Below are 132765 nucleotides of genomic sequence, written 5' to 3'. Positions count from 1 at the left end.
TAAAAAATTTCAAAAACAAATGCATACATGAGTGAGGTCAAAAAATTCCATATTTTTGGAGAGGTATAATAAAGCAAACCATAAGAATATCATTCACTTGACCTGACAAGTCAGTGAAAATTTCACAGAATAAAAAGTTGATGCAAACCCGCCCCAAATTTATAGATGCATTATTCATGTACGAAGGCCATTTTTCAGAACACGTGATGTTAACAGTGCTAACACAGGCCCTTTCCCTGGGTAATAATTTTGAAATACATGATGTACTTAATAGTTTAGATGCTGTTCAAAATAGCTTTCATCCAATCAGTTTTTGATGTATTCTACTTGCCTTAGGTGACAGGGTACGCTTTTTTTGTTTACTATTTAAAGATATGGATATATTTGTGAACTGGGTGTTTTGGGCTTGTGTTGTTCTTGAAACTGATGTCAGGCATGTACACCTTCCATAGTTACTCTGCAGTATGTTGATAGTGAAACACCAATAGTCAGCTAGGAAGAATAGATAACCTCCCATAGCAGTAAACAAATGGGTTTGGGGCAAGTAGAATATCTCAAAAATGGCTTGGATGACAACTATTTTCAATTGCATCAGCCTATTTAGTATACACTGTTTTGCAGAATTGTCATCTAGGAAAAAATGCTTGTTTTTGCATTGTAAGCATCACATGGCATCAAAAATGACCTTCGTACATGAAAATTGCAGGTAGAAATTTGGGGTTGAGGTGCAAAATTTTCTTCTGCTCCGAACTGCCATTGACTTCTTTGGTCAAGTGGATAATATTATTATGCTTTGTTTTAAGCATCACATGGCATCAAAAATGACCTTCGTACATGAAAATTGCAGGTAGAAATTTGGGGTTGAGGTGCAAAATTTTCTTCTGCTCCGAACTGCCATTGACTTCTTTGGTCAAGTGGATAATATTATTATGCTTTGTTTTAATACAGGTATCCAAAAATATGGACCTTTTTGACATCACTTGTGTATTGGATTTTTACAAATGATTTCTTATACTAGGTCGCTGATTGCGGCATTAAATTTATACATAAAAACTGGCCACTGCCCCCTTAAATCAACGTGTCTACTGCTGTATGTACCTAGCTCTACTTCCTAGCCGACAATTGGCATTACACTGACTACATACTGTGTAGTGACTACATGAGATTTACATGCCGGGCATCAATTTCAAGAACAACACAAACTCGAAAGACCAAATTCACAAACATATCCATATTATTACACAATACACATATTATTACACAATAATAACTCAAAAAGTCACATCATACCGATAAGGTTAGAAATTTGCCAGGGGCCAATATACGAAACTGTCCCCTGCCACCTTAAGTTAGGTACTATCCCCACCCCTTAACAATGTTTACGCTTTTATGCAAACGTTTCTGAAATTACTATTATATACATCACAGCGACATATATACCAATAGATCACATATTGTAAATATCACGCACCAGGTGCACTGACAGAGATAAAGACAGAAGGACAGACATAAAACAGGTACCGAGCTATAGAGATAAGTGAATAAAGCATACCAGTCTGCATATACTGCTGCCATAGAATAAACAGGATGATGACAAAGACAAATGGTATTACACATTTCCAACATCGAATCGTACGGTACACACGTATCATCTTATACAAATCTGTTGAAGAAAAAAGTAGTCGGTGTAATTATCTTTCTCGATATCAGCCTCTTTATCACTACCCAGCATTAATCTGATGTACAGGAAGACATGTCCATAATCTGTCCGTCTGCCTGTCGGTCTGCATGCATGCATGCATGTGTAATGTATGTATGTATGTATGTATGTATGTATGTATATATGTACGTCTCTCTGCGTGTGCGTGCGTGCGCGCGCGCGTGTGTTTGTGTGTATATATAATGACTAAATGATCCAAGGGAGAAGAATAATGCCAATTCCATGTGTATTCAGTTTTTATTTGTGGCCCCCCCCCCCCGAACCTCATGTATATAAGGTTCCAAGCCCTCAGCGTGCCCCAACCACCGTTAGCGGAAAATTGAAAAGCGTTATATATGTTAATGGTTCTCCCTCTCCCATTTGTTTTCATTGATTTATCGTAAAAATATGAAAAATTAACACTCACACACACACACACACATATATATTTATATATTTATATATTCATAATATATTATTTTTGTATTTTAGTGGATGCAAAATGATCCAAACATTTAAGTTGTAAAGTCTTTTGAATGAGAAATAATTACATGGTTATTTAAGCCTTAAAGGGTTTGGCTATTTATTACTGATTGATCAAACCTTTCTAACTTAATGCACGTGTTGAGTTTAAGGAAAATTCGTTTGCTGCTTTGTTATAAATAATATATGTACGTTTTGGGTTAACACAGAATGGCAATGTAGTTTTTAGCATTACATATTTATGAACTTGTATGGTCTTGGAAACAGTATAAGGGGAATAACTTTTTTGAATACGATTACTTTTCGATCAGAGCGTCAATAACGGTAAACACAATAAATAAATGAATTAAGAAATAAATTGTGATGATGACTATGACGATGATAACGATAATGAACGATGACGTTAATAATAATAATAATAATAATCGCATACCCAATGAACCTGTATTAGGTAGAATTGCACACAATCATAGACACTAATTTGATCAGAATTGCTAATTAAGGTTTCTGAAATGCCCGTTATCTTCAGAAAAAGTTGGATGGTAAAGGATCTCTCCATGAAACATTATCTGCACACAAATGATGCGTTCAATACATGCAACTTGGTCGTCCATATCTAAACTGAGGTGTGACCTACAATTTGATAAAGCTTAATGTAATTTGATTATCTAGGCCCCCTACCCCCGCATTTTCAGTAAGGATTATTTTAGCACACCTATATAAACCTTGAGCAATCATATTCTTTCTTTCCACCCACCTCCCCACCCACCTCCCCACCCAAACCTACACACACATGTATGTATGTATGTAGTTGTAGTTGTAGTTGTTGTAGGGTTTAACGCCATTTTTCAGCACACGATAGGCTATACATGGCGGCCAGTATTATTGGTGGAGTAAGAACCCGGGAAAACCCCAGAAAGAACCACCGACCCACTAGAAGCTACTGGCAAGCTTTCTTACATACCCACATGTAAGAAACGTAATGGAGAACGCTTTAGACGGCCCCATGTATGTATGTATGTTTGTATGTATGTACGCACGTACGTACGTACGTACGTATGTATGTATGTATGTGTATATATATATATATATATATATATATATATATATATATATATATATATATATATATATATATATATATATATATATATATATATATAACAATACCAAAATATTGAATTAAAGTAAAATAGTTACCTAGTTAGAATTTTGCTCTGCTCTCTAACTTGATCTGATCTCCTTTGAATGCACCAAGGCCATTTGAAGCACATTTAGATGTCAAATGCGACAGCTTGCGCAAAATGAAATCCCTCGCTTTCATGTGCCGATTGTTAAGAAATATGATTCTTCTAAACCGATTAGCATTTGTTAACATTGTAAGGGTCTCTTCTTTTGAAATCTGTGCAAAACTGTTCACATTAAATATATATTTATCCTATATTCGCACTGATATCGAAGTTCAGTTGCGTGCACAAATTTAAGCATATGAAAATACACCGACTCATTCAAATACAGCTATAAAGTGGCATATGTTGTCTCTAAAAAGAAAGTGACCTAGAAAGTAAGAAAGGAGATGTAACGTACAACACATTCTGTTATATATATTTTCAAAAGGACAAGTCTCCTAAAAATACGACTTGATGAGGGAAAAATACTTATGTTAAAAGACTAAGGACTTGATGGAAAATAACATAGATTTCTTTCCTTTATGATGTGCTAGAAATACGTATTTCACTCAATATTACTCCATCAACATGTCTCAGTTTCTTTTCATAGAATAAGACATTACGTGCTACACAATGCTGAGTTAGTAAAATTTAAAATAATACATGCAAAGGGCTATCCAATTTACCTGAGAAAATACTTAGAACCAGGCAATTCATATTAATCAATCATTTTATTTGTGAACTGGAAGATTACATAGAGGGAATCATTTTCTTTTACGATGGGTTGCCTCCGTACGATAAAGTAGATGACAAGTCAACTGTTGAACAAAATTTGAGTACCATTGTAATGAACGATAAAACGTATGTACTTGGGGATGGAAAGGATGATATGTATTGTTTAATTCTGCAAATTAGCAGACATTATCCCCATTAAAATAAAGAAATGAAGGAAAATGCGAGAATTACAGTAACTCTTGAGATTTTAAATATATATAAACAACAGGAGATTATACACGAACAGCGGGATAAGGCAACTATAGCAGAGACAATTACCTAGCATGAAATTACAGTACAACAGAGGAGAGATCAAAAGAGATAACATTAAAAGCTATGAAGATTACAATCAAGTCTATGATATTTTGAAAACGACTAAAGGCAACGAATAATACATAGATGTTGATGTAATCGTGAGGTCACTTAACATTCTTTTAAGTTTCATGCAAAGAAGGCACAGGTGCAGTGGACACATGTACTTCATCACCTATGTTATTTCAAATAATATATATTTCACTAAATATTATTTGGTTTGCTTATGGTTTTTTGAAACTCTTAAATCTGATTTTCGTACGCTTCAACATCAACTTACATAAATTATGTTTTTGGTTTGACAACGTCTACTGCATGTATATATTTCTTACTTCTCTCTCATGTTCTGTTCTGAATAATACTTTCACAGTTGGTGAAAAGGTTATATTCCTGAAGTCTTCTGTAACCATCATTACCTCGTCGTCAAACGTCTCACCGTGTCTAATGTTTGCATCTGTTTGTCCTCTTCGTAATCTTTGTTGCCTTTGTATAACGTCAGCCTGTAATTATAATCTTTTTAAGAATATGTCATTGTGATTGTGAATATTACACTATGAAGCATTGATGTGTGAACAGGAATTACCCATCTAACATATTGTAGCGCTCAACGTAGTACGATGATCCAGAATACAATCTAACTTTCACTTCGTTTTCACAAGATTGAAAAAGTCTTTCTTAATGATGCGAAAGCAATACATCACGCTGTCATCGTCAGCAGCAAATGCTTCCTCTTACAGAGAGTCTGCTTTGGTTTGCACAGGTCTTCCCATAGATAATCTAATGAAAATATGTCAACATTTCTTAGTCTGGATATGATCAAGGACCAGGAGGCAGATAAAGCTCAGAGTAAAGTAATACTTTTTTGCCTGCAACCTTTTCGCGAATTGTATAAAGAGCGGAAGAAGGAAGCCCATAGGTTAGACTATAAATATAAGAAACTCACATTTATAAATAGAGTATTGTACAGAACTTCTCACAGACATAGCAAAGTTACACTACAATTAGTTTAGCCCTCTGTATATCTAGAATTCAAGGGTACCAGCAGTACGTCATGGTCATTGGGCAATATAATATTATATTAGCCAGGATATGAAGCAGGCGTGGAACACAACAATAAAACCTATCCCAGTTGTATATGACGAACGTCAACGGTTGTTCGAAGTGCAGAGTTTTTGACCATTAAAAAAACTACCCCATGTAACTGCTCTAATCAGAGTGAGGTTGCTACAAACACATCCTTGATATCACTGATCATTTTACCAAATATTCTCAAACTGTACCGACTCTAAATTAAGCAGCCAAAACCAAAGAAACTTTCTGAAAACTTTGCTTTGCTTTTTGGATGCCCGCAAAGACTTTACAGCTGCGAAGGGGCAAATTTCTGGCGATCTATGACGAACACATTAGTTGAGACCAGAGAACAATTGATTAGATTTATGGGGACAGGCGCGTATCAAATCGCCATACCGCCATGATCAGTAATGTCTTTTCGAGGGGAGAATTTCACTCTTACTCAAGTATTCGTTTATTTAGCCAACAGCAGACTGGTGGCAACAAAAGCTAACTTCGATTCCATAGTGTAAATGTCAAGATTGAAAGATCGCAGAACACTGTTACTCAAACTACAAGGTCAAGTTGACCCCGACTTTGGCTCCTGCGACGTATTATCTCTGAGACGTATTCGAAGACGTATCCTGCAACGTATTAATTCTGAGATGTATCCTGTGACTTATCTGTGAATCTACGTGCTACGCACGGAGTTGAGGATCGAAAGAGGCAAAACAGAGGGAGGTCGAAGGAACAGCTACAGTGGAAGTGGAGTGAACGGAGAAGCAGGTTATGCAATTGTACAAGGCATTGACTTCGATTAATCGCTCGATCCTATGATGAACTAAATCTATCAGTAAAACGGATCGGCTACGTTATATAAATATACTTGTGTTCTTTGTAATTCGGTGAAAGTGTTATTTCTAGAAGCAGAGTATATGCCTGATGTAATGAATTCTCACAATTGTTTTTTGTAATTGATTACAATGTTGTTTACATGTACGGGGGCTGGTGTTTGTCGCTTCTATATCTTTGTTCAGATCTCTATCTATTCCACCTATGAGTTTCACCACTTATATTTGTATTTACTCGAACCGGGCAATAACATCGAGGGTGGTCAACCTCTAGATAATGAGAACGAAATTAAGCGGATACCTTGAAAGAATGTACAATCTGCCAACCCATACACATATTGCAACAAGAAAGGACTTTGTGTAAAGTTTCTACAAAGTGGACCCGTGGGTACGCTTACAACTGCAATCAGGGAAGAAATATTAAACGTGGAGCCAAGAAGGAATTACAGGATCTTGCTCTAGTAGAAAACAAAATTCAAATCATCTCATATCATCCGAGCCGTTTGATCAAAACTTGCAGGACAAGTTAGAAACCACTGATGATAGCTGAAGAGCTGACTGATGTCCTATATTACACCATCTTGTTCATGCTTATAACGCAGTAAATGATGATAGTACGGGATATTTACCATATTATCAGATGTTTGACAGACACGCGCAGTTGGAAATCGACGCATGTATAGGTCTTTCATCCAAAACAGGTGATACACAATGGTCAAAAGCATATGCCGAAAAACGTAAGAACAGACTGCGATTGTATGCAAAACAGCTTAAAGGGCGCAAAATAAAATGACTAACGTGAATAAAGTCCGTTATGGTCTCAGTAACCAAGCGTCAAAACCTCATAAAGGTGACCGGTATATGTGGGGACTGTCGCTTAGTAAAGGAAATCTAAATTCGTTTACAAATGGAAAAAGAAACAGATTGTGATTAGTCAACCAAGCCCTCATGTATCTATCTTCAACGTAATAAAGGAAAGCGGAAAAGCGGCCAGTCCGAATTTTCACGAAATAACTTTGCTGATTTAATTGCGGGTTACATGTCTTTATCCTGTTAAGAGAAAGTAACATTTAAAAATACTTTCATTTATGGGACCTAATCTTTTAACACTTCCTTTCTCCCTAATTGGCACGAACCGTCTCCACATAGAGAGAATATCAGAGATATTAATAAATAATTTTATATTTGTACAATTAGTACACCAAAATACACTCAATATACAGGTATGCTTTATCGAGCTCTTTTAGGTCACATTGAACTATGTTCAATAACGAGTCACTTCACTGCTACTCGGAGCAATGAGTGTGATAGCGACTAGAATTGAAATTTAATGCCAGAATGGAAATCATTTAGCAAGATATCAGATATATAATGGGCTGTGCTTCCATCCTTGACACGTGGTGCCTGAGGCACGAATTTATATTGTTCAGGCGTGCTTAGAGCTTTCGGCAGATAATTAGTTTTACAGACGACACTTGGAAAGCCACGATTCAACGGATGGATCTATCGATACCAAGAAACAAACATCAGATGAGAACTTCTTTTCGTAAGATACAAACTACAGCGATTTTTTTTTTCAGCATCAGTGAAAATGATTCACCTTTAGAACGTGTAGGACAACATGTGTCTATATATTTTTCTTTCAATGCGCCAGCTGACAAGACTTTAAGAAAGATTGCTCTGTTGATAAAGAAGAGTCAATGATAATTTTAGTTGATCAATAATAATTACAAAGTGTACTGACCTCGAATACTGACCTTTAATAGTATGCATAATACATCAATACCGTGTCATTCGCCACGTTTCTTTTTATCTGACATCATTGGCTGCACGTATATAAACATAAATCAGTCCATTTTTGTTTTGTTATGCTTTTTGAATGCATCTCTCTCTCTCTCTCTCTCTCTCTCTCTCGGTTCCCAGGAGGAAGTCTGTTATTTCATATTTATTTTCGTGTGTGATGGGTGTGTGGGATGGTAGGAAAAATAACGACAAAGCAATACTTTTGATTGATTTACGTTTTCATATAAATAACTTATGTTTTTATATTTAAATACGAAATAGGATTTTTTTTTAAATTACCAGGAACAAATTATTACGTAAAGGAAATCGATAATCAAGTACTGATTTGTAAGCTGTATGGTAGAAATATACACCAATAATTCAAACTGTTTTCATGATATTGACAACGTCATATGATCTAGAGCCACTCGAGGGAATTTAACTACATGCTGAATATTTACTTTTTCAAATAATACATCTCGAAGTTATATTTCAGGATTTTTTGTATACTAGAGTTACTAAACCAAGCCACGTTACTTTAACTTGAATTAAGAGATTTCATATATGAATACGAGATCTTTTTGTTTTCAGAAGATTTTATGCTGTTAAAATCGATAACCCTGACGTCAAGGAAAGTGAGGAACGTTTTCTGGTGACAGGTACAATATACTATCCTTTGTTTTCATTGATACATTACACAATTTGGCATATGTAGGGACAACATTAGAGTAAATTATTGAATCATAAGTTTTGTCATTTCATTTAAATGATAGATTTGTATTACTCTGCGGTTTACACATACTTACTGAAGATAAACTAATGACGTAATATATATATTTATGTCGTTGTCTTTGCAGGTTTCTATGTTAAATTCCCCAAACGGTACATGGACGATCATTACAATAAAAGTGTGAATAGTTGTGATTATTTTAATTTTCGTATAATTTACACACTTTGTATTAAAAAAAAATAATAGATCTTTCTCTAACAGTTGGTCCTTTTAAAAGCCCCCCCCCACACATAGACATACAAACACACACACTGTCACACACAAAGACACGCACTTTGAAGCAACACAAATAGTGACATCTAGACAGTTTTTAACGACGGTATAAACATACACTGTGAAATGTAAAGAATTCAGGTCTCATGTTCCACCAAAGAAAGTGGCGGTCTTCACTACATATTTACAGCAACCGATATTAGAGACATTGAAAAGATAATTTCATCCTAAGGATGATGATCGTTTGATGCTATCCATCAGTCTCAAAAGTTGCAGCTCTCCTATCTGGATCGAGTTAGTACACCTACAGAATTAACACCTTCAACAATTAACTACAACATTCAACACGGTCAACAATTTAAGGACCAGTTATAGGTAGATGAACTCAACAATACGTAACATAGTATCGTCCAGATTAAAAACTACCAAGATCATATGTGTGTACCCCCTGCCATAGTCGCGACTAAAAGAAGAATGATACAGCAGAATGGAAGTAATTATGAAAAAGCACTAGTCGATCGGACAGAGCAAGACAAAATGAACAGACAATTCTTTGATTTAAGCAAGCATTTTCGAAGCGACAATGTGTAGAGTTCCTGAAATGCATTTCTAGAGCTATATCGAGCATGTCCCAACTTGAAACACGCAATAAGCAGATTTCTTGGCAAAAGTATTCGCAATTTAAAAGGGAATTGAAAAGAATGTCTACGCTCCTTTTTTTCGGGCACCTTAGCAAGTGTCAAATCATTCGTAAATTATCACCAGGTTTTGGACAAAAGCATGTCAAATTGCATTGATGAAACGTATAGACCATTAGTTACTAGAGATCGAGTAGGAACAACGTTCGTAATTGATGATAAATAAAAACATTCTCTTTCTTGACCGTTCGGTTTATATTTCCACTTACGCTGGCATTCTACTTAACTCATTATAGAATAATTCCAGTTATTAGGAATGAAATGACAATTTAATCCCACATAAAAGCATCTTGATTGTTTAATGCAATATTAATGATAAATAAATAACACGGTGTATCTACAGCTTCAGTATCGTTGGCCATGTAAAAACCACAAACATCGAAACCATAATTTAAAAATGATTCTAGTTTTTCTCCGATATTTGGAATATAGTTTGTTAAGACAGTTTGCCAGAAAGATTACGTTTAGTCAACGAAATATTCAGTACCTTTGCTGATTGCGCTGCGAGCGATTTTGGACACATATACCAAATGCTTTTAGATGAGAAAACCTACTCAAGATATTTAATACAATTTGCCTTCTCTATCTGACAAAACGAAAATACAAAGATTTATGTCCTCTAAAACATCATTCTTTAAAAAACCATACAACTATATTTGTTCTCGCAGTTTTATAATTAATTTTGAGATGTTGCAGTATTCTTTTAGAATTCTTTGAAGCTGAATAGCAGCTTCGGCAATGGCAACAAAGTCAACTGCATGCAGCAGTGCAAATGACTCAGCAAATTCAAATGTCACATAAAAATAATGAAATTAACATAGGCGACAAAACGCAACCTTGTTTTAAGCCATATGAGCATTTATATGTTTCTAACGAGCCGTTTGACGTTTTCTTTCAAGTTTGTACATTTGCATACATGTTTTTCAACGTCTTAAGTGTTTAATAGTTACATTACTAATTTCGGATAAAGTAAACTATCAATACAATAAAACGCTTGTTTATAATCAACGAAAAGAGCTTAAAATCTACATCTTTGTTTTATCCTCAGAAGCTCAAATATTAATGAGTCTAGGGAAAATATATTATGCACAGTGGAATATTTACTTCTTAAATCAGATTATTATTTACCTGAAATATCTTTTTAGTTGACACAGCCAGCTGATCTTTCGCTTATATCTGAAGTAAATATGTTGCTCCTGACTGGAAAAAGATTAATCCTTCTATAATTTTCAACCATAATTATGTTCCGGTATAGTAAATTGATACGATTAAAGCTGCTGCTCAACGCTTCAGTAAGTATACCAGATCAAATATTTTCTTGAAAATAGATCTTAGAATGGTTGCCATGATATTTAAAGTTGCCTTAAAAAACATCACTCCAGAGGTCATTAATACCACTTGTTTTCCCCGACTTCAACGTTTAATATCATGTTGCACGTCTTAGTAAATTATTTTACCGTCAAAATGTTTATGGAATTATTAGTTGTTTTGTTTAATCTGAACGTTTGATCCCTCTGATAATGTATATTCAATCATTCTAAACAGTACAAGTATCATCCGTTCGGATTATTTTCCATTCAGTATGGCATTTCAACATTTAAAAAGTCTCAATACGCACTTCGAAACTTTCAATAAAAGTGCCTTTTTAAGACTTGTCTTTCCTTCTGTTATGTATATTTTTTATTTGTACATCTTTATGAAGCCATGTTATATTATTATTTATCGAGCTTCCAAGTGCTTTATAGTCTGCATCATGCCAAGCTTTGTTTCTTTACCAGAAACCGAACACTTCTTTTATTGCTATCATTTTAATCTATGTTCATCCTCTGTGCTGATTTATAAATACACGCCATGAAAGAATGTAAAGTAGCATCGAGCTGATTATAACCTGTCATTGAGTGTGTTGTTAAGATTTTTCTGAAAGTGAAGAACTGACGTTTTGGAAAAAATATATTTCTTTCTATTTCATCTTATATGTATCAACAAATGTTGTGTGTGTTTTTAGATTTTTAAAGTGAAAAGATTTAATAGTTGGTGACATGTCGCTACGACGGCTGCAGTGTGGCAAAGTTATGTTGATGTATAGAACTTGAGTGGAAATTCATATTAAATTCTACGCTGAGGGTGGCCCGTATTGTAGTGTTGTACCAATAATATTTTGTAGAATCACAGTGATATTATTCCAGGTTTGAATTCACTGTAAATCCCAGCGAATGTCTCTGTCCAAGAAATACTATTTTTATGAGCACTCGGTATTTCCAATGAAAAATCACTTGAATTAGTTCATTTGAAGAAATAAATCCCAAATCAAGTATTTGCTGAACACAACAATGAGACAACTGATTCTTTATCAAGATCTTGTAGCATGAATGAATAATTTTCTCAGCAAGAGGGCTGTATGGTCTTCCACCTCACCTAAGGTCACAATTAGTCTTTTCTTTAAAAATATGGAAAATAACCTTCTAGAAGGTTCACAATGTTTACAGAATAAAAATCATCGTTATAATTAGAAGTCTGTTGCTAGAATTATAATATAAAATGTGTAGTAAACAACAGGTAAGGAATTTCCAAAGTTCAAGAGATAAACGTGTTTACTACAAAACAAAATCAAAAATTCAGGCAAGGTAGAAAATGAACTTAATTTTGTACAAGGTCAAGTCCAAACTACATTGTCACAATATCAATGGTGTATAATGAAATAAAAATAAGTAAATAAATAAAATCTAACAAACGATGTAATGAAATACACATATCAATAGTATGTACGCTGTAACGTTGATATACTATGAGATATACAACGTTTTTATTTAAAGGAAACGAGAGGTTTGCCGAGTTTAATTTTAATGATAAAATGATACAGCAAGTGGTATATCAAAGATACTGCGTACATACTATACATATATTTTATTTAGATCACGAATAAGTACACATATTTACCCTTTAAACACTCCAATTTTCCATAGAGCGGACTTCAGACATTTTAATTTAAATAATATGTTTCTAGAACCATAACAGAATGTCTTTATGTTACCTAACTTCACACCCCCCCCAATCTCTTTCTTGGTCTGTCTGTCCGTCTCTCTTTGTCTCTCTGCCTTCCTAGAAAGAATCTTGCGAAAATCCGTTAAAGAAAGAGCGTGGTAGATTTTCATTTGTGTCATGCGACGATGTCTCGGGAGTTATGACTGATGGAAGAATGTAGCCACACGTAGCAACGGAATGGGAAAATTAGAAATGGATGATAACAATAATTGTACGATTAGTAGCATGGTTAATTAAATTATGATAATGACTTGGATGAACCGTAAATACATTCAAATGTATGAACTAACTCCTGGTGGTTTTTCATCTCGCTTAATTTATATTTCCAACTCGTTTAAACATGCTAGCCAGTGTATGAAAGCCAGCGCATTTTCTTTTCAAGTAATTAACCATATATATATATATATATATATATATATATATATATATATATATATATATATATATATATATATATATATATATATATATATAATCTGTGTCTCTCTTGGCCTCTCTGTCTCTTTGGCATAATTGTTCTGACTGCCGGTTTTAATGACAATCAAACGAAACCTGCAGGATATTATCATATTTGATATAGTACTCATTTATTGTCTCTGAAGGAACAATCCAAAAATCCACCTGGATTCGATACAAATGTGGAACTGTTGTCACTTTTATTTAATTTAAAAAAAAATCAGTAATATATACATTGTTAATTCATTCTAGTGCTCTGGCATAATCGTTCTGACGGTTTCAATGTTGATGAAGAGAAAGATTCAATTTGTATCAAGTATAGGTACATTACTCATTTCTTCAGTGACCTACTAAGGGAAATGGTGTCCGAGGTGACGATGATAGTCCAGATGTAGTTTCGGAGCTATGAAAAACACAAAGTTACCGCATCGTACCCTCCCCCCGTCCCGTTAGCAAGCCACGGGATTTCATGTTGAATGAAAACACACACACACACACACACACACACACACACACACACACATATATATATATATATATATATATATATATATATATATATATATATATATATATATATATATATATATATATATAGAACACAAATCATATGGCGAATAACAATCTTTTCAAGTGTACTGGATCCAGCAAGGGATCACGTGTGTCATTGACTGATTAAGATAAATACAATAAACTGACAACGAACAGTGCGAAAGTAGTATATAACTAAGTATACCTTTATAAATCATGATACAATGTGTTTAGTTTCTAAACCTTTTTCATTTACAAGTGCCATCTTTTTCCTCTCCAGTCCTTTCATGTGTGATTACAAATGTAAAACTCCAGGATATGCCAGTGAATATCACAAAAATATAACGTCTTCATTATGCGAACGTGGTAGATGCTTTTCTTTCTTGTATTTGCATTAACTCGAGTACATAAGCTCGCACGTACGGACAGTATAACACATTCCACTTAGTCTTATTGGGGCGCAGTAGTGTTTCAAATAAATATACAACCAAAGTGTCAGTATCCCTGCAAGAAGTGTGTTGCGCAATCTTACCTTTCTGCTCATATCTCTAAGGTTAAATATTTGGGTCAGTGGGATTCCCGGAAGGCTGAGTCATATACGAAATACGGTCATTACAAATGGCGAAGCACTGTCATCGTTGTTTTGACATTATTATTATTGCTTAATTCTCAGATATGTGCTAAATTTTACATCTGACTAATTATCTTGAAATCGATGTTTCGTCTAAAATGGAAACTGTCCCTGTACTTATGTACCACTTACCTGTAGTATATGTATGATGCAATGTACAAGGTAAGCTACTTTTCTTATGTGTATTGATATTATAAACGATAAACGGACACTGGTACGTTACACTGGAAACAGGGCTAATTTTTGTAAATTCTTATTGCTAATCTGTGTTCTATAATTTGATATTACAAATTTGATCGATTTATAACTCTTTCATGAACTATCGATTTGTTTTGCTAGCGTTAGACTATGACCTAATCTGTATGTAAACACACGACCAAAGGATCTAAACTGGTGAACGAAGTGATTAAATATATCGCCTGAAAGTCAACGCTGGAGCACTCAGTGTAAGTCATGCGGTAAGGGCATGGGCTCCCGCACATAGGGGCAAGGGGGGGGGGGGCATTCTTCCCCCATTCCCGGATTTCACCTCTAAATATGTTTTGGCCTACATCCGTAAAATTTAATAGCTAACCAATGCATGTTTACACCACCCCTCCCCGAAAATAATTCTGCGGACGCCCCTTGGAAAGGTCGGGGGTGTCGGGCTAGTAAATTACATCAAGCCAATATCGCAACCTCGTGTTACAAATTTAAATATCATATTATGAAATGTACAATAATTATTTTATCTACTATTTGTTTTTCACATATGTGTGTCCATCTACATCTCGCAATCCACAATTCACCGTCTCCACAGCACATACGTACCACACCCTGATAAACACTACACGAAATGGTTGTGCGGGTTTAATGCTTTCTTTAACACATGATAGGCTATGCATGATGGCCAGTATATTTTGGTGGAGGAAGCACCAGAGAAGACCCCGGGGAGAACCACTGACCCCTGCGAAGCTACTGGCAAACTTTCTCACATACCCACTTTGTTCGAGCTGAGAATCGAACCTACGCGGAGAGAGGTGAGACAGTGTTCTCTAAAGTTGAGACCATTCTGTCACCCGGGGCCAATATCTATATAGAGTAGTGTAAGTTTGAATACCATTTGGTTGGGCCTTGTGAGGCCAATACATATAAAGGAAGAAGCATAATCTTGAAACGATTGGTATATAACTTCCTAAGAATAAATGTATTTGAAAGGTAGTAGTTTTCTCCTTGCTTAGGTAAGGTTTATTTACACGCACTCACACACCCACTCACACACGCACTCGCGCGCACGCACGCAGGCACACACACACATACACAAAAAAAAAACATACACAGCTGACGGGGTTGGTGAGTTGGAATTGGTACTTGATAGGGTCATAATCTACTAATATCTATATCTTTAATTTCAAGGTGGAGATGACACGGAAAATATAAATGCTTGAGTATATATAATTACCAATAATTAAACAATGTTGTCATGTTCTATTAACCATTTGTGTCTGAGGAATTAACCATTTAATTTTCGGGCGGGGATCGGTCATGTGGATGGACGGAACTAATACTTTTTCGAAAAATATTTCCAGTTTTTAAATATATATAGCTTGAAAAATAGAGTTTCTCTGATTAAAAGCACCAGAAACTGAACCAATTACACATCGGTCTCTTATGTTCTGTCAACAATAAAAAGTACAAACACCTTTTGATAATGTAATCAAACAGTAATATTATATTTATAACACTACGGGACTATACTATAGAAACATACCTGGTTCCCATCTGAAACAAACCGACGGACCAACTTCGCAAGCTTCCGCAACCAGATTCTGCACGTCGGAAAAATTGAATAAGGCTCTTGCACAGGCTTCCTCAAAATCAGCTGCTAAATTCATGTTGCAAACAAAACATCTTGGGGAAGAAAAGGAATCGTTTCACTTCGAAAAATTTTGAAACTATTCCAGGAGCTGATAATGATGACGACATAACCATTCTATTGGGAAAACAGGTGCAGGTATTGAAAAAGTTAAAGGATTCTGCGAAATGGAAACGAAATGTAAGGTCTACAAATTCAGCAGCAGCGAGGGTGAACGGTCCATTTTTGAAAAATAAAGTTTTCTACGAAATATGAAAATTAAAGGTCAATAACGTCAAACTGAAGTCTATAACTGACCGAGAGTTTTTCTAATTGGGTTAGTTTGTTTTGTTACTCTATCTTTTGTCCTTTGTGCTTTTCAAAATTTGTGTTTTTATTTACCCACGGTGATGCTCATTTGTATTCGCACCCTCTCTGCTGCTATCAATGTGTGAGTATTTAAATCATTATTTAATCAATCTCTCAACAAAATATTTTATCAAAACCTATTACGATATCTCGATCGAGGATCATGCAAATGTATTGTGATAAATCCATGTGGAGTAGATTGTGCTTCTGAAAAGAAGTTTTTGAACTTAATCATGTCCATATCCCTACTACATCAAGGCTGATGAATATTTCGAAGAGTATGTGTATCGACTCCATTAAACACAACTAAAATATTACAGTTATCTCTGATCACCATAGGTATTTGTGTATATCGATGAGCAACATAAATCACACCCGTGTTCTTGTGTCTGCTTCGAGAAAATATCCTAGCTGGATTTGATTCTTAGTCCAGCATTACAGCATCGTATCCTACGGGATTACTAATAAATCCATCGAGATCATCTACAGATTGGGCTTCATCAACATCGGTGATAAAATCATAAATATCATTACCATCCTCCTCCAACAATTTTGGATTTTCATTAAAAATTTTAATGACCTCGTAGCACCTCTGATCGTCAAGTGATGGAGCAACTAAAACAACTTATCCCATTTGAGCCATCTTATTATCAAATTAAGTAATAAGTGCGTTTTACCAGACCCAGATGGACCTATGATAATTGCTTTGATATAATTTGGCAACGCTGGATGATGTTTGACTGGCTCTTGCTTTCTTGTCGCTGCGAAATCAACGACATCCACATTGTTCAAATATAATAAATAATAAAGATCTATATTGTGCTCGATGCAGATCATCGACTCCCACAAGTGGATTAACAACATTAATACCAAAAAAAAAAAGCGTGCACTGACAGGTAAATGTGTGAAATGTGGTACGAATAAATATTAATTTTTTTCGTCTCCTATGAAGACAGGTGGTGATATCGCTGCTTCACTGGGAAAATTACCAGGAGCTCCATGGTCTAAATAAATACCCAGGAGACAAACATCTTCCTGGATATAATTATTGTGGTCCTGGAACTCGACTTCATATCCGACTTGGCGAGCGAGATCAACCAAGACCTGGATATTATCCAATAAATTCAATTGATCAAGCATGTCACGTTCATGACGTAGCGTATAAAAATAAGGATTTACAACAACGGCATATTGCAGATGTGAAGTTGATTCACTCGTTAAATTCCATAACAAATAAATCTTTCAGAGAATCATTAGCTATTTGGTTGATAAGATCCGCGATGGAAAGTAAACTAGTATTTGAAGCTGGTAATTAATCAACCGATTATTGTAAAATAATGAAATCGATTTATTATAGCCCAAGAGGATATTGGAGGGGTGAGGCAGCCACTAGTAAACTTGCTGATGCAGCAAATGTTACACGTTATATTGCTGCAAAGTGTTAGCACGACAGGCATTATGGCTAATATAACTACCACCACCTAAAACAAATCAGCACATTTTGATGTCAGCACTCCTGATGAAGTTCATCAAGCAGATATTTTATTTTTACCACAAGAGACTATTACAAATTAGTATACGTCAATCACGTACATACAAATATGTGTTGATTGCCATTGACGTTGCAAGTAGATATAAGGAAGCAGAACCACTATCAACTAAAACAACAGCTGAAGCTGTATCCGCCTTTACACGAATTTATCAACGAGGACCATCGTGATGGCCAGACTTACTATAGCTTGATTCTGGCAAGGAATTTCTTGGCTCAGTATCATCTCTGATAAAAAAGATAACGTCAAAATCAGACGAGGACGTTCTGCAATTCGTCGTGATCAGGCATGTGTTCAGCGATTTAATCGAACACTTAGTGAGTGGTTATTTGGATCTCAATATGCGAAGCAAATAATTCAGAAGGATATGAGATCTCGCGAATGGGTTGCAAGATTACCAAGTGTGATAGCTGCGTTAAATTATGAAATTACTCGTGCAACTTCTATGAAACCCATTAATGCAATTACAAAAAAAACATATACCATTACAATGACATGACTTTTCAAAGCAACCAGTACTAGGTAATGTGATTGTAAGATATTTATATGAACCCGGTAAACTTGAAGGTGGTACAAAATTTGCGACTGATCATATTTGGAGTATTACGAGCCATACAAGTTTTAGAGTGGTAAGATCTACATGTATACCTGCAATATACATTTTAGATTCAACTGCTCCTCAACGTAGATTTGTACGTGAACAATTATAAGTAATTGCTGAAGACACACAATTTCCACCAAATTCACTTAAGTAAACTAACACCTCGACGTCGATTACATTTAAGACAGGTAAAATCATATTTTCGCAGTGTGTGACCAAGACGACTATTAATTATATCTACTGTAAACTGTCTTGGATTATTATTTCAATATTGCCACAAAACTACTGTTACAGCTTGCACAATGATTATTCTGTCGTTGTTTCAATGTCATGATAAATTCAGCGTCGATATCAAATTCGCGCTTACTTTTTTTGTCGCACTGTCTATAACTACTTTTTTCTTACTATATCATCGTTAGTGTCCTGAATTAGATTATTATTTTCTGTGAAGTCTATGATAACCTTCTGCAGCTGTGATATTTTTCTGACTCGAGACACTGCGAGATTAACTAAATTTGACCATTCGATACGATCATCTTGCGTATCGTAGCATCCATGGAGTTTTGTCTGTAGTTAACGCGCTCTGAACAATACTGACAGGAAATAAAACAATATCATTTAACACAAGATTTGTTTCTTTGACGATCCTGGTATATCAACGTCGATATTTTGTCGTCGCGTATCTGCTGGGCGATAACGTAATGTTACCAGCAGTATCTTTTGTCAACAAACAGTCAAGAAATATTTTTAACGTTTCTAATGAAACGGTGCATATTTCATTCCAAACAATACTCCTTGGAATATATTTCTCGCCCATTCGTTTATGAGTCCATTTATCTCACTTCGATGGCAATAATTTGTACCAAGTGCATGATTTAATATTTCTTTCTTTCATTTCTCTTGTGCGTCTGTGTGTAGGTGTCAATAAAACTATATAAAAATTCCGAAATAATTCAATCACACGAATTGTTTTACCACAACCTACAGGATCGAATACTGATGGGGTAGATAACAATTTTAATATTTGATTATTTTGATAATAAATATTCTAAATTTCAACATCGTCTGATTCAGAATAATTAAAGATATTTTCTTATTTTTATTCTGCATTCACCCCATGATGCGTAAGTGCCGATGTGTAGTTTTTCTAGCATTCCTGTATCTTTTATTGATATAAAATAAATCCGTAGCGACTCTGACAGCAAACTCAGAAACATTATTTATCATAGATAATATATTTATCGAGATGTACGCGAGCACTGAAGATCTTAAATGCGGTGACTCACCATCAATATAACTCACAATTGTACCTAATTTAGTTCCGTCTCATAAATTAACATTACTTCGACTTATATATGTGTTTCTATTCGTTGTATCAACAATTATAAAATCGAGTTCAGGATCATCTATAATTAGTCTTGTACAATGTCGTTTATGAACATAAGATCCTATTTGGCTGATTTTACCGATTATTTTTCTGCCAAGATCTTTTTCGATTTTATCCTCAAAATTAGTCATATCGAGATTTTCATCATCATATTATATCTTTTGTTATAGTAACCAAACTTCCTTTTGCGGACGATGTGATATAATTGCTTCACTTACAAACAACGATATCAATATTTTGTACATCAAGCATATACCGTAATAATACTGTTGGTGCCGACATTTTCTTCTGAAAAATGTTTGCCAAACTAGACATAGCAAATCGGATGAAGATCTTCGTCAAACTTAAACGACTCGATACAAGCGAATCCAGTCAGGTCAGAATCTGGTAATGGCCCATTTATCGATACTATAGTCATCTCGTGTGTCGGAAGTCCAAATCGCTCCAAATACTTGGAACACTCTCCCATTCCTAGAACACGTCCTTGATAACATGCAACCATATCAACCAAGATAACATCGTTATCATCTATCATGTATTCCATAATCCACCGTGTCCGTATTTGAAATAATTCGGTATTATATCATTGAGAAAATCAAACGTGGTAGGCTTCCATGAAGTTTCTCTCTAGCAAAAGGAGCCACGACTGATGGAATCGTAAAATAATTACTGAGCAATCTTTCATGCATGACATCATCATGGGTGTATTTTGACGCAATATCATTTCTTTGTGGAGAGATTCTGTGCGATTAATATCTGCATTAGGTGGTACAAATTGATCATAGTTTCCATCATCGGAACCCTGAAATAAACTTACTGATACAGGATCGTTCTTCCTTATTTCGTTAATAAAATCAGATATAACTCCTGGTAAAATTTAACAATTCGATTTCGTGGAATACTGTTACTGCATAGTCCAAGCATGCGCATTATGATCAATAATTTTAATCGAAGCTCCTGTCCATTTATACTTCGATTCTTTCAATATCTCTCTGGTTATCGTTTTAACATTATTGGAAATTTTAATTTCGTTCCTAGTTCAGCGACGTCTTTGATAGACACTCCGGTATCTTAACTATTTCTGCCCAAACATGTATGATATTACTTCTTTTATCTGTTAAACCATTTCCACGATTCGCAATTGTAAAATGTTCCGTTACTCGTTAGGCTACACAATTTAGTCTTGACAATTTCATCGGTTTTTGGTCGTTAAAGCTGGGTTTATCATTTGTCGGATATATTGCATAAATAACCGCGGTTACAAGATATACTCGTTCATAATACAGTCTGTCAATACCAGTCAACATTCCTGGCTTATAATTTTTACTTAATATTTTCATTATGAAGGACAGGGTCACGTTTGTCACTGATAATCCAAGTATCAGCTACTTCCGTAATACACTTTAAAATATCTTCGATTGTAGATATAATTAATAATCGTCGCCGCTCGTTGGTCGTTCATTGTAGCATCGATAAAATCGTCGACACCATCAGTGTTGCGTACGATTTTGAATGTTGACCACATATGATATGCAACCATCGTCGAAAAATTATTTTTTGGCGTCACGATGACATTCAATCAGAGTTTCCGTCGGATTAACAAGAGCTCATCTTCGTGGGTCAGTGGTTATTCTGTCAAGATCGAATCTATATTTAGAAGGTTTAATCTTAATAGATGATAATATATTATACTCATCCATATTATAATTAAGACATATATATATATATATATATATATATATATATATATATTAATTCAAACAAAGAATACATGTTGCTGGCTTATTATAGGATCTAGAACTCACAGTAAAAGAGCCTGCGTAAACGAATGATGTGGGCTTCACTTACAAAGTGTACAGAAAGGGAGTTATGAACCAAAACTGTGTTTAAAATGTGGTGTTGGGTTTAGAGGAACATGGCAGTTATGTATGCAATGGTGTGGTAAAAATACAGAGAGCTGAAAAGATATTATGATAAAATACAACACTGACAATAATGACAAGGTCATAAAAGCGCTGAAGATTATCTCACTAGATTTTCAAAATGATCATTTAGGCAAATAATATTATTATATAAAATGGAGCAAAAATAATTTACAAAACAATCTATCATCAGGAATTGTGAGGCATCTCGTTATGGTGTAATTTGGAACTGTCGACTAAAAAACTAATCAGTGCTGTAAATATTTCTGGTTATTTCTTACTCAATACCGGGGGAAATACAATTTATCTTTGCCATAAATTTATTTACGAATGTTTCAAAGGATTAATCGAGAAGATTCTTGCGATCGATCATATTAATGCCAAAAACTCAATGATTCTTTTGGGTAATTTACGAATCAATACTCAATGTCTGAAGAGCAAATTCTGTAAATACAGAAATATTATTTGAATCATTGGACGCACCTGGTAATTATTTCGATATTTCGATGCATTCTTCACAATATGTCGTATTTAATGTTACCAGATCGGCTTTTTCAAAGAAATATAAACAAACAAATAATATTGTATTATATTTTAAGAGAGATAACCGTGTCAAGCTAAGCTCTCTCTCCGGTAGAGTAATTATGTAGTTTTATCTCACTTGTTACTGCGTAATGGACCGCATTTTTGTAATCGTAACTAATTATATACAAATATAAAAAAATTTAACCATCTGTGTTATGATTAGTATCAGTGAAGTAATATAATTTTATGATAGTTCAAGTTAGTGAAAGGATATTTAATTTCGTCTCTCTTGACAAAGTCAAGGCAGAAAATCGCCCGTGCTGATTATTGTTATGTCTGACAATTACTGCTGACGGAGCTATTTTTATCCATTATTCAATAATTTTAAGAAAATGTTCATTGATAAGATCGTTGACTGATTCATCAGTAGAAAGTACTGGTATTACAAACTTTAGCAAATTTGCTTCGGTTATTTTATAATGATCGAGATATATTTTTCTTAAGTGTATTATTAAAGTTGATTCTTTTGGAGGGATTCTGGACTTTATTTTTCATCAAACATCACATCTTCAATAATAAGCCAGTTGACATATTCAAGATCTGATATAACTTGATTTAAATGTATTGTTTCAATGATCTGTAGTTTTACATCGTTATTATAGTATTGCATGATGCTGGGGATGTTTTTGTATAGATTACCAAGTGCACATATAAATTCAGGTTTAGCATCGTCATAAAAATGTTTGAAGAATCCGTCTCCATATATAACTGGAAAACCGGTTGTGGCTTCAAATTCTTATATTGTTCTTGCTAATTTAGGAAGTTATTTGCCATCAGATGTAATAAAATAAATGTCAGGATCATCAGGATTTCCTCTTAATCGTCCTATCCTAGCCCATGGGTATTCTTCTTTTCGACTCCCTGGAAGTTTAACAAATATTTTTTTATCAGTGAGAATTCATTTAACTTTGGTTCTGGTGGTCTTTTATACTCTGATGCTATTTCTGGTCATCCTAATACAAATTTGACTGATGATTGATAAATATCTACAACATAATCTTGCGAATATATCTCTATCGCAGCTGATAATATTGGTTCGTGAACAGTGATAGCTATTTTAGATTTATCTCTGCGCTGGAATTCATCGTTGATTTGTTCGATTTGATAATTACCTTAGGAGTTCCATCTGGTTTATTTTTATTTGCAAGTACCAGTGAATTATTAGTTGACATTCCACCAAATGATTTTGATCTGATATTTGGCCATCTGTAATTTACTCGTAATTTTGCTAGCGCTATTTCTTTCGCTGGAATTGCAGTTGGAAACTGAACGCTGAATTCAGTATTAGTTGAGGTCATTGATATTATCGTACTTTTCGATGGAGTTATATTAACGACAATTTGCTAAAGTAGCTCATTTGGAGATAACGTTATTATTATTTTCTAAATCCTGATTTTCTTATGACATCTCTATCACAGTCATTACCTACTGGTAAACTCCGTGAACTCAGAATCTGATATTTTTCCATCACTATTGCATGATGATATTAACGATGATAATTTGTAGGATGCTAGCGTCGCTGAGTGTAATTTTATTATATACTCATACAATTTTGCACTTGTTCATATACATATATTTTATTTTGGTAATAATATTAAAAAGACCAGCAATTGTTGCTGCAGCTGAAACACAAATTGTTACAACTGCTGGTGATATCATTATTATTGTTGATAATATTACGTCAGTTCCAGCAATAACAGCAGACGCCGAATACACAGTTATGTCAACAACAACTACACGTCTGCGATATGTTTTTTGTTTTACTGTATATTCGTGAAAGATTTTTTAAAAATAGTTTTATTTGCCATTCAAGTGCTTGATTGTATCTTAAACGCTGAACGTTGATCGGAATACTCATTATATTTTAAGCAGGTATGAATTTGGTTACTAATTCAAGACACAAATATTAAATCAAACCGAGGTTTTGTTTCTTCTTCAGGTTCCACAGTAAATGTTTCATTGTCATTTTGTTCCAACATCACTAACATAGATCCAGAGGATCCAGTTAGTTGTTACCATGGTCAAATTGTGCTAAATATTGTAAATGTCTTAACGCCAAGTAATGAGAGCCTCAGCGCGATGTTTACTGGATTTATTGAGTGGTGACCATAATTCTTGTCCAGACGCTACGGTATATACTACTCTGTCGGTAATTTTTTTAATGTCCGAGAGTTTGATATCGATGGCTTATGAACTTCTTAAAAATTCACTAATGGATCTATTTATGTTTCTACGAAAACTCATAAACAATTATACATGATTAGAATAATCTGTTCTAAATTATTACATTTCATTAGTAACTGAAACTAACGAGTTCATCATTAGAAGAATGTATCTTTTCATTATAGCGTCATTGTATGATTCTGATTCTCCAAGATCAGTAATGTTATTATTAGACATATTGAGAGAACCGGTCATTGTATCACCGGACTTTTGTATTCGACCACCAATATTATGTAATACCGTTGACAAAATAACACCGGGTTTAATTTTTCCATAACTATCAAACACATCTATGCTATTTTCAGTTACTCCATTAATTTTTAACGATAATATCCTTCAATGAAAGATTGCTTGTTTTCAATTTTCCTTGCTTATCCTGACATAGAACCACTTCGTTTTAATCTGCATTGGTTCCATCAGAACCAAGTGCAACTGCTTTTGCAACAACTGGGGCTGCAGTGGATACTAACTCTGGTATATCTGCACGAACTGGAAATATACCACCCGTTTTAAGTGAGTCTTTAACTGCACCAGCAGAAAGATCGAGTCTAACACCGGTTTTTGATTGTTTGGCGTCATTGAAGTGTCTGAGTCTACGTTCTGACAATGATAGTTTGTTTTGATCACCTGTGATCTCATCTTTTTTCATTGATATTTTTATTCCACATTTTGTTCCTGATTTTGATTGAAGTTTTATAATCTGACCAGGAGTCAGACAGACACGAACACGATGATATGACATTATAAATATCGTGAGCGATTTGATTACATGTTTTCTACTGGAGCGTCATTAACTCTCATTCGTCCACCAGTACCTTCAATTAACATTGCTTTATCGCTGAGTATAACTGCAACTGCTATCTAAATTAACAATAATTCTATTATTTACACGAGCTCAAAAAATGTATATCAACGACACATTCTTTACATAAATCTATATGTTCCAGTGAGAAGTAATAAATCGGATACAGATTTGTAAAGTTTAGTTGTGATATTTGCAAACCAGTGTCTATACTTGATCACGTCTCATAAACGTCATTAAACGATGATATGCACGCGATACACGATTTTGTCAAACATTTAACAATATATCTTCAGATGGTATTTGATGTCCGTTGATCTGTAGAGAAACTTCACTAACTCCAAGGTTGCCATCATCATATGACTACGTTCTTGATTGTTTACCCGTACATCATTTTGTACAGCAATAAATATATGTCTTGGTGCAGAAATTCCTTGTTGTGATGCTATACTCCATGTAGATAAACTATTAAGATCACTCTGAATACTATCTGTTGTCATCGTTAACCACGATAGCTATGATTTACCGTCCGAATTCATAAAAGCAAGCAGTTTTTCTTCTTCAGTGTGACAGTATTGTTAGTATTACTTTACCTGCAGCAACAGCGTTTGGTCGCCAGACTGCATCACCATCAGTAGCTTTTCTTAAAAGTACATTGTATGTTTTGCCCCAAAAATAACTTTTCAACATTTCTACAAAACTGAAAGATATGAGAAAGTAGAATTGCATATGACAAATTTTCATCTCCATTTAACATTGTTCTGCGTGCGGCAAATCCCAAGTTGAAATTTTCGTTCATTGATACAACTGTGTCCGTAGCTGCATTTAGTCTTACGTTAATAATCTCCGACTGATCAGCTGTATCTTTTACAAACATCATTGACGGGCCAGCTGATCTTGTATAATCATCTAAATATTGTTGTGGCAACATTGTCTTTTTGAATCGTTTCAATATTTCATCATGTACGTAGCGCTGTCAAACAATTCTATAATACCATTATTAACCAAACCAGGTCGATCAACAAGTCCGTATGCTGTATTTTCTGCTTTTGTAAGTCTACCTTTTACTTCAACAAACGCTTCAGCAGGAAAGAAATATCTGCTTGTATCTTGAACATGCAGTTCTATTCGACCACGCTGATTTGGTTGTCGTGCGTCATTTTTGTTGTTGTTGAGTTTAATTATAGTGGCGTGCGCACAATTGTGCTTGTTGCACTTTTTTCTGACTGCACTGCAGCCTGCTTCTTGTTCCTGGGGAAGGGAATGGTGCCACATCCCCCAGGCTGTTTTGGGTTCAAGGAACCCTGATAGTTTGGGCCCAATCTGTGGGTCGTGAATCATAAGAATAATACTGGTAGTCGGTATCAGACGCTTGATCGGATATACGCTTGACCATTTTAATATAATTATTATCGTATAACACGAAGAACACTCCCTGATATTAAACTTGCTGTTATATTTTTTTGGACTGAGGTATATCTACCAATTTCACTAATTTTTGATTTGCATTTTGATTTATTATTTTACTGATAGTTGCAGGCATATCTTCAGTGCTAGGTAATTTTACTGGCTGTGGTTTTCTTCCTTCTAATCGAGCTAATCTTTCTTTGATTGCCTAAAATGCTTTACCGGCAAAACTACAAACAGCACTGATACCTTTATTAATAATTGCGTCAGTAGCTTTCATTCCGAATTGTTTTGCAATCGGTATTGCTTTCGGAGCTATTCTCTTAAATAAACCTTGAACAACATCACCAAGTCCATCTCCGTAAATTGCTTTGTACGTTAGTAATCGCGAATTTATTATTCTGACAATTACAGGTCCACGTTGAGCATTATGTACGATCATTTTATTAAATTACAAGGTAATTACTTACAAGTTTCAATCGCTGTAATAATCATCAGCAATTTCATTAACGAAAGATCGATAAACATTAATATCCATAACGCCGCCTGTAAATAATCTTCGGCAAAAATCAGAAATTTCAATAACAATTTCCTGCACGTTTTTCTCCGGACAGAATGTCTTATCGTTAAACATAGGAACTTGCACTGTCAGGACAAGTTCCTTGAGGCGAAGACCACTTCCAGTAGCACCAGTTGTTTGTTGTTCTTATTGTATTATATCATCTTTACCGCTTCAAAATATGCTTGAACATCTTCCCTATCATCATCATCATGTTTAAAATCGGTTCTGATGAAAACTAAATTGTTAATCCAATCATCTATTGTCAAAGATTCAGCACATTCAGGTTTTAAATATTTAATTGTTTCATCATATTTAACAGCAAGATCTACGTGTTCATCATAACTTGAATGTTTAATAGTTTTATAACCCTCAGGTGTAAATTTACTTCTCACTTCAGCTTCTGTTATTTGTTGTTGAGATTGTTGAGGAATATATGGTTGAACAGGTTGTTGAGGTCGTTGTTGTTGTTCTTGTTATCTTACATGATCTTTAAATGTTGACAAATGCGCATCATCAGTGATGTAACTATGGCCAGAATTGATGTGATATACATTTTCTAATCATCTTTTGTAAAAGAATTAGCATGTTTAGGTCTTACATATTTTCCCATTTTATCATAGTTTGCAGCAATATCCAGTAGTTGTTCATCCCTCGCAGTCACGATAGCCTTTAAACCCTTAGTTGTAAATTTACTTCTAAGTTCAGTTAATTCTGGTGGTTGAGGTTCAGGTTGTTTTTGTGGAGGAGGTTATGGTAATTGTCATTTATGTTTTTTTTTATTTTTGTTTTAGGTTCAACTTCAGGTTTAAGTAATCTTTTAGATTTAACGTATTGATGTATCTCAAAAAAATAATTATGTATTTCATCTCAATATACAATATAATCATAATTATCATCTCTGGCTTGCTTGTCTCCTTTATTTCTTCGAAATATCCATTTCTGGCAGGTTTCTTTCTATACCGGTTTATTAACATATTCAGGTTTTACATATCTATACCTATCACTATTACATATCTATACCTATCACTATAACTCGCAGAGGAAAATGCAGCTAAACCTGCCAATTTTTCATATCCTTTTATTCTATCAATAGTTTCTGATGTAAAGTTATCAAACAATTCAACTCTTTCTCTCCTTTCCTTTTTTGCTTCTGGTTCAGCACGAGGTGGTTGAGCTTCACCAACAGCACCTTCAAGTTCTAGCCCAGCAGGTGGAGGCTGAGCAGCAACTATTTCAACATGAATACCTCTCAAAATCTTCTTGGTCTGTTTAGTTCTTCTTGCTATCTTTTCAGTTTGCTCAGCAGTTTGTTTTAACGCAGGAAGAGGACCCTCAGTAGCTTCAGCAGCAGGGGGGGCGAATCGGACATTTTGTCCAATCGTTATTTTGCTTAATTATTACTTTCTGCACTCAACGATCTAGTGTCGTCAGCGCCTGGTAAAAAAAAAACGACGTCGGTCCATCCTACACGATGGTGACGTCATTTGGTTTAATTAACACCTTCTGCGCGCCGATCCCCAGCGTCGTCAGCGTCCGGTAAGCACATCGACGACCGCGTCGATGTCATCGCCCCCCCTGCTGCTAAGAAGTTATTTACAATGAAAATTATTTACAACTAACCGAATATTTGGTCAAGTCCGATACGATATCGTGTGCGAGGATCATGTAAATTTATCGTTACGAATCCATGTGGGGTCGACTGAGCATGACTAAAAAAGTTTCGAAAAACATTAAAGTCCATGTCACCGCCGCACCATGTCTGCCAAATATTTCGTAGCGTGTGTGTATCAACGCCGTTGAACACAGCAAGAATATTACAGTTGTCTCTAATTACTTTTGGAATCTGAGTGTATCGTTGAGTGACATATATCACGTCAGTGTTTTTATGCCTGCCTCTGGAAAATATCCTAGCTGGGTTTTTTTGATTATCTAACATAACATCATCGTACACGACTAGATTGTTAACGTCGCCATCAATATCATCAATACCCGGTGCATCATTGATATCCGTAATAAACTCAATAACATTTTTTTTAGCGATCGCTGATGCATTCTCGTTGAAATCTTTCAACACCTCGTAGCATCGTTGATCATCCACGCTAGGAGCAACCAAATACAACTTATCCCACTTCATCCATCTCATTATTAAATTGAGTAACAATTGCGTCTTGCCGGATCCAGATGGTCCGATGATAATCATCCGGATCGAGTTTGGTAACGCTGCAACATGCTTAACTGGTTCTCTTGTTTTAGTCGCCGAAAAATCAATTATATTCATATCTCTATACATAAATTATGGATCTATATTGTGTGAAGTGTAGAGTACGTACTGGCACAAATGATATGACAACCGCTACAACAAGAAATAACAGATCGGCGCTTACTGGCAAGTGTGTACAATGCGGTACAAAGAAATTTAGATTTATTTCTATTAGACCCGGAGATGTTTTAAAAAAAAGCGAGGAGGTGACATCGCAGCCAAATTGGCAAAACTCCCCGGAACACCGTGGGCAAAGTATCCAGGAGAAAAACACCTCCCAGGATATAGCTACTGTGGCCCCGGAACACGATTAGATATCAGACTCGATGATCAAAATCAGCCCAAACCCGGTGAGTATCCAATAAACGCTATCGATAAGGCGTGTCATGCTCATGATGTTGCTTACAAAAGTAGCGATCTGCAACAGCGTCATATCGCGGATGTAAAATTAATTCACGCATTAAATGCTATTCCTGATAAATCCGTCAAAGAAAAATTGGCCTCATGGTTGGTAAAATCGGCTATGAAAGGTAAATTAATGATGGGTGCTGGTAATTAATAACAACATGGAATCCATCTATTATTCTCCGAGAGGATACTGGAAGGGGAAGGCCGCAATTGGTAAGCTTGCAAGCGCTGCAAAGGTAACAAAGACCACTGCGGCTAATTGGTTATCCAAACAGGCTATATGGCAAATCTATCTACCACCGCCTAAACAAATCAACTTCTCGCGCTTTGATGTCAGCGTACCTAATGAAGTTCATCAGGCTGATATATTATTTCTGCCGCATGACAACGGTTACAAATACGCGCTAACCGTAGTTGATGTTGCGAGTCGATACAAACAAGCGGAGCCGTTAAAAACAAAGTCGGCAACTGAAGTAGCCGCTGCGTTTGAAAGAATTTATCGAAGAGGCCCTCTGCGCTGGCCAAATCTATTACAAGTTGATCCTGGCAATGAATTTCGCGGCGCTGTTTTATCAACGCTGAAACATCATAGCGTCGCGATACGACGAGGTCATACTGCGCTACATCGTGATCAGGCAATTGTTGAACGATTCAATCGGACTCTCGCTGAACGGTTATTTGGATATCAATACGCGAAGGAATTCATCCAAGAAAAACGATCTCGTGAATGGGTTAAAAGGTTGCCAGGCGTAATTGCAGCGTTAAATAACGAGATTACCCGAGCAATCAACATGAAGCCCAGCGACGCGATTAAATACGAGTATATACCCGGAAAATCAAAAATAAATAGCGTTTCCAAGCCGATTCTTGGCGATGTCACTGTTAGATATCTATATGAACCAGGAGAGCTTGAAGGCGGTAAAAAAAGAGCTACTGATCCTATTTGGAGTGTTACCACACATAACATATCAACGATAACACGATCAACTGGTAGACCACCGATCTACAGACTGGATTCAACTGCTCCTCAGCGCGGATTTACACGCGAGCAACTACAAGTGATACCTGACGATACTCAATTACCCCCGCGTGGTCTTAACTAGCGCCGTTGCGTCTATTGCACTCAAGACATGTCAACCTCACATTGTTTTTAACATGACCGAGACTGTTATCGATTCTGTCCACGGTAAATTGGCGAGCGTCTTTATCCGAATAACGCCAGCGCATTACACAATTACAACTCGCTCAGTGATTATTCTGTTGTTGTCGTAACGCAATTATTAATTCGGCATCAATATCAAAACGCCGCTGTTTTTTTTTATCCTGTTGGCGGTAACCCGAGAGTTTTCTATCAATGACGCTTGCATCGATAATGTCGTTGTCGTTGGTGACTCCGTCACTGGCTTCGTCAATAACAATTCTTCGAAGCTGATTTATTCTCCGTACTCGGGACACTGCAAGATAGACTAGATTCGACCATTCGATGCGATTATCAACCATCCAAACAATTGTGTCCGTGATGGTTAGTCCCTGCGAGGAATGTATTGTTGTTGCGTATCCTAGCGTCCACGGGGATTTATCAGCACGTAGCGCGTCCTCGACGACACCGATATCAACGAGCACGATATCATTCAGCACGAGAATTTGTTTTTTTGTCCCCGACGCTGTCGGGGCTGGAATTTCAACTTCAATGTTCTGCCGCCGTGTGTCCGCGGGTCTATAACATAACGGCACTGGACGCGTTGGAAACTTTTCCTTATGCAACGTAAACAACTTCCGCTGAAGTGTGTCTCTGACTATCTTTCTGCTCGCTACAATCAAATCGTTTGGTCTCCATGTTTCCCAGAATTCATTTAACGGCGTTTCCGGAATCACCTCGCGGATTATTTCACATTGAATTCTATCCGGCTGTAATCTGATTAATTTCTTAACCTCGCGCAGTTGTTCATCAAGTGCTCGGTAATCAGTATCGGTTTCTTCATAATAGTCCACAAAACCCCTTAACCAATCATGTGGACCCTCGCCGACAAATGGTGGTGGTTGGCCATGGTCGCCACACATGATCACCGCTGTATTCGCGCGCAGCAACCACTCAAGAAACATTTGTAAAGTATCTAACGAAACAGTACATATTTCGTCCCAGATGATAACCTCAGGAATAAATTTTTCACCCATTCGATCAGGAGTCCACTCACCGCCGCTGTATCGAAAAAAGCTGTGATAAGTAACGGCGTCAACATTTCGTTGTTTTATCTCTCGCGCTAGTCTATGGGTCGGTGTAAGCACGATTATACTTGCCCGCGTACGAAATAATTCAATTGCCCGAGTCGTCTTTCCTGACCCGCCACAGCCGCTTAAATAAACTGTTTTGTGTCTACAAATTGGATCAGAACACGATGGTGCATTAGACCATTCTGACAATTTATCACCGCGTAAGTAGTTGTTTTCAACGGTGACATCTGCTGACGGGGAATAATCGCGTCGTATTTCATTTTTAATTCTCCATGTACCCCAACTCTCGTCCGGACTAGTAAACTCGGCTACGTTTCCCTTATACGCTACGTCAACATAAAACGAATCAACGGCTACTCTAACCGCGGTATCGGGGAATCTATTTATCATCGAGAATAAATTAATAGCGGCGTAACCCAGCATAGACGCCCTCAAATGTGGATACGCCGGGCTGTCTCCATCGCTGTAGGTAACAACTGTACCCAACCTCGTTCCATTGGACAAGAAAGCTGTTTTGCAGTTCACGTATCTATTTTTTGCCACTGCGTCCTTGATTACGAAATCATATTCTGCGTCATCTATAATCAGCCGTGAGCAATATCGTTTGTAGTCGTGGTTTTTTCCACCTTGTGTGAACTTACCAATTATTCTTCTACCGAGATCTTTTGCCTCGCGGTTTCGTTGGTTAAATATCCTCCTGGACCATTCGATGATATATTCCTCGTCGGCATCAATGTTTTTTCTGGACTCGTCAATTATGCTATCTAGACGCTCCGGTTCTGGTAACCAGACTTCAGTCTGTGCCCGGTATGATATAATCGCGTCACTGACAATCAACGAAACTAGCATGCTACAATCAATCATATACCGTAGCAGCGCTATTGGCAGCCACTTCTTTTCAGCCATGTGTCTACCGATCCAAATATAGCAACAGCGATGGAGTCCTGCCGCGAATTCAAATGATACTATGCGAGCGAATCCGGTTAAATCAAAATCAGGCAGTGGTCCATTAATAGCAACACGAGTCATTTCATGACTGGGGTGTCCAAATCGTCTAAAGTACTCGGCGGCGGATCCATACCCGAGAAAACTCGCTGGATAACAGGCAACCATATCAACCGAGATCATAGCGTCGCGGTTGTATTCAGTGTTCCATAATCCACCGTGATAATACTCCAAACAACTGGATTGTACATCCGGCAGAAATTCCTTGCGCGTTGGTCTCCACGCATTTTTCCTTGCTGCAACATGAGCTACAACCGATGGAATCGTAAAACAATTTGTTAGCAGTTGTTCATCATGCTCCTCAAATTCTATGGCGGTTTTTTTCATCCTGTTGTGAAATGCTTCAGTGCGATATAATTCGCCGTTTGGTCTTACAAACTGATCAAAGGTATCCACATCGTTTTCAGCGCTGCGAAGTAACCACACTGATACAGGGTCGTTTTTACACAAGTAGGCAATAGCATCAAATAGTTTCCTCTCCGCGAGAAAACCATCCCTGGAGAATTGTTCTCCTAAAAATTCTTCGGGTATATACTTTACTGTTCTATCCCGTGGAAATATTGTGATCGCGGGCGTCCATGCGTGTTCGTTATGATCAATAATTTTGATTGGGGCTCCCTTCGATTTATACTTCGATTCGTATAATACTTCACCGGTTATCGTTGTAACGGTTATTGGAAATCTCAACGACGTTTCTAATCTCGCTATGTCGCTGATGGTTGCTCCACGCTCTTTTACGGTTAGTTCCCACTGGTTGATTTTGCTACGTCGTAAATCAGTCAATTTGTTTCCTCGACATGCGTTTGTAAAATGCTCTATTATTCGTTCTGCTACACAATTTATCCCCGTTGACTGTTTCATCGGTTTCAGTTTTCCGATATCAGGTTTCTTATTTAACGGGTATATTCCATAAACAACTGCTGTTTCAGGATACGCTCGTTCATAGTATGGTCTGTCAATTCCGGTTAACAACCCCGGCTTGGAGTCGCGGCTGACAGTGACTGTTTTCTTGTCGCTGAAAACTGGTTCAAATTTATCACGTATGATCCAATCGCCTGATTCCACCCGGACAATGAATTTTACTCTGAAGAAATACCTTTTACCGTCAAGTTGTGATATTATCATTGCTGCGCGGTTGTCGTTCATGGTAGCATCAACAACACCATCAATTCGAAATGTTGACCAACTATGAGATGCACCATCACGTTTGAATTCATTGATACAATCGCGTATTTTATTCAACAGGGTTTTATCGTTTATTAACGCTTTTGGTGTGTCCTTGAGGACTCTATCGAGATTGAACTTAATATTTTTCCAGGGCTTAATTACTGCTAATCTCTCAAACTCATCCATATAATTAAAACAAGTATTTAAATAAAAGAATATAGTATAATGAATAAATGCAAATGGTTGATGATTGGGTCGACAACCCCGTGCAATAAATCATGTAGAGGTGAATTCTGCGGGTATCATTTACAAAGCGTTCGTAATGGTTCTCTTGGCCCCCTACCGTGCTTGGTTTGCCACGTCGGTGTAAGAGGAAAATCGCAGTTGTGTATCAATTGTGGCGGAAAGCGATACAGGGAACTAAAACGCTATTATGACAAGCGAATTAAAAACGCCGTCATTGACCCCACCGCCGACTTCGTCATCAAAACCCCCCAAGACTACGTTGAAAGATTCATAATTAAACCAAATAATAAATTAGACAAGTAGTATTATTATACAAATGGACCAAGAATTTCAGCCGCACCCCCTGCTCGTCAATTACGAGGCATCTCGCGACGGTATTGTTAGAAACCGCAGACTGAAGAAGCCGGTTGGATGGAAAAACAATCACGGGTATTTAATGTTTACTGCTGGAGGGAAAAAATATCTCTGTCACAGAATCATCTATGAATGTTTCCACGGATTGATCAAAGATAGTCTCGTTATTGATCACATTGATTCTAATTATCAAAATAACAGACTGTGTAATCTGCAAGCCATCTCTCAGAGTGAAAATAGTAAAAAAGGCCAAACTGGTAAATACTCAAAGAAAGCAAAACCCGTAAAGTCATTTGATACAACAACTCACGAGGAAAAAATATTTCAGTCGATGAATGAGGCAGGAAAATATTTTGACATTTGTATCGCCTCAATACAATTTGTTGCAGAACGAATATATCAAACAGCGATCTCAAAAAAGACGGGTCATAGAATTCGATTTTCATATATAACATCAAAGGGAGATAACTCGTTTTGTGATAGCGTCGCATGACAAGAGTTATGTCCCTTGAAGTCCAATTAATGTTGCGATTAATTAATCATTTTACGATGAAAACTAATGAAATACACGCTATTATCTAACAGCTGTATTCTTTTTTTTAATGTTTTATTCAAATATTTGGTTTCATTTAAATGCCGTGAAACACCATTAATAAGTATTTAAGGGTTTAACGATTCAAAGGAATTCAAATTAACACACACCTTGTGACTGACGCCGCTGTATTAGTCACTTTATATACAAGATGACTCGTTATAAGCCTGGGGCTTTCGAAAGCCAATTCAACTAATCAAAACTAACCCACGCTCTTGACCCGGGCGTGTGGTTGTCTTTTGTTCACAATCATGCAACCGGGTTAATTTAATTGGGTTGCTTTTGATTGGTTGAATTGGCCGTAGAGTTCCGCCCCGCCGTTTTATGTTTGTGCTGTCTTGTGCCGTCCCATCATCCATCAATCATTTCATTGTAAATATATCTATCCTTAATTAAGTACATGTAGTGATGTTCCCCAAGCATATCTTCTGGGCGGTCTACGATGACGTTTGTCACCCTAGGCCTCCCTCCCGGAGATGTATGCTTTGGGGTTCCAAGATGTGAATGTCCTTAATTAAGTATATGTATATGCCTGTAATCTGCCACAACACTCGAGTGGAGATTTACGGCATTGTACTGTCCATGTATGCCTGTAATCTGCCACAACACTCGAGTGGAGATTTACGGCATTGTACTGTCCATACAAAAAACGGGGTCAAAAATGACCCCAATAATTTTATTAAATTTTAACTTAAATTTTATTAAAATTTTTGATATTAGAAATAAGATGTTTTATAAGAATAATGAATATCGAAGACATCAATAATATATTAACTGAGATTTCAAAATTAAAAAATCAAGGAATTGAATTATCTGATGGTCTCGACAGTGAAAAAATATTATCCGATTATGAGATTATTAACGAACAGTCGAAACGGGGGCGTTTTACCCTGGCCCGCGAGTACTTTTTTATAAAACGATTACAACATACGATCAATGAAAACTTGTACCACAATGACGCAAATGCATTCATTGGACTATTTACTGCCGTTGAAATAATACGAAAAAAACTCGGACGTGTTTATGAACGACGCCGGGAGATTTCTAGTAAGATCAAAAACATTAGAAGGATTATAGACGAAAACTCCGTGGAGCCCCCGATGGTACACTCGGCGGAAAATTAGAAAATTGCGGATCAATTTACAATAATGGTAGGCGAATCATTTACTACTCGGCTAGCCAGAGAGCGGCTAGCAGCGCTTAAAAAGTTTATACCGTTACGAGACAGGGTGAGAGAGAAACTTCAAACGCGACAACAAATGCAAACCGATTTTACTGTTGGAAGCGAACAACTCTTTGCCCCGGTAACTAAAGCGACTAAGGATGTTACAGCGGCAACTGTACCCGTTCTTGGTGCGCTTGAAAAGATAGCGGCAGAGACAAAACAAACAAAAAGGTCTTTAGAAACACTCCCTGCAAAAATAGCGGCTGCTACAACACGGAGGCCACCACCACTCGCTATAACCGAACCACAAGAACCTTATGTTACAATGGCCGACGAGGAAGAATTAGGTGCTACTGCGAAAGAACCAGAAGAAGAAATACCCGAAGAAACACCCGAAGAAACATCGAAAGAAAAAAAGAAAGAGGGAAATATACCCCGTAATGTTCTTAAAAAGTCCGCAATAGATCAAATTAGAGACATCGACGACGATGAAGAATTAGTTAATTTTGTTGCTAAAACATCAACTAAGAGCATTCGAGATGAGTATATCAATGAAGGTTACAAGAAAAAAATAACCTCGACGGAGAACTGGGCAAGAATAGTGTATTTAGCGAGTAAACATAGAGAAGCATTACCACATCGTGGTGATCCCGATTACGATAAATTCCTCGAGAAAGTTAAGAGTAGAACACCAAAAAAAGGAAAAGGATACCCTGTTGGTAAAGAATCCTACGGCGTTACCTGCCCTAATAGTGTTCTCAGTGATATATCACGGCTGGAAGTACTAATTGGAGGAAAACGAGCCGGAAATAACTCTACGGAAATAATCAATGAGGCCGCTGATATTTGCAAGCGGTTATTTGCAGGCGGTATTATGGACATTAATGCATATCGAACGCTCATAGACGAACTCGTGGATGATTAATTGGAAAACTGGTGTTTTTAATAAGGATGATCATACACTACAACCATGATAAACCAGTACTCGTCTACGTGGTAAACTCGCGATTGCCTGTTTACCGCGCGTACTATGGAGATGGTCTCGGTAGCACCATTGCGGGGTTATTTACAAGAATGGCTCCAAAAGTAGCGCCGTTAGCCAAACAATTAGGAATGAAGGCTATTGATGTTATTCGTGATAAGGGTATTAGTGCCATTGGAGATGTTGCCGGAAGGGCGTTTTCAGCCGCGCGGGACAAACTAATGTCATTGGTGAAATTCAGGAGAAAAAAACAGAAACCACCGGTAATGCCATCAACGACAGTGATGCCTGCAAATGTCAGTAAAGTAATAAATAACGCCGTGGAAGAAAAATTAGAGTCGTTGGCGACGACTTCGCCATCCGCCGATGCGGCAACCAACGCGCTCATGAACGCGATAGCGGGGAGTGGTTTAAATTCAAAGAATTTACGACGAAAAAATCGCAATTGAAAACATCAACATGATAAATAATAGAATGTTTGCGCGTACCGCTGATCCCGCGTTTGATATGGACGCCCCAGTACGCAGGGATGATTCTGTCCGTGATTATCAATATTATTCTTATTATGCAGCGCAACCTGACCTACGATCGCGAATTGAACTTCAAGTCCAAGATACCAGTAAATATTTTTTGCCGTGTGAAGCGTTTATCGAAATCGAGGGAGAACTCGTGACAAATGCCGCCGATAATGCACCATACGCAGATGACCATCGTGTTCGAGTTGGCTTCGTCAACAACGGTATCATGGCGTTATTTGAGAGCGCCAGATATCTTATTGACGGGCGAGAAATTGAATCAATAGAACGCGAGGTTGATGTTGCAACGACGATAATTGGGTTGGCGAGATACTCGGATGATTATACAAGATCGGCGGGCCCATCTATAATGTTCGCAAAGGACTCCACCGATAACGCTGATCATATTCAGTACATTAACGTGCTGGTGGAAAGAGATACTTCAGTTCCTAATCAAGCTGAAGCAGCCAACCCAGACCGCAGAACAAGACCGGGTGCTGAGTTCAATATCATAAAAAGTACTAACGATAATTTTAATCTAGGGTTTGCAACACGAATAGGAATGTTGCAAGGACCACGCCGAAAGTTTTCATGCGCGATTCCACTCCATCACATATTTGGATTCTGCAGAAATGTTAGAAAAGTCATCTATGGGGCTAAGCACACAATTGCCCTGACGCGAAGGGGCGATGATAACAATGCAATATGGCATGCTGCTGGCGTCGCTGCCGGTAAAGTCATTTTAACTAAAATGGCATTGTGGATGCCGGTGCTGACTCCATCAGTTACCACGGAAGCACGATTGTTAGCATTTATGGAACAGGGAGGGAAATCGTTGTTGAGTTGGCTAGCGGTAACAACTGATGCTAAAGAGGATAACGTCGCCGATACGTTTACATGGCACTTGGCGTCAAAACAGGGTGTTTCAGCCCCGCGTCATATATTCATAGCGCTACAGAATAGGGAACGATTGGGCAGTCAAGAACGCAGCCATATGATATTTGATCGATTAGGAGTCATGGAGGTTTCGCTGAGAATAAACGGACAACAGGAACCATCCGAGGATATACAGCTTAATTACGGCGACAACCATATCGCACGTGTGTATCATCGATTGCTGTCGTATATGGGTCGTGATCAAAACGTCGACACTGGTTTGCAAATATCACAACTTGATTTTAAAAACCTGTATCCGATTTATTATTTTTCGCTGGAACATCTTGATTTAACGAGACAATCCGTCGTTGATATACACTTCCGAGCTCGTATAGCCCCGGCTGGTGTTAATTATAGAGCGGTTGCTGTCATTCTCAGCGATAAATCAATGCTGTTGGAAGGCGTTGGTGGACGAATGAGAATCGTTGATGCGCCAGTGGAAAACATGTAATTGAAAGCATAAACGCGTTTACAATAAAATGTCGTATAGTGTCGTCAGTGTAGAGTTGACTGATGGTCAAGTCAAGAAATTACGATCAAAGTCGGCTAAACAATGCGGAACCACAATAACGCTGAAGCCGTCGCAGATGGCGGGCGGTAATCATAAGATATCGTTGACGGCGCGTCAAATAAAACATTTCAATGATGCGATGAAGAATAAAAAGGGAGTTCAAATAGATTTTTCAGCCGCAGCAATTAAAAACATGGAAAAGACCGGTGGGATATTTCCGCTCTTAGCTGCGATTCCGGCATTGATTGCCGCGGCCGCACCAGCAGTGGCTAAGGCGGCGGCGTTAGGAGCCGTTGGTACCGCGGCGGGGATGGCATTGAAGAAGGCAACCGGGAAAGGCTACAAAAAAAAACGACCCGTGGCCGGAAAGGGTCTAAGACTACCGGGAACCCCGTATTCATGGTACTCGGGAAAGGGTCTAAGACTACCGGGAACCGTTTATTGACTCGGGAGTCAATGACTCCTGAGTCTATGACTCCAATGTCTAATTTTGATTTAATAGACGCCGCAAACGCGTTAGCGATAAAAAACTTCAGAGGTGTTTTTATGAGAGATCAATTACCGGCGGCCCCAAGGAATATTGAAACCGGTATAATTAACCTCGATGGGTCCTCCGGAGCGGGAACTCATTGGGTTGCATACGCGATTGATCCGCGTGCGATCGTCTATTTTGATTCATACGGGTTAGCTCCGCCGAAAGAGTTTATGCGGTATATCCGGGCGTGTTCAGCCCGGGCGTGTTCAGCCCGGGTTTTTTATTCCACGCTGCCAACACAGCAATTGAGTGACCCGCCGATATGTGGCCGTGAGGTATTGAACGTACTCGCGGCGATTTCATCATCGCGAAAACCACCTCATATGGTTGTAAACGAATATACTAGTGGGGTCGTAGAGGCCCGGCGGGTTAATTAGAAACGCTGGGTTTTTTTACAATAACGATGATTGATATCTGGGGACGACCGGTTTCGGTGCTGAAAAAGCCCACGGAAACGCCCGCCACCGATGACATAAAAAAACTAATTGAGGATGAAATCGCTGATACGTTGAACTTAACCAGTGTTGACCCAGATGAAATAGTTGTATTTCAAGACCGCCAGGGTAAATTGAAATCCAGTAATGTGTCGCTGAATGACGTTTTAATACGACAGCGTGATGCCGCCGAGGGCACTATCGCGTTGTATACCGGCGACGGACGACTCAAACCGGGTGAATCCATCTTGACAATAAATGGAAAAATAAGTACACTTGGCGACAATTATATAACCATGTCAAATTCGTTAAAGGGTTTACGTGGTGAATTTAACTTTCATGGAGAACAGTTCAGGTCAATGATAACGCACGTCAGCGAAATGCGAGACATTGTCAATAGTTTTTTTCGGGGACCCCCGACGGCAGACGAACCAAATCTTGTAATAATAAAAAATGCTATTTCGGATCTTATGGAGATGTCGGCCAATTTACCCCCGTTGCGAAAAAATGTTAACAGGATCGATGACAACTTTGATAAATTCTTTGGTAAAAAAAATACCAAGCCGGATGAGATTACAATAACTATAAATGATATCACTGCGTATGGACAGGAAATAAAAACAATCAAAACTGATGTTGCAACAAACAAAAGGAGTGTAGACGCGCATGAACGGGAAATAGAAATAATCGGCGCTAATGTTGCAACGATCATAAATAATGTAGACTCGCATGGACGGAAAATAGAAACAATCAAAACTGATGTTACAACGATCATAAATAATATGGACGCGCATACACAGGAAATAGGAACAATCAAAACTGATATTGAAGCGAACAAAAAGGGTGTGGACGCGCATACACAGGAAATAGGAACAATCAAAACTGATGTCGAAGCGAACAAAAAAAATGTAGACGCGTATTGGCGGGGAATAGGATTAATCAAAACTGATGTTGCAGCGAACAAAAAAGGTATAGACGTGCATACATATGAAATAGGAACAATCAAACTTGATGTTGCAGCAAACAAAAAAAGTATGACCGAGAATACACGGGAAATAGAAACAATCAAAACTAATGTTGCAGCGAACAAGAATAATATAGACGCGCATTGGCAGGAAGTAGGAATAATCAGAACTGATGTTGAAGCGATTAAAGACGGGCTACCGAGAGTAGCAGAGCAATTTGAAAAAATAAAAATCCCTCATGAGAACATCATCAACACAGTATACACAATTCGGCATGGATCATTCGATTGGACTCCTACACAGAATACAGTAAATATCACCGCAACTGTTAAGGGCATTTATCGATTGACACTGATTTCAATGATGCAGTTTAATATATTATCGTCGAGTTCATCCGGGTTTAACAATACAATATCAACAATTATAGACAAGAACGCAACTGAAAAGTTTACAATTTATGCCGTTGATAGAAATCTAGCCGGGGCAAACATTACATGGTATGTGGAATTTGTAGCGAATCTAAGTAATTAAAAACACTAGTTCTTTTAAAATAAAAATGACCACCAAGGAAATTGAATCAGAGGTATCACCGACGTCACATCAATATCGATTCGATACCGCAAAAGAATTCTCCGCGAACTTGAAAACGCTTTCCGAACAATACCGTGCAAAAATAAAAAAATACCGCCGAAAAATAACCGCCATCGACGCGGTCGTGTACTCGGTGTCGGGTATAGTGGCCGGTACCGGTGTTATTTTATCCACGGTGACCACGATAACCCCGATCGCTGTTCCAATCGCTGTCTCCGCGATGACAACAGTTGCTGGAGTCGCCAACGCAATCACTAGGAAGATATCATCGTGTTTTCAGAAAAAACTCAACGAGTATACAGTAAAACATCAAATAGTATCCGACGCGTACTCGAAATTATCCGGGTTGATCTCGTTGTCAATTGATAATTTGTTCGTATCCGATGTTGAATTCTCCACGATGGTCCAGTTGTATAGCTCCGCGATGTCAAAAATCGAGGATTTTCAACTGGAAGCCGGAACCACCTGGTTGTTGAAATTAGACACTAAAGACAACAAATAATAATAATGTCGCTGAACCCCGAAGGGTTTCAATTACTTCAGCGGATCGCGGAGAACACCACTCCGGTACAAACAAATATGATATCAATAACGTCAACGAAACCCGAATTCAGTGTGAACTTCCCGTCGCCGGTTCCAGTGAAGGAAATAGCGCTGGCAAAATTGCGAGTATATCACAGTTGGCCTAATATTCGAGCGGACGCATTTAACGGACAACAACCTAATAACTCGCTGGTTTTTGCACGGAAAAATAAACCCGATGGGACCCCAGACTGGGAGGAGGTTACAATACCAACTGGGTCATACCAAATAGAGCAAATCAATAAAGAATTTCAACGCAGAATAAAATCGATCACAGGAAAGGAATCAAAAATCGCTATTACGGTTCATGAACCGACGTTATCATCGACGATTGAAATAAGCACACCGGGGTATATGGTTGATATTTATAACAGTTCAATAAGAACCATACTAGGATGGCCTAAGAATCCACCCGCGGATTTGCACACAAATGTGCAATCGTATCATGAGATTAATCCCAGTTATCTGAATGATTTGTCTATTATAAGAAACACGTTATTACCCAGCGAGTTTATATTTCAAGACAGGAATACCATGCAATGGTTTTTTCCGTATAAGAAAACTCCTGAATTGTCAGCCAAGGTCACAGTTCGTTTAGATGATATCACTGGTGCGTTTGCCGAGATTAATCGTAATTACCAATCACAACTAGAACAGCTACGGAAAACAAAAGCACGAAAACACGTTGAGGTGTTAAATCAACTTATATCAGACATGGAATATATTAATGAGCGAATCGTTAAGACAATATCCGATAGCAGCGATGATAATAAACAAAAATTCCTAACCGGGTATAATATCACAGAAGCCGATTTACCCGATTTCAAGTTTCCAGGATACAACGCGCCAGAACTAAGAAAGTCTCTTAATGATTTTCTCAGTCCATCAACTTATATCCTCAGACACGATAACGGGGATGATGGTATGCATATTGCTCCATACAACGTAAATATCGCATCGGTGATAGCAATCAATCTAGTGTGTGATGTTATCGAAGGGAGTTACCAGGTAGATACCAATCAATCAAATCAAGCTCAACAGGGATATATCCTTTATTCATTTTCACCAACAGCCCCTCCGGGATTTTTAATCGTTGAGAATCCGATTAATCCGGTCTATATGCGATGCCATGATCGGTTTTTAACGAGAATTAATTTTAAACTCACTGATCAGTCAAATAACCTAATTGATCTACAGGAGGAGGAGTTAGTGATCACTCTGTTTGTAAGATCATTGTAAATAACTTCTTAGCAGCAGGGGGGGCGATGACATCGACGCGGTCGTCGATGTGCTTACCGGACGCTGACGACGCTGGGGATCGGCGCGCAGAAGGTGTTAATTAAACCAAATGACGTCACCATCGTGTAGGATGGACCGACGTCGTTTTTTTTTTACCAGGCGCTGACGACACTAGATCGTTGAGTGCAGAAAGTAATAATTAAGCAAAATAACGATTGGACAAAATGTCCGATTCGCCCCCCCCTGCTGCTGCTTCTGCAACTCTTTCAGTAACCTTTGTAACATGGCTAAATAATTGTTGTTTACCTTCTGCATATTCAACTTGAGATTCTTGACGTTCTCGCAGTTTTCGTTTGACAGCATCACGAACAGGAAGATATCTTCTAATTGCTACTAATCTACTAGTGTAAGATTCCGTTATTGATATAATAATGATTTAAATACTCACACAGTTATCGCAGCAGAGACGGTGCGACCACAAAAGAGCGTCACAGTGGGTAAACAAAAACACACACAAATTTTGAAAAACGTAAACTACAGAGATATTGTAACAAAATAAACTGAACAAATTAGAGAAACTCTCGGTCACTTAGAGACTTCAGTTTGACGTTATTGACCTTTTATTTTCATATTTCGTAGGAAACTTTATTTTTCGAAACTGGACCTTCCAGGAAGTGGTCTGTTTACTCTCTCTGCTGCTGATTTTCAATGGGGATTTATTGCCATTTGTGGATAATGGCAAGTCCTCTGTAATGAACCCGACTTTTGAGCATACGATACAGATACAATTGAAAGTTGAAGGATTCTTTATAGTATGCATTAAATATACTTCTTTGTATGTGTGAAAATGTGAAAATTGCATTACCACTGCCTTTGTTAGTGCAAGGGAAATAACTTATACTTGTATGGTAAATAATAGATCTAAGGAAACGATATTTTAGAATATTTAAAACAAAATCCAATTAATCCATACTAAGTAGTTTACGGATATTTGTGTGAAAATTCAATTATTTGTGACTTTACTGATAAAGATTTAAAAAGATTAGAGAAGTGTACTCTAATATACACTTTACTAGAGATGACGTAAGAGTTAGGTCTCTTTGCCGTCATTTAGGAAATTAAAATTACACAAATATGCAAAACATGTATGATTTGGTCCCAGTTTGCAGATTTACAGAAACAAAAGAAAACAAATATAGCATTTGCTTGTTTTTACTTGTATCTAACAAGTCACTTCTAAAATTTGTTTTCTTTCCCCGGTTGCCCATAATGTTTTGCATAGGGACGTAATTTTATGTTGATCTTTAGAAATGTGTTGGTAGGTGTGTTATGCACTCGTACTGTGCATTGCATGTCAGTCAAGAATACAATTATGTAATTCTGGATTTAGTGTCAGCTTAAAGGGTTTTTCCATTGTCATAATAACGTAACATTGTTATGTCACCAAAGGCTTGTCGCAAGTAATTCCTTTTATGTGAAACCCCTAAACTGTAGATTTAAAAATTCTTTAAAGCACCTGTATGTCAATTGTATTCACTGCATCTGTTTCAGGGAAAGACTGGATGCAATTTCATACACAATTTAATGCAAAGCAAACGTCTCACACTTGCCTAGCAGTTTCTAATATTGCGGCTGAAAAGGCGAGGTAAAAATTCTAAAATACAATCCTGCTCAGCTCCAATCCTGATTAATTCTATATTTAAAAGACACCTGACAGTGCGTACCTACTCAAGGTCCACATGCTTGACCACTACACCATTTGATAGATTTCTTAACATTTGGGTTTATTCATATCTGGGAAGAATCATTATGAAGCAAAGACCATTTATTTTATGACATGCTGGCAGGCATTTTTTTTTTTTTTTATAGCTCGAATTCAGCACTACAGACATAAGAAATCTGCATATTGCTTTAAACATGTACATCTCCTAATCCCTTGGATGGATTTGCTTGTTTTTGGATGAATGAATGTGAGGATAAACAGCATTGCCCATTCTGCCTTTTTGATTAATGGATCATGATCTCCTGTTTGATAACCGCTATGGTGGCCTAGTGGTTAGAGCGTCCGCCTCGGATGCGGGAGGTCGTGGGTTCGATCCCCGGCCGAGTCATACCAAAGACTTACAAAAATGGTACTAACAGCTGCCTCGCTTGGCGCTCAGCATTAAGGGTTAGTGTTAGGACTGGTCGGCTCGGTGTCAGGATAATGTGACTGGGTGGGACATCATGCTACATGTCTGCGGCATGATGCCCCAGTGCTAGACATCACTATAAACTGCCACATTGCAGACATCGTAGCGATATGACTGAAAAATTGTTAAAGCTACGTTAAAATTCAAAATCACATGACATCACATCCTGTTTGATATCATTGACTTAACTGTTGTAATAGGTATAAGAGATTGCCAAGAAGTTACCATGTAATAAATACGAGTAAAATAGTAAAACAAAATAGAGACAAACAGTCGTACATATAATTAAACTGTTATAATGGATATATAATTTTTTAATTTAAAAAATAAAATAAAAAGTATTTTGCATAATTTTATATAGTGCATTTTATATAGGTCATTAGGGTATAAAGTATCTAACTTTTTAATCCAATAAGTTTCTTTTATGAGTCTATTCGTGTCTCCATGCACAATATCTATTGGCATGAAAGAAAAATCGAGTAGAGAGCGATTATCGGTATTAAAATGTGTCACAATATTAGAGGAAAACCGAGCATCTCTATAATTGTTTTTATATGAAAGCGATGATTATTCATGTAATACATATGATAATCATCATGGCAATACTCTGTATTGTTTGGAAAATAGTTAATTTGTCTTGGATACTGAACTATACGACTGAAGTAGACGAAACGTATGTGCAGTTAACATTCTCCAGCAATGACGAGGAATGACTCATTTGACTTTTAATCTTTCCACATTAGATCTCAATTCTATAGCAATTTCTGCAAACGCACGACGTTCGTATAAATATTGGACAGACATTGCTCTCCAAAGAAGAAAAGGCAAATTATATCAACTTTGTGTTACCTTATCAAATGACGCTAAGTACTGTTTTGAAAAATGCATCAGTTTTGAATATTTTGTATCAACCTGGAAACCATATAACAATCCCTGAATACACCCCGACCGAATTCTTTTAGTGTGGTGATGCAGGATGCGTTGAGATTCATTGCGTTAATATATGAACCACAAATTCATAATGAACTCAATTACTTCTTTTGGGATATAATATGAAGTTTCAGAGGGAAACGTTAATCCTTTTACGGATGTTATCTTTTTATCACTGGGCCCTGTTTGCTTGTGTGGTTTAATGTAATCCCTGCCGTCTCACCTTTGTTTGCGCGCGGTTCGCGCCTCGGGTTCAACCGATTTGGGTCTGCGCCAGTAACTCCCCGTGGGTAGGTGGATCTTAATGGAGTTTTCCTGGTTTCCTTCTCCTGCATTTATACTCGCCACGACCAATATCCTGTCTGTGCTGAAAAATGGCATTAAGAATAAAAACAAGGACGACAACGATTTATCATTTCAGCAGGTTAGCAAATTGAAAGTAAATTTTCGAGATATTCAAAAGGGTAAATGTGGAACAACTATGCTTTTGCAGGGTTTTTTAAATAAAATGTAGACTTTAGATCATGTCTTTCCACCTATCAATAACCGTACTGGCTGAAGGTGGAGCATTAATTATTCAATATTTCTTAAATTTCCACAGGATCAATGTTCACTGACAGCCCAAAAAACTTCCCTACACTAACAATACCTAATGTATATCGGGGCAGTCTATACCTGTGCTAGCGTGTTTGATGGTTACACCATAAATGCATTTACCTGAAAGAACTGTGTGTTTTAATTTTTTTTATTTTTATTTACGTAGCTTTAACATTCGGAGTCATATCGCCACGATGTCTGCAGTATGGCAGTTTGTTGATATCACCGGCATCATGCCGCATACATGTAGCATCACGTCCCACCCAGTCACATTATCCTGACACCAGGCAGACCAGTCCTAACGCTAACCTCTTAATGCTGAGCGCCAAGCGAGGCTGCTGCAAGTATTATTTTAAAAAAGATTAATATAAATCTTTGTTTCGACTCGACCGGGGTTCGAACCCGCAACATACAGCATCCGAGGTGGACGTTCTATCCATTAGACCAGTGGATCAGTGCTAGAGAACAGTAGTTTACCTTACAGTGGTCAAATGAATCGACTGAATAAAACAAACTATTGTTTAGTACTAAACTCCGATTGACTTTGGCTACATGTCTTGTTGGAAAATGAACGCGTCAGATCTATATAACGTTTCTATACTATCACATTCGAATCCAATTATTGTAACCAACTAATCCATTTATTATTAGCAGTGTTTGATTTTAATATACGTATGGGCAGTCTTTAAAATGTGCCTGATAATGTTTTATTTCATATATATATATATATATATATATATATATATATATATATATATATATATATATATATATATATATGCACACACATATTCATATATACATGCATAAACCCATACAAACTTACTCATACGGATATCATTATATATATATATATATATATATATATATATATATATATATATATATATATATATATATATATATATAATTTTGTTTCAGAGAATAAGATCACTGGATTCTAAACTTAACGTTCGATACTTGAAATACGGTCCTTTAATGATATTAAAAGGGTAGGATATACCTTTTTTGTAATTATGACCAACATAAATCAGTAAAGGTAATAAATTAGCAAATGGTTTACTGGCCTGGTCATTTCATAAATGTTGAATTTGCAGTGCTAGAAGCCTGTATTTTCTTTGTTCTTACTTTATATAGAACTTAAGGAATAACTGGCCTTTCATTAGTTGTTGTCGGTGTTTTCAATGCGCGTGGCTTCATGGCATTTATTATAATCAAAATAGTTGCAAATTGAATAATTGTAGAGATGACATAATAGCACTGGAATGAAGCTATGTCGCGAGCTCGTCCACTCGAGAAAATGAAGAAAGAAAGGGAAAAAAAGAATAAATATAATTATCGTATCTCTTCTAATATTCTAAAAGGAAGCGAATAACTACTTTCTAAGAAGAAGAATAATCAACAAAGAAGACAAAATTGACTCACTGTATTTTTATAAATTTTATACAGGGAAACGAGTCACTACTTCACAATGCTATTTGAATAAACTGTATAACGGAATGTATATAGCTTATATTGTTTCGTCACTTACACTGTTTCCTTTGTTTTAGTATGCGTGTTACACGCGGGATGAAATGTATTTTATCGTAGCTTATCTAATTTCAGACGGATATAATGTGTCAGACCTACTAGTTGTGTATCGTCATCATGTCAGAGATGCATCGTTTTCGCCATGAGTGGTCAGTGATGGAAGCAACATGACCTAATACTGTGAAAACAATTAGAATGTCTGCAAAACAATGATACCTAGGGCAGAACATAATAAATATTCGTTCCCGGTGGGATCGGCTGCATCGGCTCCAGTGTGCATATTGGATGACGTCTATTCAACAAAGGATGAAAATATGGACATTGCATGTGGTTCAATAGAGACGGAAATCTCAAATATTCACGTAGAATCTAAGATAGAAAGCGAAACAAAAACGAGATGTGATGTCCAGCCGGGTTCCATGCCTGAATGTCGAAGGGAGGATTTCAGTTTAGCGTCTGGGTCCGAAAACGTGCAGGTATGTTGACTTGAAACTTGTAACGCATTTTCTTCCCCTGAATACGGATTCGCACATTTGTTTAAATAAATACATTTGTTATAAAACAGATACGTAATAGATCCATAACTACTAACTTCCTGTTAATTTGACTAAAATGCTTTTCTGGTAGTGCGAAGTAATATTTTCACAACCTGATTGCGTAGCTGTTGATTCATACACTGACTGTTACACAAACAAAACCCCACTCTCAAATGTAGGTTTATTCAAGCACCATAGTGTTTAACTTCTAGAATACTTGCTTCATGGTAATTTGTGACGTTATTTTTAACTGCTAAGTTTTCATTGTACCTAGAAATAGTTGTACATCAAAGATTAGATACAACGAAGTCGACATTTTGCTTGTGTAGACTGATATTTATATCACCAGTGCATTAACAAAACTCTGTAGAGGAATTCTAAAATGACGATTATGACAGAGCGAATATAACAGCTTATTATTGTCTTGAAGATCCCCATTATAACTTATTGTTTATTGCTGCAAATATTATAATGAGATGTACGTATTTATGACGAAACAAGTATTGTAGCTATTTTAGCAGTCAGGTACGATTATCACTGAAAAGGTCTTATCAGAAAAGAATATTCTCGATAACTAACTGATCCCCCAAATGTCCATACAGTTGGTACCGTTTCGCTGGATGTTTATGTTGTTAAGGATCTGGATTGCATATTACCTGTCTCCTTTATTTATTTGAATTGCTGAATGAAGGAGATGGACGATGACTTCACGAGTGGGATGATGGGTATGCAAATACATGACAGATGTGCCATTAGAAAGGTCAAAGTCAGTCGAACTCTTTCAGCATCCTCCATTCTCGATGGATATCGGGAAAGAAGATATCGTACGAAAGAAAAAACTATTGAAGACCATGACGGTGTGTCTCAGTTCTCTCTCTCTCTCTCTCTATCTCTCTCTCTCCGTTTCAATGTATGAAATCTCTTTTGAATTGAGATTAAGGATTGGTTCTTATCCTTATCCTTTTTCATGCAAGAAACATTAGCTTGGTTTAAAACGACTTTATATGAGCGACGATAAAGTGTGTCTGGAGGTTTGTTTAATACTGAAAGTACACCGATGTGTTCTTCCCAAGTTTGAAAATGTATGTTCGTAAATTCTAAGGAAAAGATCGCAGAAATACAACTTTATTATGACGTACATCTACCATATGAATACAGATAAGATTGATTAAGTACGGTTTTATTATAGCATACATCTGCTCTTATGGATAAAGATACGATTGACGAACGTTCTTTTGCAGTATACTTTCATTCGATGCGCAAAATATATATATATATGTTGATACTTATTGTGTGTGCTTAAGTCCAGTGTATAATTCTTGAAAATTTTCTTCCCTAATATTTCAAATAATGTATCTGTTCGTAGCCGCTTAAACGATTACAATGTTTCATCTACTCTTGCGTACGAATCTGTAATGGTCTGTATACGGTTGTTTCGTCATATAGCTATTACACCTTAAAGTTGAAAAACCCGAACTGGAGCAATGTCTGTTCCAACTAGACTGTTATTTTACTGATTTCGTCATAGGGTGGGTGGCAAAAAGCACCGCTTCGTTGTTTGTAATTATTTCAACAGTCAGAAGAAAATATCATATCCTGTCAAGCTGATTAAAACAAATTGGTGGAAATGTTCGAGAAGTTGCGATTGACATATCCAATTTCATTGTGATTTTCTGGGAAAAAAATTATAAATGATGGAAGTGCTTTAAAGTCACAACTATCTTAGTTATAACATTACAAACAAAAAACATAATATTGAGATGTATAGCTTAAATTAAGAGCACGAGCGCAGCAAGTTATCGTGACATCAATCCATGATAGGAACATCGCGCGACACTAGCGAGATTTGTCGATGCGCAACGGGTGCGTTTTTAGCTTGAACAAAGGCAACGACACTGCGTTACAATAATACAAGTTTATTATTCAAAAAGCAATCGTTCATTTTGTATAAAATTGTCTCTTTTAAGCTGCTGGACTATTTTAAAAAACGTTTACCTTATTACATTATTGGACAGTAAAAATCTGGATCAGTTTGATTTGAGATTTCAGAACCTGACGCTGCTCACTTGTTTTCTGAGTTTAGATCATACAAAGTTAAGCTTGACGAAACCTTTTCAAAGCAAACATTTTGAACCTGTGTTAATTTATTGCAAGATCATGAGCGCTCACTTAATTAGTCTCTCTAGAATCCATGGTAACATAAAGTTTATGTTGTACCAAAACTTTCCACCCGCGTCTTCAGCCTTTGCCTACTTACTATCGTTTAAGAAAAGATTAAACCCATTCAACGTGGACCAAAATAATAGAATTGATTATATATATATATATATATATATATATATATATATATATATATATATATATATATATATATATATATATATATATATATGTTGCTTTCTTTTGATCTGTGTAATTATTTTCAACAGCGGTTTCACTCTCAGACGAGCCAGGGGTACCAGCCACTTTTAGAGACACTGAGCACTCGGGCTCCATTAGTTCCAGTATACAGAGTTCGACTTTTTCCAACTGTAGAAACATGTTTTTTGGATGCAGTCTTAGTCTTGGCACGTACCACTGCGACTGTTGTAGTCTGAAAAGCGGTTCCATATCATCCTCCATATATTCATCTGCATGCAACAACAGTGATCAGACAGCGCGTTCCTACGATACCGAAGAAAATGGTATAATAATAATAATAATAATAATAATAATAATAATAATAATGATGATGATGATGATGATGATGATGCTGATGATAATAATAATAATAATAATAATGATGATGATAATAATACAACTACTACTACTTATAAAATATAATAATGATGATGATGATGATGATGATAATGATAATAATAATGACGATAATAATAATAATAATAATACTGATGATGATGATGATGATGACTACGGCGACGATGATGATAATCTTTTTGTATAAAGCGATTTTCTCATTAGAAACAAACTATTCCAACTGAAATAGTTTATCTCAATTCTTTTCACTATCATCAGAATCTGTACATTTATAAACACTAACATCTTTTGAGAATTTCTGCCTGTTTTGTTTCCGTATATACAAAGAAAAAGAATACAAGAATGTGATCACTTTTGTTTCTATCCTTACTTTAAATATAGGAAGTATTAATTAGTTTTGTAGTATAAAATAATTGGATGTTAATATTGACATATTTTCTTACCTGATATTTCAAGTAACGACAGACAAGTAGGCCTATCACGTTTGGAGTTGCTTGAACAACAGGTGCTTAAAAATGAAATATGTGTATTGAACTTGTGTATTAAAGCTTTTGCAGATGATATACAGTGGTAGTACATCACAGGTCGACATTGGGTTCCACTGATCCCCTTGAATGTTATGTGTAAATAATGTTCCTTTCTATTCCTTTCATGTGAAGATGTCTAAAACTAGTATCAACATGACGGCTGGTACAAAGTGATTTATTTGCAGGCAAACTAACTGTTCAGTAAGTTAGAAGTTTAGAGTTGTAGCTTCTTGATTACGATATCCACATAACAAATATCATTTATGAATAGTACTGTATATTTTTAAAATTCAGTGCCTCAGTGCCAACCATTTCACTCTCTTTTCAAGAGTTTCCTTCAAGAGAAAGATACTCAGACGACCCGTATCTGCAGAACGTTATTGGTACGTATGAGAGAGAGAGAGAGAGAGAGAGAGAGAGAGAGAGAGAGAGAGAGATTTGGTTATATCAAAATAAGAAGAATGGCAATAATCGTTTTGTTGCATACAAGTGAAATTATCTTGTGGAATACTAATTTTAAACTACCATGAATTATAGTCGCCATTATTTGGTTGGTGTATACTCAGTAAGAGTTGGGGATCGTAATATATGTTCTATCGTAATATATGGTCTATTTTTGACCAAGGTAACAGTGATTGCTCTGATTAAATTTTTGATAGGGTATTTATAGTCTCCTAGTGTTTTCTATAGGGTTGTTCATCCGAGATAGGTTTCCTTCACCTTGCTCAAAATCCCTTCCCTAAAAATTATTTGTGATCTTTGCTAGAGGTCTCCTAAGTCCCATGTTTGCTATGTGTGTTTTGCTATATTGTGTGAGTGCTATATATAGTTTTCGTGTCGGAATAGCAGTACTCTTCAAATCTCCCCAGTTGTCCTACCAACATATTTTGTATTATATATTATATAAAATATAGATATAATTTCGAATTTCGGGGAGAGAGTGGTGCGTTAATTATGATTAAAAAAGAAAACCTATTGTTTTATGTGTGTGATCATGTGTGTTACTCCTCCTATAATCTGTTTTTAAAAATTAGGTGGCTGTACTCAAGCGAGGGTCCATACTTTTTTAAAAAATTTAGTTGTATCTCTCCAGACTCGAGTTTGGCCCGCTCTTAATTTATGTTAGTGGCCAGAGTTCTCCAAATGTTTTTTATTTAACTATACAGTACGGGAGCTGTATAGTTGCTCAAAGGAAATAAAGTTAGAAGGGTTTGAAAGAATTCCTAATCCCTCTATTTATGTTATGTTTGCATGTGTATGTTAGTGTTCTATGTGGGATGTATTTCTTAGGCTCTTTCATGGGCCTGTCCTGTTCGCGTGGCCACATGTGTTATAGCCCCATGGCGTCATTACCTCGTACTTACCCCACATAGGTGCCTTGTCCAAGCCCTCTTAAGGGGAAATGGTGGAGTAAGGAAATTATTACTTAACTGAGTATTCATTAAATTATATATTATAGTTGTAACTTAAAAGATAGGCTTTTGTATATATAGTAACATTTAATTTTAGTTTGTGTCACCGGAGGTCCAAAATAATTTTCTTTTCTTTGTTTCCTTCCAGTGTAGTGAGGTGGGATCGGGGCCCCGGTCCACATTTGCGCAGCGCCCCTACACCAGTGTCCCTTTTCCACGCCCCTATCCTGGCATGTAGTCATCGCAGGCTATCGACCTTTTGTGATAACCTGCCCACAGGCCATCATAGCAGCCATTATATAATTTGTTATTTTATAAAAAAATTTTGTTTTTTGTTTTTGTTATCGAAGTTTCCATCCAGATATATTATATTGTTCCTCCGGTACCTTTCTCTTTTTTTATTTATAAAATGACTTCTGTACTATCCTTTTGCGTCTTCTCACATTGCACCATTGTATGTATATTACTAAAAGTTTAGTTTTTACACAGTGGACATTTTGGCGATACTCTGATCATATGCCGTGGCACTGCCACCTCTCCTGTCAACCACACATTATGCCTGTATTTGAAGCAGAGGCTATGAATTTTTAGCGAGCCTTCTTTGGTCCAGTTCCCACATGCTCTACCCCAAATTATATGTATATTTTCTTGCACCACCTTAGATCTTACCATTTTTGTATTTTGTTATCTGTTATCTTAACCATTTATACGTCCGTTTTTCATCTAGTTCCCATAGTTCTCTTTCATCCCTGTATTTAAGTAACATGTCTTTAATATATTTAAATTTGTTTGGTATTTGCAACTTTTTAATTAGATTATTATTCTTATAGATATCCCCCCTATTTTGCATTGAAAACCCAAACCAGTATATGTATAACCCTTCCCAGGTCAATTTTACTTTTTTTAAACCTATTTATAGAATTAGCGCATTTAATTAATATTGGGTTCGGAAAACCTAAACCTCCCCTTTCCTTTGCTCTATAAAGTGTGTTTTTATTGACATAGTGTGTCTTAAAAATTCCATATAAAGTTTATAATATTGTAATCTATTTTATATAGTTTTTTGTTATTGATGTCTATGGATTTTAAAATAAATATAATGTTCGCATACATATACGTTTTGGCCACAAGGGCCCGCTTGATTAGACAAAGTCGCGTAAGCGTCCAGATATTCACATTGTTTTCTATTTTATTCTCCATATTTCTGCAGTTTTCTTGTTCTGCTCCTTTTCCAAAAATAGACCCTAATGTTTTCACTCGATCTTTTGTTAAATGCCGGTACGTCCGGGGTGATTCCATCGCCAGTTACCTGTTTTTATTATGTCAATTTTGTGATGGTTGATTTTTGACCCTGATGCTTTACCGAATTTTTCATATTCCTTTTCAATGTGCTTAAATGAATTTGGGTCTCTTATAAAGTTTATACAATCATCAGCATGTTGGAGCATTTTTATATTTTCCCTTATATTCGGGATTTGGAGACCGTCCGTACCTTTGTTTAGTCTTATTTTTATGCTCTGAATTTCAATTGCTATTACGTATACTAACATCGTTAGTGGGTATCCTTGCCTCACCAATCTTTTAGTGTAAAATTTATCTGTGGTAGCGCAATTTACCTGTACTTTTGCAGATATTTTTTTGTACAGGATTTTAGTCCAAGTTTGGATTTTTTTCTCCAAAACTTAATTTCTTTATTACCTTTTGTACATTGTTTTGTTCCAATTTGTCAAAGGCATTTTCTTGATCAAAACGTACCATAGCGCCTTTTTGACCCGTTTCTTGTAAATATTCAATAATGTTTCTTATGCTTAGAATATTGTTTTGTATGTCTCTTACTTCTGCACCGCATGTCTGATTATAATTAATTATTTCATCCATTCCCTTTTTAACTCTGTTAGCTAGAAGTTTACTTAAAATTTTATAATCTATATTTAGGAGGGAAATAGGCCTCAATTTTTAAAATCTTGCCCCTCTCCCTTCCCTTTGTATATTAATGTAATTATTCCTTCCCTCACTGACTTAGTCATTGTTTCATTTCTTAGAAGTATATTATTATACAAGGCGGTATAACTGGGTGGGTAGACTGGGCTCGTTAGCCTTGGCAGGCAACCAGTCTAAGAGAAGGGAAACTCTGACTCCAAACTCGGGTAGATGAAGCTCGTTAGCCTTGTCAGGCAGTTCATCTAGGAGAAGGAAACTCTGATTCGAAACCAACCAAGTCCCATCCATTGGATTATGGCTCCACTGCCTAGTGGATATCTTCGGGAGAAGGAGAGGCTACGGGAGTAAACCCAGACAGAAAATCCGGAGTGGAGCCCCTAAGGCGGCTGCGGATCGACTACGACCTCCTTCCTGCAGCTCCTGCATCCAAACTGGTGCCAAATGTCATGCTCAGAATTCCTTTGGACCCCACCAGCAAGAGGAGAGGGAGATCCTGACGTCTGGGCAGCCCAGGATCTCCATACTCCACGCCCAGGCTTGCGCCCTGGAGAGGACACTCCAGTCTCGCTACTGAGTGAGGAAACAACACGGAAGCTGACAGTTTACGGGTTATAAGTCCCATCCGATTGGCGTAGGGAAGGGGCGCCACGGGGCAGCTTTGACGGTGGGAGGGATCATCGTGTCCTACTGGCCAACTATCGCCCGCCTCAAGCCGGGCAGCCCCCGGTCAATAATGTGTTGACACGCCATCGTCTGCCTGCTCCAGTGGGTGTCTGGAGCTCAGTGTGTTGTTCAGCATGACAAGCAGACGGATATTCCACACCAGACAAAAGAAACAAGAAACCAATAAAGAAGACTTCAGCTCTTCGATTTGCAAGCTATAATGTGCGCACCATGCGTACATGCATCTCCGACGACCTTAGAGAAGTAGACGACACCAAAAAGACGGCCATCATCGATAGAGAACTCACCAGGCTAAATATCAGCATAGCTGCCCTCCAGGAAACCAGGCTCATCTCTAGTGGCTCCCTCAGAGAGGAAAACTACACCTTCTTCTGGAAGGGACGAGAACCGGAGGAGCCCCGCCAGCACGGAGTGGGCTATGCCATCAAAAACAATCTCCTGGCCTCTGTTGAACGTCCCACAGGGGGCACTGAGCGTCTCTTGTCCATCCGCCTCACCACTGCTTCAGGTCCTGTCAACATCATCAGTGTCTACGCCCCAACCCTCACGTCGTCAGAAGACGCGAAGGATCAGTTATATGGGCAGCTGGACGAACAGATCAAAGGATGCCCCAAAAATGAACCACTATTCCTCCTCGGCGACTTTAATGCCAGAGTAGGTGCGGACCACGAGTCATGGCCTACCTGCCTCGGATATCATGGCACTGGAAAGACCAACGAAAACGGTCAGAGACTGCTGTAGCTATGCACCTACCATGGCATGTGCGTCACCAACACCTTCTTCAAGTGTAAGCCACAACACAAAGTGTCATGGAAACACCCCAGATCTCATCACTGGCACCAACTCGACTTGGTCATCACCAGGCGCTCTGCCCTTAACGGCGTCCTCTCCACCAGAACCTACCACAGTGCAGACTGTGACTCAGACCATGCCCTCGTGAGCAGCAGAGTGCGACTACAGCCACACACGCTACACCGCTCAAAACCAAAAGGACGTCCTCGCATAAACACTGCGCAGATGTCAGTCCCTGCCACGGTGGAGGAGTATGTGTCCGCCCTGAGCAAGGCTTTCCAGGACCTGCCTGAGTACCACGTTACTGCTAAGTGGAACGCTATGACGGGTGCCATCTACAGTACAGCTATGTCAACGTTTGGCTAGAAGGAACGACCCAGCCTGGACTGGTTCAATGCACACCTATCAAGGATTGAACCACAAATCGAGGAGAAACGAAAAGCCTTCATAGCTTACAAAAAATGCCCTAATGAACGGACGCTTGCTTCTCCCAGAAGTGCCCGAAGTAACACCCAACGCGTCGCTAGACAGTGTGCGAACGAGTACTGGCAACAACTGTGTGAAGGGATCCAGCGCAGTGCCGAGTCCGGACACATCCAAGGTATGTACAGTGGCATCAAGAAGGCTCTAGGCCCTACAGTGAAAGGGGTCGCTCCCCTGAAATCTCTGACGGGAGAGAAGATCACAGACCGTGGGCAACAGATGGCCAGATGGGTGGAGCACTACTCAGAGCTATACTACCGAGAAACGTTAGTCACCGATGCAGCCCTCAGCTGCATAAAGAATCTGCCCACCATGGAAGAGCTCGACAAAGTGCCAGCCTTAGAGGAGCTCAGCAAAGCAATCGACTCCCTTCCAAATGGACAAAGCACCAGGTAGTGACAGCATCCCGCCCGAAGTTATCAAACGTGGAAAACCAACATTGATTAACCACTGCACGAGCTACTTTGCCTCTGCTGAGAGGAAGGAGTAGTCCCCCAAGACATGCGTGATGCCACAATTGTGACCCTTTACAAAAACAAGTGCGACCGCAGTGACTGTAATAATTACAGAGTGATCTCGCTCTTGAGTATCGTTGGTAAAGTGTACGCCGCATCATACTCAATAGGCTGCAGTTGCTGGCGGAACGTGTGTACCCGGAATCACAGTGCGGCTTCAGAGCAGGCAGGTCGACGACAGACATGATCTTCTCCCTACGACAACTCCAAGAGAAGAGCAGAGAACAAGGTCAACCACTCTACATGATGTTCATCGACCTCACCAAGGCCTTCGACTTGGTGAGCGGGAAGGGCCTTTTTGAACTTCTGAGTAAGATTGGTTGCCCCCCAAAACTCCTCAGCATGATAATCTATTTCCATGCAGATATGAAGGGAACAGTTCTGTATGATAGATCCTCCTCAACCTCCTTCCCAATTAACAACGGCGTGAAGCAGGGCTGCGTGCCGGCACCAACACTTTTTGGGATCTTCTTCTCCCTGCTCCTGTCCTACGCCTTCGACACGTCCACGGATGGCATATATCTACACACCAGGTCCGACAGGAGGCTGTTCAACCTGGCACGACTGCGCTCAAAGACCAAAGTGAGAGCTGTGCTCATCAGGGAGATGCTCTTTGCAGATGACGCAGCTCTTGTGGCCCACACCAAGGAAGCCCTCCAGAGACTGAGAAACGGTTTTGCTGTTGCCTGCTTGCAGTTTGGTCTCACCATCAACTTGGAAAAAACAAATGTCAGCGTGCAAGATACCACCATTGCCCCTTCCATCAAAATCAAAGGTGTCACCCTGGAAGCAATCAACAACTTTACCTACCTAGGGTCAACCATCAGCAACACTCTCTCGATTGATATGGAGCTGGACAGATGGCTTGGAAAGGCAAATAACATCATGGCTCGATTAACGAAGAGGGTGTGGGAAAACAACGCGCTGACAGAGCACACCAAGGTCCGAGTCTACCAGGCCTGCGTTCTCAGCACCCATCTATATGGAAGTGAGACTTGGAGTACCTACATGGGGCAAGAACGCCGGCTCAACTCCTTCCATATACGGTGCCTAAAACACATCCTGAAAATCAGCTGGCAAGACCGTGTTCGACAGAGCGAGATTGTGCAGCGGCAAGTACCCCCAGCATGTACTCCCTGCTGATTAAACGCCGCCTTCGATGGCTGGGATACGTCTGACGCATGGAGGATGGAAGGCTGCCAAAGGACGTCCTATATGGACAGCTGGCCACTGGCATGAGAAGAGTCGGACGCCCCTCACTCCGTTTCAGAGATGTGCGCAAGAGGGACATGAAGGCATGCAACATTTCACCCGATGGCTGGGAAGAGCTGGCCGAGGACCGAGGAACCTGGAGACTGACGGTAAACAATGGCATATCAGTCGCTGATGCGAGGAGAGGCCAGCTGGCGGCAGAAAAACGTAAGAGAAAGAAGAACGTGTCAGCAACCACAGTAACGCAGACTTCCCAGTATGTCTGCACCAACTGCAATAGGGACTGTCACTCACGTATAGGCCTGCACAGCCACAGCAGACGATGTCAACAGAGACAGACAACACCCCAAGGGCGCTATTCGCATGGTCTTTCGAGGCTGAGTCGCCAATGATGACGATATTATTATATAACCATTCTAGAATGGGCGAGAACTCACTTTGGAATTTTTGATAGAATTCCGCAGTGAGTCCATCTCCACCTGGGATTTCTTTTTAGATAGTTGATTTACAGTATCTTTAATTTCTTGTGTGGAGATGAAATCATCACATAGGAGTTTATGCTCTGGTGATATCTTGCACGGTATTCCGTCTAAATATTTGTCTACAATATCTTCTTTGATGTCATGTGATTTGTACAGGTTACTATAAAATTTTCGAATGTAATCTAAATTTCTGTTTTTCCCGATGTTATTCTCTCCACATCCCTAAAGTTTTCTTCATATTTTTCCCCTTCTTTCCTTAATTATTCTCTTTTATATAGCCTACGTGCCTATAATTTTGTAAATTTTCCCGTTATAATTTTTATGTCATTCTTTTCCTCATTTAAGATTATGTTTAGTCTATCGGTTAGTTTCTGTACTTCATCTTCATGTAAATTTTTCTCTAGTCTTCTTTTTATTGATTAATTTTTTGCTTACTGAATAATGTTTACGGTGTATAAGTGCGTATACGTACGGTCTCACACTACTATATTAGCAACTAAATGTGCAAAACACAATGGGGGCACCCAGTGGCCGAGTGGTCTAAAGCGCTCTCCATTACGGATCACTGCCATCACACCTGTGTCTGCGCCGGTTCGAGTCTAGGATTCAGCTAGTGTGGGTATGTGAGAAAGCTTGCCGGTAGCTTCTCGTGGGTCGGTGGTTCTTTCCAGTGTTAAACCCCACAACAACAACAAACAAAGCACAATGAGAAAGCTTCCCAAATGTACGATAAATATAAAGGTACTATATACCAACATGAAACAGGTGCAACTAATTCTAATTTGTAAACTGACAAATCCTACAGGTACATTTCAAAAAGACAAAATTGAGAAAAAATGAGGTAAGAAAGAAAATTGCACGAAGCATGGTAATTACTGGTATTCCAGCAATAATTACCTCTTCGTCTCTTGAGCTGTATCCTTATTCCATTTGCTTTGTACGTGCCATTGCCGAGAATTTACTTCTCAAGAAGGAGTATCAGAATGGTCTTAATCTGAATGTTTTTTGTGGGCTGCATTTTCAGCAATTTTGCAGTGACTGTTAATACATTGACCCATGACTTTACGCATAAATAAATAAATACAAATTTGTATTGAGATTATTACCGTTGACCGCTTTCCATATCTCATTTTTAAAGTTATGGATGTTAGCGATTCCAATTCAAAGAACTATTTAGTGGCCTAATACATCAAGATGTTATACCAGTGGAAGATACACATGAGCAGACAGCCACATATTCTTTTCGCAATATCCCGGCTTTAGTTGTTACAAATAATAAGTAAGTTCACTCTGTTTATTTACATCTTCTTTATTTTCACAGTTAACACCAAATCGGAATTGGACAACGTTAATATGAAACTGTTCGTGGAAACACCCGCCTATCGATCAGCTCACCAGACACTGTGCCAGTTCGGGGCAGTAGTTATCACTGGGAACATCGGTGATGGCAAAACAATGACCTCCTACAGACTCATGAATGATATGCGGACACAAAACACTATCATTGTACACCTGCGCAATCCTCGTAAATTTGAGGAACTTGTCAACAGCAAAAGAGACACTGTGGTATTCACTGACGACTTTCTTGGAGAAACACACTTAGACGAATCTCTCTTGAAGATCTGGATGAAAATATTTCCCTTAATGGAGGTGATGATTCGCGACAATTTGGTTAGGTTCATTTTTACGTCAAGGAAATGCATTCTTGAAGAAGCTTGGAACTCTTTGAAAATGCGAAAGTTGTTTCACAAAGAGAGGATCGTGGACTTGTCTACTTTTGATATTTCAGATGTAAAACGGAATATACTTGTGTGCCATTTGAAATCATCTTCTCTTTTTGTTCTGGAAGAAGATTTAGGCCGAGATTCTTCTGCAGAGGGCCAGAAACGAAGACGCATTTCTGGATCCGATATAGCACACATTTTGAGAACAGAAACTCCGATCGGATTTCCTCTGTGTTGTTATCTCTTCACCAGAGAGGAACGATGGGCAGACGAGGGGGAGAACTTCTTTCAAAATCCAGTTCTTTACGTAAAAAGTGAAATTGAACGTATCGAAATAGCGGATAAAAAGAAGTTTTGTGTTCTGGCTGTTGTTCTTCTTTGCGGCGGAAAACTATCGTACTATGATATCACTAGGGACAATGCTTCAAAACGTTTCAAGTCCGCAGTGTCTAGAGTATCTAATGGCTATGGAATTCCGCTAACAAGATCAATCATCGCGACGATTTCAAGATATTTGGCTTCCTCAGGCACATTTCTTAGATCCACTGATGATGGTGGGTATATGTTCTCTCACCGAACCATAGAAGAAGCTGTAGCTCTTACCTATTGTACAGAAGGACTTAAGGATATCATAGAGATGTGTCCATTGAGATTTCTGCTGCAAATGGTCGTCACAAATTCAAAGGAGCCGCATATCATAATAAAAAGATCCGAGAGACTGGAGAACTGTGATAAGATAGAACTGAGTATTCTAGATTTTGATTTACTAGTGACTCGCTTTGTTGAGGAAATTGACGCTGGAAATGTCTGGGAAGTCGTTCATCACAATGCCTTCGTTGATTCAAAATTTCTTGATAATTTCTTTGAAAAAATTCAGGAATCTGGAAAGATAAAGGATATACTAACATCTAGGCACAACGCAGGCTTTGGTGGTGACCTTCTGTTTTATGCAGCGGATAACAAGGTACCGAGGCTGGAGCTGTTGGAGAGAATTCTGAAATTTTATTCGATAAATCAGCAGCGAGGAAGAAATGCAGCAAAAAAGCTGAATTGCTTTTCATCACCACGTGGTCAAAATGAATATCTTGAGCACGCCATGTCCAGCGCGCTACACACAGCATGCAGGTTAGGACGTACAGAAGTTGTCAAAATTCTCCATGACTATGATGCCAGAGAAACACCTAGTCTACTTTGTACGGCAATTCAAAGTCAAAACATCGATACAGTTGTATTCATACTAGAGAAATACAGATGGCCAGAACAACAAAAGGTTCTTGCTTTGCAAGAAGCTTGCAAACAAGGAAGCATACAACTTTTTGAATTAATGGTTAAAAAGGTCAAATTAAAGAAAGTGGATAGTATATTTTCAAAGTGTTTATTGGAATCTGCAAAGAGCGGCAATGTAAACCTCATGAATGAGATTCTTGTAAAGGACTGTGACGTCAACTACAGAGGAGACTTTGAAAGAACTGCATTACACGAAGCATGCATAATGGGTCACGAATCGCTGGTTCAAAGGCTCTTATTAGTTCCAAATCTAGACGTTCGTTCTAAAGACAAGGAAGGTTACACGGCTCTAGATTATGCGCGTAACTACAATTTCCTCAAAATTGTTCTTGCGCTTGAAAATGCAGGAGAATAATAACATGTCTTTGTAAGGGTCGATGACCAAAGAGCTACAATGCATATATTTTCTATATATAAAAAACAAAACAAAATTGGGATACGCTAATTAAAAAGAAAGTTTAAACACACATTTGTCTGTGTGTCATGCCTGCCAAATAAGGGTTCGCTGGTTGGAAACTCGCGGCGGCATACTAATTTCTTTAATACTTGTTTATATTTTTATGTTCAAACTTTCTTTTTAACTCGCTTGGTCCCAATGTTGTAATTGTTTTAATTTTCATATTGAAACTTTCATTTATCACTCCTGTCCTAGGACGCGCAATAGCTAGTCGTTCTAAATTTCATTTGGCGATTTTATTTCCAGCCTCATTTAGGACGACGGCGACTGTACAGAACAGCCAAACGTATCATTCATATCTATGTAACACATGATTTTCTTCACAATCAATGACTGCTCAGTTCGTGCAGAATATACTGAGTTGCTGGTGAAATAGAGGTCATTATGAAACTACAATGACAACTGCAGGTTGTTCGAAACAATATACCGTGGTTGTTGATTTATAAGTACTTCTTGTGTGTGTGTGTGTGTGTGTGTGTGCAATTTTCAATGGGGTTTGGGTTGCGTTGAATACCGTACATCAGTTTAACTGATATTCTTCGTAATTTATGTTGTTTTGATTTTTCTAACAGTTCTTGGATTACTCATGTACTAGTTTAATAATTTGGACATACCATAATGGATATATACGGATATTTAAGCCACGATGAGATAGGAATTTCCTTTTTGTGGAAAAAAGGTGTGTGTGGATTTGTTAAAATAGATTCTTTTACAATAAATACGGTATTGTTATATGTGAAAAGCGTATCAGGGAACATAGCTAGCATATCATACTAATACCAATATTTGCCAATAATCCTTTATTATTCGTTACATGAGTCCCTGAGCAGCTGAGCGCATGTGTCTCTGTCATTTAATTATGTAAAATAGTTGTCATCATATATATTATGACTTACTACTTGAATTAGAGAGCACGTTTAACTCTCTCCTTCTCTCTCTGTTTCTCTTAAATTATAAGTACAGAATTACATACTCACAGCTTGAATTTTGATCATTTTAGAAAAACAGTTTCCTCATAATACGGGCATACCCTATTGCAAACCATTGTTGTAGTACTTATCGTCGTCGTCGTCGTCATCATCATCATCATCATCATCAAAGTTGATAACATTTAATCAATGTCACCATTGTGAATGTTATCATTATGTTCATATAATCTATCAACGTTATGCTTAACACTGGCATGTTTACACCTCGTCTGATTATTCTTTTCCGCAGTTAAACAATTTTATATGCTTTCTCTCTTCGTTGTTACCGCTCCGGTGGCCTAGTGGTTAGAGCGTCCGCCTCGGATGCGGGAGGTCGTGGGTTCGGTCCAGAGACATCGTCGCAAGCCACAACTGAAAATCTACGAGGCGCCTTTTAAAGGAATTGTATGCACGCGAGAGAGAATTGGATCGACTGGATAGACTAGAGTTTAGGATGGGTAAATCTTATATGCTGGCTGATCAGCCAGCATAGGTAAGGTCGCTGACTGGGATAAATGGCCATATAATTTGATTTTATAGTCCATCTATATATTGAGAGAGAGAGAGAGAGAGAGAGAGAGAGAGAGAAAGAGAGAAAGAGAAAGAGAGAGAGAAGCTGAAGAAATGAAGAACCTGGTTATGTGTTATATGAACACAGAAACATAAACATCCACTAGATTTCAGTTTACGTATACTGCCATGTCAAGTGTTTACTTCCTTACCGTCTCGAGAGGCTATTGAAAACTGACTCGTTATCGCTGAATGACAATCCAACAGAAAGCGTACAATGACATAATAGCGACTCGCGTTCCTCTACTAGTCTCTGTTATTTGGTTGTTGTTGTGGGGTTTAACGCCATTTTGCAGCACATGATAGGCTATACATGGCGGCCAGTATTAATGGTGGAGGTCATTATGAAACTACAATGAACCACCGACTCACGAGAAGCTACTGGCAAGCTTTCTCACATACCCACATTGGCTGAATCTTAGACTCGAACCGCCGCAGACAGAGGTGAGATGGCAGTGATCCGTAACGAAGAGCGCTTTAGACCACTCGGCCACTCGGGGCCCCTCTGTTATTTGGTGTAAATTCAAGATCAAGAGGTAAAAAAAAAAAAAAAAAAGAATAGAACCAAGAAAAAGTCTATGTCGTGTCGACCATTATATATACGTTCTTAATTTAATAAGAAATCATTAATATATCCATACTTTATTTCTTTCACCGTCTGCTTATAAATATTATAAAAAGCTTTCCTTGACAATAAAGAGAAAGTTCAGTGAGGTGTGACAAGTGTGGATTTATTACTAATTTCTGGCAGAATAATTTTCTAAGAACAGGTGTGTACTCTTTATTTTTGATGTAATTACAGCCTTTTCACAAAATATCTAGTCGAATATACAACAAGAAAGACCAACACTACTACTAATCCTAAAAAGACATATTAATAATAAGGTTAATATAATACAAACCTTTCAAATAGATATTCTCTTTAAATTCGTTAATGCCTAATATATTCCATCGTTTGGTACCAACTATAGATTTTAACCTGTGACGAAGCCACGAGTTACAATATAGAGTTTTTGGTAGTAAAGATGAAGTGATGAAATATATCCGGTATTAGAACATTTTCTGTCTTTTCAACATTTGCTCCAAAACGTCACAACACCCCCACCCCCTTTGTAAATTCACCACACTTTCATAGACTGATCATATAAACTATACGTGACTATATGTGTGTGTGTGTGTGTGTGTGTGTGTGTGTGTGTGTGGTATCCTTTAGCACACTATTTTTTTTATCAAACAGGAAGAATCCCAAAGTTTGAAGTGTTCATGTTTTGAAGGGAGAAGAACCGTTACATTCTCGTACTTACACTAAGTAGTGTACTAATGTTCGCACACGCAAACAGTATCACAAAGTCCCTGAACTCTTATGGACGTGGAAATATTTTACTGGATTAACCCACATGCCTAATGTCAATATACCAGTAAGCTGTATTGCGCAACCCAACTTTAAAGAGCTTATTTTAAAGCTGTAGGGTTGATAAGTTACTCCTTCCCTGATCATTATAAAACACACAAAAAAAATGGAGCATTTGGCAGTGACTTTCCCGGCTCTCGGCACTGTCAGAGTTGTGGCCCACCCCCCACTTTCCTAAAACAAAGCCTTGCAACCAGAGATTTTAAAGACATTTAAATAATGGCACACATATTTAGCTACATGTCTTTTGTTTTGTAAACGAATATATAGTTTTGCTAAGAAAGCAAGAGTTTCATTCTTTGAAATACCACCCCCCCCCCCCGATATATGCCGTCGAAGCAGCAAGGAGGGTGAACAGACCAAATGAGGGAAGTGTCCAATTTTCTTTTTACTCAAGATTTTCTCTAATTGGGGTGGATCGTTTTTATAAAACCTTTACGAGTTGGACACTTACTAGCGATCGCTCCCTCCCTGTTCTTTATAAACGAAAATTTTATCAAAGACTTACACGATATCGCGACCGAGGATCATGTAAATTTATTGTGATAAATCCGTGTGTGCGTGATTAAATCATCAATTAAATCATTAATAATAGAATCTTGCACAGCTATATTTGTTCGAATGCGATTAGACACAATTAATAAATATCTTTTTGTCTGTGATTCTGTCAGACAAAATTTACATGCCCGTCTAGAGTCTCAGGTGGAATTAGCAGAAGGTGCAGAACAGTTATTTAAAAGAGTTACAAAGGCTAAAGCAACTGCAGAAAGAGCTAGATAACAAAAAGATTCGAGGAGAACTTCGACTTGAAATGGCTGCTGTTCAACCACAAACATAAATATTTGAACCGGATCTTATATCAGAACCAGAACCAAATACAAAAAAGTGGAAGTGATTAATAAATTTACTGTAGGTGGTATTATATTCATAAAAATGTAAAAAACGTAAGTGAATTGTCTGCGCTTGCCGTGGTAGGTTTTGATTATAAAAACAACTTTTTAAAACCTAAGTATGTTAATCTGGCTGTATGTCGTGAAAACTGGTACAAAAGGATATTTCGCATATATTACGAAATTGATCAGGCCTGAAATACTGATACAAGTTATATTTCCTTTTTCATGAAATATAAAACTATCTTGCACAGTTACAGCAACAACAAAAACAATTTCCTCAACAACAACAAATTTCACAACAACCACCACAGCCACAACCTTCTCAACAACAATCACAACAGTCAAAAGCTAGAATTAGTTTTATAAATAAATTAAAACTTCAAGGTATTTTAGCTATCAGGGATCCAGACTAAATAAAATATATTGCCACATATGGATTCTGTGAAATAGAAAAATACGTAAGACCCAAATATACTGAATCTTGGAAGCGTCACAACTGAATTAAAGATGTATTTATGGTCGCTAACAATCTTTAGGTTCTCACAAAGGGTGACACAATTTTTACCGAATTTAAACAGAAAATAGAACATAAAGTAAAATCAGACTCGGCAGCAGGTAATAAAAGAGAATTTTATGATACAGATCCTGAGCTCAGTTTCACTGGAAATGGTCTTGTTACTAGCAAAATCTATGAATTAGAAAGAAGAATTATAATAAACTACAACAACATATAAAAGAAATATCAAAGAATGTAGCAAAAAAAGAGAAAGTATTTAGAAGAAAAAACACTGAAAATCTTCAAAAACCAGTAACGAGCTAAACAAATTGGAAGTGATTTGTCTAACGATGGCTTTAATTTTTCATATCCCAGCAACGTCCTTGCCGATGTTGAACGATTTGAAATTTTGATTGGGGGAAGACGAGCTGGTAATAATTCCCAGAAATCATTAATGAAGCATCTGCTATTTGTCAGAGATTATTTACAGGCGATATCATGGACATTAATGTTTATCGGTCTCTCATCGATGCAATCGTTGATGATTATCGCAGTGATTATTGGAAGTAATTTGACACAATGACGACAATAAGATGATCATATATAATGCTCAACGTAAACCGATCATGGTCAGGGTGAAATATTCACGATTACCAATATATAAAGCGATTTATGGTGATGAACGTAGTGATGTTGTTAAGGGTGTATTCACAAGGATAGTCCCAAAAGCAATATCGATTGCAAAGCAATTATCAATGAAAGCTATTGACGTTGTTCGTAATAAAGGTATTGATGCTTTTCGTGATGCTGCCAGCAAAGCACTTTTAGCAATCAAATATAGACAAACACGATCAATACGCAATACGGTCCGACCGCAGCCAGTAAAATTACCCAGTCCTAAAGTTTTGCCTGCAAATGTCAGTAAAATAATAAATCAAGCTACAAATCAGAAACTAGCAGGGTTGGCTGGTGTATTCATGTCAGACAAAAATATAACTGATAGTAGGAAATGGAATGCCCCTAAGTGGTATTCGATTTAGACGATAGCAAGTATAATAAATATCTTTAATCGCGTATCTGATCCCGCATTCAACATGGACGCACCAATTCTCATTGATGAATCTGTGCGCGATTATCAACATTTTTCTTATGACGTACGACAGCCAATTTAGCGTGGGCGAATTTAATTACAAGTTCAGGATACAATTAGATATTTCTTATAAGCTGAAACGTCTATTGAAGTAGAACGTGAAATTTCAAAAAACAGATAATACGAAACATGATGCTGATGTTAGAAATGGTTTTGTTAATATGGTGGTGTTCGACAGTGCTACATACACGATTACCGGATGAAAAATTGAAATATGCCAGAACGACGTCGCGTTGCCATGGCGTTATTTGGTCCAACAAGATATTCCGAGGATTATTCAAGATCACATGGTCCGTCAATGATCTTTGCCAAGGTAATTTTGATAACCCTGACAAAAGACAGTACAATATAAGATGACCAAGTAACCTCGCTGACGCAGCTGAAGCCAATGTATGGCCGGTGGTTCACGGTGCTAAACCAGAATTCAACTTAGGATTCGCAGCGCATCGATCAGTGCTTAAATATGGTCGCAGAAGATTTTCATGCGCAATTCCACTGTCACATATAATTTGATTTTGCAAAAATGTTAGAAAAGTTACTTTTGGAGCCAAGCATACATTTGCGCTTGTAAAAAATGCTACTGACAATGACGCAGTCTGGTGCACTAACGGTGATGCTGGTAAAGGCATGCTGATAAACTTTCATTGTGGATGCCAGTAATGATACGATCACTCGCTGATGAACAAAGAATACTTTCGTTTATGGACTCCGGTGGTAAATCAACATTATCATGGTCGACGATGACCACATATAGTGTTAAAAGTAGCACTAATGGTCTATTCACATGGAAGATAGCATCACAGCAAGGTCTTTATGAACCGCGACATATATTTATTGCTTTCCAAGATGCTGCACGAGTAAATTCACGAACACACACTAAAATGATAATTGACAAACTTATTAATGGTATTAATGATATTTCAATTAAAATGAAATGGACATCAATAACCTTCTGTAAAAAATTTGCTTAATTTTGATCAAAATCATGTAGCACGTGTATATCATCGTTTGCCGACATTGATGGGACGTGATGAAAATGTTGATTCCGGTGTGAAAATATCACAGATGGATTTTACAACGCTGTATCTGATTTATTACTTGTCGCTGAAACACCTGAATTTATTTGGACAATTTGTCGTTGATATACATCTTCAAGCTCGCGTGAAAAGAGGAACTATTGATAATTATAGAGGAATCGATGTTATACTCAGCGACAAAACAATGTTGAAGGTGTTGGTAGACGAACGAGAGTCATTAACGCCCCAGTAAAAAAATGTAATTAAATCGCTTATGATATTATAATGTAATATATTCACGTTAGTGTCAGTCTGACTCCTGGTCAGATTGAAAAGCTACAATTGAAATCAGCAAATAAATGCGAAACAAAAATGTCACTAAAAAAGGAATCAATTGAAGGTGGTCCGAATAAACTATCACTGACAGGCACTTCAGTGAAGCCAAACAATCAATTACCGTCGTTAAAATTAATTTTTATGAGTGTGCCAGAAAAGACGCATTCAAGACGGATAGTATATTGCCACGTCTTGCAGCGTCATTATCGCAAAAGAATAAATGAAATTGTTGACGATTTCTTTGAAAAGCCAACATTTTTATTGGCATTCAACTATCCGACATCAAAAAGATCACTGACAGTGTAGTATACACAGCATTTTGGAAACCACGTGATATATCCATAAAATACAGCGCTGAGGTTACCGGTATATATGGGTTCTCAGTATTCGGTTCTAGACATTTACGTATTTTTTCTGCAACAACAATTGCTGATATTTTTAATATCAGCGCCAATAAATATCTACATGTAAAAGTACAAAATTGCACGAGCACACAGTAAAACTGTGCAGCGAGGCTAGAAAAATCCAAATTATCCTCGTTGATATCATCATGTCTTAGCGATGGAGTAATATCAGATGCCGAGTTAACAAAAATGATTAAAACTTACCGCGAAGGTACAAAAGTGAAAATGACTGCATCAGAATCTACGTCCGATTTAAAAAATAGGGATTTAAGAAGAAGAACAAAAATTTAATAATAATAATAATAATAATAATAATAATAATAAAGTCAACGTTAAATGAATTACTGCAACAGATCGGTGTTAATACAACTCCGCTGAAAAACACGATGATATCAGCAAGCAATCTCCTGAATTGAGAGTTTGCGCGAATGAAATAGCACTAGCACAATTACGAGTATATCACAGCTGACCAAATATTAGATTAAAATTATTTGGTAGCTTGCAAGCAAATAATTCACTTTTATTGTAACAAATCAAAATTCAAACGTGTATTCGATCAACTGCATAATTTATTTTCAAGCGTCATAAAATAGTACAGCGATAATACAAAACATCAGATTATTAAAATGATAAAACATCTAAACCAGGTTATATGAGATCTTGAGGTTGTCAAATTTATCTTTGAATCAATTAGCAAAATAATAGGTAATCAGCAATTATTTCTTGATCATTACAAAATAACCAGAGCAAAATCAGCAACATTTGTAACGCCGGATGTAAAATCCGACGATCTAAAATAGTATCAACAATATCATCGATATATACTTCCCACAAATCTTTGCCGCATGGAGAAAAATAGCACCACCTCCATAGCTACGATAATGATCCATACGGTGAAGGCAGAGTATTTCGCCAGGTATTGTTAATATAACAGCAACCATAGCAGTTAATCTTGTATTTGATGCAATTGATGGTAGCTATCAAGTTGATCTTGAAAAATCCACTAAGGCCCAGCAAGGAGATATTTTATATACATTCACGCATCAAGTGCCTCCTGGATTTTTGATTGTACAAGAACCTATCAATTAAGTCTATTTTCGATGTCATAATCAGCTATTATCAAGGATACGTTTCAAATGTACTGACCAGACCAGACACTTGCTTGATTTGCTACGTGCAGTTTTGAATATTAATTTGTATGTATTTGTCCATTTTTACAGTTCCACGTTTACTTTTCCACTTTAACTGTTCCATGTTTACATTTCCACTTTTACCGTTCCATGTTTACCATTCATATAGGTCTCAGGCAATACTGTATTCTTTCATTTTCCCTTATTTTTACCGTTCCATAATTACTTTATTCCACTTTTACCGCTTCATACTTTCCATTGTGAATACTGTGTTTTATACTTTTACCTTTCCATATTTACCATTGTAGATACTGCATTTTTCTTCTTTTCCCATACATTTACCGTTCCATGTTTACGTTTCCGCTTTTACCGTTCCATGTTTACCGTTCCATTCTTACTTCTCCACTTTTGTTTTTACTAAAATATATTCCACGAGCTCTAACATACTTATCTCCGAGGGCTAAACAAAAAAATCACCACTAAAATTTGCTAAAGAATTTCATTTTGGCTTAAATCGTCTATATAAAACCTGGAGAAAATCATATACAAAATTAACATTTTCAGCATATAGCGCTGGAGTAAATAAAGGTAGGGATCTTGCTGCGCAAATTCAAAAGATTGACGAAGCCATTAATTTGCATCAAAAATGAAATGAAGAATAAAACATATTTATATAAAAATTATTCGCTAAAAGTTAAAAGCTATTAATTTGCAAAAAGTTAAGAATAAAACAAATTTATGCGCTAAAAATAACAAACATCAAAATAAAATTATCCCGAAGCGATTCTGTTAAAAAACATATTTCTTGCCCTAAAATGAAAAACGACGCAGAACAAAGCGAAGACTTTAATTCAGACGTCAGCGTGGCTCAGTTATTTCAAGGACATCTTTGAAATTTTCTGTTTGCCATTTTTACAATTTTGACTCTGTGTGATAACTCTCATAAACGATATAGCATTATCTCGCGGATTAATTCAATATAATCATTTACAAGACCCTTTACAATTAATCCATGAAAACATTCATAAATAAATATATGAGAAACGTGCACCTTATTTTTAATCCTGAACAGAAAATAACCTAAATTAATGATACAACCAATGTATCGTTATAATCTAAATTTTCTCATAACTCCATCGCGAGATGCTTCACATTCCTTAATTAATGGGTGTTTAAAAATTCCCTTTATTCCATTGCTACGATACTGGGATATTCAAATATATATTTGGAAATTTGTCCATGTAATCCTTGATACGCTTAGTAACATCATTATTATGTTTCTTTTTATAACACTGCATTAATTTTCGATATTTTGTTACTCCACATTTTGCATATAATTATGTTTTTCCTCGTACCCCACACTAACATATTACACATGGAATCAATCCTTTACCTCTGATTTTTATGTACTGTGCATGAGGTGCACGATATTCATTTACACAGTTACGATTACAAAAATACATATAAATAATTAGCAGCCATCTTCATTTTTTTTTTGTGCTCGGTCATTATAATAATATAGAAAAGTATTAATGAGCTATATACTTGCTTAAGTATTATATGGATTCTGGATGAATTTTCATTCGAAATTGAAAGGGATCTTTCTTACAGATTTGATCTTGATAAAATAACCTCTGATTACAAAGACGATTTCTAGCTGATCTAGTAAATAATAATCTAATTAAAATTATTCGTGACGCCAAGAAAGAATTTCTCAACGATGGTGGAATTCAACAGTGGACACTTTTCAGAATTATACTCGACAAGGAAGGTGTGACCAGTGTTAATGATGCTACAATGAATGACCAACGCGCGTCGACAAGTATTAATTATCTCGATGATCGAACATATTTGTTCAGAGTAAAATATATTAAGGTGCTAGACAGTACTTGAATTTTCCGTGACAAGCATAACCCCGCCCAACACACTGGGAACAAAATTATACGTTAAATAAAAATTCCAAACCAGGAATATTGACAGGAAATATTAAACTGTATTATGAACGAGCCTATCCTATAACCGTAGTTATTTGTGCGATATATCCGCTGAATGATAAACCCAACGTTGGTGCAATTCTTGTCACTGACAAAAGAAAAAGATAAATTGTGTTGCAGAACGAGTGAAGGAACATTTTACAAATCCGATACGTGGAAACGGTTTAAGGGATTTGAGTTGTAAAAAAATAAATGAGTGGTTAGTTAAAAATAACGGCGTGTCTATCAAAGGCTTTGCTGAGCTGAGAAGGAAACTAACATTCCCAATAATAGTAAAAACTATTGCAGGAGAGATTTCGTAGAAATCGAAATATAAATCGAAATGAGCTCTGCTAAATATTATTGATCATAATGCGCATGCGCGGACATCGGCGGTGACAATATTTTCACGAGATCGAAATGTCAAGTTCTATAACGACGATATGTTCGATTTTACCAGAAATATCAGTAAAAGCGATTCGGTATATTTGTGGCTGTTTCAAAGTTCTGAAGAAATTCATTTAAGTGTGACGAAATTCTTCATCCGATTTGTTATGTCTGGCTTGGCAAACACTTTTCAGAAAAAATGTGGGCACCATTAGTATTAATACGATTTATGCTTGATAGAAAAATATTAAATTCGGCAACCATAGGCGAAGTAATTATGTCATATGGTTCGAAAAAACAAGTTTGAGTACCACAACAAAAGAAATATTCTGATGATGAAAATTATGATAAAACTGATTTTGAGAACAAAATAGCAAAAGATTTTAAAAGAAAAAATTTATAAATTTACTTAAGGAGGATCGTGTGTGTGTGTGTGTGTGTGTGTGATTTAGATTTGTAACGTAGCTTTAACAATATCCAGTGATACCGCTAAAATGTCTGTAGTGTGGCAGTTTAAAATAGATGTCTAGCAATGGAACATCATGCCGCTGACATGTAGCATGATGTCTCCCGCAGTCACATTATTCTGACACTAGGGCGACCAGTCCTAACACTAACCTCCTACTGCTGAGCGCCAAGCGAGGCAGATGTTCGTACCATTTTTGTAAGTCTTTGGTATAACTCGGCCGGGGTGCGAATCCACGCCCTCCTGCATCCGGGGCGGACGATCTAATCACTAGGACACGGAGCGGTCTAAGGAGGATCGTATGATCATGAACGACATTGTACAAGATTAATTATAGATGATGCTGACTCATATTTCTTAATTGCTGATGCAAGAAAGAGAAATACGTTTCTTAATCAAATTAATGCCATCTTACAGGATGGAACTAAATTAAGTGCAATTGTGAGTCACACTGATGGTCTTTTAAGATCTAAAATGCTCGCGTATTATCGATTTATTATCGATGATAACTATCTTTCCTGACTTTGCAGCTAGATATTCATTTTATATCAGTAAAAATAAACAGGATTGCTAGAACAAAATATCGGCGCTGATGCATGCTGGTGCAAATGGAGAATAAAACAAGTGAAGATACTTAGTTATTCTGACTCTACCGACGTTGAAATCAAGGATATTTATTACAAAACTAATCAAACATCAGAACGGTCATCTGCCCCATCGGTATATGATTTTCTGAGCAGACATAAAACAGTTTATCTCAATGGACCGGGAGGTTCTAGCAAAAAGAACAAGTGTGATCGAATTATTCCGTCGTTCTTCAAATTTTGGATGAAATATGTACAGTGTCGCTATAGACATTGAAAATATTTCTTGATTGGTTGTTCTTAAAAGATACAGCTGTAATGATGTTTGGCGATCATGGTCAACCGGCATCTTTTGTTGCGCTGTCTCCACATGAATGGCTAAAAATGTGTTGATCATTATGAAGAAATAAATGATGATCATAGAGCACTTGATCCAGAATTAAGAGAGCTTAAACGATTAATCAGCCTACAACCAGATAAGATTCAATGTGAGGTAATTAATATGATAATTCCAGAAACTCCTATAAATGATTTTCTGCAAGTGTGGAGACCAGATAATTTGATAGTTGCAAGTAGAAAGATAGTTTGTGATAAACTTCAACAATAATTATTTCTGTTAGATAAAAAAACAAATATTCTGTTCTACCTATTCCATTGTGTTGTCGCCCAGCAGATACTCTACGGACAAATATCCATGTTGAAGTTCCTGGGTTCTTGACAGAGTCAAGGAAACAAACTCTTGTATTAAATTATATTGCTTTAGTTCTTGCCAGTGTTGTTGAGAGCGCGTTAACAATGGAGAAAACTACTTGGCGCAAGGAAATGCAATTATGATTCATTCGTCACAAGGATTAATTTTTTCCGATTCTAACATTTTGATTGTTGATGATCGTTTTGAATGACCAAATTTAGTTTATCTCGCATTATCTTGACTCAGAAGAATATCTCGGCTGCGAAGGATTATCGTTTTCACAGAAAATAATAATCAAACTCAGGAAATCATTGGTGGCAACAAGAACGGATGTAGTAAATACAAATTAATTGATTATAAACAGTATGACAAAAAAATTAAATAATAAACACGAATTTGATCTCGATTCTGAATTTATCATGACGCTAAAACAAGAACATAATGATCATTGTGTGTGCTGTAAAACAGGAAAATTGTTGCAATACTCAAATAGTAATCCAAGACAGTTTACCGTAGATAAAATTAAGATTAATCTTGGTCACTCACGCAAAAATGTGATGCTGACCTGTCTTGAATTTAATAGACGTCGAGGTGCTTCTTCATAAAAGTGAAGACAGTGATAATTGTGTGTCTTCAGGAATTGCTTGTAATTGTTCACGAACAAATCCACGTCGAAGAGCAGCTGAATCTAGTTGGTTGATTGCAGGGCTACCCATAGATGTAACTATACAGGAAATGTTATGTGTCGTCACACTCCAAATAGGATCATTTGCTCTTTTTTACATTTTCCAAGTTCACCAGGTTCATATAAATATCGTACAGTAACATTGCCTTGTTCTGGTTGTTTAGAATAGTCATGTATTTGTATCAGTATATGTTTTCTTGTGATAGTATTGATGGGTTTCATATAAATTGCACGAGTAATTTCATTATTTAAAGCAGCTATTACACTTGGTAGTCTTGCAACCCATTCACAAGATCTCTTGTCTTTCTGAATTATTTGCATATTGATATCCAAACAATCGCTCACCAAGTGTTCGATAAAATCCTTCAACGATTGCCTGATCGTGATTAATTGCGGTATGTCCTAGTCTGATTTTGACGTTATGTTTTTTCATCAGAGATGATACTGAACCAAGAAATTCCTTGCCAGGATCAACCTGTAGCAACTTTGGCCATCGTAGATAAATACGTTCAAACATAAATGCAACTTCAGCTGCTGTGTTAATTTGATAGTGGTTCTGCTTCTTTATATCTACTTGCAACGTCAACGATAGTCAACGCATATTTGTATGTGCGTGACTGACGTTTACCAATTTTAATAGTATCGTGTGGCAAAAACAAATTATCTGCTTGATGATAATGATGGGGAGCGCTGACATTAAAATATGCGTACTGATTTTTTGTAGGTGGTGGTAGGTACATTCGCCATATTGCCTGCCATTATAGCCAGTTTTCAGCAACAGAACGTGTGAAATTTGCTGCATCAGCAAGTTTACTAATGCTGGTCTACCCATCCCGTATCATCTTGGGCTATAATAAATCGACTAAACTAGTTTAATAATCGGTTGATTAATTACCGGCCCCTACTTTGTATCGTAGATCATGCTAGGAAGCTAAAAAAATTCTCTGAGTGATTTATTTGTATAGGAATTAACGAGTGAATCAACTTCACATCTGCAATATGTCGTTGTTGTAAGTCCATTTTTTTAATACTCTACATCATGAACGTGACATGCTTGATAAGTTGCATGTATTGGATACTATCTAGGTCTTGGCTGATCTCGCTCGTCATGTCGGATATCAAGCCGGGTTCCAGGACCACACTAATTATATCCAGGAAGATGTTTTTCTACTGGGTATTTAGTCCACGGAGCTCCTGGTAATTTTCCCAGTAAAGCAGCGATATCAACACCAGACATTTTGTGTATTTATTGTACCACATTTCACACATTTACCTGTAAGCGCACGTGTTTTTGTTTGTTACTGTTGTTAATCCACTTGTGGAGGTGAGTACTCTCCATCGAACACAACATAAATCAATATTAGTTATTATATTTGTACAACCTGGATATCATTGCTTTTTCAGCGACACAAAAGCAAGAGCCAGTAAAACATCATCCAGCGCTACCAAAATATATCGGAGCAATTATGATAGGTCCATCTTGGTCTGATAAAACGCAATTATTACTTAATCTGCTAATGATATGGCTCAAATGGGATAAATTATATTTAGTGGCACCATACGTAAATGATCCACGAAGCTACTACGTGCTTGAAGATTTTAATGAAAACGCAACATTGTTGGATGAAGACGGTATTATTGATTTTATCACCGATATTGATGAAGCCCATCTGTAGATGACCTCGATGGATTTATTAATAATTTGGTAGTATACGATGATGTAATGCTGGAAAATTAAGAAAATCCAGCTCGGATAATTTCTTGAAGCAGACACAAAACACGGTGTGATTTTATGTTACTCAGCGATATGCACAGATACCTAAAGTGATCAGAGATAGCTGTAATATTATAGTTGTATTTAATTGAGTTGATACACTTACTCTTCGAAATATTCATTAGACTTGGTATTCAGGGGACATGGATATGAATAAATGTCAGTTTTAAAGATAAAAACACAAGCTTTCCCACACGGATTCATCACAATAAATTTACCTGATCCTCGGACGCGATATCGTGTATGCCTTGATAAAATCTTCGGTAAAAAATATAGCAGCAAGGAGGGTGCGACAGCAAGTAAGTGTCCAACTCGTAAAGGTTTTCTCTACACGATCGACCCCATTTAGAGAAAATCATGAGTCAAATAAAGGTTATTTTAAAAATTGGACACTTCCCCCCATTGGTCTGTTGCCTTTCTTGCGGAAGATTTTTTCTTCAATATTAGACACTTCCCCCATTTGGTCTGTTCACCCTTCCTGCTGATGTCGTTGTCTGTGTAGGGGTAGGCCTATGTGTCATAAATCGTGCATGAATACATTGTTTTGTGATACATTTTACATCTATATGATTCTCCTGATGATGATGTTTGGATGAAATATTGACAGTAAAGAACACATCATGTCTTATATATGCAGAATGTCTACATGTCTCTATGCCATACACATGTAATACATGCATGATGCAAGGAAGCATATATGTTATTGGTTTGCTAGTTTAGATACCAACATATTCTAATAGACTATCAGATATGTTATATCAACATCTAACAATGCGGGCTTGAAATCGGAGTAGAGGGCAAAATCTTGTTGACAAAACTGTTTCTTTTATTATGGTATCATATTTTAATCGACTTTTTCCTAGATTTGGTATGAACTAGACTGCATAAGAACAAGCGACTAAATGCTCTTTTATTTGACAATGCGTATTTGTTTCTAAAATTATTGAAATAAATGACTATCTGTCTGTCTGTCTGTCTGTCTCTCTCTCTCTCTCTCTCTCTCTCTCTCTCTCTCTCTCTCTCTCTATATATATATATATATATATATATATATATATATACTACTCTTTTGATCACTGAGGGAGCACTGAGTGTTAACCTTGGAAACGGGATGGATTGTGGCTATTACAATACATGTCCAGATAATAAGCCCTTCATGCAAACAGATGATGCAAAAAAGTATTATATTATTTGTTGTATTGACCCATATTGTGTTTTGGACTTAAATTGTGTTCAAAATCAGTTGGCGTAAAACTCGTACTCGTCCAGAAATTCACCGCTTTCCCGGTATGTGCTAACCACATTATGAGAAAATTATAAAATTATTTAATTAATTTTTCTTCCCTCTAAGCGTCAATGTGGAATTTGACAACACAATTCTCCATACAAATTATGACGTCCACTACAAAGGATACTCTGAGACATGTGCATTATACGGATCGTTCACAGGGGTCATGGGTCGCTGGTTAAAATGCTTTTCCTGACTCCAAGTGTAGACGTGAATATTATGGACAGGTAAAATTGCACTACTTTACACTATTCGATTTAGCACAATCTACTCAATGTAGCAAGTGTTTTTGATAAATGCTGGAGAACGATATACGTGTGTAAGAACATCAGCCAAGAAATATATTAACTTCCCTTGGCCAAGCAAAGAAGTCACACTGAAGTGCGTAGACTGGTTGAGGAATGTGCGTCACTTCGAACAATGCATGTTTTCTTCAGAAGACCAATTCCGATCTCAGCATACAAAAATACGTTATAGAATTTACAACAAAACATGGTTTGTAGAACACAGACACATCAACATTTAAGCTATTACGAAGTAATTTCACACTCCCCAAAAAACGTGAAATATGTATGCATTGTAATGTGGACAATACTAATATTTGGACTTGCAGGTTTCATCATAAACTTGTTTACTGTAAAGATGGCTCGGGCAACAATAGCCTGAAGATTGAGAACATCATGCTATGAATTAGCGATGGTAATGAATAGTGGTGACAAAGTAATGCTGCTTCCACAAGGGATAGCAAAAGTTATTTCTTTATGGCCTGAAGACTTTCTTTCTTTGCAGACATATTTCCAATCGTACAGAATGCCATATAAATTGGCTTGCTTGAATTACATGCAACTCGTATACTATATTAACTCATAAACTTTCGCTCGTCACATGGTTTCATTTCCAAACTAGAAATTCTGTTAGGTTTCGGGTTTACAATAAAGAAATATAAAGTGTCTTTGTTTCTTATTTTAATCAAATTTTTTGGTTTCGCTCTAATGCTTTGTTAAAAGACGAAGTTGGAACAAAAATCATAATATACGTACACAAGAAGCATATTATACATACGATAGTATGCGTACATGCATATCAGAATATACGTACATAAGTACCAAAAAGTATACGAACATAAGTAGCATAGTATAAGTACATAAGTAGCATATTGATGATATTATTTGCTGGTTTCCTTAAACATTACTCTACTTCCCTTTTTTATTTGATACGGAGATTTTACTCCTGTCATCAATACGGAGAAAGGCAACTTTACATAACAGTCAGTTTTGAACCCACGTACATGTGCAACATGTCAGATCGTTTACAGTCGGTGACCGTGCAGTTAATTGTAAACATCTTTTAAGTTGTGGCCAGCGTGTCAGGAAGGATAGATGTTTGTAACCGCATATTCTGTGTTGTCATAAGCGTGTCACGGAAGATATATATATATATATATATATATATATATATATATATATATATATATATATATATATATATATATATATATATATATATATATATTGTAACCACATATTATACGTTGTGACAAGTGTATCAGGGAAGACAGTTAATTGTAAACATATGCTCTAAGTTGCGTCTATTTTTCTGAGATTAGCATATCTAAATAATTTTGACATTATATATAGTATTACTGGCTATCTCCTTATCTGATCTGTATGTCTGTCTGTCTCTTTCTCTTATATATATATATATATATATATATATATATATATATATATATATATATATATATATATATCGACACCCCCCATGTTGTCGTTTTGTCATTTAATGAAAACAATACTATAATGACTCTTGTGTAACCTAATGTGTTCTATCATCATTGTGGTAATCCTTCTCATTGTCGTCATCATCATTAGCATTGTCGTCGTGATTATGTAAAGAGTACATTATTGAATTTATGACATTACTATGATTGTTATCATTGTACCTATCCTTATCATTGCATTTGGTCACTATTGCTGATTATTCTCTTTCGTTGTTAAACAATTGTGTCAGTAATCGCTCTTCTTTCGTATTTCCCTGAGACAAGTATGTCTCTAATTAAGAACGAAAGGCGTCTACACTGCCTTTCATTTGTTCCAGACACTGTCTTCCTTCTGAATCCACCGACAGGAATAGTTTCCAAAGTTTGAATATATGGAAATCAATACTTTGATGTTGTTGAGATAACATTTATTTTATACAAAGTTGTTTTCACACTTTCACTTATCAAATCTAGAACTGTTCTCTTGATCACACAAATGCCAACTTGCTGAATTAATAATTAGGTGTTCTGTCTAGCTGTGACACAATTCATTTAGAATGTTAATATTTCCTGTTGAGAATTTAATGGAGGTGACGGTGGCGAGAGTAATAAATCACGAGATAATGTCATGGTCACTTTACATCACAATCACAACTACAGACTGATCTTTGACGTTTCTTTCCAATAGGAAATACTCGCAAGCGATGATTATAATGTATCATCTTTTATGTGATCATTTAGGAAGCATGTTTATTGAAAAATATAGATTTTGTATATGGATATGTCATGTAGGTCCATGGAGATATTCATCAATAAAGGAAACGCGTTTAAAATTTACTCTTTCGATCCTTTGTCCAACGAGGTCTAAATACCAAAACTAAAGGCGAATACCCGCAAGTGTCGTGCAGATGTGTTTGATGTTCTAGTTTTCATTGACAGGCCATGAAATTGCATGCTATACGTACGTGGTTGCAGAGTTTAAGGAATAAAATGTGCACATGTGTTTGACGATTATCTGTGTTATGTATGCATGGTTGTTAACTTCAAACATAGACGGTTGAGACGAATGACCATCACCAAGTTGAATGAGCAGCTAGGTCATTACAGATATCCACGATCTGTTTAAGAAGCAAACTTCTTAAGTTCGATCTACAGTCTCAATCTTCTGACATGATGATGTACATTATAGTTAATAACTTTAGTATATGAGTAATTACACACACACACACACACACACACACACACACCAACTGCTTTTCACTCTTTTCTTTCTCTTTTTTTAAGAGCATACTATCCTATAAATCAAACTAAATTATGAAGCCTCACTGTAAAATTACTTGTTTCATGTCCCCAGCTCATAGAATGCCACTGGGTAGCCTTTTTAATTCATAAATACGAAATCTGTTGCATTTAAACAACGGGAATCCAGTGTATGTATCTTTCTTAGATACTAAGAAGACATTTTCCTGAATAAATCGTTGGACCACATTCTGAAAGATAATTGATAGGAAAATTCAGCGATATGCTGTTAATTTCAGTTTTAATTAGCATGACAAGCAACAATTTCGGGTAGAGCGGGGTCCGACATCTTGTATGTCTCTCTGTGTGACTAATGGTGCTCATTAAAGAGTGGCTTTATCCACATTTATTTTTAATGTGTTTATGAAAGTCGAACTTAATCGTGATTTTAAAGGCTTTTATTTTAGATGCAGCATCAGCGGGTCCCATTCTGGAGGATTAGATGAATTATTGGTAAAATGCGACTGTCTGTCTGTCTGTCTGTCTCTCAAAAAGAAATACTGTATGTATGTATTTAAAAAAACAAGATATGGAAAAAGTGTTCACACCTGAGATTAGACGTTGCGGAGTAGCGCTGATTTGTGTCAACGTGTATACTTGATGCATACCACCCGTTTTAATTAATGATAGTTATATAAGAAGACACTATCTCTTACTTTACTCACGAACATACGTGCTTTAAAGGTCTTTGAGAATATTTTCGACAGAAATAGAGATACTGCATTTTCAGTTCTAGTGTATTATCGTGCTCCTCTATGGCTGCATTTTCACTTTCTAAAATTATGTGGTCAGACATCTGTTGAAAACAAATGGATTTCGATTTTTTGAATGGGCCATGATAGAATCCATAAGGCATCGGAAATATTTGTAACACTGTTACACTGTCTTCATTCAGAAGTAACAGCATAATCTCAAAGGAAGTAATTAACTTTGCATGTTCCTTTATTCACTGATAATGCACCTCTGCAGCAAATGTGTTGAATTGATAAATTATATTTAGGCATATATCTTGTGAAATTGCTGATCTGTGACTATGGACTTTCATCTAAAATAAGGTTTTGATTACTGTCATTATCTCATGTGCTGTCTAGAGCTAAGTTTGTCTTGTTTCAGTAATTACCCAAAATGCCTCCCCAAAATTAGATTTAATATTTGTTTCTTTGATACTTTTCAAAATGGTAACAAATGTCCAGGAGAAAGGACTGTATAATAATGTTTCCAAACCTGCAAAATAGTTTTATTCTTAGTCAAGATTTGAGGAATTCCTAACAGTTTAGGAAACATCAACTAATTACGGTCAAAAATTGAAACATTTAAGTGCAGTCGTTACATCAGAAGTTGAAAAATATACATATCTTAGTGTAGGCAGTAAATGTCAAAAATAGAACAAATGCTAAAGTGAAATAATTAGCCTTAGCCGCTCCCCCGCCAAAAAAAATCACCATACAATTAACAAAATGATAAGTATAATATATGTATTCGTTACTGTTCTCATCGATGTTTGCGTTAAAAGAACAATTAAGGGACACAGTCGTTAGACGCAGCGATAGTCTTTTAGAAAGATTATGGTTTTGCAATTGTTTTTGTATGAAATGGAATGTTAATCCCTTCCAATAATGGCAAATAATATATGTGTTTAGCCCACTTTAATTAGTCTCTTCGCACTGTGCAAGCACACAGCAGTGACGCATTATTATTTTGAAAGCGTATGAAACAACTATAAAAGGATGCAGGAACATAATGTTAACGATTGTCACAGATGTGTAACAACGTTTAAAATAACGTAATCGACCTTAGTATTAATTTGATTCGTAAATTAATTGAAATAAAAATTCTTTTAAAACACAGACAACAAGAATAGCCTCAACAACAAACAATTACATATAAGATTTATAAATGGTCCGGTTCATTAATGTATATTCCAAATGTGGAAAGTCATCAATTCAAGTCAATCTTATAACAAATAAATATCGTTCCCTTTAAAATTCTTTAAAGGTCTGTTTTGATGAACATTTAATACAGTTAGTGAGCACAAAAAAGATCAGGTTTCATTACATACAAAATATAAATTATCAAAATAATGATAGCAAAAAAAAATATTCCCAACAACAACAAAAATGAAAAAAATAAATAGAAAAATTAAACAAACTAAGGAGTTCTTGTTTTCGTTAATTGTATTATTACTGTTGATGTTGTTGTTACTAATGTTGTTAAAACAACTTTGATTAGAGACACAATTTAGATATTACGTCAGTGTTGATAAATGCTATCTGTATTATTATTAATTTTACTATTGATATATTTTTCGACTTGAAAACCGTTAACTAACTTGATACGGTTTACTGAACACGATATTAAAGTGTATCGTTCCTAACACGGTGTTATCAAGTAAGGTATATTAGATAACGAAACTATAAATATTTGCAATTTCACTGTGCAGTAATGACTTCATTTCTGTTTTTAGCAATGAATTTAGGGGAATAACCCTTCGTCGCATTGCTGTTGGCTTAGCCAGTAATAATGAAGGACGTAATTTCTTGCACAACAGAGTGTGTTCAGTAGACATACATGGAGAACGTAATGACTTGCACAACATATCATGGTACGTCGAATGTTATAATAACCCATATGTAAAGAACCGTAACAGCAGTCGATGTATCTAACTGGATTGTGCATCCTAAATTGTTCAATGCATGCGGAAACAGTAACACTTAGTAGATCGCAAGAATGCGACATAATTTATATTCATTCTTTCAGCATTTATCGTTGTTTGGAAAAAGCTGCAGTTCAAATTTATACACTATTCGAGGGTAATACTTGGGTAAGCTTTTCGTTCTATTTTTGTCATACAGAGCTTTACATCCGTAGGGCAAGCATATTAGTGTGAATTGGGATATACTACGTACAATGGGACTTGAATCATAAATTTGGGTGTTTGTACCCTACGAACAAGGGGAATTTAACATGGGGAATTTAACATAGGAATGTATAGGGACAGTGGATTGTGACTGTCTAGGGACAAGGCAAAATTGAGCATTGGTGGGGACTGTATAGGGACAAGGGGAATTTAACGTAGCGACAAAGGATTGAGACTGTCTAGGGACAATGGAAATTTAACATGGTGGGACTATCATGGGCACTAGACAGGAATTGGACATAGATGGGACGCACAAGGGAAATTTTATATTGCGACAAAGGATTCGGACAGTATAGGACAAGGGACATTTACCATGATGTGACTGTATAGCGACATTGTGATTTTAACATGGGTTAGACTAGGGACAAAAAGGTCATAAGTGGGCCTAACTAAAAACAGAGAAGTCATGGATGGGCTTGTCTAGGGACAAGGGAAATGTAACATAGCGACAAGGGATTGTGACTGTATAGCGACAAGGGAAATTTACTATGGATGGGACTGTATAGCGACAATGGGAATTTAACATGGTAGGACTATCTGGGGCACCAGATAGGAATTGAACATGGATGAGACTGTATAGGGACAAGGAGAATGGCTTACACCACACAAAATACTAAAATCACATTAATTATTATATTTAACACCCCCTAGATTCACTATCCAAAAAGTCTTGTTTTATAGCTCAGAATGTAAACGAAGACGAAATCTCACAAAAGAGAATATCCCTTACACCACAAAAATATTATCCATAACACCACTATGCTATCCAGCAGATCGTACTCACTATCCAATATGCAATGTGTTCGCTTAGAATGTAAGAGAAGGGATGAAATCTCACCAAAAAAACTATCCCTTATATCACAAAAGCACCATCCATCACACCAGTATATCATTCAGCACGTCTATTCTATTTAACATCCCATACATACTCTATTGTAAGCTGCCATTTTTAGCTAAGAGTTTAGGAGAAAAAGATGAAATCCTACAACAATACTATCATCTACCTTATATACTATCCAACATCCAATTATGCACTCTATCCGAAACGCCATTTGTTAGCTTAGAATGTAAGAGAAAGAGAAGACATCTCACAAACATAATATCCAAAACATAAAATATTACATTCCTAACTCCCCTTACACACAAACAACACCTTGTGTTATCTTAGTGTAAAAGAGAAGAGATGAAAGCAAACAAAATATACATACCCTACATGCCATCCAACAGGTGTTTTTGTCGATTCTGCAAAATGTCGTGATTACGGACTGGATTTTTCTGTGCCAATTCTACACGAAGTAATCTGATTTCAGCAGCGAGGTAGCAGGGTGTTGATATTTGCATGTATGTTTCCGTTCTGTTATTGAAAATTTTGAATCATAATGTGCGAAAAATATGAAGTCTTTCAATTGTAATTATGAAATAGACGCTATAGAATATAATGTTCATTTAATTTTGAGTGCAGTACGGAGGATTTAATTGCATTTAGAATGTAGTCGAAATTACAGTACAATTTCGAAATGTGTAATGAAGCTTTGGAACCCATGACATTTCTCATGTAATTCGGATTTGAAAAACAAAGAAAGTACCATTTTTGAAAATTCAGGATGTAAAACTGTAAGCATATTTTTTGGCATTCTTCTTACAATCTTACAAGCTAAAGACGATACATTTATGTCTTGTCACTTGGATGTTATTTGTAGGGAACAGCAATTTTATGAACTCTCTGGAGTCTATCGCTAACCTAAATCCGAAACATTGTATCAAAAATGTTAACGCGGAATAGGGCAAAGCAGCTGGTATGAAGCAGTCCACGAAACATCTGCTTTAGTTTATTCAGAAAGTAATTTTATAAACCAAACCGTAAATCGTCTGCTACAAGAGTGTAGATGATTTGTGTAGAAAGTATTTCCTAATACACTATTGGGCACACGTGTTGTGCACGCGAAAACACTATGAAGGTGTGCAGTATCGTAAAATATTGCACGATTCTAACAATGTAAAGTTAACTTAGACAAAAATATGCATATAATAATAGGATATGGAATATGTATATTTAAGTGATGAGCATATAGGAAAGTGCTGTTAAGAGACATATTACAGTGACTTCTGCATGCATATATTAGCTACTTTATGTAAGTGCCTTTCAAAAGACTTTGCTAACGCCTATTGTGGCACAAGTAATGACACTTTTGTCTATACACTCCATCTAGCTTCGACTAGATATCCTTCCTGCTCTGGTCGACCGGAGTAGGAAGAGGATCTAGTTGGAGCTAGATAGAGTATAGAGAATTGGTACGTTAGTTCGAACAGTTTATATCCATTGAATTTGTATGTCTCATTCATTTCTATGTCTTGTATAGGTCCTGTATGTAAGTATGGTAATTTAATGTCTCTATTTCTATGTCTCTATTTTTATATTTTATTTTTCTTTGAATAGTAATGTATAGTATTATATTAGGATGATTCATATTCGGGATTCAAAGGTTTAGTCTTTGTTAGCGCTCTTGGCAACTCGCATGAGGCCCTGTTCAAATGTTCATATGTTAGTTATGTAATAAATAAACAAGAAATACAAAAAGAGCTGCTCGAGCTTTAGCTGAACCGAAGATGAGATTTCTTAGTTATTTTTAGATATTTTATTTATAGTAACTAGCAGTGAGGTTACTATTCTATTATGATGTAGATTAGAGTAGTCAGCGGAGGTACTATATTTTATCCACTCCGCTTTAAATTATTTTTTAAATATTTATTTACAGATATATAGGATTAGTTTCAGTAATATATACCTCTTAGGTACTTAGTTAGCTGCATGTTTAGAGACATTATTTTAATGTATTGTTATTGTATCTTTAGTATCTCTTAAGTGACTCTAAGTACGTAGCTTATTGTCTCTGTAGAGACAATAAAACCACATTAAAAAATATCTAACTCTTTGTTAGTATTTCTTCTTATTATGTATTAATGAACAATGATAAGGCCCCACACGATCCACCTAACGTTATGGCCAAAACTAAGGCTTTGGATCCCATTTAATATAAAATTACAAACAATGTATACTAAATTAGGCACACACAAAAAGTGTTGCTACTTGTGCCACTGATTGGCATTGTTTTTATCATTAAACATAATATATAAACAATGTCAATACGATTTCCAAATCAATGTTTCAAGTCGACTCTCTTTACTAGGCAGCACAAGGAATACTAATGGAGGACTAGAGCGGAAGTAGAACAAGGATGGGATCAAGAGGGCATTTTGGATAGTGAGTATGGTATGCTTTATAGCATAGTTGTGTGATGGATAATATCTTTGTGGTGTAAGGGATAGTTATTTTTAAAAAAGAGAATTTTATTATAGTTTGTTTAGGGGTGTTAAATGGTATAATTAATTTGATGGAACGTATTTTTCGTGGTGTAAGAAATAGTCTATTTTACGTAATTTCATCTTCCACGTTTCCATTCTAAGCTAACACATAACGTTGGAGTGTGTGTGTGTGTGTGTGTGTGTGTGTGTGTGTGTGTATGCAGTGGTCTTTGCTTGTCCTTATAAAACTCCCTTTGTCCCTATTAAATCATTTCTTCTACATACCTATGTATAGTAACGCGTATTTAGGTCAGCTACTTGCAACGCTGCTGCCATGTTTCCCCTAGTGTATATAGTACAGTGAAGCCATTGAAGCCTGACATTTTTAGGCTTTACATATAGACTTGGGGTTTTCCATTGGAATTTCCATAAGTTGTGGCTATAAAAAAGATATTAGATTTGTCCCTATGACTTTCCTACAAGATGAGGCGTTAATAGGTAGTGCTTTTTTCGATAAGATTTACCACAAATTTTGGAGCTGAATGAAAATCAGCACAGCTTGCGAATATAAATCAATCTTCGACTGACCAGTACAGTATTTAGACGAATTCGAAATATTTATTGGCTGACCAAACTTTATTTTTACAGACAGTAGTAAGTTACATTGGTAAGATACATTAAAGCTATTTGTAATGCATTGTATGCATATCTATGTCTCTGCATGTAATCGTCTATATCTCTAAATGTATCTCTTTATTATGTCTCTAGCTAGCGTATATTTTTAATACATGTAATATGGCTTTTTTGTTTTACTACTATCTCTACTTTATACATTTTTATGTTTATAATATTAAGGTCAAGGTTATCCGCTCCGCCGCGTGTTTGTTAAATATTGTGACCATACAATCGACACTAGCGATTTTTCCAGATAGTATTTTTGGTTATCTTTTTATGAGATTTTATCTCATTCTTTTACATTTTAAGCTAACACAGGGTGTTTGGATAGTGCGTATGATATAATGGATGGTATAATTGGTTTAATGGATATTATTGTTCTGGTGTAAGGGATATATATTGTGAGATTTTTGTCTCCGTCTCGGACACTCTAAGCTAACGCAGGACATTTTTGAATAATGATTTAGGAGATAGGTTGTATAGATGGTGTAATGGATAGTTTTTTTATGGGATTTGGACGGCAAGTCCAGTGTGTATGGTTTGTTTGATTTCATCTCCTTCTCTGTTACTCTAAGCTAACACAAGGTGTTGTGTGTATAAGGGGTAAGGGGTGAGGGATGATATAGGTGATGTATTCGATTTTATGTGTGTGAGATTTCTTCTCTTTCTATTTCATTCTAAGTTAATTTAAGGCGTTTTGGATGTAGTGCATACTTGAATGTTGGATGGTATATAAGATATGTGAGAGTATTTTTGTGGGATTTCATCTTCTGCTCTTAACCTGTACACTAAAAATGGCCACTTGTGATAGTGTGTGGATAGGATATTGAATAGAACAGGGATGATGGATGATATAGTGGCGTGATGGATGGTGGTTTTGCTGTGTAAGGGATAGCCTATTTTGTGGGATTTCGTTCCCTTCTCTTACATTCTAAGCAAACACAAGGCATTTTGGAGAGTGAGTATGATATGCTTGATGGTATAGCTGGTGTGATGGAAAGCATTTTTGTGGTTTAAAGGACAGTATATTTTGTGAGATTTTAGCGCCTTCTCTGACACTCTGAGCTAGCACAGGACTTTTCGGAATGATGTGTTAGGTATCAGATCGTGTATATGGTGTAATGAAATGTGTTGTATGTAGTGTTGGATTGTATAAAAGGTGTGCATGTTTTGTTTGCGTTCACCTCCTTCTCTTTTACTCTAAACTAACACAAGGTGATAGTGTATGTATATGATGTTAAATATAATAGGGATGTTGAATGATATAGTGGTGTGATGGATTGTGCTTTCGTGATGTAAGGGATAGTTTATTTTGTGAGATTGCATCCCGTTCTCTTATATTCTAAGCTAACACATGGCATTTTGGATAGTGAGCTTGAATCGCTGAATAGTATAGTGTTGTGATGGATAATATCTTTTGTGGTTTAAGGGATAGTCTCTTTGTGAGATTTCGTATTCTTCGTTTACATTCTGAGGTATAAAACAAGACTTTTGGGATAGTGTGTTTAGGGAGTGTTACATAGAATAGTTAATTTGATGGATAATATTTTTTGTGGTGTAAGGGATTCCCCTTGTTTTTATACGGTCTCATCCATGTTCAATTCCTATCTAGTGCAACATTAAGTTCCACCATGTTAAATTCCCATTTCGCTTATACAGCCCCACCGTTGGTAAATGTCCCTCGTCGCTATACAGTCACAATCCGCTGTCGGTATGTTAAATTTCCCTTGTGCCTAGACAGTCCTACCCATGTCCTTTCTAGTCCCTAGACTAACCTATGTGAAAGTCCAATTGTCTCTATACAATCCTGCCATGCTAAATTTCCCTTGTCGCTATGCTAAATTTCCCTTGTCGCTATGCTAAATTTCCCTTATCCCTAGACAGTCCAATCCATGTTTAATTCATATATAGTGCCCCACATAGTCCCACCATGCTAAATTCCTATTGCCCCTAGACAGGCCCAGTCCCTTGTCGCTATGTACAATTTCCCTTGTCCCAAAACAGTCCACTATCCAAAATCATTTTTAATAAAGTTGTCATTTAAAGAGTAACGTCAAAATCGGAGGAGTCCATTGGTGTCAATTCTTGTCAGTGAGAGGAAACGCTGAGCAAAAAAGAGATAATATTTTTATTTTCTCTTTCTATTTGTTTCACTATTCATACATAAAGACACAGTATATCGAGCAAAATAGACAAGGGAGACAATCTGTTATTGTGTTGATGGAGTTGCTCTGTGAGCACATATCCTTTTAGCGTTTTTCGAATAACAGTTCTGCCGCTCTCAATGACGATAGCTCAAGGATGAATAATGTATGGATATATTTCATATTTATTTCCGAATGAGAACTTTTCTATATATTGATCGATGCAACATGGAATCAATAAGACATATGCTACTAATATCCAATATAATAAATATATACGGACAGATAAATACAACTTTTGTTTACTGTCCTTGCAACTATATTAAGCATCGTAATATATATAGTTCGATATATAATACTAACATTAATTATGGACATATGTTGGGATGGGGCATTAACTGTTTATATTGCCAATATTTAAGGTTAACTCGCCATTGCATAAACCGTGCAAGCTATCATTTATCGAAACAGCATTGAGAGCCAAAATTTCGTTCGAACAGGTGACCTTTATAAAAGCCTAATACATCTGACAAAATATTGTTTTTGTTAAGGGGGCTATTGGTATTTAAAAATTCAGCACAGGTGGGATGGGGTAAGACACTGTGAAGAAATCGCTACTAGTTCTGGTAATAGTGATGTCCCATTTCTTTCAATTAAGTATCATGCACCATTTAGTAGTGAGAATATTTAGAATAAGTAGTTAATAGCAGGTACTTTCAGTATTTGTAGATGGGTATCATGACTGAAAGACTGAATATACACGCAGATCTAATGTTTTGCAATTAACACTTAGAGAAGTACGTTTGGTGAAAGTTGAGATGAACAAATGTTAAATGGAAACATGCATAGAAGTCATTTTATAGTGTTTGAAAAATTCTCTTTGCAATTATCAGTATCGCCCACAACTGTTCTTTCTATTGGAAAGGATGATAGCCATTGGGTTACATACGTTTGAGTAATATGAATGTAAGTCAAGAGACAGGTTGAATGGAAGAAAACCAATTTGGCGGCCCCCATTATATCGCATCGTGATGTTTGTCGCGTGCATTTTATGCAATGCCCAATGCCCAATATAACGCTCGTTGCTTTTTGCTTAGTTATCATGTAACCAGATAACCACAATGAAATAGCCCAGTTATATCCCAGTGCCGTGATCTATTGCGCGTAAATTACAACATTAAATTGCCTATTTTAACTCATATAAATACATTTTACGTAAAACAGTTTACTTCTCATTATTCAGATGACCATGTTTGAGTTAATACTATATAACTTTAAACTCACTGCTACGTGATATTTGACTGTACCACACCCAACCACTCGTTAGGACAATTCGTATTACCATTGTCCCTTAATACTACAGCAAGAATAAGTCCCTTTCTTCAGTGCTCAACCTTTTCCGTTCAAGTTGCTATTTGTTTCCTATCCAGTCACTTGGAGTGGGACTAACAGTGTAAAACCGCAGGCCAGTGTTTATTCCAGACTTTGCATTAATCACATTCTAAGTGTAGTTGATGTGCGACATTTTTGTGCTTGCGTTAACTCACGTACGTACACACGCAGATACAGACAGTATCACACAATCCATGTATTCTTATCGAGGTGGAGACAATATGCCCGATAAATTCACATAAAAAATGTAAATATACATGCAAGATATGCGTTGCGCAATGCTGACTTTCGGAGCCTAACTCTAGGGTTAAAAGGTAGGCCAGTGGGTTTCCCAGAAGTCTGAGTCGTATACAAATCACCTTGTGATGTTTATGTTGACTTTATTCAGAGCGTGTGGCAATTCTTATACCTGACAGATTTTCTTGATAACGATGTTTCGAGAAAATGTTACGCTAAAGAACACATCATTTCTTACTTTGAAAGCGGAGACTGTCTCTATGTACAAATATTAGACACATGTACAACCAGGAATCAGAAGGTAAGATGCTTGGTTGCTGTTGTATACGCATCTTTATTTTAAAAGACAAACGGATACGTGGCATTGACAATCAAAAGACGGAGTTAGAATGGAGCTAGATATCGTGAAATTGTTTTGTCAAATTGTGCTCTATATTATGGTTCTAGTTATATATGGTATTTGCCAGTGCCTTTGCTTTAGTTATATATGGTATCTGCCAGTGCCTTTGCTTATCGTGTTCTAATTTTCTCGCTTTGTGACCCTTGCACTTACTTTCGATTTGATTTCTTGGGTTTTGAGTATGACCTCGGTTGTTTGTAAACAAGCGCCGAAGTCCTCTACGATTTGACAAGAGTGTACTTTTACGTGCTCGAAAATACTAAGTGTATCCACTCTTTAGTCATCGAGGGAACACTTAACGTTAATCGGAGAGTGGGGGTGGGTAGGGGAGTGGGTTGTTGTATATGTGTAGGGGTTGGGGAGAGTTAGGATCGGACTTGTAAAGTACATATTATTGAAACTTAGACACATGCAGCTCATTAATTAACATAAGTTTTATTTTAAGCACAATATGACAGGTGGAAGTTGATCAATATAATCAATTAAAAATAAATAAGTTCTGTAATTTATTATGTTCAGCTTCGACGTCAGTACAATACTCGAAATACATCGGTTAGATGGAGGCCAAATACAGAAAAAGATGCCTTACAAATAAAATTGTAGAGGAAACCAACATTTATATTTGTAAAGTGTCTTGGGATAATTTAATTGCATTGACTTACTGACTGAAATCAACGGGTGATCTGCTCGTGAATACCGGGTTGACTAAACAGTATAACAAGGTCGTTTATAACACTGCTATTTATTCATACTCCATTTGTTTGCTGTAAGTGTTATGACTGAATAAAAACCAGTCGTATAACCCAGTATGAAAGCAGGCTATAAAATAGCAGGTACAGCGGTACCTATTGCACAAGATCAGGGGAAGAAGCTAAAGGTGTAAGGAACCTTTTCTGTGTTGGTGTCAGAAATAGACAAACAAAGTCAACGAAGCTGGCTGCTACTGGTACATTACATAAGAGTTGCAGTGTTTGTCCAACCTTAAATAAAGCTGATTTACTTGGCTACATGTTTATGTTAATTTATATTTAAATCATGTGTTGTATTTTTCATGATTTTTTAAACATGTGATGTACATTAGTGAAACGAATCTCCTGGGATAGGATAACTCTAATCCCTGTCTAGTCCTGGCAGAGTTATCTCTCTTAAGGGTTGTTGAGTACGTGGTTTTCTCATCAAACTGTCAGTTGAATGATTTCCATGACAGCGTTTAATATGCATAATAAAGTAACAGAGAAATTAAATTTGCTTTACTGAACTTTAACACTGTGGTATAGGGAAGAGCAATTGCTATCGTGATACCAACACGTGCACATGCAGCAGTTATAAAAGATCTCTTGCCGTAGGCGAGGAGTGTATGTGTATGTGTGTGTGTGTGTGTGTGTGTGTTATTCGGATTTTTAACGCAACTTCAGAAATGTTCCTGTCATATTTCTACGATGTCTGCAATGTGGCAGTTTATAGTGATGTTTAACACTGGCGCATCATGCCGCAGATATGTAGCATGATGTCCCACCCAGTCACATTATCTTGACACCAGGCCGACCAGTCGTGTTACTAACCTCTTAATGTTAAGCGCCTAGTGAAGCAGCTGGTAGTTCAAAATGGTGCTCTTTGTGAATGGATGTAGCTGTATGGTGCTATAGGATGGTACGATATGATCTAATGTGGCGTGATTGACATGATAATGTGCTTGACTGTTGTCATCAGCTATTAACTGAGTTTGTGTTTTATCAGTTTGATACCATAAATCCGCATCATCGCCAATCTTGGACTAAGGAGTTTGGAGTATCACTTATTAGCTGGTTTTTAAAAGATATAATTTATAACTTTTATTATTTTATTTTACCTAACTGATATTAGTTTGAAAAGCTAAAGGTTATTTTCGTACATGCATGTGGTAATGAAAGCTGTAGATTGTTTGTAGATTACATCACAGGAGTCTGACGTTTTATCAGTCAAGTACGACGAAACCTCTGACAACATGAAATCACCTTGTCGGTACTATAAATTAACGTGCAAATGTGACCCAACCCTCTGCTCGATTCGAATATTCTCACTCGTCTTTTATCCCTTCAGAAATACAAGAAGACTGAAAAACTACACATATCCATTCAAATGACACTAACGTACCAACGCATATCTCGGACAACCATCGCATGAATCGAATCCAGTGAATTAATCTTTATTTTCATCATTACGGTCACAAACACCAGATTCATGTATGACTGAATTTGAACCACGGTTCGCTTTATAAGTTATTCATAGAGAAATATTGGCATGTGAAAAGCATGTCTTGTGACATTTTATCTCAGCTTGATCCTCTCATATTCATATTTTATCTTACATTTAATGCAGAAGCAAAGAGTCAGCCTTACCAGCCATGCTTTGTGGTTAGTGTTTGAAGCTACAGTAAATAACAATTCCATGTTCTATACAAGAAGGTCTGCAAGAGATTGATACATTTAACAACTTCCAGGAAATATGCATGCCAGGAAGGATAAGCCGCACAAACACCAGTGTATGGCATCTTTTCAGCAGAGGAGGAAAACGTGGACCTCAGACAAGGCTAGATCGACAGGGAAATCTCGAAGTTTAAACATGAAACAAAGCTGTGATTTGGAGATGAAGTCAGTTACGGAAGGGCGACCTGAATATTGCAGTATTGAGTCTCGATCTGAGAGTGTGCAGGTATATTCATGTAAAATGTTTGTACCTATTCATGTCATGTCAACTGTTAATACCTATTCATGTCTTGGTAAATGTTAGTACCTATTTATGTCATGTCAAATGTTAGTACCTATTCTCCATTTCAGTGGGAATTTGCTTACTTGTACAAATAAAGAAATGTGTATAAAGCGTACGTAAAAAATACCAAAATGGTTTGCACTGGTTCTAGGAAAATGAATGTGATGTTCATTGCATGTTCTAATCATAATGAAAGTGATGTTCATTTCGTGCTCTGATCAAAATGAAAGTGATTTGGATTTCATATTTTAGCAAAATGAAATTGATGTTCATCTCATGCTCTGTGAAAATGAAAGCGAGGTTCATTTAATGTTATAGTAAAATTAAACCGATGCTCATTTAATGTTCTATCAAAATGAAAGTGATGTTCATTTAATGTTATAGTAAAATTAAAGCGAGGTTCATTTAATGTTATAGTAAAATGAAAGTGATGTTCATTTAATGTTATAGCAAAATGAAAGTGATGTTCATTTAATGTTATAGCAAAATGTAAGTGATGTTCATTTAATGTTATAGCAAAATGAAAGTGATTTTCGTTTCAACTTCTAGAAAAAAAAAGTTATTTTAATTTCATATTCTTGGAAAATTAAAGTGATGTTCATTTCTTATTAGAGCAAAATTGAAATGATGCTCATTTCTTGTTTTCACAAACTGACAGAGATGTTCCCTTCATTTTGTTAGCAGCATGAAATGTTTGCATGACCAGTTTTCAGTAGCTAATTCTTGAGCCAAATGTTCATATTTATATACGGTTATTGCTGGATGGATACACTGTTAAGCATTTACTTTAATTTCATGTAGCTATTTTAAGTTAATTACGTCTTAAAGGGCTTGAATGATGAGATAATGAATGAGATGATGATTACAAAGTTCGGTGACAACCATCCCAGTAATACAGTGAAGCGGACCGTTTCAGCAGCCTCCACTCTCGACTGTCGTTACAGACGAAATGACAACATGATCGCAGTCGAAAAAGGTTTGTCATTGTCTCTCCCTGTCTCGCCACCTTTATTTTAACCAGAGTTTTCATCACTTAATCTTTATTTTTGGTGAAAACGTAACTGTTTAGTATTATTATTCATATTTGACGATATTGTAACTGTTCACTCACCTACACAAACAGGATAGAGAAGATATACCGGAAGCTTTCGTCCTCACACTAACTATTTCATTAGGAGACTAATTTAATCTCAGTTGACTCTTACCATCAGTGGTTTACCTTTTTTGGACACAAACACCGTCAGAAACAGCGAAAGCACTTTGAAAACTACTGTTAATCGTAAACCTACGCATACTGATGAGAACATTGGTTAGATCAGAAGTCTTGATTGCTGCTAACAACTCTATCAATTTCGTATTCAATACTTTGACTAGATTGGAAGAAGGAATTGGATCTTGAAACAAGTAACTGGCATAGTTTTTATCATTTCTGGAATTGAACCAGGGCAGTAGAGAGCGATCACAGGCCATGGGGTAAGAAACATCCGGACTTCTCCTAGTTCTTGTTTAAACAAAAACTTATTTTATACAATTAAAAGGTGTTGTTCGGCCCGGGCCTCCTTCTGTGCTCAGGCCCCGGAGATATATTCCCAGTGCCCACCACTCTCATCGGGTCTTAATTGAACAACAATGCGTATAAACCAGAATTTTAAAAAGGTTCTGTCATCAAATCTTGCTACACTATGCATCATAGCAGTACACCCAACCACCTCTTCTCTCGGACCCATTATTTATATCGAATAGTTACAGTAACAAAAAAAGCAATGACTTTGATATATAAAAAATGCTATTTAAATGGCGGAACATTCACCATATCTAAATCTGATGTAAATTTTTGTTTACAATCTCAACAGCGGTTTCACTATCAGATGTATCAAGCATGTTAGATCAACCGATGACTTTGAATGAAAATAGGAACGCAGCGGCTGTCAACCTAACTATACGGAACTTGACAATTAAGAACTCTACTGGTGTTGATATTGGATGCGTTGTTAACAAATCTCTCAACAACGATTGCAAACCCATGCACGTAGATGCAGACATCACCGCACTGAATTGCAATCAGCGAGCACTAACTTATGGTACCAGAAAAGAGGGTATGTATATTCCTGAATCAACCATCCAATCATGCGGAATGCCTGTAAGGTCTCCATTTTAAATTTAGTACTGTCCATTCTCAATGCAGCCAAATAGTTTTGCTAAGTATGATAATTTAATTTACCTAGGTAAACAAGCCAAAAGCCTTAACTTGGTACTTTAGTTTACCCATCTTGTTTGTTGGCAAAATAAAAGATGCAATAAAATTTTCAAAATAAGTAGCGAGGCAAATGACTCAGGTTGTTTCAAGAGAAGAAACTAAGGGATCAATAAATTAAATACACCTTAGTATTACAAAGATGTCATGCATTAGCTTTTGAATTTTAGTGAACATATTTTCAATGACTACAATATGCAAGATGGGTTGATAAAGATGTATAGCATTTTCATTCTTCACCTCTTACGTCATAAGTTGAGAAAGGTGTGTAGCGTGTCCATACTGCACTTATCAATAATGAATTGCTAGAATTGTGTGGGATGTCTATTCTGAACATTATATAAGATGAGTTGATAAAGTTGTGTAATATGTCCATTCTGATGAACTGATAATGTGTATAGTATGTCAAATCTACACATTGCATACGATAGGTTGGTAAAGGTGTGTAGGATCTCCATTCTGATGAACTGATAATATTTATTGTATGTCAAATCTATACATGGCACATGAATGGTTGGTAAAGGTGTGCAATATGTCCATTCTGATGAACTGATAATGTGTATAGTATGTCAAATCTACACATCGCACATGATCGGTTGGTAGAGGTGTGTAGGATGTCCATTCTGATGAACTGATAATGTGTATAATACGTCAAATCTACACATCGCACATGGTCGTTTGGTAAAGGTGTGTTGGTTGTCCATTCTGTACGTACAGTTGTGGTTTGCTTTATTGATGCCAATAATAAATGTATCATCGTGGAAATAGCATAGCATACCATTAATAGAAAATGACAACAAATGAATGGTGGTTGAAACTTGAAGGAGGTAAGTTGTGTTGATTCAAAGCACACTTGAGTTTTTTAATGTCCATTCGAGTTGCTATAATTGACAACGATTTGTAGTAGCCCAGCCCGGTCACATGACTTTATAATGAAATGACAATATAAAATTTGCCCAAATATAATATGAATTTCCCATAGCTTTGCCTATACATTTAAAGGCAGAAATACCAATATGAAGGAGGGAAAACATTATCAAGTATCTGTCCAAGCTTGGCTGTTGTTGATATGGTTGCTCCTTTCATGAATCTGATTTGCGTTATGATTTGCATTGCTAATTACAGGTGATGTTTGACATCTGGTTGATTACCTACTAATTCTAGCCGGTAAATGGATCGGGATGAATTAAGTGGTTTTGGTATTGTGCTTGAATGCACAGCAACAAAATTAGGTTATTTATAGCCGAGATATATTGGTTAAGGTGTATTGCCCATGGACATCCCAAGAAAGCTGACAGAAGCTCGTCCGATCGCAGGATTAAAAACCCGTACACTTCCGAGCGAATTAGATTACAACGCTTTGTACCATGAGGTCAGCATATAGGAGCCAGTTTTGCTCGCACCTTGTTTGACACGACACGATAAACGAATCTGCACTTGCTTGATTACTGCAAATGACTACATTTCAATCTCTTAAGCATCTGTCATGGAAGTTTTTCAGAGTCGCATTGTAGTGTTTGCACGGCAATCTAATGGAAAGATTCGCCTCATTAATATCTTACCATTATGAACTATGGGAAATATATCTGTGGTAGGATCCATTTAATTTGTCCATGTCACGTAAAGATTCTTACATACTTTGTGCGAAAGGACCTCACGCATTTTACATTCATTTTTAGTTTCTTTTTCTGTCATTTTCATCAAGCCATTTACAATTTAGTCTTACTTTAATTTCTTGATATATAAGTATTTTGTAAATAATCAATTACATGAAGTTTTGAATTTTGTCTTCTGACCTCAGTGGTCTTCCCTGGCCGTAAGAATCCAACAGAGAACACGATCACTAAGAATAGTTAATTGAAATATTCAGCGATGCATGTATCATTCACTCTATGTGACGAACACCACAGCCATGTCAAAACTCAAATCCAATTTGTATTCTCTCATTTGCAGAGGTGTCTTCAAGTAATGGCTATGCCAATGACCCATATCTGCAGAACGTAATAGGTATGTGCCGGTATATATATATATATATATATATATATATATATATATATATATAGAGAGAGAGAGAGAGAGAGAGAGAGAGAGAGAGATTTATACAGACACACATATATATGTACATATATTGGTTAGTTTGTAAAGACATCAGAGAGGGAGAGAGAGAGAGAATTCATTTGCATGGATCGGTCGGTGGTAAACTAATATAGATTACATTATTTTAACTTCATAAGAGGAAAACTAATTGGTAATTTTCCTATTTCATTTTGATTGAAATTCCACCATGTTCTAGTCGTCAGAGCACAGTTATACATGTCACCATCTCTGTACACACACACACACACACACACACACACACACACATGTATGTTATCTATTGATGCCACGATTCCTGGTTTTATGTCAAATTCATGAAGTATTTATATCTGGTCCCTGTAAACTTTAGAACGTATCGCTACAAAATTTTGTATCATCAGTTTTGTTTATGCTGTTTTCATGATTATTTTGCACTCCATTCAGCACACATCCATAGTATTATTATACTGGTCTCATGCCCTCTGGGTAGTTTTTGTAAACGTTGTAGGGACTCGATAATAGTCAGTGAATACACTGACACTTCAGCAATTTGAATTTTTGAATCTTTTTGATATATTTGCTTGGTATTTAAAAATTGTAAATTTTATGAAAACAAAACTATGATTCCGCTTATCATTTCTTCACATTCTCATTTGAAATACGTACCTTCACTTCCGGTTATGTTAAACACGTATGATCCAGTGTAGCGATCCTTTAAAATCTGACGCTTAGGTCTATCAAAATCATTTGCACCTGAACTAAAAAAAAACATTGACCAAATGCTAATATTACCTTGTCAGTCTTGCCTTTTCTTTAAATACTTTTCCTTGAATTTTGCTCAATTATACATCTATTCTTTTCCACGATACTTCCTCAACTAATTAATTTTGCTTCGGTTAGTCTTCGAAAAATTATATAACATCCTTATCGGCTTTGTGACAAATATATATATATATATATATATATATATATATATATATATATATATATATATATATATATATATATATATATATATATATATATATATATATATATATAAAATGCATTTAAGCGAAATTTCGGTTTAATATTTATGTAACGTTGCCACTGATCTGTTAAAATAATCACAGAATTCGATGCATCCATACAATTATTTCAAATACGTATCACTCAAATTTGTGATTTGTTGCGCCTTTTATATATACCGTGGTTATAATAACGATTTTTTGGTCGGTTACTGATATATGTTAGTAGTCTATATGCCACATGACTATTTTATTGCACGGGTGCCTGTTGGCAGCGTTCATATATTTTATCCACGGGTTCACATGCATACGGGTGCGATTTCGTGTGATCGAGGACAAAGGCAAAGGATATTTTAAATGATGACCTATATGAGGTACTCTATTGTTCTATTGACTTATCGTATACCTCAATGTAAACGTGTCTGATAAGTCTGAAAAATTTTCAGACATGTAAATAAGAAGGTAAATTGTCAGATTTAAATATAAGATATTGATACGCAAAACGTAGCGTTTATATCACCATTAGCGACAATATTTGCTGAAGAGACGAGACGACTCGTAGGATGAACGGCTTGCTTTTACCCTTGTTTTGTTCTCTTTCAGATAACACTCAGTTAGAGTTGGAAAGTTTTAAAATGGAATTGTTTGAAAAAACACCTGCCTTTGATTTAGCTTTGGACACTCTGCGAAGGTACGGGGCAGTATTCGTCATTGGGAAGCTTGGAGATGGAAAAACCTTGACCTCCCGTAAACTGATGAAAGAAGTAGAAATGACTAACACTATCCTTTTGGAATTAAACATAAGCGATCCAGCAAGCTTTGATAAACTTGTTAATGGCAAAAGAAATACGGTCGTGTTCATTGATGATTTTATTGGCAAGAAACATTTGGACCCATGTCTCTTAAAGCTGTGGACTAAACTTTTTCCTAAAATGGAGGTAATGGTTCGAGCGGGAAATGTCCAATTCATTTTGACATCTAGGAGAGATATTCTGGAAGAAGTGAAGAATAATCTACAAGGTCTCGAATTCTTTCGTGAGGAACGAATTGTGGACTTGTCTACTTTTGACATATCAGGAATAAAGGAACGCATACTGAGACGCCACATTGAAACTTCAACTATTTGTGTACTGGCAGAAGACGTTCATAGGTATTCTGCTACAGAATTAAGTGAGCGGATAACTATTAGTGCTTCGTGCATGAAGGAAATAGCTAGTATACAAACTGCCATCGGCTTTCCTTATAGTTGTTATCTTTTTACGAGAGAAAGGAGATGGGCGTCCGAGCGACTGAACTTCTTTAGAAATCCGGTGCAGTATCTTAAGATGGAAATCGAACTTTTGAAAAGTGAGCACACTGAGCGTTACAGTGTTCTTGCCGTGATTCTTTTATGTGGCGGCACGATTTCTTACCATGATGTATCTAGGGATATTTCTCGAGAACCTTTCAAATCCGCCTTGTCAAGAGTATCTAAAACTTTTGCGGTTCCATTAGATCGAATGGCAGTTGCGAGGGGCGCGGAGGTTTTGGCCACATCAGACACATTTCTAACTTGTGTTGATGATGGTAGCTATGTATTTTCCCATCAAGCCATAGAGGAAGCTGTATCACTTACATATCCTACAACGGAACTGATAGATATTATTGAGCTCTGTCCATTTAGATTTCTGCTCGAAATGGTCGTTATCAATTCATGCGATCCCCCACGCGTAGTATATAGCCGGGGAAAAAGAGACAAGAGCTGTAAGATAGAGTTGAGTATTCATGATTTTGAAGGCCTTGCCAATCGTTTCATGATTGAGATATTGGCTGGTAATGTATGGGAGGTAGTACATCACAATGCATTCCTGGATTTGAAATTTCTCGACTGTTTCTTTCAAAAGGTTACTGAATCAGGTAACTTAAATTATATTATCCATGTTAGGCATAATAATAATCATGGTGGTGACATGTTATTCTATGCAGCAGACAACGAAAGCCCAAGAATAAAGCTAGTTGAAAAACTTCTTGAAATTTATTCGGAGATCCAGTCGAGGAAAAAGACAAAAAATGGAAGTAAGCTGAATTGCTTTAGTGTACCGCGTGAAAAAGATGAAGAAATAGAGAAAGTCAAGTCAAGCGCGTTACACACAGCGTGTAGGTTAGGTCGCAAGGAAGTTGTTGATGTTCTTCTCAGATTTGATACGCGACCGAACCCCAATTTGCTTTCCACAGCAATGCATAGTCAAAATATAGAAATAGTTCAGACATTGCTGCAAAGCTACAAATGGCCCGAAGAACAAAAACGGCTTGCTTTAATGGAAGCATGCAAACTTGGTAGCATTGAACTATTTGATTCAATGTTAACAAATGTGAATGTAAAAAGAAGAGACTTATTCTTTTCTAAGTGTTTGGTGGAATCTGCAAAGAGTGGCAATGTGGAACTATTCAACAAGATTCTTGATAAAGGCTGTGACGTCAACTATAGAGGAGAATTTGATAGATGTGCTTTACATGAGGCATGCATAAGGGCTCACGGGCCGCTGGTTAAATATCTTACAGAAGTTCCGCAAATAGACATTAATGTCAAAGACATGCAAGGTTATACTGCACTTCATTATGCAGCCGAGTACAATTTACTGAATATTGCAAAACAGCTTATAAGTGCAAGAGAAGATGTAGACTTCTGTGTTAGAACCAATGAAGAATGTCGGCCTTATAAGAAGATTCCAAAATCGACTAATGGAAATCAAGCGTTGATGAAGCAAGGAATGACCCCTTATGATTTAGCCTGGCAGGGGGGTCACGATGAAATGTGCAAATTGTTAGAGGAAAGCGCTTCTGTGAGGCAGAATATAGACCTTCAGCTGTCAGGCTCGCAAATCATTCCATTACGTATAATGTGAATGTAACACAGAGAATAAATGTCAAGAGTAAGACTTCGCTACCATGGCAAAGCCATAGTAAAAACGAACATAGATATGTGCACACCCTTTCTCAAGGGACAATAAAGAGAGTTCACGAATAGCCCAAAAAATTGAGTCGTTTGCTAATATGTTGCCAATATGGTGCCTGTTCAACCCTTAGTAATACTTACTCAGCATTCTATATCATGTAGTTTACTTTCCAAGCAAACGTTTTGTTCAGTTTCACATTTAGTATGAACGCAATTCATAATTCATACTATATTTATATATATAGTGTTAGGACTCTATGGTCGTAAACTAACTAACAGAAGGAAGAAAAGCCAAATTGTTTATGAAACAAAACTAGTTTAATTATCTGACTTATCACATGCAAACATAAGAGGAATATACAGTATTATGAAATATAAAATAACTCTAAAACGCTCAACGCAAGACCAATAGAATGGAATGTTCCTAATGAATCTAATATCCTCGAATGCACTGGTCCGCCAACAGTCCTGATATATCACAATGGCATTGTACATACCCCAAATGAATAAATTCGCAATAATCATAGAATAGTATTTTAGTCCATAAGAGTAATTTGTAATTTCATTGAATAATCCAAACAAATTAATATCTCCTCTCCAATCATATATAAATACAACCGTAAACACATCTGCAGACTGATTGTTACACATTAACATATTAAATAAGATTCTAAACTATGAATGAATTAATTGTTCAGTTCTATCCTTACATACAAGCATACGGCTTAACACGCAATTTTCTCTTACTGCATAGCATTTCGCAATATCCAACGTCGTTGACGAACTCACCTGACCTACCCAAGCGGGAAATAGCGAAATTCGTCTAAGAACCATCCGTATTTTCTAGAGGATTTAAAATGTTTGACTTCATATTACGTGTTGACAATCGAATGTTTTATAAACAATCCATTGTTTTCAACAAAGCAATTAGGGAAAGGAAACTTGAAACGTTTAGTTCAAATGAGACCTGACATAACGTTGTTTTGTATATTAACCAAGCATCGGATAATTTTGGCAATTTTTTATATATAACTTTAACATGTGTTATTCGTTTACAAATCAATATCAACGTCAGAATGATAAGGAAGCCGGTATAGCGCATTGCTAGTATTCTTGCTTTGCAAACGTAAGATCCTGCATGTCCGTTGAAGGCTGTTGTCGTGTTTTGCTGATTTATCGGATTTCTACACAATCAGAAACCACATTATGCTAGCTATGGAACTGCAGAAAGCTCTAAATTTGTTTCTCGATCGATGGAGTTGAGAACATTAACATATTACGTAGCGATGTCAGTCAAATACATATTGGCGATCACATAATCGACTTGTCGTTCAAACGAGGCACGAAGCACGCAATTGCATTATCAAACCTTTCTCGCATAGCTATTTTTTCCGATTCCACACTGACATTATGTTAATACATAAATAAAGGAACATAATCAGACTCTTGCAGGGAAATCTAGCTAAGGTTCCATTAGCTAGACATATAGACTTGACTCATTGTTATGATTTTTAATAATATTTTCTAATGATTTTTAGTGCACATACAGTTACGCATGATAGTATTTGTTAGCTGGAAATTGTTGTCGGAGTCGAAAGTTGAACACATACTGGCCATATGCCAGCAACTAAGATGGGTCATGATGGTATGCGTTACCATTAAAATTGTTGTCGAAGTAGGAAGTTAAACACACTGACGATATGTCAGCAACATATATAGGTCACAATACTATTTATTTCCTCACCTTTTGTTGGACTAGGAATTTGAAGCTATACTGTAGATACAGCGTTTGGTACCATTACTATCCTATGGGCAACTGAGCATCTAGTTGCAATGTAATGTATATTGACAAAAATCATTCCTTCTTTGTGTGTCATAAAATCAAACCTACATTCCTTGCTGAAATTTATTTTCTATGCAGATGTTATAATGTTCTGATTTTTGATATACAATGGAGTGGACAATGGTCTTGTGATATGTAATATACACTGAAATGAGTAATGTGTCAACTGGACACGATGTGTTAATGTAAGAAACGCCGAAACGATTAATGCTTCATTTACATTGAGTGCGGAAATATAAGAAACAATGAATCGATTAATGCTTCAGCCACACTGAGTGTGGAAATGTCAGAAACGACGAAACGATAAAGTTTCATCTACTCTCAGTGTGGAAATGTATAAAAAGAAACACAGTAACTATGATTCAACCACATTCATTATGATCAAAAACAGTACAAGAAAGATTACTTCTGTAGTAAAAAGTTCCCGTGTAGTTTTTAATTTTTCTGTTATACAAACCACCTTTAAAAACCAAATTTCTTTTTAGTTAAATTTGTCAAGAATGAAAGTAAAATACATTTATTTTAAACTGAACAAAGGTTGGAGGTTGGTGGTGGGCCTGGTCTTCGTTTAATTTGAACACTTGTATCTTAACATAATAGTTCAATCCTATCAATTTTATATTAATTACGTTTTTCTATCTCCATTATAAATTTTGAAAGCGAATATTTACTGAAAATGTGTCTTAGTGGTCCAAAATTATTTATCCTTAGAAAGGGAAAGACTTATATTTTAAAAACTTCTTTCATCTCTGGATTGCTATCTCGTTTCGCAGCAAGGAGGGTCTAAATGGTAGGTATAAAATCTGTGTTTCGTCTTTTGGAAGGATTTTTTATGATTTGATGACTTGTAATATGTTGCAGTGTTCTTTTTCTTCTTTTCTTTTATGAACAAAGTTTTATTAAGCAGTGTTACTTTCTAGTTTGACACAGCATAATCCATAGATCCCCATTTTCTGTGTCATCGTTTATTCAAAAAATAAAAAGACAGTAAAAACAATAACCCATTTTTCTCTGGTTAGTCGTAACTATGATCATATACTGGACAAAACCCGGTGGCTTTCAACGACTATTGTAATCAATATAAATTTTTATTAGTGACTGGTCGGTAAATTTTAACACGATGTCAGGGATAAAACACAAACCTAGTTTAAATGTGCTTTCTGTAGTTTTTGACAACCCATTCATTAATTAAAATTAACTTGTCACTTCCGGAATTCCTGAGGAGTGCACTGGAGAAACGGGTGTATACCTTAAACATAATGTACTATAAAATGTTGGAAAAATTTGGTAGTGATCTGTGATTTTGTTATGTTGATGTTATTTGAGGAGAATATATCTTTATAACATGATATTGTGATGCTATTACAATTCAATATCTAACGAAATATTAAAGGACAATAAGTATCACACACCTCCATTGAAGGTGTTTCACTAAAAACCATGCATTGCAAACTCTTTAGTAAATCCCGATACAAACTTTAAAATCTTGTAACCAAAGTATGTTGCAAGCGTTTAAACAAGATATTTCAAATGAACTATAGCTTGATTGGCAAATTAATATAATTATATTGTTATGTTTTTGTTGAATTTGATTTTAAACGCTTTGCCTGGAATTTGTGGAATGAGACAGAAATGTTCATCGTCTTTTTCGTGTGCGTTTATTTGAATGCCCATATGCAGATGCAGAAAAAATAGCTGTACATGGTCCGTAATACACATGCTTGAATAGAGAATGATTCTTCTAAATATGTTCCGGGTGTCTTATGTATCCAGTATGTGTGCATCTGATTTATATTTTTTAACGTAGCTTTAACAATTTTCCAGTCATATCGCGCGTGTATATGTGATTTGGATTTTTTAACGTAGCGTTAGCAATTTTCCAGTCATATCGCTACAATGTCTGCATTGTGATATTTATTATTGATGCCTAGCACTGGGACATCATGCCGCAGACATGTAGCATGATGTCCCAGCCAAGCACTCACTTTATCCTGACAAGAGGCTGAACAGTCCTAACACTAACATCTTAATGCTGAGCGTCAAGCGCGGCAGCTGCTATTACCATTTGTATAAGTCTTTGGTATGACTCAGCACGGGTTCGAACCCACCACTTCCCGCATCCGAGGCGGATGCTCTAACTACTAGGCCACCCGAGCGGTTAGGTATCCAGTAACACATACGATATATTAATATAAATTGGCCTCGAATCTGCCGCGATTCAAGGGAAGCCTGACTGTCATGCATAGCGGTATATAGGACGCAATTAGAATAGCAACTGTGCTCACAGACTGTTTCAAAGGGAGCAATTAGAACAGTTACTATGCTAACAGTGTTTGACAGAAAGCAAGTAGAATAGCTAACATGCAAATATAGTGTTTCACAGGAAACAATTAAAATAGCTACTATGTACACATAGTGTTTCAAATGAAGCAATTAGAAATATCTACTATGCATATATAGTCATTCACATGAAATAATTAGAATTGCAACTATGCACACATAGTGTTTCAAAGGAAGACGTTAGAATAGCTACCATGCATACATAATGATTTACAGGAAACAATTAGAATATGTACTATACATACATACTGTTTCAAAGGAAGCAATTAGAATAGCTACTATGCACACAGTGTTTGAAAGAATGCAATCAGAATAGCTACTATGCTCACATAGTGTTTCAAATGAAGCTACATGTACTATGCATAAATACAAGTTCAGCTTCGTATAGTCTAATAATTAAACACAATAGGATGGAGAACGTCTAATATTAGGGTCAAAACGTTGAGAGAGATTTAAGTTCCCATCATCTTAAAATATGTTTTGTTTCTACCAGTGTATCATTCAGTAATTTTTCTTTGACTTGTATGATTTTGATAGCATTTAAAACATAAACAAGAAAACTTGCGGATTTATTAAAATTTGATTATTTTCTTTTCCTTTCAAAATTCTGAAAATACGTCTAACCAATATGCGAACCATTTTTGATATTTTTAAAAATTTAAATACAAATAGGAGAAGTACTGTTTTACTATTTATTTATAATCGCATTGAAACATGTTTTAGATAACAGTTTATGTTGACTAGTGGCATGTTTAAATAAATGCCTTAATGAATATTTAGTTTATTAAGAATGTATTAAGCAGTTGTGAGCGCATGCGCGTGACATGATTGCTAATGGGCTATTTAAGCTTAGAACATACAGAAAACAACACACATGGACACATTCCTAAGGCCACATAAATCAGCGTTGTTTCCAGAGTTTAATGATCATCGTGTTGAGATTTACTGGAAGAAAGACCTACTAAATCAGGTCACCAAATACATTAGCTCTCGGACTGATTTTCTCCCAGGATGAAGTTGATTAGAACGTAAAGATATGTCAGACTGAAAAATGATTGAATTAAACTCAGCGAAGTTTTAACATTGGTTCTATGGCTTTGTATTTTAATTTTTGCATATTTTATTCCGTCATATCGAGTTCTACATGCTACACAATTTCCTGTGTTAAATGATAAATGTTTTAAATACATTTTTGTCTTTGCAAAATCTTTATTAACTTTCAATCTGATGGAAATAGGCCAGTCACAATATTTGTTCAGGCGAAACTATCGCCAAGTGTCACAAATAGGTTCTATCTTCAAATATAGCCAACCTACGCAAATTAGGAAAAAATATGCACTTTTTGACCTTTTTTAAAAATGAAGCTCCGTAACCCTTGATTAACACCTAAATCAGTTTTGAGTGCATTACCATAACGTGTGATTTGTTTTTGTTACATATTTATTATAGGTGGAAATATTGTCGTACAAGACGAGGCTTTATCAGTTTGAAGAAGGCATTGCATTTGTCTTATGTCTGTTGGTTATCAATCCGCTCAAAGTATTTGAGAAATAAAGTCTTAAAGTCGATAAATCATACAAAGCTAAATTCAACTGTTCGTGTCATGGTAGTGAAGATTGTAAATTGTGGTAAATAGTCAATATGGGGTTCAAGCCAGAGTAGCCGTATGTTTGTGGACCGAAATTGACTCCAAGGCCACAAAACAAACAGTTGAAAATTGATTGGTCCAAATAATACAGCCAAGCAGATACAGATGCAGGTGTATCATAAGTAATTTGTATAAATTTATTCACAACTAGGTAGGTATGATCGTGACAATGAATATTTTGTTTCTGATAAAAGTCTAACAATGGACACGTATCATAATATCAGCGACGCTAGTGTTCGTTACAAGTGAAGCGTATAGAAGAATGCGAGCACACTTAAATTTCCAATTCACGACTCCATCGTACTGGGTTGCACGAACACACCGAGCACGCTTATATGTTTAGGACGGTGTAAAATATATATATATATATATATATATATATATATATATATATATATATATATATATATATATATATATATATATATATATATATATATATATATATCTATCTATCTATATATATATATATATATATATATATATATATATATATATATATATATATATATATATATGTATGTATGTATGTATGTATGTATGTGTGTGTGTGTGTGTGTGTGTGTGTGTGTGTGTGTGTGTGTGTGTACTCTAGCACAGCTGCTGCGAACTACTGAGAATGCAAAGTAATTTGAAAACTATTTCCGAACATGACACAAACATTGCCACAAAGCTATATTGTGATGGATTAAACAAGTTTCGAAGGCGTGATATAAATACTTGTATTATGGTTATATCATTACAGTAGCAATTTTAATAGCAAAAAGTCAGGTTTACTTCTTTGCAACTGAACAATATTGTTAATCCTTCAGTTTAAAACATAAAAGAAGAAAAACAAAATACAAGAAGACCCCTAAAAATAAAATAAAACAAACGCTGAAACTGATTAAAAAGTGATGTATATAATTACATTCAAAAATTGTAATAAGTACATGAAATAATAACGGTTGCAATGTGAATACCTTATGATTTTAATGGGCGTATATGCATCAACAGTAAAATATGAAGATCTCGTAAATTTTCAAAGTACATTTGCAACGATGTTCACAAACCAGAGATATAAACTATGGAAAACAAATTGGTTTTCAGAACTGATATGGTAACTAAGTATATAATATAACTGTGTTCAAATCAAGAAGAGAAATGTCAAAATTTGACCTAATCGTGGAAATTGCTGAACATAAGTGTTACCGTTGTAGAAGTGTTACGTTTGTTCACAACGCCATGCGGAAATTTATCATGCATATAGGGAGTCCCATGTGGTCGAAAGTTCCAAGGCGTTCCCTTTTACCAATCACTGCAATCTCACCTCTGTTGGCGTGGGCTCGAGTCTTGAGCTCGGCCAGTTGCTTTTATGTGAGAACGCTAGCTAGTAGATTACAGCTTTTTTCCAGTTTCTTTCCCCATCAGGTAAACTGGCCGCCATACACATACATAGTTGTAAATAGTTATTCTGTTCACATAGATTTCTATTCTCGTGGACTATTTAGGGGTTTTCAACATTTTTCCATGTTCTTCAATGTCCAACACTTTTTTTAACATTCTTCCAACTTATTAGAGTTTTCTAAGTAAAATTTGACTATACGGTAATGTAAGGCCTGAATTCAGCAAAACCGGTTCACAAATAACGAGACTACAGAGTATCTGAGGCCTGTATTCCTTTGGTATATACGGCAATTTTTAACAGATTTTCCAGTGTATCTGAAGAGCAAATTATTTGGGTATTTACAGCATTATCCACCAGAGATTCGATTGTATCAGAAGCACAGCATCATTGGGTATGTACGGCAGTTTGTACTATAGAGAATCCAGTGCGTTTGAATATCAACTTCCTAGGTTGTGTACAACATAATATAATAGAGTCACCAGCTGAAAGCCATTGGAAGACTATGTATCACAGTTCTCATGCCTAAAATTCTCAGTATTAAGAATGTATTCAAATTCATAGGGGTCCTAAAGATAACACACGCACATCAAATAGCTGTCGAACAGGATACTATTCAGAGGAGAGAACTTTTTCCTGTATTGCTAACAGTCGTCGGACTAGTTATCTCGCTTGAAAAATGACAATCCTAGTACCACAGTTTCAATGAATAAAATCACCCTATGACCAAGTTTGTCCGTTATTTACATTGATACATTAGAAACGACATAATGAGTAGATCTCAAGTCGTGCAGATACAACAAGTTGGTGACATTTTCCATGCACACCAGTGGCTACAACACATAGAAGAAGATACCTAATATCAGATCCGAAGTCAAAGATTAAATTTCTGCCGTCGTGAAGGGTTTCCGTGAATTCAGATGATTTCTAATTATTTGGGTCATCACTGTATACTTTATTTTACTTTTTGAATCTTGAATAAATGAGTATATCATAAACAAAGAAGTCTGACACTATCAATTTTTGTATCAAGTTTACCACAGTAGATATTTTACGGACATTACAAGTTTTGCTTTGACATACGTTGCATTTAGTTTATCATAGTATATCTTTTACATACATTAAAAGTTTGACTACATTCATTGCATACATTTTATCACATTAGGGTTATTATAGTTTTAAAGTCTTACTGTCATATACTGTATACATTTTATCACAGGAGGGATTTTACACACAATACAATTTCACTACTCTTCTATGCTGTTGTATTAAATCGTTCATAGATACGAAGTTAACACCGTTACGTAATATTATACACAATTAATGCTTTCCCATTCTTGAAAGATTCATTTTAAATTTTGGTGCTTGATACAGTATATTGCTTTTTTAAAAAATTCATTTTGGATGATAGCTATATCTCTTGTAGAACGAGAAGTATCAAACATCATCAATCTCAGACAGCCGATTCTCTGACAATGGTGTCAGGTATAGAAGGCAACACTAACTGTTGGCATGTGGTATACTTTGGCTCTTTTAAATTCTTGCGACTGTTTTAAGTAGAAAATAAAGAGAAGAAAACATAACAGTATTGCAGTATTGTTTAGAATATACTTGTTAATTATATCCAAATTAAAATTCAACCTGTCAATTATATCCAAATTAATATTCAGCTTGTTATTTATATCCAAATTAATATTCAACTTGTCAATTATATCCAAATTAATATTCAACTTGTTATTTATATCCAAATTAATATTCAACTTGTTAATTACATTCAAATTAATATTCAGCTTGTATTTATATCCAAATTAATATTCAACTTGTTAATTATATCAAAATCAATATTCAAAATCGGCTCCGCTTGTTAGAAGTGAGACGGAATGTTCAATTTCTTAATTTCTTTCATTAAATAAAAGCAAATAAATGGAGCCTGTATATATGCAAAGTAAAAAGCTTTCTTTATACAACTGAATTTATGTAACTACTGTTAGTCTATTCAGTAAGTAGAGTGTAAGAACAGGGGCCACTTACTAGTCCAAAACCGCTGGTCCACCTGAGGATTACGGACAAAATCCCCTTGCCTCTGACTACAGATTAAATCCACTCATATGTCCCATACAATTTAAAATTAAAAGCTAAAGAATAAAATGATGTCTGCACTGCAGGCATACCGATGACACAGCTGCACAGTGTACGTTTATGCCTAGCCCCAGTTACGTACATGTACATTGTTGAGGGTGGTACAACATCATTCACAAAACGCTAGATGCAGAATTCATATTCTTAAAATTATACATTAAAACTATGTTTAAAGAATGTGTGAATAAAATGGGGATACCTAATAAGTAAAATACTCATACATGTTTTATTCATATGACTATAATCTTGGTCTCACGGCCTTATTCCTACACCACATCGCACCTGTTCTTTTCTACCACGCGGAACACAACACAATCTATCTATCTATCTATCTATCTATCTACCTATATATCTATCTTTATTAGAATAGAAGACAAAAAGCATCATGAGAGATGATTTCCTGGAAAATCACTATGTACCTATTTTAAATGTAACCAAGCATTTTTGAATAAAGTTTTGGTCAAACGTAGACAGGCAGAAAATCACGCTATTCTCTTTTTGGGGTTGGCGCATATGGAGCTACACTAAATTGTCTTACCTTCGTCAGCTAGTACAACTAGATTGTGATACTCTCAGTCATTGATGGTATTGACCTTTGTTGGAATACCAGACTCATATAATTTTGGTAGCTCGGTCTATCTGAGCAGTATTGTACCAATATTCTGCAAGGCTTTCCTCACGCATGCGCTGAGGAAAAGGGTAATAATAATGCGTTCTGCATCAGCTGTTGATAAAATGAAAGTGAACATTCTTGGAAAATTATGCCAACATCCAGAATATGTAACATGTAAAAGAATATTCTTTTCAGATGAAACCTATATCATTCTAGAACACAGGTTACATAACAGAAAAAAGTATTCCGGATATATGCGTGCGTGCGTGCGTGCATGCGCGCGCGCGTGTGTATGTGTGTCATCATGTCACAGACATGTAGCATCAGGTCCCACCCAGACACACTATCTTGATACCAGGCTGACCAGTACTAACACTAACCTCTTATTGCTGAGTGGCGAGCGAGGCAACTGTTAGTACCATTTTTTATAAGTCTTTGGTAAGATTCGGCCGGGATTCGAGCCTGCGACCTACCGCATCCGAGGCGTACATTCTAACCATTTAGGCCACCAGAGCGGTTCCGTATGTTTGTAGCGATGGTGTTTAATATACAGACAGTCATGAAACACCATGTTACTATATTACAAAAAATAATATTCCACGTTATTTCACTGATACGATATCGTTATTCACTGATACGATATTGTTTGTTTCGTTAGGTACTATTACGCTTGACCTTGCATAACTTAACTTTTGATAAATTAAATATGTACATCAAACTTTCGTGGTTACAAGTATGCTCTTCCCACACGCTGGTTTGTTCACCGTAAACCCATCTGCCTTTGCATTTATTAATCGAGGATTTAATTAGAAGCCACTACAGTACCTTCCTCTTTGATAGAGTAGAACTCAATGTCATTAAATAAATGTTGAGTATATTCCTCTACAACGTCCATAATTAATCACTTAAATTAAAACTGCACGCTACTGCACCTAAAATTTATTCTGGAGTGGATGAAAACGAAATTCATTTCAGACAACATTTATAGTTAGTATCATCCGTTTCGCATCTGTAGATTCTGCATCTACTGAACGTAAGTAAGATGTTATTTTTCATTACTTAGAATTGAGAAGAAGTTTTCGCTTATGATACTATAAAATTATTGTGTCCATTTAAATAATATATTGTTACCTCGATCGTTCCATCACTGCGAAATTTAGTAATATCACAACAAGAGATATGAAAAAATGCGATAAGTAAAAATAAAACAGTACACAAATATATAACTGGTTAATTGCCCATTGGAGGACGGGAATAAAAAAGTAAAACCAAAGTAAAATAAAACGAGGTATACGAGTTTAAATGAAAGTTTGAACATAAAACTACGAACAAAATTTTACAACAAAAATATTATGTTGTAACGAGTTTCGAACTCGCAACCTATTATTTGACAGCCGGGACACACATACAAATATGGGTGTTTATGTGTATGATGAAACATGTTTATTGATATTTATATGACATTTTTTGAAGAGTAAGCCTCATATTGACTGATGTAAAACTGATATAACTAACATAACTCATACTGACTGAAGCAAAGTTAATATAGATAATAAAGCTATTGACTACTGTAAATTTAATTTGACTAGTAAAGGTCACATTGATTTATATACGGGTAACACAATAATAAAGTTCATATTGATTGATGCAATGTTTATATTAATAGTAATATCTCATACTAACTGATGGAAATTTAATGTAAATCTCAAATTGGCTGATGTAAAGTTGATGTAAGGTTGATATAAAAATAAAGTTGATATTGACAGATGTAAAGTTATTATGAATAGATTTCCTCACATTGTCCAATGTAAAGTTAATATGAATACTAAAGCTTATATTAGCCGATGTAAAGTTAATATTAATAGTAAACCTTAAATTAACCGATGTAAAGTTAATAGGAATACTAAAGGTTATATTAGCCGATGTAAAGTTAATATTAATAGAAAATCTTATAGTGATCTATGTAAAAATTGATATTATTATGAAATCTTATTTTAACCGATGTAAAGTTAATATTATAGTAAACCTTAAATTAACCGATGTAAAGTTAATTTTAATAGTAAATCTTATATAGACCGATGTAAAGGTAATATTAATATTAAACTTATAATAACCGATATAAAGTTAATTTTAATAGTAAATCGTCTATTAACCGATGTAAAGTTAATAGTAATAGTGAATCTTATGTTGACTAAATACTATATTGTTATCTCCATCGCTCTGGTCTATTCACTGGATATAAAATCAATCACAATGATATAAAAACAAATCAGTTGAAATAGACTTGATATGTCGATTTTTCCGACTTCTTTTAAATTAGAAAACATTGGATATTTAAAATATTTTTGGAACCTTTCCTATGATACAGTGTGTGTGTGTGTGTGTGTGTGTGTGTGCGCGCGCGCGCGTGTATTGATTTTTAAAGTAGCTTTAACAAGTTGTCAATCATGTCATTACGATGTATGTAATGTTTCCGTTTTTACTGGTGACTAGAATTGGGAAATCATGCTCAGACATGTGGCGTCATCTCCCACGTAGTCCTATTATCCTGACGCCAGACAATCAGTCCAAACACTAACCTCTTAATGCTGAGCGCCAAGCGAGGAAGCTATTAGTGCCTGTTTTTTAAGTCTTTGTTACGATTCGGCTAGGGTTCGATCTCGCGACCTCCCGTAATCGAGGCGGACAATCTAATCACATAGGCAACCTGAGAAAGATATAATCTATCTAGTAACGTTTCGTTCAATACATCAAAGACATCCTTTTGAAACGGTTAACAAAGTTCCTGTGTAAGACATCATAGTATCCATTTTTGAAACTGAAAGGTGGCAACAGATGAACTCATCTGAAAGAAGGTGAATTATAAACAGTATCAGATGTAGTCGGTGATGTTTAATACAACCCTTTTAAATGTTAAAAATTCGCTGAAATTTAAAAAAATTATATGTAACAAGTTCGACAAATTATTGGTCAAAATAATGTGTACTTTTAACATTGACCTTTACTGTGTTTCGTTGTATCTGATGTACTGGTTATATTAGTAATTGTCATTTATATTTAATATCATATGCCTTTTGTTGTCGGGTAGGCAGTAAAGTTTAGATCTGTTCCAGATGCGAAAACATAACCGTGTTTAACATCTTAATTGCACACGTAACTATGATTCGTGTTAAATAATTTAACTATCGATCAATCGTTCTTGAACGGCTGATGCGACAACGCCTACCAATGCTTTACTAACGAGAGAGAGAGAGGGAGAGAGAGAGAGAGAGAGAGAGAGATAGAGAAAGATCTTAACAGTTTTAACTGTATCCACTCACGCTAATTCAATTTATTTTGCAGAAGAAATTCTGCTGGCCGAATTTCTTACCATCCAATTCGCCATGTATCCCTCTATTTGGGATATATTTCTTTGAACAAATACTTTCTTTAAAATCACGTATAAATGTTGTAACGTTAAGACCAATTTTGGACACAGTTCAACCTGCACTTTTACATCATCAGCGTGGGATTTAACTGCGGAACAAAAGGTACTTATTCGATCATTTTTGTAACGTAATGAAATACGTACTGTGTTTTACTTTTGTCAGATTTCTCAGCCCTCTGGGTGTATGCCAATTCATTAATTATATATTTATAATGTTTCAATTTTCTAGTCATTCATATACTGTTGATTGTTTTTCCTTCGGTGCTATGAATACTATACAATTCGTCTGATTCTAATATATAATTTCTCCGGTGTTATCATACACAGTTTAGAAGGGAGCTGACTTGAATCAATATTTTTATTTTCCAATATTGGTAAAACATTTAACGCTACCTGTTATCCATTTTGTTATCATGCGTGGAGCTGGTTATGTCATAGGTAACGTTATTAAATCTAATCTCTACATAAAAGCTTTGTATATGTTTGTCTTGGTGATGCTCGAAAGCATCAAATCCATATTTTAGTTCAATGTTATTTTGGAGCGCAACACTTTCATCCCGTTCCAACTTGTAAGAAAAGCGAATCTTTTTCTGGTTAACGACTCTTTTGTTTTCATGTTAGAGTCTTTAAATATTAATATCTCTGAAAAGTTATAATTCAATACAATTTGGCTTTGTGCCGTTGAATTTCTTTTTAAAGAAATATTTTGTGTTCTTTGTCTGTCTTTTAATGAGTGTTCGAGAAAAATGTATTTACTTTGTTTAATTGTGATTTGTCTTATCTAAGACAGTAAGACAGGTTTCCCAGATCTTCCGATATTATTGACACTATGAATTGTTTTTTCTAAAAAATTCCATAATATTGACAGAAGTTTCGATTTCTACATTTTTGTGCGTAATTTACCATACAGTATTTATGGAGTTTAAAATTATTATTTGTATTATTGACACTCACGACAGCCAAATTTTCTCTTTATTCTCGTTGTTAACCTGGATCGGTCCTGACGTACGAAAATTATTACTTAATATGCCATAACGTGTTTATTCTTTTTATTTTCATATTTTCTCCGTACATACTCGAACATTTTAGTTATATTCCTGTTTAATTATTATTTAACAAAATTAAATCTTACGACCACTCCTGTGGCCTAGTGGTGCGGAGGTCGTGGATTCAAAACCCGGTCCGAGTCATACCAAAGACTTATAAAAAAATGATACTAACAGCTGCCTCACTTGGCGCTCAGCATTAAGAGGTTAGTGTTAGGATAGGTCGGCCTGGTGTCAGGATAATGTGACTGGGTGGGACATCGTGTTACATGTCTGCGAGATGATGCAAAAGTGCTAGTCATGACTATAAAATGCTACACTGCAGACATCGTAGCGATATGACTGAAAACTTGTTAAAGCTACGTTAAAAATACAAATCAATAACACATACAAACTTAATCTTAGTGTGGGTGTGCCTCATCTGCTAGACGCACAGTTAACTCTGTCCTAAGCTGCGTCCGATTATTGTTGGGAAAGTGATTTAAATACCTATGAATTAATTACCGAACTGAACCATTACCGCTTTAATACGTTACTACCCTGTGTCTGTCTCCGCTTAACTTATTCAATCATATGCTTCACGACTGTTTCATTAAATATTTGAATTTCCCTGGTTCCCCTTGAAATGGAGTGATGATTTGGGAGTTAACTTTGACTACTAAAGTTTTATTTCAGATATATATTTATGATTCAAAAAGTTTGAAAAGAGCTTTCTTATTACGGTGAGCCGTTGGTTTGAAGGAAAGTGAAAAACTTTAGTGTACCAAATATCACTCGAGTATCAACGCGTCTTCCAGATTTTTCGTCTTTGACGCGAGTATTCAGATGCACAAAATATCATTTACCGTAGTTATTCTAATAGATACACCGAGGGCGGTGTAATTTCCACAGGTGTTTGGCATTGAAAACCGTACACAACTATTTGATTGAAAACGTGCGTAAAAATGAAGTTCCGTTGATTTACCTAACAGTCGTTGGATTACTCATGCGCTGTTTTAAATATTTGATTATACAATAACGGATATATTCAGACAAATATGCCTCCATAAGGTATTTAAAAAATGCAGTGTGGTTTAGTCCCAAATATTATAGAATAGAGATTAGTAACGGACAGATTTACTATCTATTAAGTGACATTACAAATTAAAAAATATTTCACGGCAACATCTAACATCATTAATGGTGACAGCAACATCAATGCGACATGGAACGCTAATTGATGAAGACATCAGCACGATCCAAATCACTGATGGCATTTATCAAAAACTCTAGTCACGCTACCAATAAGTCGACAACGACATTTGATGTAATGTTATCAGCATTTTTATTGATGACATTACATTGATCGTTTGGTGCATGTTTGTGGTAACCGTGCTGCATCATATTTCTTATTTGACACGATTTCTTCTTCCTTCTTGGTTTATTTATGTGGACTTTTCAAAGCGGTATTTATTCATTATTGCACAAAGTGCATCACTATAAAATATGACGAACATACAATTGGCAACCAAATAATAATAATAATAATAATAATAATAATGAGGACTTTGTATAGCGCCTAATCTTTAGAAGCTCTAAGCGCTTTACAACATTAAACAACACCTATAAGATAAAAAAACATAATAATAGTATTACAAAAACAAACGCCATGAAATTAGAAAAACATTAAAAAATAAAAAAAAATGCTGAGAATATTTCAGGTAGGAACATTATTAGGTCTTTAAGTTTGTTTTTGCAGTCGAAACAAGTGAGTTTTGAGAGCCCTCTTGAATGTGATCACTGTGTCTTCGTGTCTATGATCAGTGGGCAATTCATTCCACGTTGCTGGACCTTGGTATGCAAAAGAACGCTGTCCATATGACTTTGTTTTCATAGTGGGAATAATGAGTATACGATTGTCAGAAGAGGAGCGTTAGTATCTTGCTGGTGTGTACACATGGGTGAGATCGGATAGGTACCGAAAGTACGACCTAATTTCGCAAGAACATACAGCTATTTGCAATACAATTTGCATTACTCCGCCAAGACGGTCCGATCTAATGACGTTAAAACAATCAATGTATTTCGACATAATTATATATCAAAATTCCATCTGTAGATAACTATAAGGGCAAGCATGTTTATATGTATACTAAATTAGGATCTTGATACTGTGCAATGGATAGCCCATTGTTGATTCAATAGATAAAAACGGGTTACTTATTGACATTGCAAGTTCGTAACGATAAGAAACTGCACGTACATGCTGACTATTGTAGTCTGCCTATGGAGGCCCTGTCGTTTCTGTCCTATCATACTGGAAGGGAACATTTTAAGAGGCCATAGGTAACTAAAGTACTGAAGTGATGGCAATATGGTTTGAAGTAATTGTGTCGCAACTATATGTGACATCGTAATCTATTAAGCCACACTACATAATGTAGTACAATAAAAATTAAGAAACGCAACCGCATAAATAGAGAAGCAGGGATATGGATTTCAATAATTTTGCCTCCATGTGTCATGACATTTTCAATATGGCACAATGAGCTTGCATGGAAATGAAATGTGTGATAATTTGCTGATGTGAATCGAAGATGTGTGAAATAGCTGTAAGCATTAACTTTATTTGAGACGGTTTCCATTCATTATTGATTAAATAAACACTTTCCTATACTACTATATAAACGATAAAAAATATTTTCTTTTGAAATTTTCTTCCCTCCACAATTAACAGGAATATATGAACATATTTTAAGATGTTCCGTGTTTCTTCAAAATGATAGATTTCGAGTATTGAGTATCAACTACCGTTACGATGTTGCGTCTATAATATTCGTGACTCCAGGATCTGTTTCAGCTGTTTCATTTTGCATCTGTGCATCTCTTGATTAAGCACTTTTCGGAATCAAAAATAATGAAATAAAAGCGATCTACGCCTATTATAACTGGAATTTATATTGTTTTGCATTTTATGGAAGAAATTATATTCGGGTCGTTTGGAGTATTATAACAGATAAAGAGTTTGCATCTGTGTTACATATTTATTAATCATGTGCGTGGCCTTGAAGATAATGTACACTTGATGCCACTTACACAGGTGTGTGGTAGAGTATGTGTTTTATGACACGGAGGTAAAGTATGTAACATATACAGTATGTGACTTAGGGTATTTGGAAAATATACGCTTTGCGTGACTTAAAATATAGTAAACATGTTATCCTTATGGGACTTCGGTATTGTAGGAAATATACGCTTTATGTGATGTGGCAAACTATGAGCCTTATAGGACTTAGTGTATGTTGAAAGTATAAACCTTATAGGACTTAGTGTATGTGGACAACATAAGCCTCATGCGCGTTAGACATGCTATCGTTTAATGATGAGCTTTATGCCTCGTATACAGGACATGTAGTAAAATATGTGCTTCAATGCATGTTAGACAGATCACGTGGTAAAATATAACACTCACATGGTAGGTGAGAACATATGCGACTTTTGAGACTTGGCTATGTGGAAAATGTACGCATTTTTGGATTTAGACAGGTTATGTGGATACTGTACGCATTATTTGACGTAGGGTGCGAGGAAAACTTACGTATTACGAAACCTTGGTTATGTGGTAATATATACGCATTATGGGACTTCAGCATCATTATTGCTATAAACAATATGACTTTTTTTAACGCTTTCTATAAATCAAATGTCAACTAACAAGCGAAACACAGGCTCACTATAGTGTTCGACTACCACTTAAATAATTCACAGACGGGACACAAGGGCGGATAACTGGAGCTGAATGTCATGGCATAGTGTGAACGTGACAGTAAAATGTGTCACTGTATCTTTGAAATGTGCAACCTGCAGATATATGAATTGCAGCTAAATGCACATGTTTTCAGGCGAAGTCTGCAGAAATTCTGGTATTTATGGAATATTAAATAACCATTCCAGCAAGACTATACCATTGACTTAAGGAAAGTAAGGCACTATTTTCAAAATAAAGTCACTGTGTGTTTCTCCCAAATTTTGGTTACATAATTTACCACCAAAATCCACCTTATGCAGTGAATAATATATATATATATATATATATATATATATATATATATATATATATATATATATATATATATATATATATATATATATATATATATATATATATATATATATAACAAAATGCATGACATTAGTGTTTCAGATTATTAAAAACTTTAATATCTTCCTCATTTGCATTCAACATTATCATTTCCATATCGGATGTAAATTTAGCATACATCTGTGTGTATGTGTGTGTGTGCGTGTATGCGTGTGTGCGTTAGAGTTTGACGTAGGTTTAACAAATTGTTCAGACATATTGAATCTTCTTGCATTAGATAACCTCTCTTTTCAAAAACAAAGATCAAATAGTTTGAATTTCAAAATTACACGCTGGGAATATAATGACAAATCACTTGCTTGAAATGCATAATTTGCATAATGCAGAACATAATATATGCCACATCATTTATCATTGCCACCAACACTAATTAATTATCTTTCTAGAGTATTACGCAACATTAATTCTCTCGTTTTCTTTATAAACAGAATAGAGAACATTTACATATTGTCCTACACATTATTTGATAAATCTAAATATATCAAGCAACTTATTCTCATTTGACAGTGGACCTCAAGTTTGTGCGAACCAGGAAAGATGTTAGTAGTTGACCATGCGTAATCGAGGAAGTATTGATTATCGCTTCGACTAAAAATTGCATGGACAATACTTTGTAAGCAGATACAAAAACGGAGGTGTGGAGAAAATCATACTTTCTACAGAACTGTCCAGAAATTAGTCCACTTTTAGCAGTATAATATATTTAATTTATATCACAGTGTGATATTAGAACATTTATAGGTTTGATGAATGGACTATTTGTCCTAGAACAAAATCGTGTGTATAGCATCTAGTTAGGTTTTGGTTTTGGTAGATGAGATATGCCAAAACATTTCATACTTCATAATATTTCACAACAATTTGAACTCAACAATCGGCTGAAATGAAACTTTGAAACAGGTATTTAGTTTTGGGAAATACAATTAGTAGTTTCTGAAAATAGGTCGTGCAAACGACAACATCACTGACGCCATCTATACATTGTCACCGAAGGTGCAAACAATTTCGATAGTATATACACGGTATCTTTGCTGTCGTCGTTTACCTTTCTAAAACATAGTCTTAAAAAATGTAATAAAAACTGATACTCCTCGCATGCTTGGACGATTGTTGCGCTGCAAAAATCTTCTAGCATGTTGATAAAGCTATATACATTCTGTTTCGGTTTAATCTACAAATAATTAAAGCTGCTGTTATTATACTGCATTGATAATTACTGAATCATCTAAATATTGTTATGTACACTTTACATTAATTCCCACTTTTGAATATGATTTTACATTTTTAACATCAGCACTTTCTTTGTTGTAATTTTTGACATTCGTCACCTGATTGACTATATTCGTGAACTCTTCAAGTTTGCAGCATGACATAAATAATTTCAAGTAATGTAAACATAATAGGAAAATAAGCAGTACTTGACACGTACACAGCCGATGCAGTACAATGTAGTGTTTTTGATTTCATAAGAAATTTTATAGTGAATTGTATGTTGACATCAGTTTCTCATTCAGAAAATCGAATATAATGTATTTTCTCCTAGTGGTCTTCTCTATTATTATTGTAAATATTTAAACCTCACTTTACTAGCTCGTCCTTCCAGCATGTATAATTAGTTATAGTTTTGTACGTGTTTTTACTGTTTTATTTGTTTACAATCATAAAGGAAGTCTGTTTTCATGCTTCTGTGTAAACATTTACTGAAACTGCAGTTTCCAACATCTCTGTGTTGTTCTTATTATGTCGACCTGTCTCCAGTTCCATATAACTGATGTGTTTGTTACTGATAGCAACACACTCATCGTGATTTATTACATTAAAATTTACAGCTTTGAATTTACGTCAGAATAGTAAAAGGATGACTGGATCGTTCCATTCTGTTAAATAAGTAAAGGGATATGTGTCAATTAAAAAATAGCAATTCAAACAAACTTGTCATGTTGATTTTCCCGTTTTCTCTGAAAGTAGAACTTATCGGATATCTAAAAATGTTTCAAGTTTGGTTCCTTTCTAATCATAACATATTCATTGCGTCAAAAGTTCTTGTTGGCATTTTTAACAATCACGACATGTATATTTATTGTCGCAGTTAATATGGATCGGTGTTGACGTAAACAAAATTATTTAATTATTTCTTAATATACAACAAATCCATGGAGTATGCCATAATCTGACTAAATCAAACCTTGCCTTTGTAAGTATTGACTCATGTCGAAATCTGAAATATCCCAGATGGAATCATGTTAATGTTAAAGGATATGACTATCTTAGTCAAGTAAAATGGAATGTTTATTTTGCTATCCTTAGACATCATAAGTAAAATAAATAATAGTCGCATTTATTTCTTGCAGTATATACAATTCCTGATCAAAATTATCGGCCGTAAAGTTAGTGTCTTGCATTTGTTCTTCGCTATGGAGATTGAGATGAATATTTGTCTTTGATACTACGTGGCAGTTGATTTAAGGAGGCACCGATTGTAGAAGAGCCAATTTAGCACCACAAACTAGATGAACTTGTGTTTCGTAATACTGTTCATATATTAATTTTTTGACTTCCTCCTGACATAAGTTTAATCGGTCTTATACAATGTATGTCTCTTATTTACTTTGTTTATTACAATTGAAATCAGTGTGAACAGGCAAAATGGCCTTGGGTTTTCGTTAGCCCGTTTACATTAGCCATATTGTTGTAATGACTACCAAAATACATGATCGCTTGAACAGTATTTCTAATTTTTCGCCTTTGCCAATACAATCCAAACAACTTCTATCCTAACATACACTAACAGAAACAGCACATCAAAGATACTACAAAACAAAACTGTCGCCTCTTTCACTAGCGTAAAAAAGCGTGAAATTATTTCCTGTCTTTCAAGAATGCGCCCAAATTAACGCTGTATCCCTACATCAACGTATTTTTGAAGTGAATTGTGAAAGAAATACCATTAAGTTACCGAACTAATTTGTGTGTTTGGTTTTCTCGATGCAGTCGAAGTTCCTGTTATGTTCGCACAAATTTAATCGCTCTGATCTATATACAGTGCCACAGTGACCTGTTTTCAAAGGTATATCATGTCTTTCTATTTTATGAACGTTCATCGTATCACATTTAAATATTTGTGAAAAAGTATTTCTTTTATTGCGACATTAGATGGAGTTGGGTGCGCATGTATTTCTTTCATTTTTAGATAAACATGAGCATGGTCGTCTGCGAAAGTCCAAATGTACACATATTGGATGTATTTTGTCCCTGCTTGCTGACCTAAGAACATTTTATAGCTAAATGTAAAATTACCCCTGTACATACTTGAAAGGATTAATTATATTCAGTTTAGGCATTATCAACAAAATTAAACGCTACTGTGGGTGTGCCTCATTTAGGAAATGTACAGCTAGCGCGGCGCAAAGCTATTTCCAGTCAGTACTAGGTTGTCATTTAAATTCCTATAAATAAATTAACTCACTGCACTATTACCGTCTTAATACGCTTCGACCCTGGCTCTGTCTCCGTCTAAATTAATCATTTGATCATACTCTGTACTTTTAGTTTATAACATATTTGAATTTACTAGGTTTTCCATAAAATGGAGTGATGATTTTAGATTTATTTTAGACCCGTAATGTTGTATTTCAGTCAGACATAAATAAAGCCAACGTTTGAAAAGAGCTCTCTTCTCTGGGTCAGCCATTTTTGAATAAGTGAATTGAATGACTTTAGAGTAACAAATGCCACTCACATGAGTATGATCGAGTCTTCCACATTCTTTCTCTCTGACACGAATATGCACAGGCACAAAGCATCCTCTAAGCCCTGAAGATTATTTTATAGAGATTTATTAATCGACACCACTTTTAACCATTTAGAAACAGGACGAGTTATACAGTTCTCGAGACAATGTATACCATCATTAATGATGACATGAACAGCAAGGCTATTTGGAACAGTCCTATACATAACTGCAATACACATTATGCTTGTTTGCAGCATCGTCCAAATAACTGATGCCATTTTTCGAATATTTTAGTCACGTGTCCAAAATGTCGATTACGAAAATTTAAACAAAGGTAACATATTCTTTATTGATGATCTTGAGTATATGCTCGTGAGTACTATGCCTGCGTACAGTATTTGTCTATCTATCGAGATATATATATATATATATATATATATATATATATATATATATATATATATATATATATATATATATATATATATATAGAGAGAGAGAGAGAGAGAGAGAGAGAGAGAGAGAAAGAGAAAGAGAGAGAGATCGAGATCTAATTTATTCATTTTCCTACATTGTACCTGGCTGTGAAATACGTCGTACCTAAAAGTGGTATCCAAATATTGAGAGCAGGGCCATGCGGATGATTTGGGGCCTCCGAACATCATTCAGATGTACCAACCTCCCCCCAAAATAAATAAATAAATAGCCAGTTATAAGAAGACCAGCTTTCTTTTGCTACAAGGTCATTTTTCATGCACTTGTTTTTGCAAATTCCTCAATGATATCATGGGAATTAGGTTTTCGCGCTAATTCACACTCAGTACTCAAAATGGCAAGATCACTTGTTGATACGTTTCAATTTACTGAAAGAACGCTCACTTGAGGAAACTGTTACTGGTATTCAAGAGAAAATACGCAACGCTATCATTACATTTCTGAGGAGTTCACCAAGCTTCAGTTCTGAAATCTTGTTCAACAAGTCAAATGGAGAAAGAGGTTTCTCACCAAAAGTTGCTTCATAAATTTGTTTCATATGAAGCAATTTTCAAGATAGTTCAGTTTCAGTTAGGTCACATGAATATGTCTTCGAGAAATCAAGACAAGCACTCTTAATTTCATCTTCAGACTGTTTTCGATACTCCCACAAGAAAGAGAATGTAGCCAAGCTTTTTTGAATGGCTGTGAAAAGAACTGTAAGTCCACCAATAACTGAATCAATAATGTGATAACAAACAGTTCCCCGAAAGGTTGCATCTTCTTCTGATTCCATTTCCGTTGCATCTGTGATATGTTCATCGTCTTCAACTTGTTCTCCAGCAAAATGTTAACGCTTCACTTTTCGATGGGTTGGAAATTCAGAACTGAGTTTTGCAGACACTGCCACTGTTTTGGCTTCTTTCAACATTGTTTGCCAGTCATTCCGAACAGATTTGAGGTGAATAATCAATGCTTCAATATTTTTCACCTCACCATCAATAGTTGACTTTCTTGCCTGACTAATTTTGGTTGCAGCGATCAATCAATGTGAGGACTTTCATCCAAATGCCTGCCATGAGAACACATTTGAAGGAGTTCATATATTGTATGGCACCTTTTACATCAGTTCGTGCCTTTGCAGTAAGATTCAAGCTCTGAACTTCTTCCAAAGACGCAACGATTCCACACAAGTGATCAGAGAAGGGGTGCTATCAAGTCTCTCAGTCTATCGCGTCCCATATTGCCCATGCAAAGACACACCAGGCAGCGTCTTTTGTAATATTTCCCAGCGTTGTGGACTAGTAGAAAAGATGCTATACACAATTTGAACAATTCCAAAGAAGGTCTCAGCATCTGTGCAGCTTGAGGCCACATGCAGACCACAAAAATTCAAAGAATGACAGCCACATTGTGAAAATATAGAAAGTGGGTTCTTGCTTAGGAACATTACTTGAACACCTTTGTACTTTCCTGACATGTTGGCCCTATTGTCATAGCCTTGGCCACCGACAGTCCTCAAAGCGAACTTTCAAAGTTTCCAAAGTCTCTATGACTAATCTGCAATATCAGATCCAGTCTTTTTTGCACATTCTGCAAAAATAAAAATACGCTCTTTGATGGAAAAATTTCCAAGTTCTTTATGTACGTATCGTATGATAAAAGTATTTTGTTCAGTATAACTCACATGGGGGGGGGGGGCATCAACCATAATTGAAAAATACTTTGCAGATTCACACTCTTCTACGACTTGTCTCCGAAATTCAGCAACATAAAGTCCAATGAATTCATTTGGAGAACGATTTGAGAGATAATGCGCTTGAAGCCTTTGACTCTTTTCGTGTGACCGTTTAACTTACATAACATGTTCCTTGAGAATTGGATCATAATGCGAAATCAGTTCTAGGAATCCTAAGAAATTTCCATTACGATGATCTCCAATAATGTCGGACTTTCCGCGAAAAGCCAATCCACGTTCACCAAGAAAGATAACCACATACAAGATTTGTTTTATAATTCTTCTCCATGTAGCTGCTTCGGTGAGGATTTGGCGATCCAGATAATATTCAACTGACCGACTGAATGTAGCACTGTTTATGGGCTTTTGAATGCTCATGCTCAGGAATACGATTGATAAGATTCTTTCATTTCTTTCCAGGTCCCCATCCTTCCGTCATCGCGATTGATGAAGTCAAGCGTTGAAACTGACTTTCAGGTGAAAATAATCGACATGGCAAACAAAATAGTGCCATCTTTGCTCGGAAATATACAAGCTAATCTCGCGAAAATGGTTCCCCGTTTGACATTTTACCTTTCAAAACAGACATTGGAAATATGCGATTTCCAATATCTTTTGGAAGCTCCAGTGGAAAGGAAATGTAACCAACCTTGACAAATTTTTTCTAGCTGAGTGGGTAACAATGTTTGAGTTTCAAATTCCACAATGTCAAATGGCTGCAACAAAACTGATCCAGTTGGCCTTGTAGAAGTATTATCACCCTCACCAGTTTCAGTGATAAGCCATGAAGTTGGCTGGTGCACTTGTACTGTCACTGTCAGCACTTTTACCAGTAGCAGATGCACCTGCACTTTGGCTTTTTGCTGAACTTCCTAAGTCATGACCAGTTGTATCAGCTTTTAAAATCTCTATAGCTGCTGCAACAAAAGATTGGATGTCAGGGTCATCTTCTTTCTGAGTTGATGAACTACTGGAAGGGGTATCTGAGGTATTGGTAGCCGTAGTAATTACAACATCAAATAAAGTTTGCCTCCAGTTTTGCAGAGATGCTATTTTTTGCTTTGCTGATTTTTTTAGCTTTGACGCAACTGACGGATATGTGCGTTTCATTTGAATTCTTTCCATGTACTATGCTATGCTTTGACGACTCCAGGGGTATATCTTCCAACTAGAAAAGTAACTTAAAGAAATGCACTACTTGCTGAGCACAACTGTAGTACTGCTGAATCTTCAACCAAAACAATCATTTATCAGCATTATTTCCATATTTCTGTTTTTAAATACGGTATACGTGAATTATTTTCAATTTGGAAGACATCGGCAGATCACCACTCACATATCCTTTTCATGCAAAATATATGCCTGACGATTGACGTTTCAGACCAAGAGAAAGTGACGAACTGACGAAGTCATATATAACTCACGTCGTCGTCGTCGTCGTTGTTGTAGTGTTTAACGCCATTTTTCAGCACAAGATAGGCTATACATGGCGGCCAATATTAGTGGTGGAGTAAGAACCCAGAAAAGCCCGGAAAGAACCACCGACCCACGAGAAGCTACTGGCAAGCTTTATCACATATCCACATTAGCCGAATCCGAGACTCGAACCCACGCAGACAGAGGTGAGACGGCAGTGATCCGTAACGAAGAGCGCTTTAGACCACTCGGTCACTCGGGGCCCCTTAAAACTCACGTCAGTCAAGTGAGTCGCATTACCGGTAGAAACTATATGGCAGGATGATTCAACCCGCCATCCCACTACCTTTTTTTATCCCTGTCTCACATTTTCATTAGTTATTTCGTGCTGTAGTGCATGTTATAACTGGTTCTATAAAAAAAGAAAACAAAGGCCGACAGAAGTTTGACACTGCGTGTGGCCCCCCCCCCCCCGGGTATCGGGGATCTCGGACTCTGCAAGGCCCTGACTGTGAGTTACATTTAATTTCGCAAGAGAGTACAAATCTGTTTACATGCTGTATTACTAACCCAAGCCGGGCCACTCGAATCAAAGATGAGAATTGTACGTTAAAATCGGGATGCCGCCGTTTTGCATAAATTTTCCAATCTAACTAAAGTGCAGAAGAAAATACATTATTTCACATGAACTGTCCGAGATAAACCCTTCTTTGAAGTAACTAAGCTGCCATGTTTAACCGACGCTCAAATATTCATGTTTGAACTAAGAGATGCCAGCAACAAAAAGTCGATATAAGAAGAAAAAGCGTGCACTAGATAAAAAAAAGACTTTGGAGACGATTAATGATCAGGTGGAGCTCTGGAATACTTTGAAGGGCGAACTCAGGATGATGACAAACCCAGCTGTTGATGACTTCTTCATTAATTAATACGACACGGACTTGTAAAACATAAT

General features: G+C 36.3%; 3 protein-coding genes across 10 annotated transcripts; all 3 read left to right on the top strand.

Annotated features, from left to right (window-relative positions):
• The first annotated feature begins 14443 nt into the window (after positions 1-14443).
• On the top strand, positions 14444-67081 carry LOC149791809 (uncharacterized). 3 transcript variants are annotated; one of them, XM_089970313.1, is made up of 6 exons: positions 14444-14643; positions 49767-50167; positions 50919-51084; positions 52657-52911; positions 53841-53894; positions 62354-67081. In XM_089970313.1, exons 2-6 carry the CDS (start codon positions 49901-49903, stop codon positions 64396-64398), a joined length of 2787 nt encoding a protein of 928 aa, XP_089826439.1. In that variant the 5' UTR covers positions 14444-14643; positions 49767-49900; the 3' UTR covers positions 64399-67081. The 3 variants fall into 3 exon arrangements, with proteins under 3 accessions (XP_089826439.1, XP_089826441.1, XP_089826440.1); XM_089970315.1 differs by lacking the exon at positions 14444-14643 and adding an exon at positions 49083-49153; XM_089970314.1 differs by lacking the exon at positions 14444-14643 and having other exon boundaries at positions 49684-50167.
• Positions 58303-59219, top strand: LOC149791810 (uncharacterized). The gene is made up of 2 exons (XM_089971305.1): positions 58303-58335; positions 58707-59219. The coding sequence occupies exons 1-2, from the start codon at positions 58303-58305 to the stop codon at positions 59217-59219; spliced, it is 546 nt and encodes a 181-aa protein (XP_089827431.1).
• Positions 67082-86451: 19370 nt separating the features above from the next.
• Positions 86452-109392, top strand: LOC149791808 (uncharacterized). 6 transcript variants are annotated; one of them, XM_089970310.1, is made up of 7 exons: positions 86452-86601; positions 89886-89959; positions 97207-97539; positions 98425-98572; positions 99450-99692; positions 101804-101857; positions 103537-109392. In XM_089970310.1, the coding sequence occupies exons 3-7, from the start codon at positions 97333-97335 to the stop codon at positions 105816-105818; spliced, it is 2934 nt and encodes a 977-aa protein (XP_089826436.1). In that variant the 5' UTR covers positions 86452-86601; positions 89886-89959; positions 97207-97332; the 3' UTR covers positions 105819-109392. The 6 variants fall into 6 exon arrangements, with proteins under 6 accessions (XP_089826436.1, XP_089826438.1, XP_089826434.1 ...); XM_089970312.1 differs by lacking the exon at positions 86452-86601 and adding an exon at positions 88893-88989 and having other exon boundaries at positions 97328-97539; XM_089970308.1 differs by lacking the exon at positions 86452-86601 and adding an exon at positions 88893-88989.
• Positions 109393-132765: the final 23373 nt, after the last annotated feature.

Source organism: Sinohyriopsis cumingii, chromosome 9 (assembly GCF_028554795.1).
Source record: "Sinohyriopsis cumingii isolate HCF-2022 chromosome 9, ASM2855479v2, whole genome shotgun sequence".
NCBI lineage: Eukaryota > Metazoa > Mollusca > Bivalvia > Unionida > Unionidae > Sinohyriopsis > Sinohyriopsis cumingii.
This window is presented reverse-complemented; position numbering and strand designations above follow the sequence as displayed.

What these genes read in the sequence shown, in the direction of transcription:
- LOC149791808 (XM_089970310.1), top strand. Translation starts at nt 97,333, where the DNA reads ATGCATGCCAGGAAGGATAAGCCGCACAAACACCAGTGTATGGCATCT. An exon ending in CTCGATCTGAGAGTGTGCAG is followed by an intron (nt 97,540 to 98,424) that starts GTATATTCATGT and finishes TACGTCTTAAAG; the next exon opens with GGCTTGAATGATGAGATAAT. An exon ending in TTATGGTACCAGAAAAGAGG is followed by an intron (nt 99,693 to 101,803) that starts GTATGTATATTC and finishes TCTCATTTGCAG; the next exon opens with AGGTGTCTTCAAGTAATGGC.
- LOC149791809 (XM_089970313.1), top strand. Translation starts at nt 49,901, where the DNA reads ATGATACCTAGGGCAGAACATAATAAATATTCGTTCCCGGTGGGATCG. An exon ending in CTACGATACCGAAGAAAATG is followed by an intron (nt 52,912 to 53,840) that starts GTATAATAATAA and finishes TCTCTTTTCAAG; the next exon opens with AGTTTCCTTCAAGAGAAAGA. An exon ending in GTATCTGCAGAACGTTATTG is followed by an intron (nt 53,895 to 62,353) that starts GTACGTATGAGA and finishes TTATTTTCACAG; the next exon opens with TTAACACCAAATCGGAATTG.
- LOC149791810 (XM_089971305.1), top strand. Translation starts at nt 58,303, where the DNA reads ATGGCATGTGCGTCACCAACACCTTCTTCAAGT. An exon ending in CACCAACACCTTCTTCAAGT is followed by an intron (nt 58,336 to 58,706) that starts GTAAGCCACAAC and finishes ACGTTTGGCTAG; the next exon opens with AAGGAACGACCCAGCCTGGA.